The 144179-nt window shown below is 39.1% G+C and overlaps 1 protein-coding gene across 2 annotated transcripts; it reads right to left on the reverse strand.

Annotated features, from left to right (window-relative positions):
* Nucleotides 1-2388: 2388 nt before the first annotated feature.
* SUCLG2 (succinate-CoA ligase GDP-forming subunit beta) lies at nt 2389-109448 on the reverse strand. Of its 2 annotated transcripts, XM_059856779.1 has the most exons (11): nt 109144-109448; nt 88782-88923; nt 61900-61999; nt 61680-61770; nt 55587-55739; nt 54539-54628; nt 52033-52129; nt 48012-48173; nt 47412-47554; nt 11543-11663; nt 2389-4331 (listed from the first exon to the last, which is right to left on the reverse strand). In XM_059856779.1, exons 1-11 carry the CDS (start codon nt 109225-109227, stop codon nt 4216-4218), a joined length of 1299 nt encoding a protein of 432 aa, XP_059712762.1. In that variant the 5' UTR covers nt 109228-109448; the 3' UTR covers nt 2389-4215. The 2 variants fall into 2 exon arrangements, with proteins under 2 accessions (XP_059712762.1, XP_059712761.1); XM_059856778.1 differs by lacking the exon at nt 88782-88923 and having other exon boundaries at nt 109144-109234.
* Between the last annotated feature and the right edge of the window lie 34731 nt (nt 109449-144179).

Here is a 144179-nt window from a genome sequence, read left to right on the forward strand (position 1 = left end):
TAATTCTCTGCTCAGCCTTTTATGTGTTGCAATAACACTGCTCCCATTGTTAGGGAAAGTCTTGAGTTTGCATAATCTGCTTTTCATTTCCCTGGCAGCTGCAGATCATTCTTGGTGACTAAATTAAAAACAGTGTCTTTCAAGAATCCACAAGATCTGTCCTTTTTCCTCCTTGTACCTACAAGTTAGGGAGACAAAAAGAAAACAAGACCTTCCCAACAAGCATTAAATCCTATCAAATCAGGCTGGAAGGTCACTCATCCATCCTTCTGCCCTGAGGCAAAAATCAACTCTCCCTAAGCCATCCCTGACAGATGCTCACCTAACTCTAAAAAACATCCATTGATGATTTCACAGCCCATGCCTTGGCTTACCCCATGCCTACAGGTCTGACCTCAATGTCCCTACAACAGCCAAAGCTCCTCAGTGCCTGTCCTGTCCCACTGAACTTGGGGAGATTATTTCTCCTTGCTGAAGAGTACCACTCACATTGGAACAGACTTTAATGTGCATGCCAAGCCTTCCCAGGCTTTTCACTCCTCTCATTTATTCCAAATATGTCTGTCTAGAGCCTCAAAAGCTCAGCCCTGCCCCAGAGCCCAGCACTCCAGGACAGACAAGTCAGACAGTCCCCAGCCCATTCCTGCTCCTGCTGTAATTCCTGTCCCACAGAAGTGAGTGGAGGACACAGGAGCTCGAGGTCTTTCCCTCCTGGGGCAGCAGTGGGCAGGCACTGAGAGGATTCCAGCCTGGCTTTCACCTGCACCCTGCCCCTGGTGCCAGCCGGGCTGGGCAGAGCATGCCCAGCTCCCAGTGGGCAGCTGGATGCTCACACAGCTCCTGCAGCCCCAGGACACCCAGCCCAGCCACACCAACCCAGCAAAACCCAGTGCTGGGCTCAGCCAGGTCTCAGGACAGCACCAGAGCAGTGGGGAAACACAGGAAGGGAGCTGGGTGGGGGGAGATGTGGGGGAAAATCCCAGGAAGCTCAGAAGAGGAAAGAAGCTGGGTGATGAATTGAAATGTGCAACAACCTTCTTTGCCCCACTTTGGCTGGGCTAGAGCTGACCTTGACTGCAAAAGACACTCCAATTTCCTGAAAGGCAAAAAGAAAAACAAGGAATGAAAAAGAATGAATGAAAAGGCAAAAAGAAAAACAAGGAATGAAATCTCACAATCAGCTGAGGTTGCAGCAGCACTGAGAACTGGCATTCCACATGTCATGTAACAAAGCCCTAAGCCTTGGAGCTTGGGGATTTCTGTAAGTTCTTGCTCTAGGTCACAGTTTGGCCACTGCCTGGCTCTGTGCTCAGATTTCCTGGCTCTCCTAGCCCAGCAAGGCTGCTCAGTCCTGGGTTTTGGGCCACCCTTAGTGCACTCAGCCAGCCCTGGGCTCAGCTCCAGCACCAGGGAAGCCTCCCTGAGCCACAGGAACCAGAGGATGTTCTTGCAGGTGCCTGAAACCCCAGGCAGAGCTCAGCTCAGAGGGCAGGGCAGGGCAGGCAGCCCTGCCTGGCATCTCCTCTCCTCTGGTGAGTGATTTGCACTGCCATGCTGTTCCAATCACAGCAATTCTGCCTGACACCAGCTGCTCTGCCCCATGGAGGCAGGCACAGCCCTGACAGACAGGACAGTAAGTGCTCCTAAAGGACATTACTGCAGCACTCCCAGCTGTTACACTTTTGCTGGGAGAATTTAAAGGTATCTTGTTAAAGATGTGGCACAATGTCAGCATTAACAGTTTCTTCCTGTTTTGCCTTCCAGAGTGTCCTGTCCTAGGGAGCTTTATTAATACAGGTTGAAATTTCCAGATTTAAAGGCTAATTAAATCCCACTTAAAGCTTTCACAGAGGGGATTAGCTGGACCTTACCCACTGCTTATGCTGCTGTTTGCTTTGTGTGGGGAAAATACAACTAAAACCACTTTTCCCAGGGAGACCAAACCCAACTTTGCACGTTTGCACATGCAGAGAAATGATCCACACAAATAAAACAAACCAGTCCACAGCACCACAGTGAGTCTCTGGTTACAGCCAGTGCACAGTGCCTGTTAAATACCAAACCTTCAGATACCAAACCAGAGCTTAGGGAAATTTCCATTTTACATCTGAAAAATTAAAATTATACTGTTCCATTCTGTATATGGCTTAAGAGGAATAAAACTTGTATGTACTGTCATTGGCCTACATATAAAAAGATACAGAGATAAAATTATCTACATTTTTAGATAAAATGCAAATATGTTGGAGTAAGCAGTATCAACCAATTGAAACTAAATTCCAATGCATTTGATTTCACTCACCTGTCACAAAATGCTGGATGGAAGAGCACAGGCAAATTAAACATTTTTCTGTTTTACAGAAAGGACAAATTCCATAAACATGTTCATTTTTACATTTATTTGACAAAATGGTGTGGACAGTATTAATCTTTGCAAAATAATAATTGTGTACACACAGTGGATGGTTTTGAGACCACAGTTAGGGACACAGTGTGTGACAACATTGCACAACCAGTTCTTCCACAGAATCCCACCTTTCCAGTATTAAAATATATAAAATAGAGTGTGACTCTTATTTATTGTGGTGAGGTAAACATTTCTTCCTTCAGAGCAGTGTGGCTTTTATGCACCTCCAAGAAAGCTGCTAAGGATACCCTTCTCCTTCATTCTGTCAATACCTACAGACCTAGAGGCATCTTTATTGCTCTTCTAATGGTCACACATTTTTTTCCTTGAGCAATATGTAGAGAAAGGAATGGAGAAGGAAAATCCTGCAGGAATTGATGACCCATCTGCACTACTTGTGTCAGGAGCCAAAGATTAGTGCAGATAATTTATTTTGAATGTAATAGTTTTAATGGAAATGTCAAGAAAAATTTATTTACATTTTTCTAAGCAGAACATGGTATTGATTAGAGCTGCTCAAAAAAAAAAATCACAATTAGGAATTTATTTCACAAATTTTTATATCTCTGCCCATTTACAAGACCAGATCATAATAGCCCCTCATTTGTTCACTGTTCAAATTTATTGATGATTTTCAGCACATAATTCCTGGGCAGAGTGAGATTTGTACAAAGTTCTTTAGTTACACAAGATCTTGAGTATTGCCTTCTGTTCCCTGAATGAATGATTTGTGTAACTAACAGCTTGAATTTTGACTGCTACAAAAGAGAATATTATCAAAATGAATCTTGGTCAATATCTGAGTCCTGTAACTTAAGGGATTTTTTTCTTATATATACTTTTACTGATGCCTGAGAAGTCAAATACTTTAAAAATTGAAAAGTTCATTTGTGTTTTATTCCCAATAAATTAGAAATGGTTGTTGGAAGGCAAATCAGATAAAGATTTCTCCATGCTCCTGAGAGATAACTGCTTCAGTTTCTCATCTTACTTTAAAACAGCAGTGACATTCTCACAAAAGAGGTTATTTGAAAAAGTTAGCAGCCATTTCCTTAGTGGCAGAAACATCCCCCTGGAGCCCCCTGGGTGGCATTGCTACCCCTGGAAATACAGCAGGGCACTTCCAAAAAACAGAAAATAAATGAATCACATTTCAGTGGTTTATAGGCACGGTAAGAGTGGGAGTTCCTTTCACTACCAAATTCTCAGTCCCTTTTCCTATTGTGAGGTATCCATTGGCATCAACAAAGGAGAATCATCTTAAGGCAAACCTAGTGATTTCCAAAAAAAGAAAATAAACATCATTCTTTTGAATAAAAAATAGGATTGTAAGCACAGCTTTTTACATTATTGCAAAAGTCCATAAAAAATATAAAGCCACTGTTAGTTTGCTGAATCTTTACAATAAAAAAACACAAATGAAAATATTGTGAAATAGGTGACGTAAAAGTGTTTGACTAAAGAACAATTCTGTTGACAGAAGTCAATTATTACTTATTTTGTCTTATCACAAGTTTATCAGTGACAGCTTGGGAAGGAGAGACAAAAAAGAACTTTGGGGAGTGAAGTATTACTCATTACAGTTGTGACTAACAAAACTACCAAAATCAGACAAAGACATACAAACTTTTGAAGATTGTAGCTGCAGAATTTCTGAAGGCCAACTTGCAAGCTATGGCCTGGGTTGGCCAGGTATCTCCAGTTAAGTCCTGATCTCTGCTTGGGAGAACTCCATTAATCCTCTGGAACAACAGCAGGAATGATAGCTTGTGAAACACAAGTTTTCCATGAGAATAACCTTCAAGGTGTTATTTCTTGGCCACACTTGCCACTGCCTTCTTTGCTGCATCCTCAAGGTCATTGGCAGATGTGATGGGGAGTCCACTTTCACTCAGAATCCTCTGGGCTTCCTGGACATTTGTTCCTAAAAAAGAACACTGACTATAATTAGTAATTAATCCTAATGAATAAATGAACATCTCCTCTCATGCCTCTGAAAATCAGGTAATGCCTCAAACTACACATCATTTCAGTTTAGCAACAGACCAAATGAGTGCCTTAGACTGAGCTGAGGAGAAGGAGCTCCTAATTCCAGTGACAATTGTGACAGATTGTCCATTGTGAAAATGGCACTTGTGTGCACCACAGGGGCTTGGTGAAGATGAGAGGGTCAGTGCAGCATCCCCCAGAGCCAGCAGGGACATCCAGCAAGAGCTCTGGGTAATGGGACCACGTGCCAGGCACTTTTTAAGGCATTTATTAGCCACAATCAGCTACAGCTAATCAGTGAGTCAACAATAACTAAAATTCACCTGTGATAACTGAAACCTGCCAAATGAGCTGTTGAAAGGCAAAGATTTGGGTAATCCTGAAAATTTAACCAGGTTTAAGCTGCTCCTGAATATGCTGTTGCATTTTTACTAAAAACAGGGAATACAAAGGTCCCTGAAGTAATTCAGCATGACAGCAATCCCTCCTCTGCTGCTGCACGAAATTATTATAATCACAGAAACATTTAGGTTGGAAAAGACCCTTAAGATCTTTGAGTATGACTGGAAACCCAGCACTGCCAAGTCCACCACCAGTAAACCATGTCCCTGAGTGCCATGTCCACCCCACCACAAGGAGAAAATATGATTACACAACACAAGGGCTGCAGTTTGTATGGAAATAGCTCAACTTCAGTCAATAGATTAATGCAAAGGAAAGGAAAAAATCCAAAGGTGAAAAAGATATTTCAGGAAAATACATTTTCCCCACTTCCCTTGTCTAAAAGACAAGGGCATCACCTTCCCATTTACTCCATCTCATTCTTTTTGGAAAATTAGGACTAACAGAAAATCTCAATTCTCCAGAGCTCTCTGCAGCAAAGCCAAGTGACACTTTTGATCACTGCTATGCTCTACACCACAGAAGAACCTGGAGTCAGACATCCTGCTGAGGAAGCAGAATCCACACTTTGGGGTCACACACTAGTCACAAGCACCCTGAGCTGGGCCTCTTTAGAATCATTTCTATCCTCCTCCATGTCATGTTCCTTGTTCATTTGCCACGCCAAAATGCTTAATTACTTTGTAATTCCTTGACCTAGCAAAATGAATTTTAATTATATTTGGAGCTATACACTAATTATACCCTTAATTATTAACCAAGCAAGAAGTATTCTCTTTGCTGTGCAACTTCCAGAATGCTCATTTTAAAGGAAGATTTTTCAATTATTTTTTTTTGCAGACTTCATAAAACATCTGAAATGGTCCCACAGAGGCAGAGCATTTCAAAAGCCTGTTTCATCAGCATGCTCAAGTCAGGATTGCCACTCCTGGAGTTGAAAGGGACCAAAGCCATCCCTGTCACAGCACTTTGTGATGGGAGAGGCAGGATCAGGAAGAGGAATGGGGGACCCATCTGCTCCCTCTGCAAAGGCTCTGGCAGAACAGGTCATGCTTCCCATGGCTGTGCAGAGGACACGCTGCAGGGTTTGTGCAGGAAGGTCAAAGGCATCTGAAATCTTTGACAGGAGGGGGATTTGGTTGCTTAGTAACATCCAGAACTGTACAGAACTTTTTATACAGAAAAAAAAATAATATTATGGGCAAAAAAAGCATAATATTTGATTTTTGTTCAAGTATCCTATCTAATATAAAGTGGAGGCTGCTACTTGTCAGCCTAGCACTGCACAGGGGAGGCAGGAGCCATTCCCAAGGTTTTGTGCTCTTTGGAGTCCCTCACATTTGTACAGTGATTCCCAACATGCCTTTTATTTACATACAAGTGTGATAAACATTTAAAACAGTCAAGAATGTACTGATCTATCAAATAGGATTCTACAAGACAAAGTGTTAATGAGGAGAAAAAAAATGGCAAGAGGGAAATTTTCCTGGAAATTTTCCCACAGAGAAAAAATATTGTGGGTTTTTGTGATATCCATGTATTTAAAACTAACTTTTGTTCTTCACTAAGTGGCCAATATTAATTTACTAAGGGGTCAGAGAGGGAACAATACATTGGATCTGTTCTGCACTGCATTGATTGCTCTCCACAGTACTTGTCTAACATGCATTACAAAATCAATACAAAACACAGGCCCCTGAGAAGGGAGGGGGAGTTTATGCAGGGAAATGAAATGATGAAAGCTGAAAAAAAAATCTCACTGCAGCCAAAAGTGTATGAGTACATTTTGTATTTCTTAAATAAAACACTTTTATAGGCAGGCCATACAACTAACCACACTTTTCAGCAAGCACTTCCTTTGCTATAATTCTCTTTTTTTTTTTGTGATAGCTTTTTAGCTCATTGTGATTAAGTATTTTAGCTATGTGGAGAATATGGAAATTATAATGAGCCTGCTTAAAGCAGAGGTAAAAGATTTAAAATTAAACATTCTGAAAACACTGGAAACACTTAGGAATCTACAAACAATACCATCTTGTTGCAACAGATGTTAAAATAAACAAATAAAGAATCCCACTCTTCCAGCATTAACCTCCTGCCACTGGATGGTGTCAGAGAACTGTGAACAGAATCCCTTACCCAGGGATATCAGAATCATCTGCCCTTCCCCTACCCTGCAGCCAACTGAGAAAAGGTGAAAATTCACAGGGCTGGAGGCTGTGGGGCTTTTGTTGTTGCTGGGGTTTATTGTTTGGGGGTTTTGTGTCTGTGTGTGTGTTTGGGATTTTTTAAACTGGATTCTATGAAGAGACTGGCTTTCTAATTAGAAGTTTTTGTCTTCTGACATAAATTACTGTCAACAGCACTCCACAGAAAACCTGGAAAGATGAAATTTTATCGGCATGCACCTTCAGGCTTTGTCATCCAAACATCCTCCTGCTGGAAACCTGGCTTCTGGAGCACCCTCTGAGTCTGTGTCAGTGCAATCTCACATTTGCACTTCTGGGGACCTGAACTCTCTACTACCAGTAGCAAAGCAAATGTACTCAACTCATTACCTAAACAATCCTGATAGTAAATGTTCAGTCTAAGCACGTCTCTACCAGTGGTAAGGTTACAGCAGCACTCACTGGGAGAGGCTGAATGAAGATCAAACCAATAAAACACACCCAGTCATACTCCACACATGCAGGATTTGGATTATGTTCCCTTACTCACTTGGCCTGCCATAAACCCATCAGGAACAGGCTAAATGGTCAGTGATTACTGCTGATGCTTAGAGAGGATACAGAATTCTGCATTTCTGGCTTTTCAGGTAAATAAGCTATAAGGGGATAAGACACTTAAATGTGTAAGTTATATACATTTGTTATGTGCTAACAAATAGAGGAATAATATAGAAAATACTCTGATTGACCCAAAACATTCTGCTGTGACAAAAAATGTCACAATATGCAGAATGTCAATTATTATTAGTGACATGAGCAGGTTGTGCCCATGGTACAGGATCCCTAGCAAGGGTCCAGCTTGGCCATGCTGCACTGCTGAGTGCACTGAGCCACATCTCCCCCAGCAGGGATCCAGGCAATGCACTCCTGTCTTCCCACAGCCTGGAAAACTGGGGCCTCTCAGGTCCCAAAGACAGGGACTGGAGAATCAGGTTTGAAGTTCATCACTAGTTAACCTTCTTCAACAACACCTGATTTGAGGTTTGGCTGGTGCCAAGCTCTAATGAGTGACCTTTAGGTAGGGAACATGCAAAGTTTTGGTGGCTTACACATCTCACACCTGTTGGCTCTGCAGTCAAGGAAAAAGCAACTTCCACTGCCTACCTGTAAAAAAGACAATTAAACTCTATTCTGCCCACTCCATTTGCCCCTTTTCTACCCTAAACTTTCCCCAAAGAATATTTCAATCTCTCCCTCTGCCTCATGTTTGCATCCTAAGAGGGAAGGGCACATTTAAATCTGTGCTGAATGTTTAAACCCCAGATGTCTGAATAGGCTGATCTGAATGAAGCTGAAAGTGTGACTTTGCAATATCCCATTCTTCTCTCTTGACAGGCAATTTGGGATACTAAAAATCAAAAAATCAGGCACACATACTAAACTATACCTGCAAACAAGATACACAAGCTGGAGCAAAATTTCACTGGTGTGTAAAAGATTTCTGAAGATACTAAAATATCTCAGATTCTGAAGCACACACAAGGTCACTGATCATATGAATGAAAAATATAAAAAAATTTGCATTTAGACATGTGAATAAAAAGCAACTTGGTTCTATATGAATTCCAACATATTAAGTAGTTATGGTTCCTCCCTGTTCTTCTTGCCCTATGACCAGAGAAGGAGAGAATTCATTTTTTGAAAGAGAGAGGATGTAAAATTTCCAGCATAGGAAGCAGATATCTAATTCACAATTCTTTTTTATTCTTCCCTCTTTTCATCTAACTCTGAGCTACATAAATGAGAGGCAAGGCTTGGCTTCCCTTCAGCACTCCTAGTCAGTTTTCACAAAACTTAAGTGAAGTGTATTACATTTTAAAGAGAAAAAAATCCTGCATAAACCCAGCAGCAGTTACTTTTCTATCTGTAGAAGATGAAATCTGGAATATGTGGATTCTCCATTTGTCCATGAGCTTTTTAAACAATAATCCTGTGTCTCAGCTGGTGAGTTCTTTACTGATAAGGCAAGCAAACATATGTAATTATGAAGTTACCATTTTCAAAGAGGAGAGTAATCCTTTCTTTATCCACTGGTAAAACGGCTTGTAATTATTATACAACTGAGAACAAAGATTTGTCCACAGAATCCTACTAAATCAAGACAGATTTGACTGATTAAAACTCTAGTCATCAAGACACTTGTAGTACAGGGCATGTGGGCAGAGTCTTTAAAGTGCAAGTCACAAAGCTGTTAGATTTATGGGAATAATCACAAACCTTCTGCTGGGAAAATGTTCAAAATGGAAACCCAATAGAGTGCTTGTTCCTTTTTCTCCTTTTGAACTGTAAAATGCAATCAGTGATGTTTTAAAAAGTCTTGGGTAGTCTTATTACTTCTACAGTACTCATTATTAATTCAAAATCCTTATAAGTTTAAATAACCTGGTGTGAGTTCAAAGAACAATGAAGATGGTAAGGGATCCAGAGGGATTGATTTTTGGGGAAAGATTAAAAGGACCAAACACACATGCATTGCTTGGTTAGGTGATCAAGGAGGCAGAGAAAACAGCAGTGACTTGCTAACAGTTCCAAAATACAACATCTGAAGGTTGTAAACATCACAGCTCTTTGTTTAGGATGAACATGAGGCATAAAAGGAGGAATTAAAAAAAAAAAAATTGAGATAAAGACTATGCAAACTCCCTATACTATGGGAGTTTGCTGTATTATTCTAGGAGAGAGCTTCCTAAAGAAAATGTGGTACTGCCATTTCCAGAGTCAGCAAACAGTCTAGGAGAAACATTATCACAGCTCTAGTGAAGAGTGAGCAGTCCTGGCAAGATGGTGACCCAAAGATGTTTGCATTTAAGTCTGGTTTTGACACTCTGAAGATTCAGCTTTGATCTCTGGGGGTGGAGCAGCAAATGACTCAAATGGCCACAGGCACAAGAGGACCAGGCACCTCTGCAGGGCTTTCACTCTTCTGTACAATCATGGAATTATCAAAATTACAGGAGAAAGGCCAAGCAAACACAGTGGCAGACCCAGCAGACTGCAGTTTAAAATGACCAAGTTGCTCTTCATGTTTCTTTTATAACAGTTTCAAATATCACAACAGAAACATCTTGTTCACAGGAAAAACTAATGGCTTTTGCAATATTCACTTAAAAAGCAGCACTTACAACAGTTGAGAAGTCTCACAGATCTGACAGATAAACTTTTTCCCAGCTGTGAAAGACAGGAAAAGTTTTTCTTGCTGTGACAAAAAGTGAAACAGCATTGCCTAGAGCTGATAAACAATGAGACTTTATATAATGAAACTTTTCTGCTTCTAAGCAACATCCATCAGTCTCCTTCATCCATATTAAACTTTTTACTCAGTCTCTAAAGGTGTTGACTGGTGCTGTGCCATCCAAAGAAAATTTTCACAGTTTGTTTCTAAAATCCATTTTAGGGTATTTAAACTTCCAGCAGAACCCATGCCAGCACGTGCAGTGCAGCAAGAGAATGAGGGAGGGGAAGGCTCTGCTTTCTCCTGAAACACAAAAGGAGCATCCCCTAAGCAAAGGGCTCCCTGGGCACTCTGCATCCTCAGGAATCCTGGGGAGGGTCATTTTTGGAAAGTAAAAAGCCTGATGTACTCAGAATGTGTTTTCCTCTCCCTGTCACAGTGTGAAAACCACCTCAGTATTGCATCTTCATGTCCATAAAGGGATGCATTTCCTTCTTTCATCACCACTGCAGACTGACAGGACATTTTATGCTTTTTTACACACACACACAAACATGAATATGGATGGTTTGTAAGAGGCTTAAAACCCACCCAGAAGTCCCTCTGTTTTCCAAACCTATTTGGCCAGAAAGAAATATTTTCAGCTTACCAGGGCTGTGTGCTGATTGCAATCAAAGCACTTTTCACTCAGTGGCAGAAGACTCTCCCTCCTTCAGGGCACTTCTCAAAAATTACAGGCAGAACTCCACACCCACTGCCATTAAAGTCTGTAACTGCCAAAGAGTGCTTGTCCTCCCCTCTCTAGGGCTTTTTTGTTTCTTGTGAAACAATGCTGGATGCACTAAAGAAAAACTATTCCTTACCATTACCAAATCTTATGGGTTTTATTGGATTTTAGCTGGACTGGGGGTTTGGGCAGAGGAACACATTTCTCTCTCAAAAATACTGTTTCCAACATCTTTCTTTTAATTGACACTGGTGTAAATTAAAAAAACCTGTATTTTGCTGCAGGTTTAGCAATAATGGAATTGCATTCAGTAAAAAACAAACAAACAAAAAGAAATACATCCCAGTAAACATAAACTTACATCAAAATAATTCGTATTTGCATTGCAAATCTTACAGGCAAACTCACAATGCTTCCATTGCAAAATTTCATTGCTTCCAGTAGCATCAGGGTCCATAAATGCAGAAATATGAGTTTACTGACTTCAGATTGTGCTATGGCTGAAGAATTGGACACATTCTTACTGTGTGGGAGTAATATGTTTAGGAGAAGAAGAAATTCTGAGTGAATTACTGAGAACCTGAGGGATGATTTTGTCTGAATCCAGCAGCACTCACCTTCCAGTCTGACCACCAGAGGAACTTTCAGCTCCAGCTCTTGGCAGGCTTTGGTGATACCATTGGCTATGATGGCACAGTTCACAATCCCACCAAATATGTTCACAAGGATTGCTTCAACCTGTAGGAAAGAAACCAAGGAGGAATTGAGTGGAGCTGTGTTTATGTTTTGACTTTGTTTTTTAAATAAACACAGGTAAAAGATCCAAACCAGGATAGCAATTCCTCTCTGTCAGGCAGATTCTGATTTATGGAAGGTACAAGCTTCACCTCTGCACTCAGAGAACTTGAGTCTGAGTCTATTATTGCTCCAGTGTACAGCAGTGATTAATTGTCTTGGTTGAAACTTTGGCATGGTAATTAATGTCATAATTAAAGTATTTACCAAAAAAAAAAAAGGAATTTCTACCTATAAATATAAATAAAAAGACCTTATACAAGCTGTAGTTTTGATTATTTTTAAAATGTATTGAATAATCATCAGAGGTTGGAGCTCAGAAAACACAAGGCATGAATGTGATGTACATGCAATGAAATATTCATGTGGACACTTCACAAAACAATCTGGATCTTCACTTTATCACAAGCACGAAGGAGGAAAAGGTAATAAACTTGCCCTGACTTGATAAAGAGGTGTAAAAATCCCTTCTAATTAACAAGGAGAGGCATGTAATGAAGAGCATTCATTACAACAGGTTAACTGATAACCTCAAAAAACTGCTATTCATCAGTTTCTGGAAACTGCAATTTCTCCACCCGATTCACAATTAAATTGCCCTTCACAACATACAAGACATTAATACACAAAAGATATTAATATGATTTCTTTCCACTTGATAAGGCTGCAGAACATTAATCCAAGCCCACATTCCAGGCTCCCAACCATGCCTTATCACCTTGAGGACACCACAGGGATGCAGCCCTGCTGCTCCTCATCCACCCTGGGGCTAACCCACAACATTTGGGGTGCTCCACAAGAAGCTTCACTGGGTGTCACAAACAAGCTTTGCCAGAATTGTGTAGACTCAAAACCTGAGAGGATAAAGAAGGGATTAGGTGTGAAGGAATGAAATATCACTGCATTGCACTGGTGCAGGATGTCAGCTGCAATTAAGCTCAACTCACTGCACCACAGGAAGGGATTCACTCTGCCCAGCCCCAGCCAGCCAGGCTCATACCAGCACCAGGAAAATCCCCTGAGGCCACCCACGTTTACAGCTCTGCACAATCAGGTTCTACACCTCTCCACAGACAAAATGTGACAATTCACTCCTGTGATGTGCACTCACACACAGCTCAGCACTGGTAGTAATACTGCCATCCACAGTACAAAAGGGAAACACAACATCCCCACAAAGGCTTTACTTCCCATAAGACAGGGACCCCTGTCACTAGACCAGGTTGCTCAAAAGATGATCCAGGGCACTCTGAGTTCATGGAGCTCTGTATGGCTCATGGCATGGCTTCCTCATCCCAGGCAGAGCACAGATGGAAATTTATAACCCAGTCAAACAAGAACATACAATTTAATTGATTTTATAACTCTTCCTTATACTCACATTAAATGCATACATTTAAGAGTTTTGTGGATTTTCAGTTGGTGATGCCATTGCAGTCTTTTATTTCACCTTTATGTTACAAAATCCTTAACTCTGCAGAAGCTACCAAGAGAAAAACTGTAGAAGGCCCCTTCTCTGCCTTGTTCCCACTGCTTGTGAGCACACAAACATTCCTGGTGTTAGCAAGTAAAACCTAAGAGGAAAAACAGAGCCCTTGCAACTCTTATCCCATTAACCCTTATGGCAGAGATCTCTCTATGCAAAACACTTTGGTGTTAAAACACCCTGGTGATGGATCCTAACAGTGGGACAGGCCACAGACAGCACTCCACCCTTCCTAATACATCCTCCTAATTCAGGGACATTGCAGCAGACATGTGACAGATCAACTTAACCAAGTGTGTTTACATTAGCAGAGATAAGGAGGAGGATTTTATGCCCACTACAGATATTTTAATTCCTAGTGCAGACTTTTTCATTTAGGGATCTGCTTTTCAGCTTTCAAGCTGAATTCTAATCATGTCTTCTAATCCATTGGCAGCAAGAGGGAAAAAAAAAAGAAGGAAATTAGATGCAGCTTGGATAATTGATGTTTGTGTGCTTGGCTTTAATAAAAATACACTGTTAAATTAGAGAGGAGTCTAAAAGGATTCAATCAATAAGAAACTGAATCAGGTAGGGAATTCGATCTTGGGTTTTATCCTAATCTTCCAAATAAGCCAGAAGATCAGTTCCAATGATGCTGAGATTCACTTTAACTCTGCTGAAATCTGTGAACATTGTTTATATTTGCTTCTGCAGCCTGACTAGATCCTGCATTTCCAGCTGAACGAACTTCAGCATTCAGGCACAGTGGATGGATGAAGAGGTTTTCAGTGTTTCATGTGCACAGAGAATGCACTGTCTCTGAATTACTTAAGTCTGTGAGCAAAATAAACCTCCTGCAGCATATCAGAACCATTATATATCCACATGCTCAGCATCTATATAATGCCTGTGGACTATTAGACATACCAAGGAGAGGGCAAACTGCCTGCATACAAGACAGGTTACTAAATAGCATCATTACTCTAATAACCATTTTTACCTACCAGAATGCCTAATAAATGTTTTTTGTATTTCAGCAACATTGCTAAGGAAATAAAAGGTAGTAGCATATCCACGGGTCAAACCTTTTTAATGCAGCAAAACAACTGACAGATGTGAAATCCCCACAAAATGTACTTGCAACTGATTATGGATTCCTCTGGAGAAATAAGGGAACCCACAATGGCATGGAAACATCAGCACCAGTGTTGGTAAAACTCCACAGTCTCCCAGGCCTCAGCACCAATGCTGGGAAGCCAAAGGAATGGAAACTGAGTGCTGCACTCTCACTGTTTTCATGTTAGATTTGGTGTTAAATCTTTGCAAATACTGGAACAGCCATTAATCCCACAGCTCCTAGTGCTGTGTGAACAGCTATGCAGACTCAGAGAGTATTTTCTCTACAGATGAAAGGAGATATATTTATGGATAGCTCTATGTAAAATCCATGTCACTTTATTACTAAAACTAATAGCTTTAATTTCCAGCCACTTTTTGGTAAAGCCAGCCTTGACAAAGCCTGCAATTCTGCCTTGAATGCTTGGCACCAACAAAATCCCCACACTGCAAATAAATGTGACTGTGTACTAACCAAAGTATTTGTGTTAGGAGATTACTGCTAGGACTGTATTGGATCACCAACATCATCCACAGGGCTCCCAGGTTCCACAAAACTAAGAACATTTTAGGTAGAAGAGAAGCAGCTTTAGCATAGCTGGCTGCTTTCTAAAATTAGATGGAGTGTGTGTGCATTTACTATATTATCTTCTTATTACAATTTTCCCTAAAAATGTTGCCAGCCTTAACATAATGCAGGCTGAGATATGATCATCACACACTTAAGGATGAATAAAGGCAGCACCATAAAGCATTCCACCTTTCCACAGCCCACCCATAAATCCATACTGGGGATGTCTGGCTGTCTGCTGACCTTCTGAGCCTCACCAACCACACCAGCCCTGCATGCAGAAACAGAGAGGACAAAAGCTTCACACTGGCAAGCTGCTGTTCCTATTTCCCATTTTGCTGTCACCACAGAACAACTACAATAGGTGTAGGATTACAACGTGCTGCAGCACCAACAGGTCCTTCCTACAAGGCAAACTCTGAACCTCACACAAAGCAGACATCCAAACACTGATGCAGGCTTTATCAACACTGGGAGATGACCCAAACATGGGCAGCCCCATAAAGAAGATGTCCTGCTCTCCCTCCCCAGCACACAAACATACCCTCTCCTATGCCTAATTTCTGCTCATGTACTTTTGAGAATGTTTTTCAAAATCCTCCCCACATTATCTTATCTGCTGACATCAAAGATCTGCAACAGTTTCCAGTTATTCAGTGTCCCTTGCATGCCTTGTGACTTTGTACACATCCCTTCACACAGATGCATGAGCATTCACAGAGTGAACTAAAAATATTACAAAATATTCTATTTACCAATATGATCTCTGACCTTGCTGGAAATTGTGACTTTGAAGTTCAATCCATGTATTTAAGATGAAAACAAGCTATTCAGAACTGTCAGGAAAACTACACCTGCAGCACATGAAAAGCTGCACTAGCAAAGAACGTGCTCATGGTTTGCCTGTTGAAGTCTGTAAAAAACCACCTTTCATTTCAAGCAAACTGAATTCATTTATTGACCCCTCCTAACTCTTTCATCACCTGTAAGTGTACCCAGAGATTGTATTAGTCAAGTTTCCTTCTCCAGGATGCCACAGGGCACATCTGTGTGAAGGACAGCAGCTTTGCATGGTACAGCTGGCAAACATGGTCCTGCCTGGAAGCTCCTAGCATTTTCTGAGGTTAAAACATGCATTATGTCCCCCAGCCTTTCTGGTCAGCAGAGTCACATTTTGTGTCTACAAAAGCACAGTCTTTTACCAAATGAAGTCATTAAATTGCCAGGAAATGAGGAAGAAAAGCAAGTCGGCAGCTCACTGCCAGGCATTTGTTTCTTCCCTTGTCCCTCCAACAGAACAAACACCAGTGGAAGGATGATATCAGATCACTCAAACATGTCCCAGACTGGGGCAGGCTCACACTGCTGGGTGCTGGGACACAAGCAATGAAGATCCAGATCTATTCCCAGCCCAGGGAGGGAGAGTAAAGGTGCTGTCACCTACAGCTGGAGCCAGACCTCCAGTACTGCAAATCCAGAAGCCTGACAATCACTGTCACATAAAACTTTTATTTCAATCCATTCTGATTTTCGGAGATGTTTTATACCTTAAATCCCAGGGAATCCCAGTTAAAAGAAGGGCATTTCCTTTTAAGAGGTAAATAGCAATATTAAGGAAAAAACCAAACCACTGGGTAAAATGGAATACATAGTTCTTCACTTTGAGTCTAATGTAGTGCATATAATCCTTCCTGCTAGTCCACTGGTGTTTAATATTCATTCATTCCTAGTTTACCAAACTAGTTTCAATGTAAAAGAAGTAGATTATATTCAATTCTCAATACAAAGTAATAAAATGCCCACAGTTGTGTCTTCATTCTTTATCCTTCTGCTCCAACAGATAAGTCAGATGCAAACATTCTTATGTATCTCTGTATTATTACAGCTTGGACCACAGGTCAAATGTAACTTTTTCTTATTTGGTTTTGAAATACTACTCTAATCCTCTATCTTTTTATATCAGAGAACATTTATGGTTCCTTTGAAAATAAAGATTAAGCTTTCTGTATCTGAGCAGTATGAAAGATTTACAAACACAAAAACATTTGCTTAAAACACCCACTAGAGGACAGTGCAATTCAATGTGGAAAAAGGATATAAAAATCTCTTTGGAGAGGAGCTCAGGGTTATTTTTTCTACTTAAAGCCAAACAATATGATTTAACTTTATAACAATTATGCAGAATATCATTCTGTCTCTTTGGGATGGAACTTTGAAAGTGTGAAAGTGGTAAGGGTAAAAAGGTTGAATCAACAAACAGCAAAGTAGGAAAGCTTGCAGTCAGGTGAAGAAATACTGACACAATGCAATTTTGAATGTCTTGCACTACTCTAAAACAGGTCAAGGTTTACAATTCACTGGCAATGCACCCTGTTGCCCTGGGAGGAAAGGAACTCTGATGAACCTCCAAAACACAATTCAGATTTTTCTGTCTGGGACACCCCAACTGCTAGGCAGGAAAAGCAGGTTGAGGATCTTGCCCAAAGCTAATTTTTGGTCTGCATTCAAGAGGCTCCTGAGCAATGCAAATCTCACTGAGAGCAAACACCTGGTTCTGCCACATCCCACTGTTGTTTGTGGGGCCCCAATCTCGGATGGCAGGTGAGAGGGCAGTACCTGGCTGGCACTGAAGGGAAGCCTTTTTGAAAAGCATCTCCTTTAGTGCCATGCTAAGAGTCCCAAATATCACATTTTTGCAAAGTCAAAGCTTTGTAGATCCAATTTCTGATGTGCTGAAACACCCACCTACAGTTTTCAGCCCTTCCTGCTTAAAGCAAATTCAGGATCTAGGACAGGAATTTATTGGCTTTTGATGGTTTGAAAACAATTCAGCAACAATCCTCTGCTACCTGAGCAGACTCCAGGGTGTGGCCCTTCCTTGGGGTATGAAAATCAGGCCAGCCAGGAGGGGTTTGGAGCAGGGAGAGCTCTGGTGCTCTCCAATACCAAAGATACCCCCCAGAATGGACCACCAAGAACATCCCTGCTGTGGGATTTTGTCTTAATTCTCTGTAGCACTGATACAAAAATAAAAAATAAGGGATCAGAGCTCATTAATGGAATGAGATGAAACGATGAGTGGCAAATTACACATCAGAGTACCACAGTGGAACAGTCCCCAGAGACCTCCTTCATTCCTTTGCCCAGCTCCAAGTAGTGCATGTTTTGGGAACAGAAGTATTCCAATTCCATACACACAGCCTCCTTCAAATTCCAAAATATCATGGCAGGCAGCAGTGTGATCTCAGGAACCTCCATTTCAATGAATGTCAGGGAGAAGTCTCACACCAAGCCTGTTTTGGGAAGGTTTCCTCAGCTGCAGGACACACACACTCTGAGCCCTGGCACAATCACATCCATCACAATAGTCCATCACCCCTTGGTCTGGGATCAACTTCAGATGAATTCAGGAAGCTGCAAACCATCCCCTGCCTCCTGTGCCTGTGCCCCCACCTGGCCAGGCCTCAGTCAGGTCCTGCCCAGAAGCCACATCCCCCCAGGTTAATGCAGAGCAGAGTTAATTAATCCCACTTCATGATCCAGGCACAGCAGCCATGCAGGCAAGTTCTTGCACTGAGAGGAAGCACAACCAGCTCCTAATATAATCCTGATTTATGATAATAAGGGAAAAGAATAAAGAGAAGGAAAATAAAAGGTTGAGACCACAAATACCATTCTGAAGTGTACTTGAGAATAAGGACAATAGCCTTTAGTATTGTTCTGGGGACATAATGCAGCGGGTAGTTGATAGAAATTTTGTATTTTTTGGTGCAAATATGGCAGGATAACTTTTCTACCAGATCATGGGTATTTGGAATAAATTTGTTCTGACCCTCTTTTAAATAACTGAACTTCAATGTGATGAACCCTTGGATGAGCAGAGCAGACTTCAGAATAATCCAGGGAAGACAACTACCTACACAACCACGTATTGCAAGACTGAAAAAACCACACATCACCAGTTCTTGTGTGTCAGATGAGAGCACAGTATTTCAGATTGCCTTCAAACTCCTCTTTGTGCACCCAGAACTAAGGGCAGCTGCATGTTTGGGCCTGATTTGGGGCATATTAATCCAGCAAAACCAAGAGGCACCCACACCACCCCTCTTTAGGCACAAGCAGTGCACACAGGTCATTAAATACTCAGGGAACTCCTATTGACTGCTCCATATTAGCATGGTAAGTTATAGACACCCTCCAACCCACTCATCCAAGGCAGTTTATACAGCAGCATGACTGCAAGTAGTTCCTCCACAACAGCAAAGTCTATAAAAATTGATCCAATATTTGCTGAATTTTGCCTCTGCACTTCAGATTAATTTCTCAGAGGCACATCATACACTTTCTCTAATGTTTTCACTGTCTGAAGTTTCAATTAGATTTTTGCTAGGCAATAATCAGCTCTCTGAAAAATAATGCAGCAGTGTCATTATTGTTGAAGCATGTGACACAGGAGGTAGCAATGTGTCCCTGTTATTCCAACAAAATGTTCTGCCCTGGGGTGCCTCTGCACAGTTTCAGCATCCTTTATGGGGTGTTAAAAGATAAAAAGGGTCAGACAAGTTTAAATGATTTGAACTAACTGAAATATTCCTCAAAAGAGGGAGCACATGGAGAGTGGATATATGGATATGTATGATGGAAATATGGATATCATGGATATATGATGCAATGGAGCTGGTGCAGGACACAATCCACAGCATGGGCTGCTGCCAGATGAGTTGTTCAAGGAGTAAGTCACAGTGGATGGTGTGCTGTGGTGTGTGGCACACACCTGGCAAATTACCAAAGCCAGTGCTGTTTAAATGGCACAATCACAAATATCCACAAGGCCTGACTGAACAGAACTGCTGATTTGATCACTTTCTGTGCAAGACTTTCTGTTTCATTCAATAGCCAGTTAAAAATAAATGTATTGTCAGTTTGGAGCCATGTCAAGATGTTCCTTCTCTCTTCCTTCTGGTTTGAGTTTCTCCTAAGTCCAGCTAGAATGTGCCTTGCTCCAAACAGAGAGTTGCTTCACAATTCAGGCAAGGAAAAAACCAAAACCAAACCACCAAAAACCAAAGCCCCACTAAGATCTGAAATCCGGATGGGAATAATATTTGAGGTCCACTAGTGAAATTTGTTTCCTGAAACAGAAAGTCACCAGAACCTCTCTTTATTTCCTCTTTAGAAATAGCCTTAGAAATACAAATAGTATGCTTATTTGGAGTATCAAAGTACTAAGTAAAAGTGCCCATCACATGGGAGAAGAGAGATGAAGAAGAGTTATCCTTGTGCTCATGAAAGACTTGGGATCTTCCATTTTGTCACCTGAGAAACATCCTTGACCTCTACTCCCCATTCAGAAGAGAATGAAATGCTACTGAAGCTACTATCTAGGTCAGGCTGCATTTCTTAGTGAGACAATGGAAACTTTTAAAAAGGAATTCTGTACTTCAAGAAGCTTAATTAAAGTACAAAAATGCATTGTCATGGGTACTGAACTGCACACACACATCTGAAATCTCCAAATAATTAAAACACGTTCTTTTACAGTAACATTGTAGTCATCAAAAATGTGAATTGCTGCCCTCATTAGGTTCCAAATTACTAGCACATAAAAATCAGCTCACTTTTAACATGCAGTAAACCAAAGCAGAACTAGTAAAACTCAGAAAGGTACTTAAAAGAGTGATAAAGGCACTGGACAAGCTTTGTATTCAGAATATTATAAATAAACCACAACGTTCCATTTTAGCAGAGGAAACAGAAGGAGGATTCAGAGCCAAGCCTGCAACTAGCAAAGGAAAAAGGGAACCAGGTGCAATCATTTTGTACCTGCCTCCAAGTAGTTTTATTTCTTAGTCCTTAATTCTTGAAATGAGACAGTGGAGATACAAAAGGGGTCCTTTTACTGTTATTTTCAGATACAGCACACAGCCATAGTTAGAAATGCTGCCACAGGATATTGGTTATTTCAAAAGCTTACACGAGTTGAGAATATACAGCAACAAATTCCTGGAAAGAAAACAACCAAAGACTTGTAAATACAAGAGTATCAAAGATCACTAGGAAGCGTCCTCAGACACTTGTCCTCTTCTTGAGTTCCTCTTTACCTGCCTCTGGCTGCTGCTGGAGAAAGCAGATCAGATCAAGACAGGTCCAAATCTTACTCAATGCAGTTGCACTCTTCCAGTAAAGCACAGCCTACATTTCTTTAATATATCTATGCAACCCTTTTCTAAATTAAATCACAAAATACTTGGTGCCTGAGTCATTTGTTCCTTTATCAGTTTCACTGATTACAAAACTGTCTGATCTCAGCAGTGACCACAGAGCATCAATCAACAACGCGGCACTGGACAAGTGATTTGTGATTTTGATTACTCCTCCTTTTATTTTAATACAATTAATTCCTTGTTCTTTCCTATCCTTTGGAGGATCAGATCCCAGTCAGAAGATGGGAACAGAAATTAATGCCTATGATCTTGTCCACATGTGGAACAAGCTTAAGAAGACCTTATGTGTCCTCTTCCTCTTGCTTCATCCAGCCTCTGGTGCTCAACCAGAGGGGGAAGAGCTGTTCCTGGGACATACCAAGCTCCAGATGGAACACAGCTCAAGTAGAATTAGGAAATTCTCCTCCCACCTTGCTAAACTCAGCCTGGAACATTCCCTGCCCACCCAGCAGCTCAGGCTTTTCTCAGTGGTCACCCCATCTCAACATCAGTGAGAATTTTTGTTCCAGAAATGCCTCTTCCAAAGGCTGGCATTATGCATTAAAGACATTCAGCCCTGGACAGGACTGCTGAAAGACAGAGAATGATCTTTATCTTCCACAAGGTTAATATAAAGGAATTTAAACTAAAAAAAAAGTGCCAGTTTAAAAATTAATGACCTGTAATAACATCCCCACAAATAGGATGCTAAGCTAAGAACTGGATCATTGCAAAATGGGATGACTCAGGAGTGGACAAAGGGGTTCTATATACTTTTTTGGACTGTCTTGCTACTTGCAAAATAATAAAATGCAACTTAACATTTTTTCCTTATATCAAAGGGGAAAAGATTGGCCTGAATCTTTGACAAGTAAAAATCAGTGATGTCACTTCAGTCTCCCTAATAATTTAATCTACTGTCTTCATCTTTACTAAACTTTTCCCACCTATTTTCTGTATTAAGGGAATCACCTTCAGAGAAATAATTATTCGATAATAATCTCCCCTCCACTTTTCACAAGTTTATCAAAGTATCTTGTAATAAAACCAGAACTGAATGTTTTAGCCACAAACCCAAAGTGATATAATCAGCAAATCTGAACTGTGAAAGAAGTTATAGAGCTACATTAAGAAACAGATGGAGTGAGCCTAAAACAATCACAGATAAGCCAGCATAAAGGAATTTAACTTTAGATTAATCAAGGTTGAGATGTTCAAGGCAGCCATGGGGAGTCAGGCACATTAACAGGAGACACATGTAAATCACAGGTTGCTTCTTTTATCTCACCCCAGTTCTCTACAGAACAACACATGGAATTGTAGGTGTACCATATTCCCTTGCTTTACAAGTGATTTTGCACTATGGTCAAGGAAAATATCTGCCTCAAAAAATGGCTCTCCTAGGCTTGTTAACTTCAATGAGAATTGGAAAAAGCTTATGAGGATTTAAAACTCCCACATTAAATTGCAAAAAAATGTCAGAACAAGCCTCAAATGTATGCTCTCATAACACTTGAAACTAAGCACAATGAAAACAAACAAATAGCCAGCACATACTCAGTTATACAACCAACCACATTTCACACAGCCAAAAGCTGTCACTTGGCTTCAGAAGCACTTTTTCTAAATTCAGATTTTCTGCTGGGTATCAGCAACTTAAACACAGTTCCTTGGTGTAGGAATCCAAAGATACAAAGAGGCAACTCACAAATAAAAATTAATTCAGAACCTTAATATAGTGCAAAATTCAATGGCAATATTTAATGCTAAGCACACAAGTCCAGCAGTGTCTCATACCTTTTAATCTCAAAATCAGATAAGCAAGTACATCCAAAGCAGATTACTTATTCAACAATTTGAGAGCATAAAAGTAAAGTTAAACATTTATATCTTCACATGGTGACTTTTTTTTTTTTGTTTAATTTCCTCCTGGATGATCCACAAAAAGGAAAAATTCCCATTCTTAGAATATATTTCCTCACCTGAGAAACATGCCTTGTTTTCCAATACACACAGTACCAAGACAAACTTGTGATCTGGGCTAAGCTGTAGAAGGGAACTGAAAATCCACATTTTAAAAGAAAACAATGGAAATGGTTATAACCAAGGAAATGATTGCAGGCAGAAACAGTTTAATGCATGCATTGCATGTACTTTTTGTTAATTACTTTTTAAGCACTTACGCAGTAGTGGCTAAAGAGGAATTACATAAAAGGGAGATTACATAAAAACATTTCCAAGTGGGTGTTTCATGCTGAGCCACAGTCTGTAATAGCAGTGCTGATTAACCAGGACAGCCTTGGCTTCATTTCCAAGGCCTTTAATGGCCCACCAGAATCTCATTCATAGAATGGCTTGGGTTGGAAGGGAACTTGAAGGGCATCTCACTCCAACCCCCCTGACATGGGCAGGGACACCTGCCACTATCCCAGGTTGCTCCCAGCCCTGTCCAACCTGGCCTTGGACACTTCCAGGGATCCAGGGGCAGCCAGAGCCTCTCTGGGCACCCTGTGCCAGGGTCTTGCCACCCTCACTGGGAACAAGTTATTTCTTATATCTGATCTCAAAGCACCATCTCTCAGTTTAAAGCCATTCCCCTTTGTCCTGTCCCTCCATCCCTTGTCCCCAGACCCTTCCCAGCTCTCTTGGAGCCCTTTGGACACAGGAAGGTGCTCTAAGATCTTTCTGGAGTCTCCTCCTCTCCAGGTTGAACAACCCCAACTCTCCCAGTCTGTATTCATAGCAGGGATGCTCCAGCACTCAGATCCTCTTTGTGGCCCCTCTCTGGACTTTCCCACCTTTTCTTTTGTCAAGCACCAACAGCACAGATTCCTGCCCAGATTCTGTTTGTTCTGCTTTGCTATGAGTTCCTGTTCCAGATATTCTTTTTTGCATGGAGCACATCACAAATGCATTTGTGTGAGATGTCAGCCCAAAGAGTTCTACCACACTTTGACAAACCAACACATAGTCAAGGAACTTGAACTGAAAAAGCATTTCCTGAATGTGTTATTTGATTTGATAAAGTCATCTCCCAATGAAGTGTGGACACACTACAAACCTCAAGCTGAGCACTCTTCAAAGCCAAGATACCCTGCAGCACTCTCGACAGCTCTCACCTCAGTGACACCTTCGAGTGTTTACACAGAGCAAACAAAAGGACTCTGCTTTACTTCTGCCTAATTAAAATGTTTTAAAAGAATTTAATTATAAAATGCCAAACTACACAAATGCAAAGATCTTTTCTACAGAGAATTAGTGATGAATTGAATGATTTTTTTTTTTAATCAAACTGTTGGCAAGCGGTGTGGGTTTCCTGTTTGTAAACAACCATATGAATGCTAAACATATTTATTCACAACTTGACACGAAACACAGCTCTGTAATTAATCATTTCCCTATCTAAGTCAGAAAAAATAAACCCCCAAACTTGTACCCCTCTTATTATGAAATAGTCAGCTACACATAAATGAATAATTATCTGAATTATCAACTACCTACAGATGTGCAGCTCTTTTCAGCCCAGACAATGGCATTCCCCTGATGCAGACTGCTGATCCCATACACATTCTCTTACTCTTTGTTTAAAGTGAGAAAATCTCCTTACTTATTAAATACACTCAATCATGGGCTATTAAAGCTATTGTTTCAGGTTATCTATTAATTGCAGGCTCCCCTGTCTATATTCACTGCAAAGATGCCACCCCTCTTATAAATTGAAAAATGCCTGCCTGAGTGGGTAAAATGTTAAAGGCCATGGGTTAAGACTAATTCTGAAAAATAAGGTAACGCTTAAGCTGTGAAAAGTTGTCACTGGAATTAGCTGCTTGAAATCCTCTCTTATTTTGGGAGGCTGAGTTTCAGATATAAAAAAATACTCAGTAGAACTTATTTAATTTCAGGCTTAAATAATTTGCAAGAATATTTTGTTTTCTATAGCAACAAGATGTTTAGAACTGAAAGGCTGTATGATTGCACTCCCTGTAAGACCTGACTTTAATCTTCTCAAATGCCAACAATTAGCAGTCAATATGAAGACAGAGGAAACCATATTGCTCATGGGAAAAGACTAAATTCTTTGTGGGACTATTAGATTAATCCAAAATAGATCAGAAGTGTAATCTGCTGCTTGAATAGGGTTCTGAATGTAATGGCAGCATTTGCATGCTTTTTTCCTCCACTTATTAGGAAAAATAAATGTACAAGATCTTTACAAGCTCAGTACATTCAAATAGAATAAAAGTAATATGCAGTCATAGTGACCAAGTGACATCTCTGACAGACAAAAAACTGCAGGTAAAATAAAAACCAAAAAGCTACAATACACACACAATGCAGGGCATGGAAGATGTGCCAAGATGTGCCAAGACCTTGACCAGAACAGCACGATGCCACCTACTTCTATAAGATCTTTTTCACCACAGTGAACCTGGAACTCACAAACCACCACATTTCTTATATACTTAATGTGAGATTGCTCCAGAAATTTATTACAGTAACTTAAAATCAATGATTTTGTTAGGTACCTGTAACTCATGTACAGTATTGCCTTGGTGTGATGGGAAGAGAAGTGGGAAAGGTGGAGAAACAATTTAGCTTTATAATCCATGAAGTCAACAAGAATGATTCTTGAATAACAACAGATAATAAAACATTCATTATCAAAGTTTCACTTTGTTGTTTGTCTTCAGTGTCTGCAGCTGACAGATACACTCATTTATAATCCTCTGCCAGTTGCAAACTGGCAAACGCTTTTCAATTAGTCCCTTGACTTGAGCCTACAAATTTAATTGTTTCCACAAACAACTGGGCAATGTTTCAAGACTTTGCTTCAAGACACCCAAAAAGTCCTATATCATACCTAACAGAAAAACCAGCAGCCTGTTCCTTGGCATTTCCTGGAATGCTGGTTCTCTTCAGAATGAAACACAACCTGGATGAAAAATTTAAGAAGTATCGGAAGAAATGTATCAAGAAAATCTCTTTGCCCTAAAAACATCTGACTAGTTCCAATTTTGATCCAAATTAGAAGCATCTCTGAACCTCCAAAGACTTTCATTAAGTAGTCAAAAAAAAACTTGTGTGTGTTTAAATCTGCTCTACTGTATATAATTCACTAGAAACACTTTAAGCAGAGTGAAAGCTGCTGTTCATATCAATGAAGAAAAATGCTTTCCTCAGTTTTGTTACAAAACCAAGAGTGAAACACTACTGAAACTGCATAAAGAAAAATTTATACTTAAACAGAAAAAAAAAATATCAACAAATTAAAGCCAAGGTAAATGGTACAGTGATTGCTGCATCGCTCCTTTCATTTGTGACTATTCTGATGATATGAGATTAAATAGATTGTTCACAAAATCTTCTATGAGTAAATGATCAAAGCTATCTCAGAAACACAATGATTACCAGTCACAACTCCAGGCAACACATGGCTGCAGACAAAATTGATGTAAACCAGAAATGGGAAGCACGGGGAAAATGTGATGGGTCCTTGCTGAAACAGTCAGCACATCTCTCATAAATACTCAAATACTTTATAGTCAATATTTCTTTTTTTTTTTAACCAGACTACAAACCCCAAATTTTTGATTAACAATATATCAAGAGGCTTTGGAATTCAGAATTAAAGAATTAACTGTGTCAGCAAATTTTGGCCACTCATGCATTATGACTGAAATGCACAAGCATTTGTAAAGGTCCCTTTGCAAGAGGTTGCCAAAGGAGTAACTCAGTGTGGAAGAAAGAGCTTTGCCAGAGATTAAGAACACGACAGGCTGGATTTGGAAAGCAAAGTGCAAAATGGAAAGGGTCAGTTTTCACTTTGGCAGATATGTACCAGTGAATGTCTAAATTGCCAAGGCAAGCCCAAGGACATGACAGTTGACTGACACCAGGATGTTTGAATTCTTGGTCTAAATACTTACACCTCAAACTGGCCATTGTATTTTGCACTAGCTCACAAAGAGCCCTGATTCAATGTCATGACCTCAGTTATTTTCTGGCCTGGACTTCAAGTTTCCATAAAATCTCCCTTCCTGCAAAACATCTATGGTTCAGTTAATCACCATCATAGCCAGCCTCTATTATTACCTGCTAGGCTTTGATTACCAAGACTTCAGCAAATCCAATATCCCTGATTTTCTCTTATGGCTGCAGCTGTGAAAATGACTTCTGGAGAACACTGGAAATGCCAAAGTGGTTCTACACTGAGAGCTTGCTGCTCCCCCTCTGGTATAACATTCACACACAAGTTACAAAGCTACTTCTGAAATAATTGTCCACTCTTCAGGCTTTGAAATCAAAACCCAGCAAGTCCTTCTTGTGTCTGCCCAAAGCCTTCCACCCCACCCAACAGTGAGGAATTACAACCCTACTTCATGCCCCACGTTTTTATTTGACAAATGAACTTCACAAACCCATGCAATGGCAGAGCTGTGAAAGCTCACAGTTAATAATGCTTCATGTGAGGAACCAACTGGAATTCTTTCAAACATTTTACAGCCAAACAAACAAGATTTACTTATTGTTAAATCCTCAGTCAGGATCTACATTTAGCTACAGCCATTGGTAGGTAGGACAAACTGTTTTAAAGCACAGACTAATGCAATAGTTTAGCCTGCTGAATGTGGATGTCACCAGGATGTTTGGGTTTTTACTTCACTCACTGAAGTGAGTTATTTTCAGGCCTTCCCATCTATGGCAAGCATTTGTAAGCATTCTCCTAAAAGCATGTTGGTCCATTCAAAAAAAAAAAAAGTCAAAAAAATGCATGGACACTGTTCAACACTGCATACAGCTGCAAATGGTAAAGACTTAAATGTGTACAAACCCTCAAAGAAACAAAAGCCATTGTATTGATTTCTGGATAGCTAGTTTGGTTTCCCAATTATGAAAAAGCTACAGGTAGCAGTTTTCAGTATAATGTGATGCTGCAGTTGTCGCCTGTTTCTCATTAATTTTTCATTCCTACAAGAAAAAGTCTTTCCTGGGAGCACTAAGTGTCAGTGCAAGTCTGTTTCATTCACTTTTCAACACCAGACACGTATTTATTCCTAAGTTTTCAATTCCATTGCATGGCTTGCTATGCAACTTGCACACATCAACCCCAGCAGCAGACAGCTTTTCACCAAAAACTTGTAACTTGACATATACCTTGTCTTGCCTTAGGCTTAAATTGATTAATTCATCTTTCACTTGAGGTAAAGTCCCCCATTTAAAATGTTTTAGTAGGAAAAGGCAGATTTTACAAACTGAACCAGAAAAAGGACTTTCAGCATCTTTGTCACACTTTCAAATTTGATGCTATGCACAGCTGTTAAGGAAGTCTTTGCCTTAATTTTCCTGTTGCTATCTACAAGAAGTTTCTGCTTTTCAGATACTCCTCCCTGTGCAAAATATGAGGGCTACAAAGCAATGGTTGTCTCACTCTTTTCTCCTCTTAGAACTCAATTTAAGTCCCACATTCTCAGATTTTTGGAAAGAAAATGGAGTCAGAGGAGCTACTCAGAATATCAAAAACTCACTTAAGAAACTCATTCTATTACACCACTGAGTGGAACAGCACAGAATAACTTGTGACAGGAGACAGCTAATACTTCAGAAGGTAACAACATACTACAGTAGGGTAACTATGGAAAAGCTTCCAGGAATAGAAGTGGTATCTGTCTTAACTAATGATGAAGATTGAGAATTTCTTCTAAAAAAGACATATGCTAATTCAAACACAGAACTCTGACCTCAAGGCAGGGATTTTTGGTCAAATGTTTGTGGGAAGTCAGACTAGATGATCTTAAAGGTCTTTTCTAATCTTCCAAACTGTCTCAAGGAGCACATAACAGATTTGGGGTTGTATAACCTCCATGTACAACATTTTTGACATATCACTGACATGAATTTGTTTTAACTTTAGAGTGACAGGGCAGTTGATCATCAGAATATCCATCATCTGCTCCCTTGACAGCTCATTTTGATGGTAGGACACAAGATAAGAGCAGGGAAAAGAAATTAAGAATATATGAAAGAGAGGAAGAACTCCCTGCCCCAAATGTTTTGCTCATGAATTTGCTCAGTTTTGTAACCCTAACAAAGATAAAGATGAGCTGATTTTCATCTGACATTTCCCCTTGAATAGCACAAACACTCCTCATGTGCAGAATTTGGGACAAAGAGCACATAAGAGTACACTTGGGAGGCTGATGGAAGGAATCTTCCAGGTTAGACTGCAAAAGTGCATCCACTCTTCCAGGTGTCACTGTTCTCTGCCCTGCAGCTGAAGGTAAGGAATTGTGAACAGCAGCAGGACTGCCAGCTTGATTTTACTTGTATTTGAGGCACTCAGGCCACTTTGAGCCCTTTTCATCCACACAGCAAAGCTGACTTGCAGCAAATGAAATGCTACATCAAGTTATTCTGTGAAGAACTGCTCGGAATAACACTGCTGAGCACTTAAATCAAGGAAAGGTACATCCTTTGGCAGGGAAACACAGGCATGGACCTAGCATGTGCCTGAATAGGGGAAGGGGCTGCAGAACAAAGGGTTTCAATGGAAGCCACAACACCTCCTTTAAACATTAACACAATGTCAGAAGCTCCATTACATGGCCAGTTCTCTGACCACCCAGCTGTACACACCCCACAGTCACATTTCTACAACTGTATTTATCCTGATGTTATGAATTTTATAGTTGAATTAGTAAGTAAAATAAAAGCAACCTCAGCAGTGAAAATTCAAAACTATTATCAATTCTGTAGATTAATAATATTAGTGACTGTCCACCTACAATGACATATGATAGAAGAGCTGCTAAACCATTTAAACCATATATTTTAGAAGTACGTATAATCCTTCCTCTCTCCCACTCCTCAAATATTTATTTTCCATACAATAATGACCTCAGTATTCAAGGCAGCCTTTGAAGATTAATGACCAGTGGAGGTTAATGGTCCTCAGCTATTCTTCAAACCATCAACTCCTCCCAGCCAGTCATTAATCCACAAGAAATGCCTTAATGCTTCACTTATTACTGCTTAAGCATCAAGCCTGTAAATTTTCAGGGCATTAAATCTCCAAAAGTAACCTTTTTCTCTTCACAGACCTCTATTTCAACAAAGCAGACAGATGAGATGAAATTGACTTGGTTTTACAGGGATTCTCCTCATCTTTAGCAAAGAACAGCATTTATTTGTGTTTATTTGCATCTGTTTTGGGCACTAATAAATAACATCTCCTTTCCTGTCAAAATATGGATACCAAACCTCCTTCAGCCAGCATGTCTCTGAGACCTCCATAAACAGATGTTCTCCCTCAGCTCATCCCAGCAGGGACCACAGTGGAGGATGTGGCATTGCTCAACTCAGGTCACACAGCCTGGTTTCAAACACAAAAAACCCCACTTTTTCTCTGCCTCTGGCTGTTGGGTAACTTGGGAGAGTATTGCCACCTCCAGAGACCTTTTCTCTTTCATTCTTTACCTGTTTGGGTTAAACTGCATAAGGAAAGGAAGAGGTCTACTGTAGGATGAGGATGGAGAGACCTCAATTTCAGATCAGGTTTCTATTCCATATTTCAACATAAGCAATCACAACAAAACTCTCCCAAGAGCCTGTTAAACTCAGCATTCCTCTGTACATAACTTTGTACACTGAAATGGTACAGCATGAAAAATCAAGGAATCACAGAATGCTTTGGGTTGGAGGGACTTGAAAGTTCACCTAGTGAACCATGGGCATGGATACCTTCCCCTATCCCAGGTTGCTCCAAGCTCTGTCCAGCTTGGCCTTGGACACTTCCAGGGATCCAGGAGCAGCCACAGCTTCTCTGGGCACCCTGTGCCAGAGCCTCAGCACCCTCAAAACCATCACAACTCATCACCTTTCCTCCACACCATTTATTAGTCTTTTAAAATGTCATGACAAATTATTTGCTTTATTGTTCCTGGTTGTCAACAGAATAAGCCATCAAAAATGGCAAAGAAAATCAAGTCTTTCTTTAAAATAGTGATATCATCAATCACACAATCTATATTGATTCAGAGTCAATTATACAAAAGTATCTAATTTAGACACATTTGATCTAGGCAGCCCATCAATCATTAAAGGGCAGCTTTTCTTCACCCTTTTCTTTCCCTTTCTCTTATTCTTTTAGATGGACATCAAGTTTTACATTCTTTCCTTATTGTAGTGCTCTAGCTAATAAGATGTGTTTTACAAAGTGCTCCCAACTCTGATGTTCACAAGAAAGTGAAAAATCCTTTGTAGGATTCAGTGTCATATGACAAACACAGCAAGATTTCATTATTCCTCAATCATTTGCTTTGAGGAAAACACCACACCACAACAGAGCCAGAAAAATGTTGACACTAAATTTAGAAAAAGACTAGACATAATATCAGACTATTATCGTGCTCATTTATATTGGCACTCAACAAGCATTAGTTGTGAAGGCAGCAGGGCTGGCTGTCAAATGTGAGCAAATTGACAAGCTATTAGAGTGCCAACTGGAGGGATTCAATTAGAATATTTACTCCAGCACCAGCAAAGCCTTGCTTTTAAGATAAGGCAGAAATGTGGTGTGTGTTGACCAGGAAATAAAGATTGAAAATTAATAGGCATAGACAGAAATGAATCACTTCCTTTCTGTTATAAAAGCTACAAACAAAGAGATAAGCTTGAAAATATCAACTCAAAAAGGTAATATCCAATACAAATCAAAGGAAAACAGTGTGGGCAAGTCTGTGTCATGGTTCTGTCCCAGAGACTGACAAGCTCTGATCTCCTCCAAGCTACTTTGGGATCCCAGTCTTGGGATCAGCCTTGGACACTGATGCTTTGACACATACTTTTCCCCCAAGTATTGAATAAATTTCAAGGAGAGCTGGGGCATTTTTAACAATATTTTAGAATAAACAACAAAAAACCACTACCCAAACCTGCCAAAACCTTACCCAGACACATCTTCCCAGAATATTCTGAGTTGTAAGGGACCCAACTCAAGTGAATGGATTGAACCCCTGATATTGGCACTAAATGACACCATTCCCATTTCCTTACTCATCTTTTCAGAGTCTCTGCTTCCTCCACCAGCCAGGGGTTGAACAGAGATGTACCTGGCTGCCACTTCCCACCAGGGAGGTGGATTTGGCTCCGTGTTCAGAAGGGGCACTGCAAACCAGGGCACAGGGGGTGGAAGGACAATCCATAAATGAGGAATGGAAAGATGTTAGGAATGAAAATTCCCACATGGGAAAGGATGACAACTCAGAAGAAGAGAGAGGAACTGTACAAGTAACTCCTGCACAAGTTTGGGCATGCTGAGAGAACACATTGGAAGCCAGATCCTGTTTCCAGATGCACATCTGGAATTATGCCACAGCCTATGGAAACAGCATTAACCACCTGCCATCTTCTGTGCATGCAACCAGATCACTAATTCAACCCCAAAAAATACTTGCAAGGAGTTCCAGTTACTCACTTGACAGACCATGAAATATCTTTCCTTTTTCAGCCTACTTACTTTTAAAGCTTTCCAGAGAGATGGCTTGTACTTTATTTCAAATATGAAGTGATTTTTGGCAGGACTATGCAAACAGAAATGCAGATTGAGTCAGGGAAAAACCTACTCAGCAGACTCCTTGCCTCATCAGGAAGGGCACACACCGAGCTAATGTCAGGATCAAAGTCTCACCCTATAGCTCCTGCTGATAGGATTTGGTTGTTTTTTTGGGGTTTTTTTTATGATCTTCACTTCTCTTTGTTTTTAAAAATGATTAGTTCCAGTTCTACTAAGATTAAATAATTATACTCTCTCCTTCATGTTTACACCTTTTATACACTTCAAAATGCTCAGCATGTTCTTCCTCCCAGGGAGTATAATTTTTTACCACTTCCCTATAACCCTTTCACCTCCTGCCTCCATTATTTTTGATGTTTTCTTTGATTTATTCAGACACAGAGTTTGACAGAGGAACAAAATTAAGGCATTTATGCCAGGTCCAATTTATCAAAATCTACACAAGAATTATATCAAAAGACAGGAAATAAAAGTTTTCCCTTTTCACATATTTACAAAATGCAATCAAAATTTAAGAAATCCTTTAAAAATATTAAAAAGGAAAATAAGAGAGAACACTTTTATTGTAGCTCAGGATAGGAAAGGTATGCTAGAGCTTTAAAAACTCTGGACTGGAGAATATTAGCAAGATAAGGGAAGTTTGCTTGAAACTGTTATGATAAAAATGTGTATGAAGGATGCAAGGAAAACTGGTATGTGTGATAGAGGAAAAAAGGGAATAAAAATTAATAGATGGTGGGGGAGCCTCTAAAGGTTTCACTGCTGTGAGCTTGAAGTGACAGCATCTCTAACAGGTGCCAGAGATAGGAATGTCCTACATGGATTTGCCCCCCATGAGTGACAATAATCATAAAGATAGAGCATCTGCACCATCACATTCTATTTCCTGCCATTTATTTGATTTTGGCTTTTTGATGTTGGTCTTTGGAGGAAATCAGTTTCTGTGGAAACAATTTTGTCACTGATGCAGCAGGTGAAAAGCTGTGTCAGTGAAAAGTTAGTTTTTGCACCATTTTGAAATCTGAAGGGTGGCTGGGTAAAGAAACAACCTCAACTCCTGAACTGCACTGAAATGTGTTCTCTCTCTGTGGCTGCACCAACTGCCCAGTGGACAATCAGTGCTCAATCACTGCACTGCATCCAACAATGGAAGCAGAAACCTCCTCCCTTCACTCTGCAGGCAGCCAGCAGCTGAGGAAGAACTGCAACTCAAAAACCTCCAACTCCAGCAGAATTTGGACCTTTCAGACACAGTCTGAAATCCTTCCCAAAGGAAGAATTCTGTCCTAGCATCCCACATTATTCAAGAGAGGAATCCTGCCTTCAACAAGTTCTTTGCCTTGATTCTAAATTCTCAAAACACAGATCATCCCTGTCTCACCTATTCCTGATGGTTTCTCTATGCTGAATCAAACTACTCCAGTTTTTCTTGAAAGCTGAGACAGCTCCTCCTGCCTTCCTAGAAGGATTTTCCCAGAAGTGCTGCTCCAGAGCTGCTGTGACCATAGGAACTGTGTTGTGTTTGAATGAATCACAGAATGGGCTGGAAGGAATCTTAAAACTCATCTCATTCCCCCTCCTGCCATGGGCAGAGGCACCTTCCACTATCCCAGGTGGCTCCAAGACCCATCCAGCCTGGCCTTGGACACTTGGCTTCTGTGTGCACACAGGGAGCCTTGCTTCAGGCTCTGTGGATGTGCATAACTGCACAGGTGCATTATCCAGGAAAAATACCCAGTTCAATTCACACTGCACAGAAAAGAACTAAATAGGTATTAAGGATCTAATATGATTTGAGTAGCTTAATGTAAACCAGCACTAACAGTCCAGTACCAGGGGATTTATAAATAATAGAAATATCTCACCGAGGAGAGAATCAGCCCTTGACTGCTCATGGAAATAAAACTTTTTCTCTCTCTATGGCAGTTTTGAAATTTCATCTCCAACTTTGAAAATAGGAATTTCAAAATTATTCTCAGTTAAATCCATAGAAGCACTGACCTTCAATATCTGTAATGTTCAAAGGAAAAGACACTTGCACTTCTGATTGACAGATCCATTGCAAACACAGTCTCAGCAGCTCCAGTGTGAGTGTTGAGAAATGCAACCTGAGCATCTACAGCTCACTCATTCTAACTTACTGAAGCAGCTTTTTCTTGTCAGGGGAATTGCACAATTCAAGATTCAGCCCTACAGATAACAGCAATCAGGAAACCACTCTCATGTATGAAGTGATCTTAAGCATTGGAGTGACAAAATAAAGCAAATCTTCCTATAAAACTCCATCTCAATAGGAAAGTGCCAGCTTTCAATTAAAATCTTGAATCATCCTTTGTATTTACTACCTGGAGAATCCATAAGCAATTTAGGTAAAATACTTATACTGAAAAAGCCCCTTACACTTCAAAATAAACTTCAAGCTGAAAATTGGGCAAACCTCAACTCAATGGCTATGCAAGTGTTGTTGCAAAAGACAAATTTACTTTGTTCATTCTGAAGAACAGCTTTCTACTACAGAAACTCTTCCTGGGACAGACCTTCCTTGGATCTTTCCAGCCTTAGATGACACAGCTGGAAGCCTTGACATGCCAGCCCCACACAGACCCTGCAGCACTAACACAAGTGAGAACCAAAGCATACAAATGTCACAGCCCCTGTCCTGTGCTGCTCAGAGCAATCTCCAAACTAACCCAAATCAGGAAAAAAAAATTCCAAGTTTCCTTAAGAGCTAGGGATTAAGAAAAAAAATTGATATTACCTGCCTCCATTTATTTTAAGTGAGAAGTACTCAAAAATACTCAGAAAATTGCCTTAAAACCTTTCTAGAAGTGGAAAATACTGCTACAGCTTTAAGTGCTTTTGCCTCCAACCCTTCAGACTCTCTGCTATCTAAAATGTTAGATAATGCCTCAGTGGGTTACCAAGTTAAACCCCCTCGTTTAGGGTTAAAAAGCTCTTGAATACATGAGCAAGATCAAAGCAGGTAAGCTCAATAAACTGTGTAGTCCCTGTTTAGGGACTAGAGGAGCATCACTTCCCCAGCATGTTGGAAGTAATTTTCTCTGGTGACATGCTATGTTTTGTCTTACTGAACATTTAACCTCTAGATCTGGACAGCACACATTTGGCACCAGCACATTTCTTTAGGGAACACCAGAGTGGTTACTTCAAGTGACAGTTTTCTAATTATTCTGTCAAGCATCAATCTGTGAAGTTCCCAGTTCCTCAGCACCCTGATTGACAGGGCAATCAGCACTTTACTTAAAGCCTCCAGAGCTGTTCTGGCCTGACAAATGCTTTAAAAAAAAAAAAAAAAACCAACAAAAAAAACCCAACCCCTCCTCCCCAGTGTGAAAATGGAGTGGAATATTTGACATCCAAAACAAATCCCCACTTTCTGCAAATACAATTCCCCAAAGTAACCAAAAAATTGCATTAGCATATAAAATGCACCTCCAGAGAAGGAAGAGCTGACCAAAACAGTATTTTCTTTTATATTACAATAATTCATTTGTGGCATTTTATTATGGAGCAAATCAGCTGATGAAAGTACATCAAAAACAGAGAAGGAACTGAGACAGCACAATCATTTTCACTGAAGTTTTCCTTCTCTACTCTTAAGAGAGGCAAAAGAACCCCACCTTTGAAGCACTTTTAGCTTGATTCCAAGCTCCTCTGATTTCTGATAAACATCACCTTCCTCTGCTGAGGGTGACTCTGGGGCCTTACAGCACTTCTGACTGTAAGAAGTGAGAAAACGAGGGACTTGGTGAGTGATAAACAATTATCCCTGTACCAAGTTCAGGGAATAGTAAAAGCTATTTAGTAGTGATGACCACATTTTTCTAAATAAAACAAAAGTGCTTCATGCTCTTTATCCACCATGTCATTAAATTCAACAGCAGGGCTGAGATTTTGACCAAGAATTTGGCACTAGAATTACTCAGGGTTTGATTTATATGCCAGGATGCTGCACCTGAGAATTCAATAGTGAAGTTGCTCTTGGCTTGCTGGGACAATCTTGTGTTGGTGTTGTTCAACTTCACACAAAGGGAAGCTCTCTCACAGTACAGAACTGCAGCAGCAATTCCAGTAAAATGTCAATAATAGTTTCTGCTGAAATCAAACTTCTGCCAGATCTTCTCCTTTGGTTTGAAATGGTAAATTATGAATAATGGAAGTTTGGTGGTCAGCTTTTAATGGTGAGCACTCTGGAGTGCTGTGTGGTAAAATACACTGAACTCAGAAAGACAGAAATATAAATGAAATACCAAATCAGGTGTCAAACAAAGGGTGGAAGAGGGCAGCACCCTAATAAGAGTGAGCTGCAGAAAATCTCTCTCTAGATTTAAATTTTTTTTTTTTTGAGGACATTAAATATGGAAACATATTCACACAAAAAAAATTCTTTTTTTATTTCCTTGGATTTAAAAAAAAAAAAAATCCCAACAGTTCTTGATAGAAGGGAATGACAGAGCTGACCAAATGGCAGAAGGAAGTTCTTTGATGAAAAGCCTCACACTGCAGTGGTCAGAAAGGTGGAAGCTCTTCCACTGGTCAGGGGCAAGGATGAACCCATCTGATTTTCTTATGGAAGTTCAATAGATGTTCAGCATTACTAAGAGAGTGAAAGGAATGTTGCTGATATGTAAACACTATCCTTGCTCTAATTTTTTTTATCTTTTCAGTTCAATTACTTCCACAGTTTGTATGACTAAGTGAAAACAAAAATGTATTTGAGATTCCCTCAAAGTAAAACACACAAAAATCCCAGAACAACTGTGCAAAGCCCCATGGAAGTTTTGATTAAAGGCAAATCCTTCACAAGTCAGAGAGCACATACTCAATCAATGGTTGAAGAGGAAAACCTCCAGGGAGCAGCAGGAACTAAACAATTCTGATAAGGTTTCTGTGACTTTTCAGCAAATAGTAATTTGCTCCTTTATATTTCTTCAATGAGAAGTCGAGCACTGTAGTCCCAAACCTTTAAATCAAATGATTTGTTGGGCATCAAGCATTCAACTTTCAACACCCCCTATAAAATATTGACTCTGCACATTCATTCATTTCTACCCAATAACTGATTCTTCTTTTTTTGCCTGTTACAGGCCCGTAACAGTATTCTGGGAGGTTGACTTAATCAAGATTTAGTTAAGAAAAAAGAAATCCTCAGTGTTTTCAAGCTTTAATCTTGTCTAGATTAAAACTTGCACCACATAAGCAGGTATATAATCTATTTTCTTAATGAGATGTTTTTCCTCTTTTCCCATGTTATCACTGTTAACTCCAAATCCACCATTCACAAGTGCCAACCACAGTTTATACAGAGGTTCCTGTTTTAATCACAGGGTTGGCATCACTGTCACAGGACAGAGTTTTATGCACACTTTTGCTGAACAACCATCTCAGCAGGGCCCTGTCTGAAGGTGCAGATTTCATTCCCTTTTCTGGTGAAGTGAATACTGACTTCCCTGGTCAGCTCACCTGTCAGCCACCCAGAAATCCAATTTTCTGGCACTGATAGCAGGATTGTTTCCTGCACTGAGGCACTGCAGAGTTATTTGGGGGAGGATGGCAGGAGCCACAACAGCTCCAGCTCCTCTGCCCTGAGCAGATTTTTTTGCAGCAAGGGAGGTTCCTTCTCCCCCACGTTCCCAGGGAATGAACATCTGGTGCTCTGCAGCTCTTTGGTTACTCAGGCTTACCCTTAAATAATTAGAAATGGTTTCTAAAGTACAGCAGCAGCCAGCACTGCATACAAAACAGGCTGTGGAAATGTGCACACAAGTTGTGTCAGAGAAGCAGTGGGCTAGAGATCTGCAGATTTACTCACCTTCACCATAGCAAGCTGCCTGTAAAAATTCAAAAGGAAGTTCTCTTTTCCCTCTACTTATTTGATGAGCAAAATATGTATGCAAATGGAAAAGAATACGACAGGCATAGCAGAAGATTCAAGGTGAAAATGGTTTTGTAAAAGCAGTCAAATATCTTCTAGATTCATTTGGAATAGCTGCAGTAGCACAATACCTGCTCCATCCCAGCCAGAAAGAAGAAATTATGTGGCTATTAGAAACAAGTAAGGCTACCTTATTCCTAATCAGCTCCTTTAATTGCTTGGGAAAAAAAAAATCTTTAAAATGTTTGGTATTTTTCTGCTGGAAAATAAATCCCTACTTTATTTTTTAACTCTGTCTAGCCTCTGTTCCAGGTCAGCCTTCACAAGGCATCACCTACACCCACCCCAGAGTAAAAACATGAAAATTTGGCCACTGGCAGATGGAAATGGAAGAACTTCTGCTGTCTGCAGATTGCTATCAGAGGTAGGAGCACCAAAAGAAATAAACTGTTCACTTATCACACCACTCTAGAGAGAACACCTGACTTTAGAAACTGCTGATTGTGCAAGGTACCAAAAACACAACAGGAGAAACAGGACTAAGCTTATCTTCCTATGAGAGGGTAGTTTTTTATTAGAAGATGAAACTAAATCTGGAGCAAAAGACTAAGAGCTACTCATTTGTGGTAGATGTGGACTTGATCTGCCAACTACTTAAACACAGGATAAGCTTTAAAAGTGAATAGACTCATTTATTTCAGCTTTATCAACCCACTCAAAATAATAGATAATAAAATATTAAAACTTGAAACAGGTTTGAATTCTTGTTGAATTTGAGCATGAATATGAAGCTGGGAAATAATTCAATCCTACCTGAAGCAAAACAGAGATTCAAGAGAAATAGCTTTAGTCCTCTTTAATTAAGCTGTATTTAAAACAATTTTTGTCTTTTCAAAAACTTTTCCATCACCCTATGATACCCTTAAAGAAAAAAAACAAAAACGTATCTTTACTCTAAAAGTCTTAGCAATATCAGGCCCTTCTGTCATTAAAAGATAATTTTATGATGAGAAAACACTTGTTAATTTCGTCCTAGTTTACCATTTTTTCCCCAAACTGAATCTTATCAATAAGAAAAATATGAAGTCCTATCTACCTGTGCTCCATCCATCCAGGGTGCTTCTGCAATGATAAGTAAAACCAGTTGTTATTTATTTCCCTATCACAAGAGTGTGCCTAACCCAGCACAAATGGCTGAAAGCACCTACCTGAGATACACATTTCATCATCTGGGCCAGTTTGTCAGGAACAGATGGAGGCAAGGTGATTAAATTTCTTCATTTTGATTGAAAGAACAAACACATTCCTAGACTGCCATAACACCCACTTAAAAATAATGAGAATTAAAATGCGATTTTCTCTACAGGAGAGTTTAAGTAAGGACACCTATAACTTTTCTTTTAATATACTATTTCCTACCTGCATTATCAGATTATTTGTCTTTCATTCTCCTGTATGTGTCCTAGATGGACAATCTAAAAATAGATTCATAATAAATGACTCATCTCACCAAGATGAATTACCAAATTGACTTTCCCAAAATATCTTCTCTTTTTATCCTCGCTAATTGTGAAATGAGTTATATAAATTTTCAAAATTTCATCAATTTGGAAATCCCAGTGAAGGATTAAACTGGGCAGTCCCAAGCCATGCAGGTCCTATTGCACACCCTGGACATGCCATCAGCCCGTGGCAGTCAGAGGTGCTGGGAAGGTGCTCAGGATGGAGATTCACTGCCTGGATCCTCACCTTCCATCTGAGGCCCTGCTTTGGAGTGAGATGGTGACACCAGGCTATGGCATTACAAGAAACAGGTCCCATAACCATTCCCATGTTCTTCCCAAACACTTCCCACCACAGGCTCAGCCCTCCCAGCTCACCAGTGGAGACCTCAGAAAAATCCATATTCTCCAACCCCGAGCACTAAAACCAAAGCCAGTAACAAAATCCTCTCTCACTTTGATCCCTAGCCCAGCACACCTCCAAACAAGCAGGGAAATGCAACAAGCCTTGCCCACAGAGCAGCTCTCTCAGGAGGGTGATGCCATTTCTGCTCCAAGGAAATGGAAATGCCTGCTCTTCTTTCCCTGCTTTAGAAAGGACAACACTACAGAGAGGATAATCAGCACACAAACACTTCAAGTTCCATCCAAACCTACCAGCTCAGTTTGTGTTGTGGTTCTTCCACAAATTTGCCAGCATTTACCATCTATGAAAACATTCCTGCCACAAAGGAAGCAATTACAAAATCACTGCAAGTTTTCCTCTTGCTTAGGAATTTTATTTCCATATCCAGTTTTTAGGATTCATTATAGCCTACTATAAAATGCCAAAAGGCATTCAACTTGTCAGTGCCCATAAATAATGACAGATCCATGTTCAAGTATATTTACATATCAATTACTTAGGACTCAATACTACACATGCTCTTGAAAAATATTTTACTTTTGGTTATAAATCAAGACAATTCAATTATGCATTTTAAATGCATAATTGTCTTCTCATTTTCATAAATATTGTCAATATGCTATCAGTCTGTAAAAGTGCCTCAGTGAAATGAAAGAATGACTTTTCAATATTTTAAGTGTTTTAAAAGATGAATAGTCATTTCATATTAATTCTGCAATACTGAAAAGGCACATTAGAAAAGAATCCTTGCTATAGTTCTATCAGGCTGTATTTTCTTACCAATGCTAATAAAAAATGTGGGGAAATTCCTAAATTACTCTTACAAACTCAAAACCTACAGTATTTTTAAAAGAACCATGACCTTCTCTATTGTCTAAAGGCAAAATACTGTGCAAATTTCTGAGACAAAAACCACAATATACCTCTGTGAACTTTACCCAGCGTTTCTGTGCCCTAATAGGTATTTTCTACCTCCACAAACTGTCATTTTATGAGAATAATCTTAAACTTCCAGAGTCAAGACATTATTGCTCTTACAGAATTACCCATCACAGCTTTATGTTTATGTTTCCTCTCTGAAACACAGAAAGGAAGCTCCAGACCATTCACTGGCTCCAAGGCAGGATCAACCCTCCCTGAAATTTCCTGGATAATTGCTTGTTTAGCTAGCCTTTAAAACCTTGTGGTGTTGGATAGTGTCTAACTTCCCAAAATAAACTGCTGCAGGACTCAACTACCTTTTTTGGCTGCAGTATTTTCAGAACAGCTACCCTACACAGCCTCATTTCTTTGCTGCTCTTAACCCTTATTTCCTGCCTGAGGCAGTCACTGACCTGCACCACCAGGGAGATTGCTCAGGTTAACTGAAGGCTCCTTCACCTTTCTGGGTCTGATTCCTCCTTCAACCCTTGAATCATTTGTATATTTGAAATCAGAGAAAAGGTTGGTCTCTCCCTACCTGCTTACTCCCCCTGAAGACTAAAAGGCCCCTGTATATTATGCTAATACCAGGATGATGTAGCAAGATCCAGATTCCAAAACTATGTGGAATTTTTAATGATTGATTAGAAAACACCCTACAGAAATGTCAACATTTCTAGCAAAAAATACAACAGGTTTATTTATTATGATTTTCTTTTTAAAAATTCAATATTGCACTTTTACAAAACCAGTGCTGAGCACTGAACTGCCAGGAGGAGAGGGCTCTGCAATAATCAGTGAGGAACAGTGATAACTTTTATGATTTTCAAAGCACTTAACTTCTTTAACAAACTATTTAATTTTTGATCAATGTTTGTAGATGGCAGATGAGGATTACAACCCACAGCTCACACGGAAGGGTAAAAACAGCAGTCAGAGCCTCGACTTCCAAAATTCATCACTCAATTCAAGAGTTACCATTTTGAGACACCCAGCTGGAGCAGTGAGGGCCATGCAGAGTGCAGACACTGCACTGGCAGTTAACACCTGGGGAACAGTGCAGAGCAGTGCAGCACACAGGCACTGTGCACTGGAGCAGCTCCTCAGCTACAGAGTTTGGAGCCCTCAAACTTGAGTATGATGCCTCACCCTCTTCTTTACACAAGGTGTACAGAATTTCCATGCTGTGCAAAGAAGAGCTGGCTAATGAAGTGTGTAAAGGGTGCATGGTATGTGAATGAGAAAGCAAAAGGATTCCTAATGAGGATGTAAAGATCAGGGTTCTTCTATATTATCTGAATTGACACAAAATCTGACAATTTAAACAAATTCAGTTTGTTTAAATTGTCAGATTTTGTGTCAATTGTCAGATTTTGTGTCAACACTCTATTTTATGTCTGAAACCGAATCTTATTTACATTTCCCTTTTTTCTCCAAAAATTATATGCACACTGACATAGGCTGCATGTGTGATACAGAAGATTATCTGTTCCTACAGATTAATGGGCTTGCATTATTGTAACACTGAGAAAGCCACTGCTGACAATCAGTGAAAAGCAGCAAACTGCCCACAGCCAGCCTATGCTCTAACCATGAGGAAGTTCCCTATCACAGAAATGTGGCATTTGGAATTCTTGTATTTTTAAAACTTTCCCCCTGGAGCAGATCATTGTTCAAAGATGCACTGCAGAGTGAGAGCAAAACAGTCCAGAAGCACACAAACATAGTTACTACACCCCAATCTGCCTGAATGATTTGAGATATTTTGAATGGTCTGAACCGAGCTAGCTCACTCAATTTTAAATTAATTACCCAAAATAAAGACCAAATACATTATACATGGAAACTTTATTTTTATTTCTGAAATCTAAGAAAAGAATATCCCAAATTTTTCCTCTTAGTATAATGTTATCCCTTGCCACATAACAGACTGCAAATGTTAAGAAAGCTAATACTCAAAATCCCTGAAGCCAAAAGGATAAGCTGGCGATAAAAATGTCTTGTATAATAAGGATGTATCAACTGAATGATTTTCACACCAAACACAGCTGGAAAAGAAGTGCATTGCAAAGTTATGGTTTAATGATATCCTCTTTCAGAATTCTGGTCACTCTCTCAGGTGCCTGGAAAACAAAAGCCCCAAAACCTCTGCCTGACACACAACAGTGAAACACATCAGTGCCAATTATGTGGTGGGCACAGAGATACATCTGAACATGAATAGGCAAAGCAAGGTGACAGGAATGATTGTCTGTTCCATATAATTAAGACAATAATCTGAATTTGGACTAGATAATTGCTTTAAAAAAAATCTTGTGTGGGTTTGATATTAATTATTCCCTGGATATGAGCTAACAGATGTCAATATGGAAGAGTTTTTCCTGAGAAATGTTTGTCTTTCTGTCAATAGTGTTTTGCCTAAATAACAAGCCAACAGTTGTTAACATCAATTGATTTGGTGAATCTTTAGTCATATCATCTATGACAGGCTTCAAAAAAGGTTTTCAAAGGAACTTTAGTGGGAAAAGGAGAAAAAGAACAACAAACCATGTTGGTCTTTAACTGCTTGTGTTTCAGAGACACTTTCTAATAGGAGTCCACTGCAAAGATCAGGGCTAGAGTGTGCTGATGGTAAAAAAAAAACCTGCTTACAGCTTAAGTGGCTTTTGTGTGAGTTTGTGAGGCCAGGTTCTGGTAGCAGGGGATAAAAGGTGGCTTCTGTGAGGAGCTTCCAGGAGCTTCCCCATGTCTGATGGAGCCATCAGCTCTGAAATGGAGCCTGAGCCCATCAGGGACAGTGGCATCACCTCTGGGATAATAGAGTTATAAGAAGGGCACAGAAAACTGCAAAACAGCAGCTGTAGAGAGGAGTGAGAATAGGAGAGGAACAGCCCTGCAGACATCAGGGTCAGTGAAGGAGGAGGAGCAGGAACTGCCCCAGGCGCCAGGGCCAAGATTCCCCAGCAGCCCATGGAGATCCAGGAAAGAGCAGATGTTTTTTCAGCTTTAGCCTTTCCAAAAAACCTTGCTGAATCCTACAAAGAGTCATCATATGGTAACCAGGTCTTCAGCATGAACAAAAACAAGCACCTGTGGAGCCTGACAAGGATGTGAGAGTACTCACTTTGTGGGGATGCCTGAAGCAGGAATTCACACATGCAAGGGAGAGCCAGGGACCACCCAGAACCTTGGAAACACCAAAGGCAACAACCACTTCTACTTCACTGTGAGACAAAGGGGGATAAATGAAGCTCCTGCAGTGTCTTCCAGCAGCTTGAACTGCCAGAACTGAGCCATCTTTCCCTTTCCTGCTAGTATCTAAAAACAGGGAAGACTGTATATTTCCTGCCAGAGCAGATGCACAGCACAAACTTATAGAAACAAGACAAGCAGGAAGAAGGAAAAGAAAAGAAGAAAGACAGAAAAAAAGCAATTGGAATTTAGACAGTGAATAGAGAGGAGTTCAGAACCATTGCAATGACCTGTCTAACCTAGGAAGTATTGGATATGGCAGACAGCAAACAAGACCAGCAGAGTGTAAAAAGGGTCGCTGGCTCCAGGGACAGCATTTCCATCCAGAAGCCAGTGGATCACCTTTTGCAACAAAAACCCTCACACTTTTTTCTTTTTCCCCAAGAATTATAGACACTGACAGCTGACAGATTAAACCAGCAGCTTACCAGCCCAGATCTTCACTTTTCCCAAAAACAATATCCTCTGCTTCACTAAATCAAATAACGGCTTACCTTGATTTGTTTATTTTCTTTCTTTGGGGGAGAGGAGGGGTTGTGTGGTTTTTTTGGTTTCTTTGGGGTTGTTTTTTGGTTTTTGGGTTTTGGGATTTTTTTTTGCCTTAATACAAATAGACATTTTAAAGACAGCTAAAGAGGGAGAAAGAGATCTTTTTCAAGGTGCAGTTGAACCTTTCCTTCTGGAAGATTTCATCTCCTGCAATGCCCTTAACTCTGCCAGCACAACTAAAAAACAGCAATCCTCCATATTACAGCCCTGAAAACTTTTTTTTTTGTTGTTTATTTCATTAGTCTCCAGACCTTTGGATATTTACAAAAATTAACTGATCTCAAGTTCCCAAGAACAAATTTTTATCTTATCAAACCAGGCGGGAATCAAGTTAAAGGCCACGGGGAAATGACTGACCAGATACAACCTGTGAATGCTGCATTAGCCACAAAGACTCTTGGGACTGAAACCCTACCATTAGTTAAGAAAAGAGAGGATTCATCCAATTTTCTGATTATGTATTAGTGAGCTAATGGACATGGTGTATCAGGAGAAGAAATAACAGACATTTGCTGTATTTTCTGAACAGAATGAAATAAAACATGAAATGTTTTGCCTTCTGCAACTTCAGCCAGTCAATGCCAGGAATGGCACAGCCCCAGCATAAATGCCTAATCCAGGTTTTTTCCATGGTCCCTTTTGCTTTCTCTCAATAGCAGAGCTTCCCTAGCCCTGGGAATGCTGTTGGAAATAGTTAAGCAGTAACATATAAGCAGGATGTGTAATAGAAGGATATAACTACAAGTCAAATGTTGGGCACGCAGATGTTCTATAGCTGAGAGCTACTAGAATGCCTTTTTGTTTTAAAATTGTTTAAACTCAGTAAGCTTCATCACCAAAATTAATACCTGCTGTTTGTGCTGCAGCAGACAGTACAAACTACTTAACACAATGATAATCAAGAGCTAAGTTGTGTATCTGAGACCTTACTGCACCTGCTTCTTTACCACTAACACAAGTTTAGAACTAAATTACATCTCAGGCAAACCCAGACCAACACACCAAGCAAACACTGCAGAGCAACTCAAACAATAAACACTTGAGACATCAAGGTACCAGGTACTTATAAAATATGCAGGGAGAGTTGCAACTGCAAAGAGCTTACAGTATGAAGGTGACCTGTGCTTATTTAGTACTGTAAATTTTCTTCCTAATTTTGCCTTGAAATGTTGCTGCAAACAATACCCACCTTTATTTGAAAAGCCACAGCATTTTGTCACTTTCTGCTGCACAGAGCATACAATTAGAGCAATGTAATTGTCACAGGAAGGTGGCATTTAGAAGCCAATATCACATCACAATGAACATGAGGAAAATGACTGGAATCACAGCAAACATGAGATAAAGGGGACGAAGCCAGATCCACAAAAAGAAGCAATATGTTGAAACAGGGACTTCAGCTGTGATGCTTAGGTGCAGGAGATGGGAAAGATGATCAAAGCCCTCCAACAGATTCCCATTAGTAAAAATATCAGCAGCAAGGAAGCTCTGGCTGCACACAAAAGCAGAACTCCATGTTGGCAGGATGGGCAGCTGGCACTGCTCCAAAGCCCACGCCTGATCAATATTCTCTCAGCAGATACTCTAGTTCTGTCTGCAGAGGGGACCAGTGACCTCAACACACATCTCTAGAAATAACTTCTACTCAGTACACACAGACTAATGTCTTCTCTTGTCCAAAAAAGAAAAGAGCAACTGCAGCTCCATCTGCAAAAGGAGGTGTCAGAACATTCCAGGCTATGATTCCAGCCTGGGAACGTTAATTAAATACAGATTATCCTGCAGTGCAGACTCAGATATTGTAGAAACCTTGAGTTTAAAAGAGTACAAATCAGCCCTTAGAATTAGCTATTTGCTTAATTTTCCCATTTTTCTGTTCAGTCTACTGTGTTACTACACCATTAGGAATGATATTTTTAACATCCAGGTTTCACAAGTTCCATTTTAGGAGTGAGATGCTCTGAGTTCAGCACTGCAATGCCCAGCATTAGCACACCTGCACTCCTGTGCTGAACTGCCTTGAGAAGGTTCCCACCAGCAAACCTGAGTATGGATCAGGAGCTGAAAAGTCTGTCCAGTGGTTCATATTGCATTAATTTTCCTCCCAGATCAGCCCTTTAGCAACTCACCCTCAGTGTTCTCACCATGATCTGGGTTTTTCTGTGCCCAATTCATGGTTCTTCTCAGCCCTACTGCTGCACAGGGAAGCTCCCAGTCCAAACCCAACATTTTTACCTTGGGATCAGCAGTCAGCAGTTTGAATGCTTGATAGACTTGTGCTTCTTTCACACCTCCACCCAGGTCCAAGAAGTTGGCTGGCTTTCCACCATTCAGGGATATTATATCACATGTTGCCATTGCAAGTCCAGCTCCATTGACTGTAATTTCAAACATCACAGTGCTTATAATTCACACAGATTTGTGAAAAGGCTTCAAATGTATCAGCACAACCCCAGAACACGACTCAAAATGTTACACAGCTATTTCTAAATACTAGTAGCTATTCAAGGACATCCAATGCAACAAATAATTCAACATCTGGTGTAAACACACCAACATTTAGGTTTTTTCAGGGCTAAGATATGCACTTTCCTTTAAGCATGTATGAGCACTGGAATAATAATTGCGACAATTCAGAACCTTTTGATTTTATTAAAAAAAAAGCTTAGTTTCATTCCTGCAAGATCTTATGGAAGGACAAAAACGGCAGAAAGACTCAGTGAAACAGACTGAAATTCTGGAAAGGGTGACCTGAATGTCAGATGTAAACAAAGTCTATACACCGAACAAGTGTAAGTTTGTTTTCAAATGTCTTCTGGATGTATTTGTTCTTACCAAAGCAAGCAATGTTTCCATCCAGTCCTATATATTTTAAGTCATATTTGGCAGCTTCATTCTCTATGGGCTCATTTTCAGACTTGTCATCCATGGCAAATATTTCTTTTTGCCTAAATTCTGCGTTGTCATCAAAGTTTATCTTGGCATCGAAGCAAACAACTGGAGGAGAGAATAAAACAACACCCAGGAATTTAAGAGTTTACAGTCAGCCAGAGCTTCTGAAATATTGGAATATCCTCCAGCAGAGAGGGGGAGGCTGCTTTGGGAATTTGGGAATGATGCTGCCTCCAACACAGGAGCAGCTGAAGTTCCAGCACTGAGCCCAGCAGGAAAGGACAGGTTTTGCACAATCCTCTGCTGAGAAAAGGCACAGCAAGATCTCCACAGCACACAGGAAGATCTTCTGTGCTTGCTACAAACAAAGTTCCTGTGTGTTACTGCTGGAATCTGAAATGCAGGGAACTCTCAGAACTTTGGGCCTGTAGGCCAAAGCTTAAAATTAAACCCAAGATTTGATCTGAGACTTTGGAAAAAGTTTCTAAACTTAGGTGATAGAAGTGAGAATGTAGATTTATAGTTTAAAGCAAAAAAAATGTTAAGAAGAAGAAAGTTTAGAGTTTTAGAGTTTAAGATACAGAAAAATAAAAGTAGTTACAAAAGTAAACAAGAAGTTTAGAATACAGTAAGTTTGTGTATCATAACTTGATTAAGAAAACTCACACTGTAACAAAAGTCCATAAAACAAAATATTTAAGGAAAGGATTAGGTCAAAAATATAAATATTTTTGTTGACAGTATTTTATCAGTTAAAAAGTTTTTAAAAGGTCTTTTAACTAAAAGTCCTGTAACCTTCTGAACTATACTGTAAAGATGTGAACTGAACTCACCCTTCCCACCTGTATAAAATATAAGAAAAATAAATTACATCATCTAAAACAATTCAGAAATCCTGTCTCGAACTCCTTCAAACTTCCTCACATGTTATGAGGGCAGTTTTTGTGATTTGGATAGGTGGGCTGCAGCAATGACATGGGAGAGTTTACCTCCCATATTTTGAAAGAATAACAGATATAACAGGAAACACCCACCCAAAGCCATGCAGTCATTCAGAGCTGAGCAACACAAAATGCTCTCCTTAGCCATATTTTGAATTTCTGGTGTTATTAACTATACATGCATTATTTCATTAAAGAGCTTAAAAAACCTGAAGCCAAATATGTCAAAAATGACCAAAAGATTACTTTTAAATAAAGAAAATTAGGAAAGTAAATACAAACATTCTCATCATTATCAACATCCACTATGGTTGTAAAAACAAACCAAGAAGTTGCTAAATCTGACTACATGAAATAAAAGATACAAAGGACTGGCTAGCAGCCCCAGTACTCACATAAACACAGCAGCAACAGAAATGCCTGTGGAGTGCTATTTGCCTATTTTCTGACTCATTATTTCTATGGGTTTGCATAGGCAAATGCCTCATTAGATTAAAATGTTCTAAGCAAATGTAAGACTCTATACTTATTATATTACTATGCAAGTAATTTCCCTTGTACTATGTTCAGATTATAATTACTGACTTAAGCATAATTGATTTCTCAAGACAAACCAATCAAATCTAAGTGCCTTTAAATGCTGTGTCCACAAAAATCTAATAGTTTTTCTATCTGCTTTTTTTTTCTTTTTTATTCACATTGCCACTGGGACATGCCCATGGTACCTGTGCACATGTTCTTGAGCATTGCACACACCTGGAGGTCAATGTCAATTAAGAGGACAATTTTAGTCTGGTGGAAATGTAACTCTGTTCAATATACAGTTTCTTAACTTAGGGAAAAATAGCTAATGAAACAGAAAATAAAACATTTACACAAGTAGGGGAGTCTCAGCTGTATATCTTGATTTCCATTGGGTTTTCTTGGTTTGGTTTTCTGATGCTGATTTAAAAAAAAATTTTAGTATTTGACCTGCAACTGATAACAGATTAAATTAAAGCTATCAAATTTCATTTCAATGACTGCAGTTTCAGAAAATTATTCATGAGTGTGCATAATAAATCTCTTGAAGAGTCCAGATCTTACCTGGTCAATCATCATGTGGGAATGTGCCAAAAGCAGAAATAGCTGCAGTTCCTAACATGCTTCTAATGCACTAGAGCTGCTTTAGTTAATTTTTTAGCAATGAAATAAGATATTTTTTCCTTTTCAAGTTTTCAGGTGCTTAAATTTGCTAAACCCACTCAAAGTTAGAGTACAACTGCAGTTTCAGAGCTCTGTTTACCTTACACACAAACATCCTCCATGTCACATTAATAGAAACTCATTTCTACAGAACATTCATCTTTAACAAAGGCCATGCTGTACAAAGTAGCAGCAAAAACATGTATTAATATTTATCAAACCATTTTCACTATCAAAAGCACGTTGTTACATGTATGGTACATTATACAAATGGATTTTTCTTCCAAACAAATATCAAAGAATGCTCCAACACTTATATTCATGAAGTACTTCTGTTTTGTTAGCAGTGTAGGATTTTCGTCATCTGCCAATTCAACAGTTTATAATGAGAGCAAACAAAAAAAAAAAACCAAACAAACAATAAAAAAAGGGAAGTTTCAGGCTTCTGACCCATTAGTGTTAACAAATAATTTGCTGGGATATTAAACAAGGAAATACATACAACCTGATGGAAATCCACACAAGTGATAAACACAAAGCACAGCAAGAAGTAAATCCATCTTATCTATTACTTTGACAAGAATCATGGACTTCATACAGAGACTTATATTTTATCATTAGGAAGAGCTGCATTAGCTACTCAAATGTTCTTCCATTTGTTTTATCTTTATTCTTCTTTAAAGACATTTCAGATGGAGAAACTGCTAGAAAAAAATGAATAAGCACAGGAAGACTCCTGTGCATTTCTGTGAGCAAGAAGCCTTTCACAACTTGAAACCCACTCTGTTTCTGCTCCTCAGCTTCCTGGATGCAAACCACATGGGGAAAAACCTCAGAGAAAACAGCACAAAAACTCCTACCAAGCCTCAGATTAAACCCTTCTCACTAAATATGCACAGCCATTCCAGGAGAGCTAACTTGGTAACTTATCCAAATCTTTATTTCCACAGAGCCACCTCCAGCAAGGATGCAAGGTGAGTACCACCATGCTCTTTCCAATCTTCAAGGACTACATTTTATTTCCTCTCATTACTTTCTGTCCTCTCCCTCACTTGCCTCTTCCAGCACACCAACTTCTCCTCTTGGTACACACCAAATAAGCCTTCAGCACCTCAGTGAAATGGAACAGTGAGGAGGTAACTGTGATCCCCCTGGAGCAGCCCTATCCTATTTCAATATCCCACAGGTACCTTCAGTTCCTCTGCTCTCCACCTTTGTCCAAGTTACTTGGACAAAAATGCCAACTGGAAGGAAAGGTTTCAGCTGGAATACCAGCTGTTACATTGAGGTGAGAGCTCATTCAGCTCCTCAGTTTTACCCTACAGCTCCTCAGCCCTGTAGTCATGGTGCAGGACCCTTCTTCATCCCAAAGGATGTGGCCAAGTGTCTGTTTCAGCTGAAATTTGTCCTGTGCTCTAGTAGACTGCAGAGTCATGCACTTTAAAATTTTAATTATCCCTGAGAATGCAAACATCAAAGAACAAGTTTCTCTCCACACAATCTCAGTAACTCTAGCAGCATCAACACACACACACAAAAAACCTCCACAAAACAAAACCAAGAAAACCCCCACTTTGTACATGAGCAGAAAAGCAGAAAATGTTGCTGTCTCTCACCAAGCAGAACATGTAGAAGCCAATACTTCCAGTATTTGGATGAAACAACAAAAGGTATTGAAATATAAAATCTGCCAAGGGAATATTTATGAATATTGTTTAAATTACATTACAAAATGAAATTAATGCAAAGCTGCTGCTACATCCTTCTATGTAATTTAATTTATAGTTTGCATAAATAAAGAATTATAATGCATTCATTTGTTTCCTTCAATTTCTTACCTTGCCCTTCTGGAGTTTCACCAAAGGGATTGACTTCAACCTGAGTGGCATCAATTTCCAAGAAAAGATTATACAGCTTTTTAATTTGATCTGCTGCCTAAATGTGATCAAATGATTTACAATTAACACACAGAAAAATAAAAGTTCATGTTTTCAAGGCAAAGGTAGAACACTATTGATTATTTTTAAAGTATTACATTGCACAGTAATTCTAGATAATTACTGCTTTTATTTCTGTTTTCTTAACCACATTTATATAGTCTCTTGCACTGTTATAATGCAGCATTATGATACTGTGTAAGATTTAGTAAATGTGCATTTAAAGACTATAAGAACTGGAGATTTTCTACAAAACAGACAGGGCAATTACTGTGACAAGTTTAATTTGGGAAGTGACTGAAGGCACCAGCATAATGAAATATTCTTTGGTACACCAAGATCTGAGTTGCATTCACATTAATCAGTCTAAAGTCAGAAACCAAAAAGTAGTTTGTGCACTCTGGTGACTTCACAAAAAATACCTATTTCTCCTTCCTACATCAGTCTGAAGATTTTTCTTGAAGAACTTACATCTGAAGCATGCTTGTTTACTCATGACAAGATACTCTTGCTTGTTCCCTACTACTCCTCACCATCTATCCCCATGCCTGATTCCATGGCTGAAAATATCACCACTGACTACCAATTTCCAAGTCTTTTGTTCTTTTAATATTTTTCCACTAATAGAACTACTTAAAAACAGCAACATGAGTGTGTATTAAAAAATCCCTTTGGTTCATTGCACACTGTGAACCTATTAGCTGATATAAGTTTGCAGATGAAGTGCACTAATAAAGAACCACTCAATTTTTTCCCTCTCATTACTGATCAGCTAACTGAAGTACACAACCCAAAAATACTTGGGACCTCTCCTGATAAGTGAAATGAATTAGAATAAAGAAAGCATAAGTCAGCTTTCCCCTACAAGGTCAGTCATGCAAAAGAAAACATCACAAGTGGAAAGACTCAATCCCAATCCCAGTTCTGCCCAGAGAAGTTGTGGAGTCCCCATTCCTGGAAGTGCTCCAGGCTAGGCTGGGTGGGGCTTTGAGTGACCTGATCTAGGGGAAGGTGCCCCTGCCCAGGGCAGGGTGGTTGAAAGTGGATGATCTTTAAGGTCTCTTCCAACCTAAACCACTCTGTGATTCTGTGATAAGATTCTTTAAAGAGTCACAGCTGGGAAGCAGCACAAATTCCTTAGGAAGCCTGCCCTCCTCAAGAGTTATCAAAGCATTCTCATTGGGTTTAACTTTTAAAAACACCAGCAGTTGTAAATGTGCAGCAGCTTCCTTGGCACAATCCCTCAGGCTGACAGGGGGAGGCTCTCAGCAGTGACACTGGGGAGGCAGCCCCACCATGACCCCCACATTGGCTCTGGGCCACCTGGAAAGCTGCTGCTGCCACAGTGCTCTGCTGCAATGGCACCAGAACACCAGAATCACTTCACTTTTATTAAAGGCTGCTCCATCTTTCAGCACCTCTCTGAATCAGGCAGCTTAATGTCAACGCTTCCCTTTCTCAGGCTCTATAAGAACTGAGTCTCTTCAAGCAGAAAATCCCAGCCTAGAACTAGAGAATGTTTAAGTAAATACCAGGATTTGTCTGGATGAAAACTATGTCCCTGTGCTTCAGTAAATTCCTTTTAGTTGACTACATGAGAGAAGAAATGCATTCCTGAAGCATTATTTAAATGTGTTGTTTAAAAGTCCATACGTATTTGCTGTTAATTATTAAGTACCAGAACTCTTCAAGGGTTGAAAGGTTCTACATAATCATTCCTCCTCATTATACATACAGCTAAATCTTCAAATGTGTGTTAATCAACTTAATCATTATGCATTTGTTAATTGCGTGTTAGGACAGAAAAGAATTAAAACTGCTGAATTAAAAATAAAGGAGTGCTACAAAAATGAGTTTCATACCACAGGAAAAAAAAAAAGGCCAGCTTAAATGAGCTCTCTTCTCTTCTGTCCAAAATGATGCACATAGGCAAATATATATATTCAATATATATATGTACAGAAGAGAGATACTGAAAATACAACATGCTGGCAGCCTTTTGGTTTTGAGTTGAAGAATAAAAAAAATTTTAAAAGGTTCCAATCACAAAGCCAGATACACTTTTATTTCTCCTTATTTTAAGGGCCAATTTTCAAAATCAGCTCTACCCATGCCATTCACAGAGCTCCACTGGAATTCCAGTGGAAACAAAGGAATCCCACATGGTGGAACAGCATGTTGCCATCAACTGCTTCAAAGTTAGGGGACTAACACTTTAAAACTAGAAGGAACTTATTTAAAATACCTAATGACAATTACATAGTGCAATTTAGTATTTAGAATGTCAAAATGATCCTGATTTAATGGACCCTTGGCCTTTCCAAGTGGCCTTTCCTACTGGAAAACATTTAACACAGAGCTGGGCTAAAAAGCCCTCAGCCTAAAGCCAGGGAGTGAGTCAAGTTACCTGCTGCTGCAAAGGTCCTTGGAATCCCAAATTTTTTGCCATCTGCAAAGCCTGATGATCCTTTATGCCTTCAAAAATATCTATTTCCTCCTGCAACAGTAACATGCATGAATATAACTAAATATTCAATCAGAATGGAGGGTTATAGCTTCAAAAGGAAAACACTTGGTGTACATGTGCAAATTAGTAATTAAAGCCTGGCTGTTTGCCAAGGCTCCCTGAGACTGAGGCTATAGCAGCTGCCTATAGGGGATGTTATAATTACCACACTGACTATGAAACAGTCCTTCCAAAAAATATATAATTCTTCAGGGTGGCATGCTGACAAGAGAATGTGACACCAGTTTTCACTTTTAATTACTGTACAGATGGCATTGACGAATATTTAGTCTGTTAATTTTTATGACATATTCTGGAATATTTTCAAGGCAATGAGTGTCACTGCCCAGTAACACTGTAAAGTTTATATGATTTTTAAGTGCACATTAAATATTTTTACAATTTTTTGAATAATTATACTTGATAGTATCAATTATTTCCTCAGCTGAATAGCTTGTCTACTCATTATCTTGCCACAGTAACTTAAAAAATACTTCAGTGTAGTCATCATTAAGAAAGTAATTATAACAGTTGTATTTCAGATGCAAAAGTCTTGCAGGTACAAAAAAATAATTAACAACTCTGTCAATTAGAGAAAAACAGCCACAGAAACAATAAGCATATTGGCACCAACCCACCTGTGAAAAAACAGTGTACCTTCCTGAAAGTGAAACTCACTCATAAAACATTTCAGATATTAAGTTTAACATATCATAAAAGAGATTTAAGATCTTTTTCTAATTGAAAAATTCTAGTAAAATCAGATGTTAAATGTGCCTCATTTGCTAGATGACAGGTATGATCCTGTATCTGATGAAACACTATTTTTATGGTTCTTCTTGTCTCCTTTTTACAGGGAAGAAGCTAAAAATGGGAGGAGAAAGGGAGAAAAATATTCTTTTGGATAACTGACAGGGAAAAATATTATTGTAAAACATCATTCCAATACCTTAAAGATAAGTTCTGGGCTAGTTACTGCAACTTCTTCTATGTCCACACCACCTTGGGGACTGCCAACCATGACAGGTCCATTGCAGGCTCTGTCCATCAAAATTGCAAAGTATGTTTCCCTGGAAATATCCAGTGCTTCTGCAACCATCACCTAAAAATGCAGAGGGGGAAGAAAAGGAAACATCAATGCTTTTGACTGGTCCTTCTGCTTTGCCTTAAAATGCAGCAGTTTGATACTTGCTATCCTCAGGAGAAACATTGGTTTCACTGCTTTTACTGCAGTACTACAACCCTGTGACCTTTTCCCCAAGAAATGCTCTCTCCTTAAGTAAGAGACTCCTCTAATGGTGCTCATCTCACTGGGGCATTCAGTGAGAAATATAAATCAGGAACATATCAGTGTTGGGGTTTTTCCAAGAGGTGCTGCTCTGTCCATACTGCAGACATCTATATTACCTTTTTATCCCAATAATTTGGGATAATTCTTGATTATCAGGACAGTAATTCTTGTCCCCAGAAAGACTTGAATCCCAAAGGACTCAAGGGTGTGCAGATCACACAGACAGAAGGACTGGAATGTTGGCTTTTGGCTGCATCTCACCAGCAGTGCTGCTCCTCACCAGAAAATCCTCAGGCTTAATTTCTCTCCCTTATTCTGACCAAAGGCCACCCAACCTTTATAATCTCTGCACTGAATACTTACCCTGCCCAAGCATTTCCTAACAAAATGGTTTTACAGGTAATTCTGCCATCCAGCTTTTTACTTTCAATTTAGAGAGTCAAGCAGATGTGTGTCCTTCAGATGCTGGCACAATCTAGAAACACAGATATTTGTTTTTCTATTTATTACTATAAGCTACAGAGCCACTTTGTACCAGTATCTGACAGACACCACAGCACAAAACAGAAAGATGATTCAAATCCCATGTTTGGAATCTACAAGCACCTCATTAAAAGTGTCAGAAAGACTTTGCTACAATTTTTTCCCTCCTCCCCAAAACAAGACAAGGTCCTTTCCATTTTAGTATTACAATAACTGGACCTTCCTCCTCACCTGTACTGTCTGTTTTTGCACTAGTTTAACAATTGCTATCAAAGCAATTTCAGAGACTGAAATTTACACTTGCAAAGGACTCATAAAACTGTTTCACTATAAGAATACTAAATTTCCCAAAATATTCTTAATTTCAGGAAAAAATCTGCACATGATCATTAATAATTGTTTCCTGTGATCATAACAGATGCCATAATCAAAGTTGCAAAGACTGTAGTTCTGCTCTGCACTACAGTTTTGCTTTTCAATCTGAGAGTGAAGCAGACACCTCTGCAATTTCATTAGCATTACATTCTTCCTTAAGAGAGCTACTAATTCCCATGTTTCAATGGAAGTGCTAGAAATCAGGAAAATCACTTCCCAAATATTAAGATAATTAAGAAGGATTAAGTGGCAACATCTTTCTAACAAGGTCTGCTTCTGAAGTGACAGTTTTGAACAATGACTGCAGACAATGATCATCACTGAATATGCCACAAGGAGAAACTCATTCTCTCAGTCAGCAGATCCAAGAGGCATTTTTGTACCTGCAGCCTTAAAACTCTGCCTACCTGGCACAAGGTGCTCCATCAAATGAGTATTCCTGGGGTTTTCACAGTTCAAGGACTACAAACAAGAAAGATGCACTATACTTTCACCCAAGTCACATTTTTGACAGTCTATTCTAGAGTACATAAGAAAGAATGTAGGGACTTTCTGCCAGGCAGTAGGTATTAGAGAAGGGGGGGGGGAAATGTAAGAAACAAGGAATCAAATAAAGCCATCAGAGCTCAGAACTGAAGGAAAGATGAAATTTCTTTATGGTGTTTTTGACTTGGAAGAAATTTGCTTTATAGTAATTTTGTTTCCTTCTGCTTTTACCTCACTTTATTCACACAACATATGGGGATGTAAAGGAATAGTTCAAATAAACAACTGTTCAAAAGCAAAGTAAAGAAAACAGGGTGAAAGAGAGAACCAAGAATGCAGAAAACTACTGTACTACTTAAAAGCACCTGCCTATTTTAGTCTACTACAGAGGGATGCTAAAAGACAACTTCAGAGACATAGCTTGGCTACCTGCCAAGCTTTGTCAAATTAACAAGCAAGGGTAGGGAAAGCATCCTTGATTTGCTACTATTTTTACCTGCATCCATGTTTTCACCTTCTTACATATCCTGCATCAATGTATCTGAAAAATGTGAGTCAGTTGCTTTAGACATAAGTCAGATAAAACCAACTGGTCCTACTGGATCTTTTCAGAGCTGTTCAGTTTCCACAGAGCTCAGGGTCAGGGCCAGACTTAGGATGGGAATACACTCCTCAAGTTTTAAGGAATACATTTGCAGGCACAGCAGGTGGAACTAACATTATTAAATCAGGTATCTTCAACTGAGACTTCCAGCCTGAGTGATTGTCCTCATTGTTGCTAATTAACAATGTCAACATCATCAGATACTTCTCTGTCTTAATTCACAAAACTACTGAGAGTCCACTTTGCAGTAGGCAACCTTAGAGAAAAAACTGTCAGATTGTAAAATACCCCAAATTGCTCCCAACAAAATAACTTTCCTTCACCATCCTCCCTGTTTGATGCAGAGCAAAGCCAAGGAAATTGGTGTTCCAGGTCTTTAAATATCATTTAAGTCTACCTATCACTCAAACAACAGAACTAATGCAAACACATTGATGAACAGTTAAGAACAGTGAAATTGAATCTACAGACTGTTGACTCTTCTCACATTTTGTCTGTTTTGTTTTTGATAAAGAATATGACACATCATTATCTGTTTACCATATCATAGTTATATTTAAAATGTCCTGGGGAAAAATCAGTTTTCATTAAAACTTCCTGACAACTTCAAGCTTTCCTTCTCTGTAACAAATCTTTACCTACAAGTTTAAGTCACACATCTAATGTCATGAGGGTAACTGCAACAGCTTTTCTTAAACACAATCAAATATGCAAAATGTTCATTCTGTTATTGCTTGGAGAGAAAAACACAGGTAGTGAATTCTCAGGTTGTCATGATAAGAGAAGACTGTCATCACAGATAGTCAGGCTCTCCAAATTCCAAATGCCATAAGAGGATTTTATGTAAACTCACAAAACAGGTTCCAAGTTATGAGGGAATTGAAGAGATTGTTATTAATTTGAAAAACATCAATCTGAACAGGCACAAAGACACTTTCAATTCTGCAGCAGGTGCACAAGCTGAGAAAGAAAGCTGAAACCATCATTTTCTGTTTAATAATTATTCAAATTGTAGAAAATTTCTACGTTTTCTACCTTCCTTACAAAGAGATGCAAAAGGTACATGACTTCCACTGACTTGACACTAGCTCATTGATTGCCTCACAGAAAGTGGCATAATAAATATTTTCCTTATGAAAAACTCTTATTACTTAATTTTTTTAAAAAAATAGGAGTATTTTAAACCACTCAAACTTTCCAGAACACTGAAAAGTTAAAAAGCCCAAATCCTTTTCTTCTCTTCCTGAAATGCAATTTTCCTTAAGTACATGTAGAACACAAACTCTTCCACACATGCAGAGAGAAAGTAGATGCCTTGAAATAGAAAAATGCCAGTGATTTGTTCTCACCTTCCCCACTGCCCTTAGCAAGCCCAAAGAGTCTGCCTGGCATTCTCAGTGCATTACACTCCCACTGCATTAAATGGTATCTCACACTTAGCTAAATTTATATGTTTGATAATATTACTGTAGTTTGCCCCTTGATTAAAATGTCAGTGTTTGATTTTGTAGTCCTGACACCATAAACCTGAGTGCCTCAGCTCCTCTAACTACCTTTAATATCCCAACGTGAGCTAACTTTGTAAATGAGAAATTCTTTTAAAACAGACATAATTCTGCTGGGAAACAGTTTTTTGATGAAGTAGTGCATAATTTTAAACATGCTTTCTTCACTATCTAATAAGAATAACATTGAACAAACTGAAATAATTTAAAGCAGGGTGTATGCTCTTGGCATTAATTACTAAGAATCAAGAACTCAATACCAAAAAATATAAAACATTCTAGTTAAAAGCCAACTCTGTAATCAGGATGAAAGTCTATGAGCAAATCATCAGCTCCTCCCAGTGAAAAGCATCAAATTTGTTTATCATGGATCAGCAGTAAAACACCAATTTCCCTGGAACTCTACAGCAAAGGAAAAATGCACAGTCTCTCAAGGCTGTGCACAATCCTGTACCACCAAAATAAATATCTGAAGCTCAGTAGTGCAAACTTCACCTCAAACTTCACCTCTGCCCCAGCTGCTTGGTCCTGCCCATTGTTCATTCACACAAACATGTGGAGGGGGAGAAAGAAACCACAGGTTAAAATATTCTATAGCTACATGGCAGAAAAGTCATCCTAATATAAATCTTTTGAATAATCCATGTCAAAACCCCCCCAACACCCATTTCTATCAATTCCAAAGAAAACTAGAAGCTTCTGTTTCAGAACTGAATCTGTCAATGATGAACAGGTTTGCACTCAGACAAAAAAGAAGAATTTCTGTATGGATGTATTCAAGGCAGGCCAACTAGGGCAAAAGAAGAAAAACAAAAAACTTATAAAAGAAAGCTGCTTTTACAATACTAATTTTCCCAAGCAGAGTGCCTTAATATGGAAAAGGTATATCCTGTCTTATATCCTTAGCATTATCAGGATCTCTGACAGACATGCCTAAATGGCAATACTGAGTCTCCTATTTTAATATATAGCAGGTTTTTTTAAGAACAGCTCTGAGGAGTGGATGGAAATCTGCTCCCCAAGAGAAGAACTGCCTGAACACCATCCTCCACCCTCATTAGACAGGATCTTTCCAGACAGGTGTTCCTTCCCCTTCTATGCTAATACACCAAGCTGCTCACAAGATATTAAATGTGAGCTGCAGCTCCTTCAGCTCATGCCAAATTATTTCCTGGCATCAGACTGAGTGTGCCTCTTGACTACTTACCTGTATGAGGATTCTTTCTCAGTCAAACAAAGCAAGAGATAAAAACGGATACAGCAGATAGGCAATTGCCAGGATTTCCTGACTCAAAGAATTTTACTAATTTGAAGGAGACTCTTGCTGAATTTTTGCTTCCCTTATTTAGGCCAATACAGAGCAAATAATTAATGTTGAAGTGAATCTTGGTGCCTTGCAGAAAGCACCATCATTGGAAAATGAACTCCCATGTTCATCTGGTGCCTCGACCACTACCATGGACATATTTTAGTCTGTATCTGCAACAAGGAGAAAGAATCTACTGTTGAGACACCTTTTTTCAATTGAGAAAAAATCTCATGCAAACCCTTCAGTACTTAAAGGGGGCATACAATAAATATAGGGACCAACTTTTTAATAGGGCCTGTTGTAATAAGTCAAGGTGGTTCTAAACTAAAGAAGACAGATTTTAACTACACAGAAGAAAGAATTTTTTTACAATGAGGGTGGTGAGGCACTGGCACAGGTTGCCCAGAGCAGGGTGGATGCCCCATCCCTGGAAACATTCAAGGCCAGGTTGGATGGGGCTCTGAACAGCCTGAAGATGCATCTGCTCATTGCAGGGGGTTGGACTGAAGGAATTTTAAAGATTCCTTTCAACTCAAACCATTCTGTGATTCATCTGTCACTCTGTTAAGACTTGCACAGACCAGAGGGTGACCGAAGTACAGATAATATTATTACTAAAGGGAACTATGTATCTACTGTTTCTGTAAGCAGAATGTCAGTAAGTGTGTACAGCTAATGCTATAGTGCAGTTCTATCACCATTTAAAATGTATTTCTTGGAAGATAAGCCTATGACAAAGGATTCCTTTCAATATTCATTGAGAAATCAATTTATTTTTCCATCAGTGGGTATGTCAAAATTGATGAACAAAATATATACACAAACTGAAGAAGTAACATTTTCTTTTTTTTTTTTTTTTTAATCAATTAGATGTAATCAATCCGGAATTGGAGAAGGATTTTAAAAAAATCTATGGTGTACAGCCCAGCTTATTAATGCAAAATTGCAGCTGAACATAGTTTTCAACTTTCAAGAGGCCAAAATCTTACCTTTTTAACTGTCACACCATCCTTTGGAGTTTGCTTGGTTGACAGATTGTACCCAATCATCTGTTTAGCAAGCTGTTCAACAGTCTTAGGGCTACAAACAAAGGAAAAATGTTAGTTTACTGAAAAATATTAAAAGAAACAGTCCATTGCTATTGTAAACAGCCTAAATATTATGCAAGGAACAATTTATTTATGGTCTTTTTCAACTCACAGTACTTACTCTTTAGTTAGATGAACTCCTCCTTTCAATCCACTATTGAAAATACCTTTCCCTCTCCCTCCAGCCAGAATCTGTGCCTTCAGAACAATTTCCTTTGCCTCTGTAAAAGAAAAGCACATTGCAATTCTGTGGTTTGTCAACTATTGAGCTTGTTAGTATGAGATCAAAAAGCATTTCCAGATTGGACTCTTAAACCAACAAGAAGTTGTTTATAACTAGTGAGCAATAAAACAAGAGTAAATTCATCACTTCTATAAAGCAACCTTGCCAAAAAAGAATTGTTCAAGAAGTTAAGGGATGGACAGCTTATCAGATGGATAAAGAAGTCATTGTGGAGATCAGAAATCCAAGTACTGAAGATCAGAACCAAGTACCATGGAGCTGTTAATGCTCCATGGCCTGCACAACAAACCACACAACCAACCCAGCCCCACGGGGCACACTCACTGGCACGGTTTTCAAACATAAATCAGCTCATATTTTGTCTGGAATGCACAACAAAACAATGCTCATCAAAGGAAATGAGTTCCATTCCTTGCTCTGAACACATGAAGGAAATGCAGGGATGTGGTTCTTAAAGAAGAAATCCCAATGTCCAAAGGGCAGGTGAGTGCAGAGCAAGGGCAGGAGCTGTGAAATGAAAACATTTCATCTGTCTGTGAGGCATCACCTGGATCTTTGGCAATTTGAGTGTAACAGTCTCAGTAACACAAAAGAGCAGCAAAACAGTGACAAAAGCAATTGCACCATGTCCTACATTCCAAACAAAAGCAATCCTGACATCCTTACAGTGTCAAACCAGGGGAAAAGGAAAAAGAAAACAAACAACCAAACCATCACTCATCATCTCTGCAGTTCCAGATCACAGCAAAATTCCTGAACCATGAACACCTCTCAGGTGCCTTTAAGGTGTTTATTAACACCAACCACTGTCACTTTGCACATTTATCATAATAGTGCTGGCTGCTCTGCTAACTCTGAGATCCTAATATGACCAGATCACTAAGTCTGTCTAGAAAAGGTTCATTGTACCCTCTCCTGCAGTCTGTGGAAATCTCTGATTTCAGTGGTGTTTGGATGAGGTCACACCTTGGACACTAATATTTTATCTAACTATCAAGAAAACATGAGAATTTGTTGTCAAATTGACAAATTTACAGTTTAATTGGCACAGAGGATACAGCTATTTTCAACCAAACACATACAGGCTTTCTAGGCTCTAAAAACATATTAAATATTATTAAATACAAGTTTAGAGGTGCAGCAATTTTTGGTGCAGGCAAGCTCTGACACAGCATCATTTCAAAGTGCCTGTATAATAAATTTCAGCAGCTACAAAAAAAAAGTTGAACCTCAGAATAGGATAAATATTATGAAACAAATATTCTATTTAACACAGGTATTGTACTTTAACACAGTAGTAGTTACTATTACTATTATTATTAATAATTATTTTTAACACAGATACTGTACAAAGAAATGCTTAATTTCTAAGCTTCTGGAGACTAAAATCTCTCCACTTATCCATTCAGTAACATTTGACATATATCACTCTGAACTTTAAAAGCATTCTCCTTGAAAATATTTCATGCATTCCAATATATTCATGTTCTGGGCTCCCTATTACTCATGCCACTGCAGGGCAGATAACAAGGAAATTTAAATGCAACAAAAAGTTTTATCTAAAATGTTTCGTAAGCACACAAATTAAGATGAATTAAAACTATAAATCACATTTCAACCTGCACTAGCAAACTCTAAAAATCACAGTAGCTGCTGCGATAAAGAATCTAATATGGGATTGTTAATAGATGCTGTAAGCATTTAATTAAATCAATTTTAGCTTCCAACCATCCTGACAATGTGAGCTTTGATTGTCAGTGATGGGTGGTATCAGTTCTGGGAGTGATCATCACCCTCATCCCCACCACCTTCCATGAGCACCAATTATCTCCACTGGGCTCCAACAAATGAAGTTAGAGAAAGGAATTAATGTGTACATTTTTATAATCCACCAGAGGACTATCAAGGCAATAGAGTAACTTCAGAAAAACAACTATCAAACCCATAAACAGACCCAGAAGTGAGCACAGCCATGTAAAGATTAGACCTGAAGAACTAATCAATGCAGCAGCTCAGCAGAGCACAGTACAGCAGGTTCTTCATGCCCTGCAGGAAACCAACAGGAAGCAATTTAATTCCATCATTATTTGCCCAAACTCTCTAAAATTAAATAAACCATCCAGATCTCATTTACAGTAACTAGGTTTGATCATTCAGTACTTACCAAGTTGATTCACTACTTAATGTCACCAACTTATTTAAAGAGTTGATTTCTAGAAATGCTCACACAAAGTTTTTGTTTGTTCCTGCCTGAATTCCCAAATTATGTTATGAAAGACTATGCCAAAACAAAAAAGTGGGGTTAGCTAGAATATTTGAAGTAATTCACCTTCACCTGCAGGTTTAAGGAAAAAAAAAATAGAAAAGGTACCTAAAGTCAGTATTAAACTCATTAAAACCAGAAAGGTGTAACTAATTTCTATTAATACCCTTCCAAACTGTTCTAGTAACACTGAAAAAAACGTTTAAGCAGAACTGTGTAGCTACATTTAAAGGATTTGAAGAAAACCTATCACAAACAACATGCCTTTACACCACCTTAAAGTACAGTACAACATTTTAAACAGCATTAAGGCTTCAACCAACTTCTGTGTAGGGCCACTGACTGACCAGCCTGGTGCAAATTAAAACACAAAAACAAACACAAACACTCCAAAGAAAACCAAATAACAAACCAGCCTGCTTCTTAAATGTGCATATGTGGACTTTTTAGTCACAGATTTATAATTTTTTTTAGCATTAGAAACAATACAAAATCCCGACAGCTTTGAAGTGTCACTAATTTAGCAACAAATAGCTGCAAACTGCTCCATGCAGATTAATGACACATTGCTGCTAACAGCATGTGTTCTTCACTAATTATAACCTGAATACATTAATATCTCAGATTGAGCAGCCCTCTTATTTGCCTTTTTTACATTAATCTATGAAAAAAGAGAGAGGTGCAGGTGGGGTGTTAGAGATGGGTTTAAGGGCTGGACCTGGCAGTATTGGGTTAAATGGCTGGTTTTGGTGATCTCAGCATCATTTCCAAGCAAAGTGATTCCGTGATTTCTAAAGAACCCTTTAAAGAAATGGAACCAAAATACAGCTGGTCCCTAAGTCAGACCAGCTGACCTGGTATAAATAAATAAAGCAAGACCTTTACTCCTCAGAAGAATACTCAGAATTCAGAATTTCAGCACTGGGTCTGGCTCTATGTATTTAAAAATTTTTAACCACAGCAAAAAAAGCCTTGAGAACTTATTTTTCTATAATAAATTCAGATATTTCAGCAGGGCAGAACAGAACACTGAGGGACAAACAACCTCTACATGGCATCCAACAAAACCTCTCCTTCCCTGAGCCAGCACTGTGAATACAAACAGCAGTGATACTCCTTGCAATTGGAATAAGCTCAGTGCTGTAATGAAAGCCTATTTAAAATCAATAAAATCAGTCCTGCTTTTGGGAGCTATGATTACTCTGGTCCACTGGTACTGCTTGCAGCAAAAATGAACAGCTTGTTCTCAGCCCACTGCTGTGTATATTTAACTACTGAATTCTTGATCGTGAAACAATATAGTGAGAAGCAGAGTTCTGCTGGTTATATGCTATGCTAATTTATTACCTGTGAACAACTTTCCATTATTATTGATACGACTGTGTGGCTGCAAATTAGGCATGTTAACAATTACATTAAAATGTGCTGTAGCTTATCAAAAATAAACTGCTGTAAAGAACATGAGATGTATGGGAACAGCTCCCCTGTTCATGAACAAAAGGCTTTCTACCAGAGAGAACTCAGGACTACTTTGACAAGACCTCCCACACTACAGAATCAGAGCTTGGGACAAAGGGAGGAGGTCTCACATGAATTCCTAATCAAATTTCTGTCTCACCATGAGACTTTCAGTGGTCTGGCTTCTCTATCTGCAGGGGCTCTGTATAAATTAATTACTGTCTGCACCTTTTTTAAAAATGCAGAACCCATTCCACCATTCCATCAGTGCATTTTTACCCCAGTGTAAGGCAGCTGAGCACAGAAGGGTTCACTGCAAACCCAACTCCAATGTAAGCACTGCAGCAGCAGCAAAGTGTCCCTGGAACGTGCTCTGATCTCTCTCAGAATGAGCTTAGCACACAATGCAAAGCAGATGAGAGCAACCCATGGTCACAGGAGCTGCACAATGCAGACAAAGTCAGGACAGTCTAAAGTTCCATAGCATTCTACTAACAAGCCACAAAATGGCTAACTCTCTTCCTGTACAAGGTCTTTTAAGGCTAAACTATCCAATTAAGCAATGACACCTAAATTATTTTCACTTTTAACCCAGTAACTAAGCTTAGGTTCCACAATGAACACTGAATCTTAAATTTGTTATAATAACTTTTCACATTTGGGTCTCTTTACACCAACTTGGTCTGAAATCTGAGACAGCTTTTCCAAAGTATTGCTGCCACTTCCACTGCTGCCCATCTTCTGAGAGCTGCAGGGATACAGCATCCAAGGCAGTTCCCAGGCTCTGCCAAGTGAGCAGAATGAGATGAAAAAGAAGCTGTCCACAAGGCACCTCCCACATCTACAAAACTATTGTGCTTAAAGGCCTTTTGAATGAAGATAAACAATGATTCCCCCCCCTTTAATTTTAACTCTCTTCCTCTGTTATTTCCATCCTTCTGCTCCATAACACCAAAAAGAATTATATTCTTACAAGCCCACTTCCTACAACCTTTGATTTGCAGACTAGTTTAGAATTAAAGTTAAATAAATCATCCTTTTTATAATTCCATACTTTTGAATATATTTTATATTTATTGCAGATTATAGGCCTCATTAAAATCTATAATGATAAATTAGTCAGTCTCTTGATTCTGTCACTACTATTATTAATTGCTTTCATAGCCATTACTACACACTTCACCGGTGATAAAAATTTTAAGGCTAGATAAAATCAGCTAAGCTAAAGCTCACCCTCAATATTGCAGTCTTAAACCTTCCCAGAGTAAAAGTAATCAAGTATTCACACATCCTACATGTAAGTTAAACCTGATAAGTTACTTATACAGCAAAGGGAGCCTCACTAGATCCAGCAGCACCACTATAATGCATGGAAAAATATGCACACTAAGGCAGGGATCCAAAAGAAACAGTTCTCATATTCAAACTGTTCATTGTGCGTGCTTGATTCAAACTCCATGGGATATTTTTCAGCTTTTAACAGCTTCTTTTTTCAACCTAACTTCTCATTATTTTTTACATAAATTTTCTCTGTAATAGACAAAGGGCTTAGAAAAATGGCTATTTTCACATTTGCTTACAAACTTGAGAGCAGACGTGGTTTGAAACTCAATCAGGAAAGGAACGAGTTGGTTCTTTTGTGGAAGAGCACTGAAGTTCACTGACAAGAGAGAAAAAGCTCTTTCTGCCAGCTCTAAAGCAACATCCATTCTATGGGCAAAACAGAGAAAGGCAGTTTCTGTAACCTGCAGTCATCCTGGCATCCTGCAGCACATAAATAGTAAATACTGAACAAAAATAGAAAAATCCATGCAAAGGGATCCAGGGTTCTTTCTTTATTATACCCAGTAGGTCCATTCTTGCTACTTTTAGACTTCAGAAAATCCTTTATATTATGCCCAAGCCAGTATTATTTTTCTTCACTTCAGATGATTTCATTTTAAGAGGCTGCAAAAGCAAGCAAAGACTTTGCCTTCTGTACTAGTCACAATCCCTATGACCTGACAATACCACCATGGAAGCTTCTCAGGATACTCTGTTAAGCACTGAGAAACCTGGGCATGCAAAATCATGTGCTTTAGTAGACTTCCTTTCCTTCTAAGTATTAAACATATGAATAAGTCAAAAGATTTGATTTCTAAAACCATCATTCAAAAATTTGTCTGTTTTAACAGATTCTTATCAAGACATTTCTCTCTATCCTTCCCATTTCCCTAGATTACAAAAATTACCCCCAAAAAACCCTCTTAAAACTTACCGGGATTTGAAGTTTTCCTTGCCAAAATAACATACAAACCTTTTTCTGCCCCTCCCAGTAAAATATATTTTAAAGTTAGCAGACACAGGCAGATCAACTGTGCCTTAAATTCTTGACTGAATAGCCTAACACAATTTGTTTTAATACAGTTCAGGGAAGAGGCTCTATGCAATCTGCAGTGTTGAAGTCAAGCAGCCATTAGGAACAAACACTGTTCTCTCCCCTTGCTGCAACAATTCACACACCTGCTTTCCTGGAACGTTTTCAAAATTTCATTCTTTCTGATTATATGTAAGGCAAAAAAAGACACAAAGCCTTCTCTGACTGATTCTAATTCTTTTATCCATTATTGAACTGCAGAGATGATTTTGAAAAAATTGTATGTCGTGTAGAATACATAAAAACCGAGGCACACATATTAGTTTTTCTTACACTTCACTTTCAATCATAAAGGAGCTGTTGTAGTTGGAGATATTCTCAAAACTGGAGCATGAAATAAAAAAACTAAGCAATAAAGTAGGGAGTTCACATGGTAAAAAAGTAAGTTAACATCAATTGTTAATATTAATTGTAGAATCACAAATGGTTTGGCTTGGAAAGGACCTTAAAGCAGGGACACCTTCCATCATCCCAGGTTGCTCCAAGCCCATCCTGGCCTTGGACACTTCCAGGGATGGGGCAGCCACTTGTTCCAGTGCATCACCTCCCTGATGGTAAGGAATTTATGCCTGATACAAAATCTAAACTTTCTCTCTTTCATATCTGAAAATATGCAGAGAATAAAGACAACTGCAATGTTACCACTGCTACTTCAGAAGCATTAACAAATTTCTAGTAAGACAGGTGAACCCTGTTCAAGCAGAGACTTGACAATTAGCCCTTTGCCAAGCACAGTCTTTCCACACAGGCCTGCTACGCCCAGCAGGGTCCTTAAAAATAAGCATTAAAATGGAAGCCAAAGCTTAAAGAAATGTGGAGGACATACACAGTGAAGGCTGGAAAACCAACAGCCTTGGGAAGTGAGGAACAGGCCACAGGCTCAGAGGGAGAAATCAACTTTAGACTCAATGCATCAACTTTAGACCCAGTTTCTGGAAGGCTGCCAATACTAGGCCAGGACTAAATTCCTTCAGTGGGTTTCATCATGTCTTGCTGCCTTGTAAAAGCTGGGACAAAGTGACCTGACAGGTGCCCACGTGCACTGCCCCACTTCAAGGCACCTCACCTCTTTACTCACCACCACAGTGGTCATTTCTCTTCTTAACAATAATTTACAGATTCTTTCATCTAACAGGTAGTTATCTGCTTAATTCTAAGCACACACTGATGCCAGCTTTGCATTTGGGTGCCTGCATAAATATTTCCCTCAGTGAGACTTTGACACATTTCATGAAGAACTTCTTAATGAAGCTCCAAACCTAAATCTCTTCTACAGTTTGCATTTTTACCCAAAGCAATGAAAATACTGAACAGCTCTCAGCTGAAAATTTACATTTTTAGCAAAATTAACATTTCTCTCCCAGAGACAGTTCTTGTTACACAATTCTGCTCTAGCTCTTAGACTTGTATCCCTTAGCTTTTGTTTCAATGGGTAGAGCTGCATTAGATAGCACACATTTTGCTGTTTAGACCATAAATAAATCAATCCACATCCAAAACTAGAAACCTACAAAAGAATAGAAAATCTGGCAGTATTTTGATCTGAGCCAAGCCCAGTAGGATTGAAATGTCCTCCAGTAGCCTGATTCATTATCCAGCTTATTCAGTGGAATTAAGTACAAAGTTTTCCATGTATTGCTGAAATAATTTATTGGGCCTCTGAAGAGAATCATGCTAGACTGGTCATTATCTGGGAAACATCTGGATGGGAAAATGATCACATTGAAGAATTTATGTCTGCCTCAGTAGTGCTGAAGACAGAAAGTTGAAAAGTATTACTTTGGAGCTGTTATTCTACATATGCCCTCGACTTCTTGCCCTGATTTTGAAGCAAGACACTGATTTGCCACCCCCTGCCAAAAGTAACCCAAAATACCTGACTTTCACCTGCCACAACCTCCTCTTGTTTTTGTTTACTCATCACATATGTGAAACAGAAGCAATTGCCAAAATAATCTAATACTGGAAAAAGGTTAAGAGCAGACCTATTAGAAGAATCTTTAATATCTAATTCAATATTTCAGACTTAATTACTCCATAAAAAGGCCATCTCACTGATCAATGATACACTGGTTAATTTAGATCCAATGCTGAAAAAAAAATTGTTTAGAACACAGTTTCAAATCTGTATTACCTGAACAAAGTTCTTTTTACAGCTTTATAAAATTACCCACCTTGTACAATTCTTCCTCACACACACAGCCAAGACATTCAACATAAACCCATCCAGGACACATCCCTAACAGTGCATCCCTGCCAATATCAATTAGTCTTCTAAGAAAAAAAAGAATTATTTTGGCTATTTTTTCTAGATTTATTTTTTGATTTGATTTTTTTTTTTTAATCACATCATCTGCAGACACTTTTCAAAAATGTTGAAGAAAGGCAATTTAGGGAATGTTCCAGATAAGGAGGGGAAAAAAAAGTCCCACTATGCTTTTAAGAGCTTTTTACAGTTTCAGCTCTGCCTATTAGGACAGGTTAAGAGAGAAAAAATTAGGTTTAAAGTATTCCCATTACTTATTGAACATTAAGCCACCAAAAAAGCACAGAACTTTGAACAACTAAGTTGGGGGGACTTAACAAGTTTCTACTTGAAAGATGAAAATAAAAAATGAGACAAAAGATTTTCATCCTGAGATAAGCCTTTAATTCATAAACCATCTAGAAGAAAATATTAATTATTTTGAACACATGGTAAAGCAACTGTGAGAATACATGTTGTATTGATTTTCACCAGTAGCTTGTTAGCTGAGCCATTCATGACCATGCCCAGTACCAACACATGCAGCTTCTTGGCTTGGCCTCTCTCTGCCACTTCATTTTCTCAGTGTTTTTATAAGGATTTGCTTTTTATTATATGCAGCTACAACATGATCTGTATGAGGACACTGGACAAGCTGTTAGCTCCATTAAGTTAATAATAGATTTCTGAGTGTGATTTCCTATTAATTTCATTTTCCTCATTCCACAAGAAGCCAAAATTTCAGACAGCCATATGGTGCTTCATAAACAACAATTAAAAGTTATTTTCTAATTTTTAGGCACTAAAAAAAAGCCCATAAAAATACATATGCTTGGCATGATATAAAGGAAATTATGCTTTGAAATGTCTGCATATGTCTAAGATGCTCCAAGCACTTCCTCAGCCTTTTTCCCATTCACACACTTCTGGTCCATGCCAGCCACTGGAGGTTACAATTAATCACAGAGCATGTCTCAAAGATCACAATTAAGATTTTTCTTCTAGAAGTGGAACTTCACAACAGCAGCTTGTGTGAATTGTGTAGCACAACTCATGACTGACACTCTCCACCTTTATCCACCCCATGAATTTGCTAGCAGGATGGCTCCTGCCCAGCTAGAAACAGCTGGCAGAGCTCTGCCAGTCAGAGAAATGAAATCCATGGGTTAGACTGGACTGGGAGCCTGTCAGCTCATTACAGCCTCCCAGTAATTAAATTATCTTGTCATTTACAAGGACTAAGAATTCCCAGTACCCACCACAGCAGCTGAAAAACCAGCCCACTCCAAATCACTGCAAGCTGCTCCTCTGAATGACTCCAGAACAGTCACCTCCTTCTTCCCTGCCCTTTATTCCATCTTGTGTATGTGCTGATTGGAGAGCAATTTGGTCTGAGAGTCCCATCTGAGCACCTGAAGTTACATAAACTCTTAAAGTCTCTGGCTGTAAAATGGAAATAAAAAACTACCTGCATCATCAGAATGGTTTTTTTACTAAAACATCTGTAATGGGAGAAATTTCCTTCAAAGCACCTGGCATAACTCTGGGATAACTGCTTTTACTGCTGTCCACTACTGGAAGTCAACCTAATGGGCAGAGTTTTTGGCACACACACAACATATATATATATAAATATATATATACACACATACATATATATATATATATATATATATATATATAGTATATTTGTTCATATACATACACACACACACACGTTAGTTGGTGCAATCCACTTCTTCAGGGGTAAGTCCAATTCAGGCAGTGCATTTTCTCTCCTTGGTATTTCACACTGGCATTCCCTTTAGATTTTCCAGAACCTGCAGCACAGCCTACATCTCTCAAGCCAAGCTAGAAGATGACACACCATGGCAGAAAATTTTTGACAGTGACCTGGTGCACAGCAGGTCTCCACAGATGCTCCCTCAGCAGAAGAGCCACAAGTCTTTGCCAGGACCCAGCACCTCAAAGATTATCACACTTATTTGTGCATTTTGCCTTTCAGAATTGCTTTGAAAAGTTTTGAACTAAAATACCACTTTTATGCCAGAGAAGACAGATAGAGTCTGAAAGGAGACAACAATTTCCTAAGTAACCCTGGTTAAGTGCACATTTTCCTTCATTAACAGGGAATAGATTTAAGTATTTTCTGAAGATCTCTTTGAAGTGGCCTGTAACTCATTATCTGATTAAGGCTATACAATGACAGAACCATGTTTCATACTTGCAGCTATCCAACAAAACCATGGGAAGGTGTCCATCTTACAAGGCAATTTTAAGACTTGAATTTATGAACCAATTCACCCTGGATATACATCTTTTCACCATTCTTCTAAGAGTCATGCTGTAATGAGTTATCTGGCTGGGGACAGAGGGAAGGAAGAGAATTCAAATTCAATGATGCTGCCTTACAGGGCAAAGCCAGAATCAGTAACATTCTTTTTGGTTGCTAGTACAGTCCCAAGTGAAAAAGATCAAAAAAATCCCTGTAGTTGAGTTTTGACAATTCCACAGCAAAAATAAAAAATGGTTCTTCCTTAGAAAACTCAAATGTTAATTAATAGGAGGTTAAAGGGACATTATAAACATTATTGATGTTTTAACTCTTAAACAATACTGAAAACCAGCACTTTACCTTTACAGAACAGTGCTAGTAAAGTTGTCCATCTTGGTGTAGAGTCATTTATCCCAGAGTGACAAGGATCTTGCAGTAATTATCAACCAGATTCACAGTTTTCCTATTTTTACCTCTAAAACAGATTAGCACACGTCCTAAACAAACCTACAAGAATCTAAACTATTCCTTATTTTCTTCTTTCATTTTTTAACACAATCTATTTTTTTATTTGTCTGTACAAATTCCTTTGTTTCACAAGGAAAGACTTTTTCAACTTAATCACAAAAGTAGCTTTTGTGATATTAATAGATTTTTCTTCAAAGTAAATCGGATGCAAAGCCTCTGAGTACAGTTTTAAAGCCAAGTATTCTGGATATATGAGAAATGAAATCTGATAATGCACATAATAATTTTCTTTTGCTTTATTACCACTGACCTGAAACTGAACATCTACAATCACATCTTTTCTTTCAATTGACTAACACCAGAGTGATTTCTGACATCATCTTGGCTGGTGTCTGCACAACCAAGTCTGCATTTGTTAAAGGAATTTTGAAACATCAGCAACTCAGTTGAGAGTAGGTCCTACTCACCTGCAGCCTGTAGAAAGGTCGAAATATCAACAATTCACTAAGTTTTCAGTATAGGAAACATTAGAAGGCATGGAGCTTGAAACAGAACCCCAGTATGTTACAGAACAAGGGCCAGAGTAAAATGAAATTTCCACTCTCCAGGGCAGCCTGTATGGAACTCCCAGGGCCAAGCCAGAAGACAAAACATTGAATAAGGTCCCCCACCCTGAGGGCAAAGCACTGTCACTGTGCTTGTAACCCAAAAAACAAAACTACAGCGGGACAAGGGACCTGGCAGCAGGAACACCAGGGATGTTGGTGTGAAATCAAGTAATTTCCCCCAGGAATGGGCTGTTCCACAGCTCTGTCCAGGCAGCCCTGGAGGGAAGCTCCAGCCAGCAGAGCAGGAGAGGTGCTGATAGAGAGAACAAGACATCCAGGGCTCTGACCTTGGCCACCCTGGTCAGTCACATGTGCTCCATGCAATAAGCTTTTCATAAAACTCTCAGCTGCCCCAGACCAGTGACAGAAGAAGCAGGACAACAAATAAAAATGAAAATGAAGAGTGCATTACTTTCAGCAGAGCTGAAACCAACCTCAGCTCTCCTGTCTAAGTGAAGTGATAAAGCACCACAATGACACTCCCATGGCACTGCAGACTGAGCAGGTGGAGCTGCCAGTTTTCTGTTGACACCTCCCAGGAACTGTCCTGTTACACAATTAATTAATGAAAAGACAAAGAAAGAAAAATCTTGCAAATGAGCACAGTTACAAAATCAGGCACATTTCATTACTATCATAATAGTTTTCCTACATGACTTCTTACCACTCACCTAACTCAGAGTACTTTGTTATCACAAATCAAGATTTAACTGCACAATGAACAAGCTGCAAGCAGTTTGAAGTGCCTCAAAATCTACACAGGTCAAACATACAGACCTATTTTTATTGATTATGTAATATTGACATCAGCCTTACAAAGCTATTACACAGGCACACAAATGTAAGGCCTTAAATCAATGGATTTGCTTTCAAAACTTTCCTTGGACACACCTGATGAGAATGGGAAGGTCTTGGAATTAATCAGTGCTTGAGGAAAAAAATCATAGGCCTAAACTTTATAAATCACTGGTCATTTGTGCCAATCAACTGTCTAAAGGTTCTGCTTTTCAAATGCCACAGTGCAGAGTGCCTTTCCCTGCAAACACTCCCAAAAGTCCCAGAGCTGCCAGCTACAGTTGCTGCTTTTGAAACTTGGGACCATCTGTATTTGAAGAGAGCATTCTGTACATAGTTATTTGCATCCCTACCATGCCAAGACATGCCAAACACAGAGTCCCAAATGTAAATGCATTCTGCCTGCATGGGTAAAGACCCAACACACTGATGCACAACATACAGACAAAAATATTCTCCTGCAAAGGGTGTGCCTGGAGTCAGATGCAGCCTATTTTGTACTTATAATATCCGTTGAATTAACATTTAATATTACAAAATTGATGTTCACCCAATAATTCTCTCAAGAAAGTGAAAATACATTAAAATCAAATAGCTTTATAACTGTTTTCAACTTTTTACATTTATGCAAAAGATAATTAATACACTTTATAAAAGCTATTCAAGCTGTTTCTCAGTTTGAGTGTTTTAAAGAGTTTTCACACTCCTCCTTTCTGTTTTTCCTGCTGACACTTTAATCTCCTCCTCTTGTAAATATGAGCTTATAACAATAAATAATGTTTTATTTATTAAAGATATAAACAGGAATCAATACAAAGCAGGAAAGCCAATCTCCATAAAGTTTCCTTGCACACTGACTGAAATTAGTTTTCATATGAAGATTTAAATATGCATCTGGTTGGCATTTAAGCAAGAATGAAGATATTTTCTCTCTTGCATTACATAACATGCTAAAAAAAAAAAAAAAAGAAGAAAGTACTGGCTTTGGCCAGTTCTAGTGAAGTAAAATCAATGACAATCCTTCAAAACATAAGTATTGTGCAATGAAAAACCTGACACATCTGAGAACTGTTGCCTAAATTAGCACCAAAGAGCTCCACAAAGTGTAATATAAAGTGGGGTTTTTTACTTTTATATTTAGGTCACTTTTAGTCACAGCACCCGTTGATTTGGAGATACAAAAAAACCCACCCTTGATTCTTCTGTAAATATATTCTGCTTGGAAAAGTGCCTGTATGAGGCACACCAGGGAACAGGAGTGCAAGCAGCCCACATCACCTTGCCCTTTGTTTGGATTGTCAGTTTTTCCTTTTGATCTTTCTTTGCAGTTGAGGAACCAAAAATTGATTTTCCCAGCTGAACGAAGGTAGAAAAAGGACAATGTTTTATTTAAGATCCTTCACGCCTGCACATAAGCCTATTTCTTTCTTTATATACAAAAGAAACTGTCTTTTTGTTCTTGTAAAAAAATATTTCCAAGTGGGGAACAGTCTCAGTGTACAGACTTTGGATTCATAACAAAAAAGGGGGGAAGGTGATAAAAACCCAAATACTGGCGTCCTGCAGAGAAGCCCACACATCTCAGGAACTTTCCAGAGGCACAGAAGCTTCAGGGAAGCAGGTCACACTTGTTAGATGTCTGCAGAAACCTGAGCCATGAGCAATGTTACACTCAAAACCTTGTTTACAGGCAAAGAGAAAGCACATTTGCATATTTAGACACATAGAAAGCCAAGAATATATTGTAAATATACCCATGATCTCAACAATGTAGTTGCTTTTTTTTTTTTATTCCAGATTTACTTGTCACAGAACAGGAATAAATGCTTATATGCAGGGGGAAAAACTCTATAATAAAGCAGTTAAAATTGTTACACAACTATTTCCTAATTGCTACCTCTTTTCCTGGTGTTAAGCTCATCCATCTACTGCACTCCTGGGTATGTGGACAGTTTCATTCTGGTCTAGGGCTGTTCTTCATGGCAGTTCTTTGTTGGGAGGAAGAGGATATTTGTTTTGATGGCTTCTTCTTCCTCACTCTTTTAAAATGGGCTCTTTCTTTCCACTGAGTTTACTGTGTACAGTGAGCAGTAGGGACATGAGATACCAGAGACACATTTTAACCCACTGGGAGCCCAAAATTATTGCATTTACTAATTAATTTCTTCGACTGTTGTCACAACTTGTATTACAGAATAATGTAATACAATATTACATTATTGATATTGGCAGAAACCACCATTCCCTAACAGCAGGTGTTATTGGTACTCCTGGACCACAAATTTCCTGAGTTATTTGCACAAATTCTTCTTAAGTCCTTGAAGAAATCTGAGCTTACAAACTGCTGACCTGCTCTTGAACCTCACAGGAAAGCTGAGGACACACAAATGCCCACAGAGAAGCACAAGAAGCTCCTGTCAATTCCAGGTTTCCCAGTGCTTCCCTTCACTTCTCCAGTCTTTTTAATCTCTTTTTTCCTGTGCATTTGGAAGGGAATTTGGAAATGCATTTCCTGTGCATTCACACAGCTTTGTCCAAGCATTTTATTTGAATCAATTCAGCACCTGACTTGTCACACAGAGCAGTTCAGAGCAGTTCTCTGGGCAGCCCAGCAAATTCTGTGTAATTATGACCCAACAGGCTGCACTGAGACCAGCCACTGCTAAGCTGAAACCCAAGGAATGCAATCTGTGATTCTCCTTCAGATATATGATCAGCTTTCAGAGCTTGGAAAGAGCAGGGAGGGTACATGAGACAACCAAATTCTAGTATTCAACAGGGCACTCTGCAGTTAGTTAGACAGAGAGCAGTACATATATTCAATTACTGATAGTGCTGTCCTGATTAATTAGAAGCCTCCATGCCTTCCTCACATACCAGCCTTTCCCAGTCCTTTGAGGGAATACAAACATGCCACCCCCCAGTTCTGACAGCTTGGCATTTGTCTCTCAAGCTCCAATCACCACCTCAGCAGCAAAGATATAACTATATACAATAAACTTCATGTTTTACAGGTTTCATAACATTAAATTAGCCTAGAAAAATGAATATAAAAGAAAGAGAGAGCTTTTGGTTTGGCAATCAGTATTTGCAGGATAGGATGTATCTCAATATGATGTGGAAACCAGCAAAGCTGTTTCATTCAGGCTTCCTGCAAGTTGAGCTCTGTGGGGATTTTGAAAGCAGATATTATGCTTGAAAATTGATCTCTAGATATTTAATGAAATTGCACAGTCTAAACACCACAATGAGTGAGCAGTCCTATCAAAGAGTGGAACTGGGAGCTTTCCTAATTACTCACATATAAATGGAACTTTTCTGGGTAAAAAATGTAGAATTGGAATAAACACCACATTTCTTTGCAAAGAAAGAGAATGTGCAGCTGATTTAAGTGCCTTGAACCCGTGTTGAACCTATAAAGGGACTGACACAACAGGTGAGTGAGTACATCTCAAATGGTCACACTCCTCATGCATGGTGCTTTCAGCACCTTCTCAGCCTCAGCAGGACCATGGATCAAATGTGTGTCAAACTTGTCAGCAGCAGATGGGACCACATCTGCACAGCAGCTCTATAACCCTGGGCAGCTGAGTGTGTGGGTTCAGCCAGCCTGCCATTAAAATGACAAGGCTGTGACCTAAGCACCATCCCAAAGGCCCCTCCCAGGAATCCTCAAAAACAGATGCTCTGTGTCATCCTGACAACTGTTAAGCACTGGTTAATATTTCATTATTTAGGGCCAGCAAGCTGCTTTGCCACATCAGAAAGCCCACTTCTCAGCTTCTGCAGAGTCATGGAATCCTGTCTGCCTGGTTTACAAATCACATGAGGTAACAGCTGAAAATAAACCTACAGTAGATTACTCCTCCTCTCTGTGCTGCTGGAAAGAGCTCCAGATTTTGCATAATTGTCAGATATACAATAGGGCAATCTTTCTTTAAAGGCAACATTTTTGCATGATGTTTTGTTCATGCTTCTGCAATTTCTTACAGCCCAAACTTCTCACTTCAAGATCAAGTTCAGAACTGGTGTCTAAGGCAGCATAAATCACATTTGTATAAATTGTGGTCACAGTTTACTCTCATAAAGCTTCTTGCAGTAGAACTTCATAGTATGCAAAAGAAGAAGGCTCTAAATAACTAAATTCATAGAGACAAAAGAACATATAATTATCATGCCCTACCTGCTGTTAACTGTACTAATTGCATCCTTTCTACACAACTGAAAATTCTGACATTGAGCCATCTTCAGTGATATGCAACCTGTGTTCAATTACCCCTGAACCTTGGCCCTTAAAAGTCTCTCTCTAGTATTTCATTTGACTGGCTTATTTTGTTTCTTCAGCAGCAGAGAGATTTCTGAAAGAATGCTTCTTCCAGTCTGTGGAAGTCCAGACCTCTCACTGTTTACATCAGAAACTCAACATAAAACCCAGCCATAAATCAGAACCCATAAATCAAAATTATGAAGAGAGTCACAAAGCTGCATAAGCCCAGTGACTCAGGAGTCTCATCTTGTAAACCAACAACATAAAATATGAAAATACATGAAATTTTTTCATCTTAAAATTGTAAAACAACTTTTCCATACAAACATCCTTAAGCACCTAACTTGGCTTCTTATGGATCAAAAAAAACCCTAAATAAATACTATTTGTAGGTGCACTTTAAATAGGAATGCAACTTAGAAGATAAAATAAGCAAGTTATTTATAGTGTAAATTATTCATCATATTTAAATGGCAAATTACTTTATGGCATGAGACAAAAGTCTGTATTTAATTGGGGGGGGGGGGGGAAGATTGCATAAGAATAGTTTTTCCTAAGATAGTCAAATTTGCAGTAATCAGCCTCAAGTCTCCCTTGTTCCACTTTTCTTCCAAAATACCCAAGCAGAAGCTGTGTTATACTGAAGGCCAGGTGTGGAAAGGCCAGTAAGAAAATCAAGCACACTGAACATCTACTGAGCTAAACCCAAAGTCTGGGTACAGGATTTATCTGTGGGGACAAGAACAAGAGGGGGTGTTGGACATGCAGACATGGCATCAGGACTTTTATGAATAATCTGCAGTGGGGACAAAGCACAACACACCAAGATCAGGAAAGCTACTGCTCAACTGTACAGGCGAATAACTGGAGGAACAGAGGGCTCAAAGGCTTGGCAGGAGGAGAGGGAACTGCAGTGCAGCAGTGGTGAACCTTCCCAGTGACTTTATATTGTTAACTGTTTATACAGCAAACTCTTCTCGGTTGCTTTTCTTTCCTCTTTCTCCAAAACTCCCAGAGCTGCTCTTAAGTATTTAGAATAATAGATAAATTTAAGATTTATAGCCTGAAGTTTAGCCATATTCATCTTACTCAGGTGAGCAGTCCAACTAAGCCCAGGGGAGGTGCAAGAAAAATGTTCACCTTCATAATGATGCACAGAGCAAAAGCTGATTTTAACTGCAGGACCAGGGAGAGTATGCCACACAGAGGTAAAATTGTCAACTTCAGATTTTTCTTAATAAAACAAAAATCACTTAAAATAAGAGCATAGCTAACTCTGGAACTACCCTGAACATGATTCTGACTAAGTATTTTCTTGTGGTGACATTCTCAAGGGTTAGAGCATCATTTAAAATATACTGTGATGCAGAGAGTCAGATAATATCTCCCAGCTGAATCCAGCAGGGTTACAAAGACACATTTTGTATTCATAAATGTGTTGAAATACTTTACTTTTCTTGAACCGCAAATATTTGAAGAAATGTAGATAAACATATTTTAAATTCACAGCACTTTCTCAAATATGAAGTAGCAGATTAACAAAATGTCAGAACATCCTTAGCTTCAAAAATTGCTCTACCATTTTAGGTAGAGATTATCTAAAAAAAAAAAATAAAATAATCAAAGCCTCTTATGATCATACTTCTCAACTGCTGATATATTCAACTTGTAAATTACTCCCATCTTTAAAGATAAAACAAGCTCTTGCAAGTCATCCTAACCGTTGCAAAGTACCAGTTTATATTACCTCACTGACTGGAAGAGGCTGAGGAGGAAATAGGGGATGGGAATCATGGTATGGGGGCTGGATGCTGGGTGTTCTCTGAGCTTCACAAGAGCTGAAAAGTCAGCTGTGAGAGATTCCTGGCTTGGTTCCAAGCCATGTGCTTTTATAGCAAATGTACCAGTTAATATCCTTACTTGTCAACCCAGCCCATCCTAAACCACCACCTGGTGCATAAAGACAAAAGGAGTAATAAATTTAACAGAAACAACTGAAAAAATTAAAAAAACCCAAAACTTTCCCAAATAAATTTTATACAGCAAGTAGATAACCAGCAGCAGTATCTTCCTGCTGTACCCTGTGTCACTTGGGGGACACTACAGGAGATCAGGCAAATCATGACAATATCAATTTTATAAACTATCCTATTTTAGGACTGCCATCATTCCTTCTTAGATTTTATTCAACATGATTGTGCTACTAGTCCTTCTACTGAAAAGTTTAAATGAAAAACAGCCATAAGCATCAACTTTGAATTTGAGAGCCCTGTACATGGGATTATCCACTGGGACTGATCACACAGAAGATGCAGCACCCCACAGCACAAAGTAACAATCAAGGAAAAGAAGAAAGACAAGCACAGAAGAATGAAACTTGCTTTCAGTAATCAGGCCCTGAGCATTTAGAAGCTGATGGGCACCTAGAGAGTATAGAAGAAGTGATTTCTCTCCTTTACACAGCTGCTAGTACTACAGAGAAAACATTTTTGGTTAGTATTTTGTACCTTATACATAAAGTGTGTCTAATAGTTCCGATTTTATGCATAAAAAAATGAAAATTTCATGCAGCTGCTTCTCAATTACGCATCTGGTTATTGTTCTGCAGCTGCAAAACTACCTTGAAGTACCATAAAATATGGTGTGACAAGAGTGGAATAAATACCAGCAGTCATCTTGTACCCTCCTTGTAAAACTCTGCATTTTTTACCACCTGATAAAATTCCTCAATCAAGAACTATAACTTCTATTGCCTCCTTCTTTTATGAACAAAAATTCAGTACTGTACTTAACACAACTGAAGTTTCCAAAAGCCCAACACTCTGTGGCACACATCATGTTTTGAATTCAGTACCCCATTTCTAGAATATTTTTGACTTTGTGTTTTACTTTCAAGCAGTTATTTTGGTAATTTGATCAGAAATCCAACACAGAGAACAATAAGTCAGCTCAACATTAGTGTCAAACATCTGAAATGAGATTTTGATTTGTTAGCCCCCAAGCCATTACTCATATTACTATAAATCTATTGAATATGAAGACATTTGGTGACAAAGAATGGTTATAAAATATCCAACTAATGTAAGCAGTCTCAAGCTTGCATTTACTGACTCACACTCAGCATGTAATTCTCTAACGAAGGGAACAGATAAAAACAAAACAATTTGTTTTTCATAACAATGCATTTCAAAAGAACTATTTCTGTAATTCCTCTGGAGGCAGAGGGTCCTGCAAAGTATTTTCATTTCTAAAATATTTAAAAAACCCACAATTTTTAAGTTAACTTGAAACAAAAAGGTTCCATTTGAAACAAAACAATACCCAGTGGTGAGCTTTGACAAAATCCATTATTAACTTTCTTTGGAAAAGAATAAAACTCAAACTCCCAGTTAGAGAAGCTGGAAGTTTCTTTACCTGTTTTTTCTGGCACACAGGATGCAACACATTGGCCATTACCAACAAATGCATGTGTGGTTCCACAGCTGCCTGGATTCCACAGAAAACACAGAGGTGCCAAGGCTTTATGAGGAAAAACATTGGTGGAATGAGACAAGCAGGAAAGCAAAGGCAGAGAGCCCTCCCAGGGTGTACCAAGGATGTTGCACTGCTTAAACACTGCTGCACATAAAAGTTTTCCAATTCTCTGCCACCTCTGTGAAGCAGTTTCTCAGCATGAGACACAAAGGGAGGGAGCACAGGCAGGATTACAAGATTCAAACCCAACCAACCCACAAATACAGAGGAGAAAACAGCAGAATTTTAGGGCTCCTGTCCAGGGGAAAGGTCCTGTAGCACCAACAGCCACTGAGTGTGAAAGCCTCAAAGGAAATCTTAATTCCACCTTGACAGTGCTTTGTGCAGTTCAGCTTCCAAGACAGATTAAGCTAAAGCCCCAAATGCAATGTGTGAGGAAATGAAGAATGTCCATAAAAATAACTACTATGCACAGGTGCTTTATTCCTGGTTTGTTCTGTAGCTGTATCACAGCAAATTCCCCAGGACCTTCTAACAAACTCCCTAGCACAGCACATTTGGTGAACAAAACCCTCTAACACCTTTCCTGGCTCCTCTGATTTTCCAGGACTGATCTTTTTCACCCAGCAGATGAGGAAAATAAATTGGGTCACTGACATATTGATTACCAAGCCTCCTACAAAGGATTACTTTAACTGCAGCAAACAACATGTTGCCTTCATAATTTTTACTCTACTTCATTATTTTCATCATTTTCAGACACAAGTGAGAATCTTAAAGTTGTTTGCACAACTCTGATACTTGGGGATTTTTTCCAAGAATCAAATCATTGCAACATGGACAAACATAGGGAAAAACCTATTATTTGCAATATTATTTGACAATATTTAAATATCACTTAAACTATGGTTAGCAATCAGTATTTTTCTTCTGATCATGCACAGAAACATTACCTTCTATGATTGCCAAGGCAAGCAAATGTGGGTCTGAGCAAAGCACTTCAACAAGCAAAAAAGCAGTATGTACACAAATGGCTTTTAGCAGTACACAGCTGCTAAATATGTGCTCCAACTCTGCTAAATAGGGTAACAACTGACTGCTTAGCCCAAAAAAAAAAAAAAAAAAAAAGAAAAAAAATAGGAAGAGGAATAGAGGAATTTCCCATTCAGAACCCATAAGGTGGGAGAAGGGCTGAGAAGAAAAGAGCAAATGAGCACAGGGAGGAGAAGGCTCTGAGAAACAACAGGGAACTGAACAAGGGACAGAGAGAGAGTAAAACCACAGACATCGACAAATTTTGAGGAGCTTTGAATTGATGCATTCAAGGGATGCCTATGAATGCTGCAAATAATGGAACATTAACAGGTATTTTCTATCATTGAGAAGAGGCTGGAAAATGCAGATTCAATCTAAATTTAGATTTCATTCCTCTGACAAGGCAAAATCCATTAAGTGGAACAGAGAAATACTCATGTTCAGAAACACTGAATGTGGTCCAAGGCACCTCATCCAGCACCAATTTTCTATTAAATTTAAAAGATTGTTTGTAAATACTTACCCATCTGAGAATAGGATCATATTAGTCAATAACTTACAGCATTATTTTGCCTGAAAAGAACAGTTTCAGAAAGCTATAATTTAAGTCTAAGAAACTTTAATAAAAGCTGTCAAAGAAAATAAGAGGACTTGTGGGAGAGCTGTTCCTCACCAGCAAGCAAAGTTCAGTATACAGTTCCCTGGAATGCTATTGCAGCAACACATGACTTTTTCAACATATGCAGAAAAGGATAACCTGAGTGCCTTTAAAAAATATCTAGTTATAACCACAAAGTCCATGAGGGTTTTTGAGAAATAACTCATTATGCACAGGTGAAAAATTATTACTTCACAGTGAAGCATAGAATGGAAAGAAATATGGAAATCATAGAAATGCTGAAAGAAGCAATTCTGCTACCTATCCTGATGGACAGAAACAGAGAGGAAATTAAATCACATAAGCAACCACATGATGTCAGTAAAAAAAGATCAGCTAAGTAGCCAAGTTTCTCAAATAAAATTTTATATAGGGGGCCACTCTGTACAGGATACTCATAGAAAAGCTCTTCCTGGTATAACAAAAAAGGACTTGAAATCACATTTCAAATATCCTCAGAAACATCAGGTTCAAGGATGTTTCTAATTTTCCCAGCATAAAAGCTTAAATTAAATGCAGACAGCATTATCACCAACAAATTGTTCATGATCTACACAAAAAGGACACTACCAGCCTAAAGGTCAATTTTTGATCCCTTGTAAACGTAAATTGCTTTCAAGTGGTTTTCACAACTAGTACTAGAGAGGTGAATTTTCAGATAAGGGATCTAAAACAGCATCTAAAAATGCAGCCTTCCCTTTAAATTAAAAAGCCATGGGGAGAAAAAAAACTTCAGGAGCTGAGATAGGAAGGAGACTGGTGCTCACATGACCAAGAACTCTTTCAATATTCTAAAAAATGGTGAATAATAGGTGACAGGTAAATGACCTCATGAAAAGATGCTTCAATAAACCTTTTCTGTTCTTTATAAAATACATGTTTACCTCTCCAGCCTGATAGAAAAAGCACACCTTCAGTCCAAAGCTGGATTTTATGAGTTCCCTCATGCATAAGCAATAGAAATAGGACATGCAGAGGCTATATTTTGTTTTATTATTTTTTTTAAGAAGAATGAATAAAAACCTTGCACTCAATTGAACTGCATTTCTCTGTGAAAGAGTGTGAACACTGTACCTGACTGATTCCTAAATGTAATGAAACACTCTAAGTGGCAACAGGCAGCATTCTATTGCTTTTGTTAAAATTCAGAAAAAGAAACACGTGCCAAGTTCCCGGCATCGATTTAGGACTGTCAGCAGTGGCAGCCACCTCTGTGTTCTCTACTGATTCAAAGAGCCAAATGACAGTGCACAGCAGCCCCCTCCAGCATAATTACAGCCCCTCTCAGCTCTGCCCACCTCCTAGCTGGAAATGATGGGTCCCTTAATAACTTCTCCATCAGGCAGAGCACAAAGAGCAGAACACGAGACTCAAGGGTTTGTGCTGGAGGAGCCCAGAGCAAATGATGCCCTGAAATGATGCACAGGGCACAGATTTTCCTTTCACAAATGATGCACAGTGCAGGCAGTGGCAATGCCCACACAGTCTACATAAGGATTATTTCCTTAGGTATTGGTGCTACAGTACAAGGAAAAGAAACAGCAAGTAAGGAAATGCCTTCTCTGGCTAAACAAGCCCTAATTTAAGTGAGAATTAGATCAGAAGACTTGTGAGTTAATATAAAAACAGCCACATGAGTTTATACTTCAGACAAAAACTTGGCTCCCAAGTATTTTTTTTTTCTATTAAATAGTTGCACTGGAATTGTAAGAACTTGTTTACAAATTAAGTTTCTTCAGAAAGCAGATCAAGCAACACCATACTCTGCAGCAAAACAGGACAACATCTTTCCTTCCTCTCTTAAAAAACAAGGAATTTAAACACAAACCAGAAAACTATTGTGACTGAATTTCTTGGCACTCTCTAAATATTGCCTTCTCTACAAAAGTTACACTGGGAAATTGCTTAGCAAATAGAAGGCAATTAATTCCTTGGGGCTTAATTCTGTATTCTTTATTGTGTACAACTCCTTTTGAAGTCAATATTAGTGATGTCATGTTAATTTTTCTTACATCTGCCAGTCTTATCTTAGAAGAGGGGAAAAAAATCCTTTAGTTCCATTAAAAATTCCTTGCAGACTCTCTTTTGTGCAGTTGGTAAGTTTTGAAAGTATCTGAGAAAAATTAACATTCAGCGTATATATTAATAAAAATAGAGAGAAACAGAGGAAATGAGCAAAGTGTAACAAAACTGCTGATACTGGATAAAGGCAAACCCTTTCAAGAAGACATGCATTAACACCTTCCTGACAAGTGAAGACAGCAGCAAAAAATCATCTCATCTCTTTCCATTGCATCAACAGGAAATCCAACAATAGCAAAACTGGTGAGCACAGGCCCTGGAGCAGTAAAGACAGCTCTGTCAAGCACAAAACAGTTGGTGAAATTGTGAAATTAAATTGTGAATTCCAGACTTTATGCAGACTTCCATGACAGAAATTCCTATCCCCTTACCTGTACCCCTTTATCACACACACAGACCCATATGAGTGATGTAATGGTGAAAGATTATAAGGGAAAATTCTTGTTTTCTGTATTTCTTGTATTCCTGAGGGCTATAGAAAGAATTTATTTTCACAAGAAAAATACTGAACCTTTGACTTTCAAGTTTTGAGAACTTTATGCTACCTTTTTCTTTAAAATATGCTGACAAGCACCTTTTCTTGTTTGAAGAAGCCAAAGTGAAGGACAGCTGCAATATGGCACACAGCACCTAAAACATGAGACTTTTGAGCAGGACTTGGCAGGAGAGGTTGGCCTCTCCCCACCACTGCAGAATGTCAGTCTATCAACAACATCCCCAAACTGTGAAATATTATTTCATAGTATTTCATGCCTCCTGTAGGCTGAAGTTTCCTGTTTTCCCATATCTTTATACTTTGTGTGGTTGCATATTCAGTTGCAAATTGTGCAGATAACCCTGAGTGACAGAGCCAATATTAATCTGAGGGATCACAAAGAACATAAACCTGGCAAAATCTTGGAACAACAATGACCACAGCAGCAAAACTGATGTTCTTGATTCTTAGTTTTCAAAGTGCATTTTAGAAATACAAGGACAGCACAGCATCAGAATGATAACGAGGATGTTGTTAATTATTAAGTGGATCAATGGAGTGTCAGTCATTCCAACACAAAATAGATTCCACACCATAAACCACAATTCTTTCATGCTCAGTAGTGCACCATGGCTGAATGCAACTACATCAAATGAAGAAAGGTATCACTAACTTCTACTTTCTGAAGTGCTAACAAGCCCTTCAGATTTTAAAACAATTTTAACACAAATAAATTAATTTTAACACAATTAAAATAAAAGTTACCTGATAAAGTTGCATGAGCAAACGTTTTTTAGTTCTGGATTTTACTTTTGGTTATTTAAACACTGTTTGTTTGTTTTTAGCAGACAGATAGTTCTGTGATTTGCAAAGTAAGCAAGCTACAGAGGTTATTTAAAATAAACCTAGCATCATAAAAGAGAGGAGGTTCACTGCCTTTAATGGAGTAATTTATATCTCCAAATAGTCACAGAGATCAAGAACAGCAATAGTTATTGGACAGACCAATCCATTTATGACTTCAATCATGAAGAGGAGAGTTTAAGTGCTGCAGGACTGGTGATAAACCTGCCACAGCTTCAGTTAGCATTCCTTGATTTTCTCAGATATCCAGACATGAGGAAACACTCCAATTTCATGTGCTTTGCTTTATGTCCAACTTTGCCATTTTGTACTGCTAAATGCCCATAACACTTGCATTTAATTTTTTGTTTCAGATATATTTTCAAATATACTGATTGTCAAAAGAAGGTTTTGATCACTGAAAAATGTATCACCTTAATGAAGTTCTAGAGATTGAACAAGCCATTATGCTAATGCTCTCAGCTACTTGAGCTCTGATGAGATCTTGGATATGAGTAAGTTGTGTTAATTTACCTTCCAGTGTGCAAAATTGAAATGCATTTAACTAAGTGGCCTGTGCATTATGTAAAGCATAAACCAAAAAACTTTCTTGTTGCTACACAATTAGACTACAATAATGACTGGCTTCTGGCTTTTTGATATTTGATATATTAACAAAAGCTGAATGAAAAGAGGAAAACTGGGCAACATTAAAAAGTAGAAAAATTATTTCAGTTAGAACAGATTGACAAAGTACATTAACACCTTCTTTTTGAGAGAAAAGCTATTATATGATTTCATTTCTGACCCACACTGTCATCCTTTGTTCACCACACCACAATGAGGATGCTGTCAGAAAAACAAAATAAAGCTCCAGAAGCAGGGTCTTGTCTTTGAGCCATTGTCAAGTCCTTTTGTGGTGGTAACTCAGCTCACCTTTTCTACTTCTTCATTTGGACACACACATTTACAAATATTTAAGTATCCTTTAAAATGGAGAGGCCACAACTTTTTCCTTCCTTTGCTTTTAAATAGAGCAATTTTTTGTTTGAAAACAGCTTTTTACACAAGCTCATTTATTTCAGATCCTTAAGTTATATCAATTATACAAAAAAACATTTCCTTCACAACAATTCATTACATTCTGAATTATTATAATGTTAATTAAAGAATTCACGTTACAGGCTGCATGCAAAACATTTGAGAAATAAAGTTCTAAGTACTGCCACTAAAAACTTACTCATATATAAAATTGAGCATACATTTATAGTCTGGATGAAATATCAAAGCTTTTCAGTAAGCATGAATTTAAAGACTGTTTAAACTTATTAGAAAACAATTTATTTTCCAGATTGCTATCCAGTGAAGCAGAGTTCTCCCATTATCAGTCAACTCACTCAGCCTCTGAGCAGCCTCCAGGGCATCATTTGCAGAATCAGCCACAAAGAATCTCTGAACTGTAACCCCATGGTCTGCCATTATTTTTTTGCTTTGGTACTCCTGCAGGTTGAGCCATCGTCTGGGGGTTAATTGAACAGCCTAGAAAAAACAAGAGGGGAAAATAACATAATGCTCATTAAGAAGAGTTCATGAGACAGCCCTCTGAGCTCTTCCACCTCATGGTTATCTCAAACCAGCAGTTAAACAACACCCAGAGAAAAGGTAAAATACTTATTGATTCACCTAAGTGCCCTTTTTCAACATTTGTGCATCCCAAGTGCTCTGAAAGCTACAGATATTTTTAAAAAACTACACAAGGCTCACTTGGCCAGACAAAATGTCTTACATTTACTATCAAGGCAAATTTGGCTTGAACTCCAAAGTCTATTTATGTTTCAATGTTTTCCTCTGCTATAAAAGCAGCAACAGACTCTCTATTAAAACAAATTCAGTTTCATGTTAAATATCCTTATTATACAATATTTCATCTGATCCCTCCCCACAGAATTATTTCCACTGATTCTATGCATTTGTTGAAGCATATCTGAGAAGAAAAACAATTAGCATTATTCTGTAAGAAACTATACACTAATACATGTATTTTCAGTGGTCTGCTATCTCTGCTTTGTTTGTTGTGCTTCTAAACAGCAGGACACCAGCACAGGCACATCAGCCATGCCAGGCCAACAGCAGCTGGTTATAATAATTAGAATAATGAGAATAATTAGAATTATTCCCTCCTCATTCCCAACATGCCAGTTTAGATGCCCCTGTGGGAATACAAACACATCTACACCCCACGGGTACAAAGATTATACACACACAAAGACACCACACTTGTTTGTCCTGGTAGGAAACCTTGAGACACCCCAGAAGTCACAGGAGCTTCAATGAATGGTTTTAAGAAAGGACACATTCTCCACACAGGATAAATTGATTCACACAAAAGCAATAATTAAGGAGCTGGAGCTGACTCCTGGCAATGGTATAATGGCAAAGGTGGAGCTGGCTCCTGGCAATGGTATAATTCCATTTTGTGCCAGCCAAAGATGCTTTTCCCACATGGAGAGACAAAGTGCTGCCCCCTGGCAGCCAGCCACAATCAGTTCTTGGTTTCTCCTGAAGGAAGCAACACAGCATGCAAGCCAGTGCTATGTATTTAGAAATGCTGGACAAAGAGGATTATTTACTATACTTTCATCTCTAACAGCATGATAAAAAAATTATCAACCTAATGCAACTTTATACTGAAAACAAAACCCCTCTGTGCTAAAGTCTTTCCACAACACACCCTCTCACAACACTCAAGATTTACAGGCTGAGTTGTCTCAAAAGCAAACTTCCATCTGTTCTATTCTCTTTGAAACACAGCACAAAAGATTGATGCATGAAGAAAACAGAAACCCATCTTCTACAGTGTGTAACTGCATGTTTTCTGTAAAAGTGACTCCCACTGAACTTAAACAGTTACAAATAGCTCAGGATGACATTTTAAATCCTTTTATGCATAACCTGATTACCATATTTTAGAGGAACGAAATGGCATTGTCAGTTTGCTCTATGGCTATCTAATTCTACACATCATACAGACACCTCATATGATTTATATTCCTCCATGTTATTCATGGATGATATGTTATTACAGCTATGCAATACTTCAAATGTAGGGTCGAAATTTCAAGTCCCTTTCATAATTGTTGACATTTAATTTGTTTTCCTATTATAAATTCTCTGCTAGGCTCTAACAATTATCACACTTCAGGATCATTTCCACAAAGGGATTAACACTAGGGGCAAGGAGGGACCCTTTTGGTTTATCTTAAAATTTCTGCAGGTCAGTAATACTGCTGATAAAATTTGGTCACTGGTTTTATAATTTAGACCAAGTCTTCAAAACAGCTTTTATTCATAACTTAGAAAAATAAACCAGTTTCACATATAAGTATTACTAAGCTGATCTAAATCAAATAAAGGAGGAAAATATTTTTAAAAATACTTCCGGGCAAGATTTTTGTGGCTGTTGCTTGATGGGAACTGCAGTGACCTCTACTCCAAAACACCCTCTCAGCACCTCACAGGTGCTTTTGGGATCCAACAGCTTTAAAACTTAAAATACAATTCAAAATGTCCCACAGAGATACTCCACTGTTTAGCATCTCCACTGAGATGCTAAAAATCTTATTACATATACATAAAGTGCAGACATACATAAGCAGACATACAGAGACATATCTTCTCTTATAAAAACTGGACAACTAATATTAAAATATTACGACAATATTTCTTTCCTAAATTATGAACCAGATCAGTCTGAAGAACACAGAAAGGAAATAATAGAATAATTCCTTTGAAAAGGGTCAAAGCAGTCCTAAGGGTGATGAGACAAAGGTCTGCTCAACAACTGCTGGCACAGAAGAGCAAAGCCTACAAACCCCAAGTTAGTGAGCACACTTTCCCCCCTGCTATATTACATAATTCTAAGAGAAACCATCTTACTGAGTGCCAGCTGAGGACTTTCAATCAAGTCTTTGCACAAAAGACAAACTCCCGGTTGTGAATGAACTGCTTGATAAAATTAATAAGTATCTGAAGTCTGTACCAGAAGCTCTGAAGAGCAAGGAACATGAAAACCTTGCTCTAAAGAACTTGCAGGATACTCACCATATGTCATGAGGACAGCAGGAAAACTAAAGCAGTTAGAAGAGATGAAATAAAGCACAAGCTTTGAATCTGTAAAGGTGACTGCTCTTTCAAGACTATCTTGAAGAATCAAAACAGCTGTGGATATGCATTTTAGGGTGAAGACCAAAAAAAAGGTGACCATGAAAACTCAGAAACATGAGATGCTGCTTTGAACTAATTTCCAGCCCAAGATGCTTTGGCTGCAATAAATCTGTATTAATTGAATTTAATTTATACAAGAATTGAATTTATACAAGAATCTTGAATCCCTACCCTCCAAATACATTCATACCAAGCATTCTCAAAAATCTCAGATGAGCTTCAAATGGCCTAAATTCTTGGGCATCATAAACTTATATGCATTCTACAGATAAATCCACATGTGAGACTGACAGATGCTAATGCTCAAAGGTACAGCCTCAAAACTCTAGAGAAAAACCTACAAAGGTTTGAGAGAAAGCTATTTCCCATAGACAGTCTTCTACAGGCAGCCTTAATCCAGCCCTTCCCCCTGAAAGTTGTTAGAAGGACTTTAATCTGGCACAGAACACAACTCTGCCATCACATCTTTGTTTTACTCATTTCCCTGTTTTACAGCTGTTCCATTGCTTGCAGCAGCATCAAACAGCACTGTTAGATTTTCCAGTTCAGTTCCAGCTCTCAGCAGACTAAGGAATTAGATGCTAAATTAGCATCAGAAAAATAATCTCAATGTGAAAGAGGGAATGGGGGGAGCAGCTGAAAGAGAACCTACACAGGAAAGCAGAGTCTAGCCTTTAGTAATTTCTGTTAATTATGGATTCTCATCACCTTCTACTCCCAGCTTATCCCTCCACACATTGGTCAGAAAACATATCAGAAAACACCAGAGATGTCTCAGATCTTTCCATGAAGCTCTGTCCCAGCTGACACCCAGTGTGTTCCAAAAGTTCAAGCTGTATCTGTGTTTCATCTCTCTCTTTATTGCAAGGTTGGGCTGGAGTACAAGGAGTAGATCCTGTCCCACCAGCCTGTTAAGTAGAGACTGGAAATTGTGGGTGGATTTTGACTGACTCCCTGTGTGACATCTCATCTTTCATCTTCATAAGATGACAGACAAAGAACCAGCAGATTTTCCACTGGTGGCATTTTTCTGCTATCCTTTCATATGGGAACTTTGTGTTGTGCATTGATGTACACACTGAAGATGCAGAGTGGATCTTATTTGAGATTCAGATCTGCCTGGTAAATCAAAAGGTGTTTATTTTCAAACTACAAACAAGGTTTAAGAATAAATCAGTTTGTGAAATTAAGAAAACATTACTAGCAGCACATAGAAAATAAAATGTTGTTATTTAAAATAGTAAAGCTTTAAAGAGGATTTAAATTCATCCTAATAAGATATTTCTTAAGATTAAATTTCTAATGAAAGTGCTTATCAAACAGATTAGTACACTTAAATAGAGCTCTTTTACAACTGATAACATTTCCTGAGAGCCTGACAACAACATCAAAAATCCCAAAACTCAAGTAAGTGGAACATAAGGCCTCAACTGAGCAGTAACATGGAGTGAGATGAAGGCAGAATTATTTATTCAAGTACAATTTTCAAACCAGATTTTCTCCTGCTGGCTATAATTATTTGGCATTTTCCAAAAGCACAAAGCATTGCTTGGGTTTCACCTCTAATCTCCCTTCCCTCTCCAATTTTCAAGATTTTTGTTACCAGTCAGAATCACACTAATGTAAACAAAAGTATACAGAGTGAGGAGGATTTAGAAAATTACTATTACTGGGAATTGTGTATTTTGTTCTCAACAAGCTTTCTGTCTAAAGTTCCTTCTTTATAAGTAGAGACCATATTTGGTCCCACAGCATGATTAAATGAGTGGCACACACATCAAGAAATCAAATATTTCATTTTGATCATCTTATCAAGGTCAGGTGTTGCAGAATTGTATCTGTGGTTTATTGACTACTGCTAGAAAAAAAATTGATTCTTCATATAACCTGCATAACCTCTTATTTACCACCTTTTTGTCTGGTGTTTTTTTTTAATAAAATGCTAAAGGCTCTGCACAAATAATGCATTTGGATTTGCATTATTATTCCACTATTCCATTTGCCAATTTTTTAGCTGTCACATGACATGAAAAAAATTGCATTATTTAAACAACTAGGGCTAAAAAACCTAGCAACTTAGTTAAAGCAGAGTGGAACTAAAAGTACATCTAGCAGAAATTTGCTTCAATATAAACAAAAAAAACCCCAAAAAGCCAAAAAACCAAAAACAAAACACCAAACTCCCCCCCAAAAACCCCCAAACAGATTTAGAAAACACTGCTACAGAGACATCCTTGTTATATATGCAGCATTAACTACACTGATGTAAAACATCTTTCAGATGACCCAGGAGGTATCTATTGAGTGCTTGCTTTTGGAAAAAGAAAACACACACACATAAAACCAGAAGAAACTGTCTTAACACATTCATCAAGAAGTTTGCAAGTTGCATGTTAACTACTTCAGCAAAACTCTGATTAAAAAGAAATGTTAACAAATGTTCCATGTAAGAACCAAACAGGAGCAGTATCAGTAAACCCAGACTTCATCAGATTATGGCACTGATTATCTCTTACCTGAACCTATATGCTCAGGATAAGGTTTTCTCATTCTTTGGCCTCCCTGGTAAAATATCCAAGGCTGACTTTTTAAAATGGAATAAAGAGAATAGAAAGAATCACTTAAGTATGTTCTTTAACAAGTATATGAAGAGGTTGTCAAAAGGAATAACTGAAAGGTCAAGTCTGACAAATAACTCAAGATTCAAATTATACCTTCTATTACAACCAAGGCCTCTTGGTCTTAAAAAAACCAAATTGAAAAAAAAAATTAGTGCCATTAATTCCACATGGAACTACCTTGGCTAACCATCCACAACCAAATATTTCACCTTATCAAGTCCTATGTGTAGATCATTTCCCTAAAAAAAGCCGTAAATATAAATACTTATTTCCTCTTGGTAAGACTCTACTTTTGTAAAATGCCAAATGATTCTAGCTTGGGGAAGAGAATCCAGTGTTAATCAACAGTATTAAAGAAAACAAAACCACCACTAAGCAAATTTCTAGGATAATTGAACATCCCTTGACACACCTATATAATTTGAGCAGCTCTACTGTTTTCATTAGCATAGCTTAATGCATTTTATTGCATCACTGTTAAAAGGAAGACACACTCCAACATCCAACATTCCCTTTTCATTTACAGCATTAATGAAAGCCAGGATTAGTATCACAAAACAAAGATGGACTTTTAAAAGCACCTGGCAGTAAAGTGGGTCAAATAAATGCTCACTTTTTTCTTCTCCCTCTGTGGCTCCACAGAAGCCAAGTAGCTGTAACTCTGCTCATTGATCCTGTGCCAGTATGAAACAGCTCTAGCAACACAAATTAGCTCTGCATGAATGCAAATTATATGTCAAATATATAAAGTATCAGGTTTTATAAACTTGGAGTTTATTGTAATGGTTATATTGGAAGTAAGTCAACTGGGAAGAAAAACCATGGTCTTTTTGAGGAGGTAAGGGGATGTATTCTGTATCTGAAATTAAAAAGAGATGTATTTAGTGTAGGTGATCAAAAATAAATGTCTGTCACCAAAAGAATCTATTTGCTTAGCCAACATATTCTACAGCATTCCAGTTTATTCAATTTGTGCACTCTGCCCTGTAATGCAATTCCAAGCACATATGAAGGAAAGCAGATACACAAAGATGACAGTAATGAAAGAGCAGACCATTCATCAATGTGAGGCATAAACCTTTATTATATTTATTGACATACAGTCTCTGTAATTGACAAAGATGTAGAAGTTTCTCTCAAAAAGAAACCATCAGAAATAAACTAAACTGAATACCCTCATATAAACCACTGCAGGTACAGACACATTTTATTAGGTCATGTATTTAAAATATACCACATAGGCCACTGAAAACAAACTAAAGCACTTATTTCAGTTTGCTGGCAGTGCCCACAAAATGACTAAGTTAACCCAAGAAGAAACAAAAATGTAGCAAAATGGTATCACACTAAACAGAAGTTTATCACAAATATAGTCATAAAATACAAAAATATGCTCTGTAGGGAATGCAAGTCTTTGAAGAAGAAAATAAACTGGAAAGAGGTAAGGCTGATGGGCTTTAAGGTGTCCCATGAGCCACACCACACATCCTCTTCAGAGATGGTCAACACAGCAAACCTGGGGACACATTAGGGACAACAGGACAGACAGCATCCTTCCCAACTAATGTCCTGCTGGCTGCCACAAACCAGCAATTTTCATCTTCCAAAGCAGGAGCTAGCATCCAGGTTATGCTGGTTAAAAGCCACAGAGGAAGCTGTGTTCCATGCCCATCCCAAATTGCCTGCTTTGGCTGGGATGCCATATGGCAGCCAGGTCCCTTTGGTACCAGCAGGTCCAGCAGCCTCCTCCAACACTGAGCATTATGATCAAAGCCTCAATCTAGACCTCTGTGATATATTTATGAGGGATAAAATTGGTTCTGTGAGCTTAGTTTAGGAAGAAGTCTTGAATATTTCCCTGACAAAAAACAATTTCCATACTTTTGTTCACAGCAGTCAGGAATTGCTCATTTTTTAGTTTGTATTAAAGCATCATAAGCAGAGCAGGCCTTAAACAAGGGCACCTGGTTTTAAATCTACAGGTACAGCTGAAGACCTTTTACCACTCCATTACTTATTCCTACAAAAGGGAATTCATTTTAACTGATTAAAACCCCCATACAAACTCTAGTTAACAGCTATAGACCTTTGAGTTCCTTATTTATTCCTGAAAATATAGCACACAAAATATCCTGAGCAGTAAAATACACAGAAAAAAAATACCTATCACATTTCCCAGTCTTCTAAAGGCTAAAGCATTTTGATCAATAAACTGCAGGATAATTTACTGTTTTATACCAATAAACCATATTAAACTCACTTTTCAGAACAAGTGAGATCTGTCCATGCGACAAAGGTTTAAGAAACCTAACTTCAAAAAAAAAAAACCAAAACCACATGAAGTATGGCTCTACATTTTGTTTAATAAATCTGGACTGCCTGTTCTGGTGGATAATTGCTACTATTCCTAACATCCATGACTCTTAGAAAAAAGATGCCTGTGTTAAATAACTAAATGGTTCTCTCCATATACTCACAAAATATAGAAAGAAGAAATGGGGGCTTGTTTATAAAAGGAGCTCACAGTTACTATAATTACTAGGATTGCTATTGTTAAATTGTTTAAAAAATTGGACTCAGACAGTTGAGAGGGTGGCCAAGAGCTTGGAAAGCATAAATTTTAAGAATTCCAAGTTGAACAACTTCAGAGGAGTGAAACAAGCCACCACCTCTGCTCAGAAGCTCTCGTTCCTGAAAATGAGACTGCACTGCTGCAAACCAAGCCTGGGGAAGACAGTATCAAACTCCCTGCTCAAGAGCATTTCTCCTTCCAAAGCAATTACTCACATTCACTGCAATTCACTGTCCAGAACAGCAACACTCCAGAAGAACTTCAGAAATCTACTTTGAAACAATCACAGGATTGTTTTTATTACTGCATTAGGTGTTTGTGTCACCATTTACTTCTAGTCGAGGCAATCAAAACAAGTGCTTAGTTAAATCTTGCCCTGAATACTTTCCCACAGTTCAGGACAAGCCAATTTCTCTTGTCACACATTGCAAGATTCTTTTTAAGAGGAGCTGCTGCAAACCAGAGAGAGGAATCAGAGCGCATCACAGCAGGAAAAAAAAGATGGTGACAAATATGAAAGAAACAAAGAGAAGAGCTTTCTTAAACTAGTAAATGTCAATTTCAGAGAAGGAATCTATTTTAACTGAAAAGCTAAACAAGGTATATTTAGGAATCTCATCCTTTTTAGTTAAGGGAAAGTACTTTTCCCCCATCACCAGGCAGCACTGATTATTTTAATAAAACCTAATAAAGCAAGGATTATCAACCTGTAGGTAACAAAGCACACTAAACCAATTGATGCCAGTTGACATCACTCATCTGTTGAAAAACAGGCAGTCACCAATTACTAACAGAACAATAATTTGTTTGTTTAATGAATATGCTAATTTACTGAGCTCTCATTAGACAGATACACAGGCAATACTGATGAGTTCCATAAGGCATTATAAAGTATGGCTGAATTATTCCAAAACAAATTAAAGCAGAAAATATTGTACACTGTTTAATGGAATAATAAAAGCCTGGTAGCAAGTGAATCCTCTGGGTGAGCCCTCTGAAAAAGGCCCAAGTTAAAACCATGACCCATCATCCATGTTTGGGTGTGGTCCCTGGAGAGGCTTCAACTGCCTGAAATGCACCTGAAGGCTCCTCAATAAATACAACAGCTTTTTATTCTCTTAATGTTGTCTGGTTTTAGGTAGTCCCAACAAGGCATCAGTAGCAGTAGGTGTCTAGGTCCCTCAGCAGGGACACTGGAGAACTTTGCATTTTCCACACAACCACCTACAGCACCTCTGTTACTAATAAATCCTAAGTAAAAGCTGGTTCATCTGCATTTAGTGCAATAGAACACAGCCCTGGAAACAAAAGAAGTGATTAAATTTTCAATTCATAGTTCATTTTGCTTTTGTTGGGGCTGCATCTAGTTTCTCTTTTTCTATCTTAATAATTTTAAGTTCCTAAATTAAGAAGGAAATAGAAATTGGTTTTTCACTCAAGAAAGGAATCACTACAAGCCATATCTGTCAATTTGTAATCATTTATTCATACACAATTTAAATGAGAAACAATATTAAGTTCTCCTTCAAATTTCAGTTTTACCAAAGGAGTTTCATTTCAATAATACCACAGAAATGAACAGAAATTTCTATCAAATAAACACCTATAAAATAACCTCTACATAAGATAGCCATATAAGCCACATTTCTGCTTTTTAAGAAGAAAATACAAAGTTAGACACAGGGGACTGCAGCAGGGAACACTTTTAGGCAGAGTAGGAAGGTCTGACATTTTTGTGTAATACAAGACAGTTCAAAGTAGCAAGATCCTGCAGAAACCAATTATAAAAAGAACAGTTTCAGCCTCAACCTGAACAGCCTACCCAGAATGTTAAAATTAACCTGGGAAAGTGAATGATTTAACTAAAGAAATAAGCCTACTGGATTTGACCCCAAAGTCAAGTCATGAATCAAACTCCTTCACTCTCCCCCGATTTGCTCACTGAAGTGGGAGAACCTTCCCAAAACTCGCTCACTAGCTGAACTGCCAACTTTCCAAGGTAACTGAATCTAAAAATATGTAGCTCTAGTAAAGGTTTTTCCCATTAAAATTAAAATGCCACCATTACTGGGGGTTTATACATTTCATTCACTATCTACCACCTCAAAATTAATTCATTAATGAATATATGAAATATTCTTGAGGATTTACCTCTTCCACCTTTGAAACAATATTCCTTTCCACTAAAAGATATATTAAACTGCAATGACATATTAATCAATATTTATTAGGAAACATATAATGATGCTTCAACATCCCTCTTTATTTTTGACCCAGTGCTTTATTTCCTCTCTCAAAGGTGGAATCCCTCATGTGGGAAAGAGGAACATCAGGAGTGTGTCCATCAGCTCTGAAGTAGCTGGATGCTGGGGAGGCTTTTTTTGCTTTATTTATCTCTTTCATTAAAGTCCACCTTCTAATTTTTTCCATAGTAGCTCTAACAGCAAATAGCAGAATGGCAAATAGCACAATTTTGTTGTGCTTTATGAAATATCAGAGAAACAGAAGAGGATTTCAGACAACAGCACCCATCTCTTTCACAATTCTGAAATTTAGATTACAAAACCATATTAACTGGATTAAGAAAACAGAACAATATCTATTCATGAACTTTTCCCTTTAAACAAAACCATAGCAATCTGCACATGAAAACCACAAAGTTTTAGAAACATCTCAGTTATGTCTTGGGTATTTCACAGTATTGCAGATGAAATTGTAAGGATAATAAATGTTCTCAGGGTGGAAGTGGACTAAAAATCCTGACAGCATTCTTAACAAAATGTAATGACTCCCTTACCAGTTCTCCCTAATGTTCCTGCTCACTGTCTACTGCAAGAACCCTTTCACCTCAAGGGTTTCTGAATGCCTGCCCTATTATGTTCTTTTGACTTCTCTTGTGCCCCTCCTTGTCCTTCTAGGTTCAGTCTGATTGCAAACTGACTGATCCCAGGCTTTACCTCTGCCCTCTCCTGGACACAATTAGTGTGGTGTGATGTTCTTCCACTGCAGAACTCAGTCAGTCATTAGCTCCACAAAACACAAATCAAATTACACAATCCTCTTCCAATGTGCCTATATATGTACAAACTCAGCTTTCTAATTTATCCTTCTGTTTACTTCTCATGCAAGGAAGCAGACACAAGAATGAACTTGAAGCAAGACCTTCACTCATTGCAGATTTAAAGTCTCCAGTACCGATTACACTTTATAGACTTATTTACAGCTTGCTTACACTCAGGGATTTTGACAGCTATTCTGTAAATACACTCTCCTACCCACTAAGCTCCATTGTAAACTACCAGGAACATGCACGGGGTCACACTTGAGCTCCTTCTGTCATTCTGATTCTCCTTATCTCACAAAACCAGAATCTGAGCCCACATCCTCGTGCTCTACAAGGCAGATCCTAGCAGCCACCACCTGGATGATCCTCCTGGGTGTCTGCATGCATGGGTTTGTGAGGACTACAGTCCTCAAAATTAAGAGGAGAGGGTGGGAAGAGTGTTCTCCTGAATAATAAGACCCTGACCTCTCTTCTCCATTTCCCACACCTTGTTCAGCAGCTGTTTCAGTCAGGCTGCTACAGACTGACCTCCAAATAAAGCAGAGCATCACCAAACCCCTGACAACTGCATCCTGCTGCCCACCCAGGGGAGTATTCAGGACTCTATTTATATACAATCAGCAAAACAAAATTTCTGCAAATTAAGCGACAGCACCCTTGTGACCCTGAGAAGTTCTGGGATGCATTTTGCTTAGTGTGGACAGGCTGCCTGAGCAGGGCTGAGCACACCCCAAGCCATGAACCTTCACCTGAACAGTGAACCTTTAGCAGCTTCCAAAAACCCTGACACAGGGCAGGTTCCTTTTTCTGTGGGATTACATGAAAACTGTCTGGTTCAAACAACATGCAGAAGGTCACCTCACAAACAGGATGCCACAAAACAAAGCTGCCAGCCCAAACACCAAGCTGCCAGTGCACTCAAAGAGCCAAACAATGCCCTCTGTCCTTACTGCAGAAATCGTTGGCAAAATATTTTTTCCTTGCATTTTTAAACCAAATTTCAGCCTAATACAACAGAATTACCTGTGCCCAAAGAGCAAGCATGTCTACAGAAGCTTTACACCTCTGGAATTGATTTTCAGAGCCTTTGCTTGGGCAAAGGAAGAACATGAACTCCCAGATTCAATTTCTGCTTTTGTCGATGTTCTCACCATCAGAAGTTCTGCTTTGCAGAATTAGTAATTTATTTTAGTCAAATTTTGTTCATTTTGCTTATTTTGTACTTCAAAGCTTTAAGAGAAGCATACTTTCCTGACCTAAAAAGTAAGGCTTTGAAGTATCTGATGAAAATAAACTCACTACCATACACAACTGCATAATCAGTTGCAGAAAATACTGTAACACATTCCCTGCCTTGGCAAATGAAAGAAGATTGTTGGTGATATGCAGAACACATTCAAAAAGTGAAATAAGCCATCTTCTCCAGATAGTTTAAGTATCTTGAGGGGAAATTTTATATTTTTGTTCTGATCACAAAAAAGTATTTAATTTCCTAATTTTTTACAAGACTAAAATGGTATTTTTATGCAACTATGAAGAAATGCTCTAAACAGTAAACATAATCAGAAAAAAATCTAAAACTATTGTACCACCAAACATGAGACGAAGTAGCCACTACCAATTTTTTCTTTCCTACATGCAAATTCAGCTTTCTAAATTGTTACAAAACCCAAAAAATATTCAATAAGATTAAAAGAAACATTTCTGCATTCATATCTCAAGTAATCATATCTATCAAAAAAGTGTTTCACGCCTACCATACCCTGGAAGAATGCTTTTTCAAGTGTTAGAAGTCACTGATATTTTAAGAAAAACACCAATAAAATGCCAATTTAGACAGTTTGAGTTCCATTTTTCATCACAGAGAAGGAAATATGAAACATAATCACAGCTTTTTTGTTCCAGTTCTTTAATATTGAAGTCAAATCATGATAATTTCCACGCTACCTGACTATGTCATCACAGAATATGACTTTGAGCACTAAGCAACATAACAGCTCCAAGCAACAAAAATGCAAATGCCCATGGTAGTAAAATAAAGAAATACAGACAAGTATCAAGAGAAACAGTTTAAGTGCATGCCTAAGTCATATCTGGTTTATTAAACCAGTCCAGAATGGTCTATACAAATTTCTTTCCTGGAAGCAGTAAGTAAAGACTGGTACCCATTTTTTGTTTCCATCTGAATTGACATCCTTTATAGTTAATAAGTCTTGGTTTTAATTAGACTATTTGAGTTAGACTGACATGAAGCCAAAGAATATTAAGAATATTTTTCTTTTCTTTGCTGGTAATTTCTTTATTCATATTTTTCCATTGTTTATACCTAATTATATCAATTCACTCTGCTGCCATTCTCAAATCTCAAAGCAAGCTTAGGACACTACAAGAAGCATCACTTCATCATCCTCTGACCTAAAGCAGATTTCTACATTTCTGACTGTATGGAGGGAGGGAAAGATAAACTTTAATCCAATGAAGCATCACTTCCAAGCCCAGAGGATGATGGCATTACTCCAATGGTTAAGGAAATTGTGCTCAGCCTTGTTTCTTGTACCTTATTGCAACCCATGCTGCAATACCCAGAAATAAACATTAGAATAAACAACAGCCACTGTTTTTCCCTCAGCTTCTCCCCAGAGGGGGCTGCCAGAGCCCTGACCAGTTCATGTTCCCACATGTGAGGTTCAGCAGGGTCTCCTGTTGTCAGCTCCTCCCACATCTGCATTTGGAAGTTATCAGAGCTCTCCAGAAACCTCCTGGAACTCCTGATATGTGTTCCCTGCTGTGCTGTCCCTCCAGGAGGAACTGGGGGGAATGAAGTCCTCCGTGAGGACAGGGCCTGCTGAGACTTCCTCAGGTCCTTGCTGATGCAGGTGCCTGCAGCAGAAATGCACAAGAGCCCTGTCAGAGATGTTGGTGTGCCCTCAAATCCTGGCCTGTGGGTTCTCAGCTGGGTCATCAACCCTCCCTAGATGGAGCTCCAGCACTCCAGCTGCTCTGGACTCATGTCCAATCATCTCACATCATGTTTAGAGCAAGCTTTAAATATCTGTTCCTCTACTTCCAAAATTTATGGTGTTACTTTAGACTATTTTAATCTGAGCCATTTAACTGAAAAACAAATCTAGACTGAAACTCTGCATGAAAGAATTCAATTAAATAGATTCACTGTTTCCAATGTGTTTGGAGTGACAGAATTGAAGATGATAGAAAATTTTAGGGAAAATACATTTTTATGCCATCTTCAAACCTTAGCAAGCACTATCTTGACAATAAAAAGGCTATGGTTCCTTTTCATAGGCCTTTCATCTTTAATTATCATGAACAGCTCTATGTTTTACCTATACCCATCAGTGTTATGTACAACTGGAACATAGAACTCCTCCAATAATTGGAATTTTACTGACATTTTTATACCAATACTCTGTATGAACAACTCTTTTTTTTTTTTTCTTTTTTTTTTTTTTTTACAAAAGGCAGTAACTGCTTTCTTGGCTGACATGAAATTAGCAGATGTCAAATTAAACTGTCCTTTTGTCCACAGATCCTTCAGAGAAAGATATCAAAAGATGATGAAGTGTTCCATTAGTAATCTGTGTCTGGTTTTCAATTTGCAGTTTCACATTTTTCAGTCAAAAGTCTTAGACAAGCAGGCAAACCTAGCAAACATGATCAAAACTCTCACTTAATTTTTCATTCCTCCTGACAATTCTTACAAAACTTTTGCATCTCATGAAGAATTTAGGCGGACAAGAGTTAAGACACCAAAGGTAAACTACAGTATGAGTGATTTTCTCTCCTCCTGACACAAACTGAGGCTGATTGTCACAGCTTACACTGCTCAGACTCCAACCCAACCCAGACTGTGATTCTAGAACACACAAATTAAAGACAAACGGGGCAGACAGAAATTGATCTGTCACCAAGTACTACCCACGTGCAAGGTAAATAAACACAAAAGAATAATAATGTACCACAAAATATGTTCAAAAGTCTTTTCTTAAATGTTTAATGTGAGTTAAACATCCCAACCCACATTCAAGCCCAATGGGGTTGTGAGTACCTAAAGCTTTATGATTTTGGACTCAAAGCTTCTAAACTCTCAGATCATCACAGAATCAAAACAAAATTTAATTCAATTTTGGGATACAGACTCTTATAGTTTAGAGAAACCCATGAGCAATTAGGAAAAAACCAGACAGAGGACAGGAAGAAAAAAGCTCATGGGTAAATCTGCTCAAAGCAGCACCTTTTAAACAAAACAAAACTTGCATTTATTGAATGTATTTTGTGCTATCAGTACAAATTGTTGACTGAAGAATTAAAAAAAGATGTTCCAACAAATAAGTGGAAAAGCAGCAAGTCTTTAAATTCCTTCACAGTTAACATTTAGCCACTAATTATACAAAAACATCACCATCAGCATAATAGCACAAACAAACTACAACACCAATCTAGGGGTTTAATTTTCATTACCACATTAAAGGATGGCTTCAGCTTGCAGTTCAGAATCTGTTTTAAGTCTCACTTGTACAACAAAGAATTCAGCAGCACAGCAAAACTCCACTACTAAGGAATTTTTCAGAATAGTCAATCTTAACTCCTATTTGTTTCATACCCACTCCTGCTGTTATCTTGTTAAAATAAAATCAATAGCTACTAATCATGGATCAATGTTTAATAACCAGTTCCAAAGCTACTGTAATATGCAGCTGGACAGGTAATATGACTTCTCTGTCCTATGTTTTATTAAAGGGCTATGGAAGAAATAAGCTGAGTCACAGATGGTTAGAAACTGCTTTTAGAGTATTAGAGGAAGAAATTTTCTGGAGAAAATCCTCAGAGTATATGCTCAAAGCTGTACATGATATTCACAGTCACAAAAAAGCACAGAAAAATTGGACTGGCCAAGGCAATAATGAGCTACTCACTACAGGTGTGGCCAACAAAAATTATCAGTTGAGATTAAATCCCTTTGGAATGAGTGAGCCCCTAAAACAGGGAGGGAGACAACCTCATCCCTATACACTAAATGAGGACATTGTCCATTTTTGTGAAAATGAACCTTCCAAACAAGAGAAAGGATAAAATAACAGAGAAATGAACTACTTCTAAGAAACAACTATACTCCAACTGTGTCTAAACCTTCATCTCACTTCTCTGTATTCCCAAAAGAACCTCAGCAGCTTCACACATTTCAGATAAAATCCCTGCTGGCAGTCATCAGCCAGATAGACCAAATGAAAGGTGACTTAAAAAAAATCAAAAAAAAAAAAAAAAAAAAAAAAAAAGGAAAACTACCACATACACTGACATTTCCAGAGAAAAACAGGAGGAAACAGTGACTCAGATAACTGTAAAGAAAACACAATTTGTCTATTGACACTTTATCTAGTTCCTCAGGAGGCAGATCAAGGAAAAAAACCCACTTGCTTTTCTATAAAAAAAACTTCAACCAATCCTAAACATACCCAAGGAATGTAAGGAGTCTCTGGGTAAACTGGTTGGGAGTTCAGATGGAGGGTCAGGAAGGATTTATTCAGAGCCATGTTTAAAACCACAGATGTGGCTAATTCTCCATCTAATGTCATATCCATGAAGGCTCTCCCCTCTTACCTAGTTAGCTCCATCCCCTGATTATACCTCCATGAGGTAGAAAGTAAATCAATGCAGCAAAATGCAGCTTTTCTGCTTCAAGACAGAGCTGTCAGTATCTGTGTCAGAGCCAGATTGCTCCCAGGGTAGAAGTTCCACTAGTAGAAAACTAACTGGGGGGAAAAAAATTTAAAAAAAAAAAAAAATCACAGACTGAGGTTATATTTATGTTTTCATTTCCTTTTTCATCTCAAAATAGGATTCAATAACCATGTGTTTAATGGAACTGCCGGGGAGGAGTGGGCCAAACATCTGCTCCACTTTGGCATTTCAGTTTTGTCTAGAGTTTGAAGAGGGCTTTCCTGTCATTTAGATGAGGTGCCTGTAGAAAAAGCTGTTTGTGAAAGTCTGTAGGCTCATGTATTTCCTGCCTCTAAATGTAAAACCTTGAAAATAGAGCAAAACTGCCAACCAGGAAAAGCCAAATAGGGAAGCAGTCCAAAGAAATTTTCAAGAACACCAAAGAAAACTAAGAAAAAAAGAAGAATTCAACATTGAAGTAGCTTCTAAAGCCATGAATTCAAAAGTTTTTTTCAGTAATGTTTTGTGTCACATGGAGGATCAGCTACCACAGCTGATAGTTTCTTGGAAAAGGCAGAACTGACTCTGTTCAACATTAATGAGGTTTTACAGATACACAAGTCTAGGAACTGAAGGCATCTGCAGTGAGCAACCCTGCAGTTCCCTATTTGTAATATCCATAGATTCCAGCAGATTTAATACCAAAAATCTTGTTTAATTTCATCTTCCCCTCCTTCCCTTTTTTTTTTTTTTTTTTTAATATTTTCAATGCATGTGGAATCTGGATGTGTTCAGGCAGGACTGAGGCCCATTCTGAAGGCTGGGATAGGGCTCATAATGCACCAACCAACCTGCTCACCCTATTATAATACTGGAGAGTTACCTTAAGCACTTTTTTTTTTTTTTATGATTCTGATTTAATTGTTCCTCATTTATATTCATCGCTGAATTTCACTGCATCTGAAGCTATTTTGAATACACAGCATTCTCCCAAAGGGCCCAATCCAACACTCATTCAAATAAACAGCCTTCAATGGAGCCTATTTGTTGCCAGCCAACAAGATTGAATTCTGCTGCCGAGTGGTCCCCGGAGCGTTTGTCACAGCTCTTCAAAAATATTGCTCCAGCAAGAGCAGGCCTGAATGCTCCTGTCCACATGCACTGCAGACATCTCAAACCTATCTTTTATCTTCTTGAAACATTTGGTCAGATTTAAAACTCCAGCAGCACAAAGAGTTGAATCTACCAAGAATATAAACAGCAAAAGGAGTAAAAAAATGTTTAACAGTTATAAAAAAGTAAAGGCAAAGCAAAAGGATGATAAAATAATTTCATATTATAGAATCAACTTCTATTTACTGCACCCCTGAAATGAAGCTACACAGGAAAATGTGTGCAGATTACAATGACAGTACATAACCAAATTTCACAGCTACAGTTTTGAAATAGTAAGAAATTTTGCAACCAAGTGTAGAAACACCACTCCAACAATAAGTCATAAGGGCTATGAGGAAAGATTCTAAATCTCACACAGGGTTACCAAAACAACAAAGTTGGAGACTGGTATTTCTTGATCACATTCACACCATATGGAAGACCCTCATCTGTGAAAGAAACACTGTGATGGGCTTTGAGGACAGGTTTTGGTGGTTTGTGCTAAATAAAGTAACAGTGTACCTTCTCATCTGAGCAACAGAATGTATGATAGAAATGAGAAAAAACCTTCAATGGAAGGGCTCTTACTCTCAAATCCTTTATCCTACTTTGTAGCACAGAAATCCAGACTCTGGCTGATCAACACATTTGTAGCTTAAAATCTGAGACAGTGGAAGATTAGGAGACTGTTTAGATGGGAATTCTATTATACAACATTGCCAAATTGAAGACCTTTATAAAGGAAAGTGGTTTGCTTTGAAGTTAAGAACTTGATTTGTTGTTATACAGTATTGATGTGGTTCTTGAAAATAGCCTACTTGGAAAACACAGATCTTGGGAGATGCTCTCAGTATCTGGCAGAGTGCAGAAACTGAATAACAAAATGTGATTTATAATACAAGCTCAATAGCTCTAGTTCAAAAATAATGCACAAAAAAAGGCGGTTTTTATTTTTAAAGTTGGCCACCTTGATATCCTAAGAATACTCTTGAGTATCTGAGCTGATATCCAGTTATTTTAGTGGGGTAATTTACAGAGAGCCTCCATGCTTTGAGAGATGACAGAACAGACCATGAGCTCCTAATTTCCACCTGTATCTCACTGCAGCACCAGACAGAGACAGGGCTTGAAACCAACCAAAGCACCTCAACCAGAACACCTCCTGAGTTCACACCAAGATGACTCTTCAGACAATGCTCCGCACTCCAGCCTTTCCAAGCCCTACAAGAACAGGGATGTTACCTGCAAATTCCTTATTGCAGGATCAAACTCACCCAAGCCTTGATGGCAGGAACACATCTTCAAGCATACAATGCATATTCCCTAAACATTGTTGTGACTGGCAACATTGCCCCTCCACAGTAATGAGATTAAATCTGTATATATACAGATAAATGTATGTTTATAAATATCACTGTGTGTGTGTATCCACACATAAACAGTGTGTGTACATGAAACGGACGAATGCTAAATCAACAAATCAGTTGCACTGATTTCTGTACCCAGCATTCAAATAGGAAAGCTGGGCACAGGAGATTTCAGATTTACAGCCTCCTTCAGGTTAAAAGATAAACCACACAACCGCAGTTGTGCAACACAGGTTAGGCACCAACAGCACCCTTTACCCCAGAGCCCTGCGCCTGCAGCCAGGAGCATTCCCAGCAGCAGCACCTGCAGACACAACCGGACACAAACACGCTTTGTTTGCTCCAGGGGCTTTTGCTTCGGGGAAAACATTTATGCTCAGAAGTGTGGACCAAAGTAAGATTCTCATGCAGCTGCTCATGATGAAAAGGTAAAATAACAGAGTTGGTTGCCAAAGGCACGAGGGCTGTCTAAATGTGCGTATCTCATTTTACCTCGGCATGGCTGCTGTCGAGGTGAGTAATGAACTCCTGCTACACCTCAAGAGAGCCCCTGAGCCCTTCCAGAGCTCATCTACTCTTCCTCACCGCTCTGGTGAGGTTCAGGACCACCGGGAAGCCTGAGCTAGGATCGATTTCCCAGGAGAGCACAACCAGGCATCTTCACCCAAGCGTGACCTCAGCCAGCCGCACTGAGCCAAACCAACGCGATGCTGCCACCGAAACGCGCTCAGACGCCATCGCTTCGGGCACAGCGTCACCCAGCTCTGCTGCTGAAACAATTCAGACTTCGGGCAGGTGTGGGAGCAGCGAGGCGCTCGGAGCGGGCGCTCCCGGCCAGCTTTGGTCTGTCCAGCATGAGCCCGGCCAGTTTTGCCCTGCCCTCCACAGCTTCGCCCCGGGGCAGCAGGTCGGGCGCATCCTCCAGCCCGAGCATCGCAGCCAGCGGGAGCACAGAGATCCCTCCCGCTGCCAGACACGGGCGCGGGGAGGCTGCGAGCGGAGCCGCGCCGGCCGCGGGGCTCAGGCGGGCACGGCGAACGGGGACGGCGGGGTGCGGGGCCGGGCTCACTCACTCACCGGGAATTCGGCCCGCAGGCGGGCGGATCTCAAGGCCAGGTCCCGCAGCACGGCCCCCGCCTGCCCGGCCAAGGGCGCCGCCATCTTCCCCGCTGTCCCCGCCCTGCCCCGCGCCCCGGGCGGAAGCCCCGGCGGAGACGGAGAGGGGCCGGGCGGGGCCCCGGCCGCGGCGTGAGGGGCTGCGGGAGGCCGCGGCAGTGGGGTTGGCGCCTTGCGGAAGGGGATAGGCCCCTGTGAGGGAGGGTGCGTTATCGCTCTGACTAGGAAACGCTGAGGGAGTTGTGCCTGTTCATCCTCGAGAAGAGACCACCAAGAGGCGACTCCGTTAACGTGTGTAACTGTCTAAAGGTTTCTAGAAGATGGACCGGGCTCTGCTCGGTGGTGCGCAGCGATAGGACAGAGGCAATGGACAGGGGCTGATGCTGAGGAGGTTCTGCCTGAACATGAAGAGCTTCCTCGCTGTGCAGTGACCGACCCCGGAACAGATTGCATAGGGAGGGTGTGGAGCCTGCCTCGCTGGGGATGCTCAGCGCTGTCTGGACACGATGCTGTGCCCTGTGTGCAGGGATGACTCGGCTTGAGCAGGGAGGCTGGGCCAGAGGAGCCTCTGTGGAGCCTTCCAGCCCTACCCCTGAAATTGTGTTTGAGATGAGTGTGCCCAGCACAGCCGGCTTTGGGACTGGGGCCGAGGGCCGTGACCAGAGCAGGCAGGGCTCTGTGGAGAAGGCAGAACAGAACTTGCAGGCAGCGATGAGTGCAGTGCCTGGGAAGTGTGAGGTGCCAGCCTTGCACTGCTGGAGGCTTTTCCGACTTCTTTTGTTATAAGTTCCTTTGGTTTTTGTTAGGAAATATCAAATTAACCCAATCTAATAAACCCTAATAAGGCCTCATGGGATCCAGCTGACTCTTCATAGGCACTTTAATCTGAACTCCAGAAAATACCTCTGTTCTTCATACAGAGGTGTCAGTGTCAGGTTGAACATTAGCAGGACTTTTTTCACAGAAAAGGTTGTCAGATGTTAAAATCAACTGCCCAGGGTAGTGGTGGAATCGCCATCCCTGGAGGGTTTTAACAAAGGACTGGATGTAGCATTTGATGCTACGCTCTATTTGTCAAGGTGATGATTGGTCACAGGTTAGACTTGAATATCTAAGTGATTTATTCCAACCTAAACAATTTTGTGAAACCTGTGAATTAATGCCAAACGTGAGACACCAAACTCAGGCCCTCTTGGGGCATGGAGCAGAAGAGCAAAGCCCATAAAGCTTTATGTCCATCACATGGACTTAGAATCTGGCATGGGTTTGCAGTCTGAGCAGAGGTTTCATGAAAGTGAGTCCCAGCAGCCAGATTTTGAAGATTGTTCCATCCATCAGGAATGACTTGGGGGCTGGTGTGGACACAGATGTACCATGTCTACAGTCTGAAGCAAACTCAACAGTCATATGGCCTGGTCTTTGCAGATACAGTTGCTATGGGCCTCAGTTGAGCATTTCCTTGTCTGTTTCTGTTTAGTGCACATTTGAGATAATCCACCTATGAGTAATAGAGAGTTAACCAAATAGCTCACACAAATTGTCCATTTACAATCATGGTTTGAAAAAAAAATGCTAAAATTGAGCAGTGGCAGAGATACCCTTGCAATTTTACAACAGTACATATTAAATTTACCTATATTGAAGCATTCAGAGTTAGCATTATATGGAGGCATTATTTATGCTGAACATTATTTATTCAGTGGTTTATGATGAAATAGTTGGATAAACACTTAAATCCTCATCTTCCAGTCCAGGATGTGAGTGGGAACAAAGGAAAATGCTCCTGTCGGGGCTTAGAACTTACACTCCCAAACATGTTTTTTAAAAAATCAAGACTGAACAATTCCTTTATTGGAATTTAATCAGCAAATAAATTATATGTCTAATAGAGAAAAAAATCTGCAATTTCATAAAAACTGAGGTGTTAGAAAAGTCTGAAATTGAACACTTTTGTCTTTGTCATGACAATTTAAGTAATGTAATATGTTTCAATAAAGAATCTGGAGATGCTATTTTTGATAGCATTGAGCAATAATGTATGGTACCAGTATTAACCCAGGTATTACTGTGTGCTTGTTCTTTCATAATATTATATACTGACTTAGGTATGATGATGGAGGAACTATAATTTCATTTTTAGTTTCATGACTGTGGTTCAGTAAGCACAGCGTTCCCTATTCATACAGACTATTATGGCTGTCTGCATTAGGTTTATATATATAGCAGGTATATAAGCTTTCAGATAATGTCTGTGAATTGCATGCAAGGCTATCATTTAATGCTGTGAGGAGCATTTTCACTGCTTAATATAAATAATGCAGAACCTGCTTTACTATATTTTTTTATTTAGATTTAGTGGAAAACCACTGCACAGTGTGGTGTAGTCACCAAGACTTTTTTTTTTTGTATCTCTGTTGCAGAACATACCTGACCTTTAAAGTATGAGGAGAAATGATGGAGAGATTCATTGTCTTCACATCCAGTTTCCTTCTATGCATGTTTGAGCCAAAGCAAATTTAGATGAAACAGGTCTCTGAAGCAATTAGAGAAAGCAAGAGCTGAAATTTTTGGATCATGGAGTACAAGATGTGTTGGTGTGTGAGAGGAGGGACAAATTATGAATTATTGTTGGGGAACACACTTCAAATGCAGGAATTTGGGAGCAGCTCAGGAATAGTCTCAACACACCATCCTCACAAATAAGGAGGGGAGTGCAAAATAAAAAAGGATAGAGGGAGAGGCTGGTTTCAAAGGAGGTTCCTTCTAGACTTGCAGACATTCCTCCCTGTATCTCTGATGGATATGCAGCATTTGAGAGTTCTGCTGTTCTGTCTTCCCCAGGATACACAAAAGGCTGGATTGTACCTCAGTTTTTCTTAGTGGTCTATTTAATGCTAAACAACCGGTAATGGTTTTGCAATTAAGTTTTAAAAAGAACATAGTGTAAGGTTTGTACCTCTTTAGAAATTATCCTTAAGGCTAAATGGTTGATAGTGTTCAAGTGAAAACATTTAAAGACAAAAGAAATCACATTATCCCAGGTAAAGCACAATTCTAAGTGTTTTCGAAATGACATTGTATATTCATTTTCTTATCTCTACAGACTACCTCCCAAAGTACTGGGGTTTTTTTTTAATTTTATAATGTGTTGCTCTAGCTGGGTTTTGGTGGGTTGTAGTTTCATTTCAGGGTACTGGAACCAGTGTGCTGAAATCTGCACATTGCCTTGTAATTGTTCTTACGTGTATTACAGAGCTTGAGCCTCAAATTCACATGGATTTCATAGGGAATAAGTTTATAATAAATGAGTTTATTTGACAGATACCCCACACACAGCATCCTCAAGAATAACAAGTGAGGGTAATAAAGCTGCAGCAAACTCACTAGAATAGTCCCACTGTAGGTGGTTGAGGAGCAGGAAACAAGATCATAGGGTGAGTCTGACAGTGCCACTGCAGAGCATGGGTCCTGATGCTCAAGCACCTCTCAGATTATGATGCTCTCCCAGTCATTCACTATTTCTCATTCCCTTTCTCTGTTCAAATATTAAACCAAAAAGAAAAATATGTAAGTGGTAAATATACCCATGGGTGGAGGAAGGATAACAAAGGATTAAAATAACAATGTTTGGGTCTAAAAAGAAGGATGAAAATAAGGAATGAAAAATAGTGTATTAGAATTGTAAATTGCCTCCTAGGTCACCAAGTTCAGTGATTGCACACAGCCACAAATTTCCCATTCATGAGAACATTATTGAAAGATACTGGAAGGTATCCTGGAAGGAAGCAGGATGGGGTGGTTTTGGCTAGGTAGGGTCAAACATCCTGGTTTCTCTTTCTGCAGTGACATGGGAGCTCTGTGTGCTGCTGCATCACCAGGCTGAATATGTAAATATAAGTCTGCCCTTTTTATTTTCAGATTGTCTGTACCTCTGCTGTACATAGTGGAACTTATATATGGCTCAGAATGAAGGAACCAAGTGGAGCCTTGGAACAGCCTTTGCATCTTCTGCTCAATGCTGTGGGAAGCCAGGGTGCTGCATTTTAACACTGTGTCATGACTGTGACTTGAAAAGTGAAAGTAAGTGTCTAAAACAGGGAAAACTTTAAATAATAACGTGGAATAAAGAGAAAAAGTAGTGGAATAACCAACTTTAAAAAGATTTATAGCAGGAGAGGCAACACCAGGCATAGCAATAGTAACAATAATGCTCCACCTTTTTTGATTTCTAACCATCTGACTGTGTAAAAACAAAACTTTCAGAATTTCTGACATAAATAATAGGCTGAAAACAATAGAAGTGATGCATCAGTTTACAGGAGACCTACTGCTACCTCTTGCCAGTGGCCTGCTGTATAATGAGGCAGAAAGGGGAGTTCAGGTTTCTCAGCAGAGGTAGACTGTAGGTCTATAATACTCAGTTCCAACAATGCTGAGGACCCTGATATTGAGGGTAGAAAGACAATTTTATTGAACTTCTGTCAGAGACGATACAGGACTGTGAATACAAAAAGTGTAAAGATCTGAGCTGTGGGATACAGAGAAAACAACCTCTCAGAGTCTGAACCTCTTTGATAAGATGTCACTGTATCCTTAGAAAAACTTTGAATTCTCTAAAAAATACCATGAATCGAAATTCAGGAAAAAAAGTGTTAGAGTCTTAAGAAAAAAAAAGCTAAATTTACTAGGGGGAAGGAATGGAGGTTAGAGTAGCAGCAAAACAGTGATGTAATAAAAAGACAGCCTCTGTTGTACCTGCTGAGCAACTCAGTTTATTATGTAGAAAAACATTCCAAAAAAGAATTAGATTTATTAAATATGAAGCAAAATCTTGACTAGATCAATAATCTTCTGTACATTGTATTTAAAAACATATTTAGCAGCAAGGCATTATATTTGGAAACATTCCTATCAGCAGGCTCTCTGGAGTGTACAGGAAAAGTTCCCAGATGAAGAGTTTGCTGAGGCAGTCAAATGTGGAACCTCCACATCCACCATGCTCACTGACAGGAATCTGTGAATTCCTGGTGAGCCATGCAGTAAAGCTCTTTAACTCTTTCCCAGCAGGGCTGCAATTCCAATATGGAAGAATAAAGGCAAGATGGCACTGCCATAAGAGAAATTATTTGGATGCTGATAGAAAAAGCTTTATTTTATGGTGTTCTGTGTGTCCTGCACAGTTATCTGCAAACAGGTGAGCATTTTCCAGGGATGAAATGTGGTTGCAGCTTGAGACAGTTGAAGACTGTGGCTTAAAAAGCATTGTTTGCCCCTACCACAGGGAGGCTGGGCAAATCAGGAAAGCTATAGGTGTTCCCATCACAGCTAATCCATGTTTTAATTCACAGGTTGCAAAAATACCTTGTTGCCTCAACCTGTTACAGGGTTTGAAATTGTCTATTGTAATTAATTTCCAAACCAGTAAGGTGAAAGGGCTGCTAATATGTGAGGGGTAATTTTTTCCTGATGAATTTTATGGATTGCAGTGGCAGGGAAATTGATTTTTCTGCCAAATGAAGTATTGATCTAAAAGAAGCTTACTATGCTACCTAGTTTGGGGTCATAGGGTACTATTTCTGTGGATTTTGTAGATTGCTTGCTGTGTTTTCCTATTTCAATAAAACCTTTTGTCATGGAGGCAGGTTTCACTTTCATTACAGTTGGTTGGACACCTGCAAGTGGTTCAGTGATCATGGAAGTTTATAAAAACCATAACCTTTCTAAGGAGCCTAACAAAGACATGCAGCACTGTGTGAAAAAGCTTGTAACAAAACCTGAATGCACCACAGGAAACTGAACTGCCTAAACATAAAGCAGGGTGACAACAGTTACTATGGCATTTGGTGCATATGCTCACTGCTTTGTTGTCTAGACAGCATATTTGGACATTTACAAGTGTGTAAAATAAAGGAGGATTTTTTTTACCTTAGCTGGTGGCAAGAGCAGTTATAGCTATGGAGCCAGGCTGTCCCCAGTCACAACTGCAGGCAGACTTCGTCACCGCTGCTTTGAAAAGATTTCAGTGCCTCTGTATAAAAATGCCAAAGTTTGTAAATTTTTTTCTCTTTTTCTTATGTTGAATGGTGTCATCTCTCAAACCAGCTGTGAGCAAAAGGAGAACACCTAGAAATGCAATCACACAGATGAGAATGTGCTGATTTGTTTTGTAATCTGTTCCTTTTAGAATAAAATTACCAGCAAATAGCAAATAGCAGTCTTCCTGCAGAAGGGACTGGCAAGGGGCGCTTCCAGGCTTTCTTTTGCTAGTTAATGTATCAATTATCAGCTAAAGTATCAATTCTTAAAAAATGTAGTCAAAATGTAAGTTCATGGAGTAGAAAAAACAGACAGTGACTTTTTTGAGATCCCTTTAAATTACACACAAGGAGCCTTTAGGAATCTGACAAAAACATTAAATATAATTGACTGACAACTGACCATACCCAGGGTGACCTGTAGTTTCCTGACCATATAGCCAAAATACTTTAACAGAATTCCAACTACATTTGCAAGCACCACCTCCCCTACAGAGAGCTTTGTAAATCAGCTGCATTAGTATTTGCTTTTGAATGGTGTTTGCAAATTTTATGGAAATTCAAAGAGAAAATGGGCAAAGAGCAAAGTCTGTATCCTCAGGGGACAGTATCTATATGAACAGATGAGTAGGGAGGGTAAAGCCTTATGTTTGCCTTCTATATAGATGCATTTTATCCAGTAAAAGAAGCCCATATCATTTATTGACTTCATTTCTGTAAAGCTTTCTTTAACCTGTAAGCAGAGTAACTCCAAAATGTTTTTCTTATGAAGATTGTTACTACAGCTAACTATCTTCATGAACTCTTGGAAATGGACATAGATTATCTCACCTTCAAGTCTTATGTGTGTGTACACATATACACTAAATTTTTTTCATGGTTTGGGAAATCATAATGTAAAGCTTTCTTCTGTTAGTAGAGCTAGGAGGAATCAAAAATAACTTCCCCATGGCCTATTCCTTTAATAGCCTCTACAGAAGTACATAGGAATTACCATATTTTTAATTAATATGCATTTGTTATAAAGATCAAAATGGGAATGCTTCAGCCATCAGCTTGGCTGTAGCAGAGCCTAAAAAATTATTTTGCATTCTGCCTCAGAAAGAAATTGGAATAAAATTTCTCTAAGCAACAAGTTCTAGTATCCATCTGATTTAGTCAAGTAGCATTTGCAAGCTTAGCTGTTAAATATAGCACTGTCAGGTACAGCTTCTGCTTTGTATATTGTTTGTCCTTAATAAATGTGTTTTGGTGATTTTGTTTCTCAAGGAACACTGGGAATGTTTTAGTGCATACAAGCAAGTTCGCAATCAAAATTCTACCCCAAGAAGTGTTTTTAAGCTACCAATCTGTGCTTCAGAAAATGTCGAATTTTTTCTTTAGAAAACCAGTGAAGACCAGTTCATTAACAACAAGTGCCATAGGAGGTATGTGGTTTGTTTTGAGAGTCATTTAGGATAAAAATCCTGTGTACTGTAATAAAAATTCAGGGAAACAAATCACTATTTATTCACTTTGGATTTGGCTTCCTTAGATTTTAATGTATGTAATGAGTGTTGAGCTGTATACTGAAATGAATCCTTTTGTTACTGAAGGCTACATGTGGCTTACTTGATGGAATTCAGAGTAGGATTCATAACAAATAACAGAGTTTGAAGGGATAAATGCTGAGAGTAGCCTTCCTTATCTCTGCTGGTTTCTGGGAGCACAGTTATTGCAGTGCCTATGGCCCATGGTTCAGTTCTCTGCAAAGGAGAGAACTTCACTACTAATCATCCTGCAGATGTTAATGGGAGTGCATAATGTAGGAATGCTCAAGTCATGAAGTCTTATTTATAACTGAAAGAATTTAAAAGAATTTTAATATTGCCAGTGAATACTCCCCCAAATTCAAATGAAATTTATATCTATGTAAGAGTTTGTGCATGTTTCATTCAATAATTGCATCTAATATTGCCAGCAAGGAAAGAAAAACAATAATGTATGCCTGGTATGACACATGCCATGTTTCAACTGAGAGCACAACTGTTGCCACCCTATAAAACAGAAAATTATTGCAATTAATTCATTACTTCAGAACAACAAATAACTGAGGAATTTGCAAAATACATCAGTCTTCTGTGAAGAAGAGAAGACTTTATTAGGCAGTAATTGTTATGAATTAATCACTTAGCTTTAATGCTAAGTATGATCTTGTGATACAGCATAAAAATGTGAGTGCCAGTCAATAAGCAGACAATGAATAGTCTTGGGAAGGGATTCATCTCTTGTCCAGAGTTCCTGGAGAATAGCAATGACTTCTTATTTTAACCTCTCTTTGGAAGGAGCGGTTCAGTTCATGCTGTCTTACATCAGAAGCACAGGATTCAGCAGTGGCACTGTGCCTAATGCAAACTTGTCACCACTATATCCTGCAGAAGTGTCTCATTCTCTTGAGGCCAGTGAAGTGATAAGCCAAATGTTTCTTGTACCATTTAAAGCACAGAAGGTACATGTACATATATATGTGTGTGTCAGTACATGTGTGTATATTTATTTAGTGGAGACTTTACTGATAGAAGATTTATATTAAAATATATGCTAACTATTATTTAAGATCTTTCTTCTGCTGGTTTCTTTGACATTAGGAATTTTGCAATACTTTCTTTCCTAATTCCTCAGGCTTCCTCCAGTTTATTCAAAATGGTGAGGAAGTTTCAGGATACCTAGTATTTCAAGGATTTCTAACCAGCATGAACAGTTTAATTGCATATAGCACAGATCAAATTGCATAGAATTGTTAATGTAGCCCAGTCATGCCCTATTGCATCTGGGCTGTCAGACTGAACAGGTCTGTCTTAATAACCTGAGAGAGGTTGAGAGAGTGAAAATCAGCTCCATAAAATTCCACCCAAATGAGAAAATCAGTCCTGAATGAACAGTGAGTACAGACCATCAGAAATCATTTTTCTTGATGAGTAGATGGAGAAATGTGTTTTTGAAGGTAGGTTGTTAAGTGTTTGAAAGGTAACTATCAGAGGTCATTTCAGCCCCAGCTGATTATCTCTTAGGCTTTAGCTAATACTAAATAGCAAGTTCATAAGGCTTATATGTACAGCAGTGGGCTGCAGAGTGAGAGGTGTTTATAAAAAGCTGAAGAAAAGTGACAAAGTCAAAAACCACAAAAAGGACCTTTAAGGACATCGTGCTTACCTGGGAACTGAAAGCCAGGGATTGTTTATGTTGTGTGGCATTTTGCTCCTTTGGTCTATGTGGAACCAAACCACAGGTCCTGTTTGTCATGAAATTTCTCCTTCTTTTGTGAAGAATGCTGGGTTTGTGTGTCTAAAAAACTCCATCATTCTCTGTGAAAATAAGGTGGCAACTTAGAGAAAAAAAACACAAAGGAGGCAGCAGGAGAACACAGAAATTGTCCTCCTAGTCAAAAGGCATCAGCAGCATGTCCTTATCTTCATGATATACTTCATAGCCATGGAACAAAGATGAAGCAAAAACTCACAGAGAGATTTGATATTCAATTATTTTGTCTCATTTCTTTCCTTATCTGCCAAAGTGCACAGTAGTCACATATGACAACTGTCCTTTACAGACAGGGTTGCCATCCTGACCTCATCCAGCTCATCCATCATTTCACGGCCACAGTGTTTCAAAGCACTGTGGCTGCAGTGCTGCTAAGACCTCTGCTACTTCAATGACACCCCAACAACCATCCAGTCTTAAGGCAGTTCCTCTGAATTGTTGAAGTAAGCTGAAATTTTCATCAGGGAGCTTTTGCTTCTCATTAATAAAGAAAAACATTGGCTATTATGGTAATAATACAGAAAGCCTCATTAATTACAGCACACAATAAAGAATAAAGCAAGTGTAAAGAAGCCAAGCAGATGGTGCATTATAATCAGACTTTTTAAACAGTAACCTTCACAGTAGGGAATGCTGTAGGTAAGAGTGCAGCTTAACTTTCATTAGAACATTTTTATTTCTATGTTTAGGACATAAGTGTATTTCCAGATATGGTTTTTGCTGAAAGTTGAATTATTCTGGAAAGCCTGAGAAAAACAAAAAGCAATACAATTTCTTTCTAATTACAGAGATTATAGAGTGTGAAGTGGGGGAGAAGGGAAATGCTGTAAGTTTTTACTGGTTTCTGTCATTCCTTCTGCAGTTTTGAAACATACTGTAAAGAAAAAATTTTAAAAAACTTTTTAGGAAGAGACGAAAATAGGGGCAGCTGTAGCTCTCTATTTTGGGAGTGTGGAGTTGGGGAAGAGGAGGCTTAGAGAGCATTGCATAAAACTAGGAGCCTTTGAGGTACCATTTTGCCCAAAGGGAGGGAAGAGGAGGGTGAGAAAATACTGCCATAGGTTAGTGGCAGTTTTAAGAGACAAACCCAGCAAAGATTCCTCCTCCCATATCTGGCTTTCCTGTGTGCCCAGGAAATGAAAATGTAGCCTGTCAGTTGCCCTTGCAAGCATTCAGAAAATAGCTGTAATAGAAACCTGTAAAATATTTTGTTAGAGAAACGATACCCAGACAATTGTACAAACCATAAAACAAGCAAAATTAAACCTGTGAGGTGTAAGACTTCAATTCCCATACAATAATTTATTAGGAGGATTCATTTTATTGAATTAAATGAATGCTAAGAGAAAGCCTCTCTCTGCTTCAGCACAGCAGTAAAGAACATTGTTCATCTCTGCTGGGTAACTGAAGTGTCCAGCCCCAGGAACAACAGCTGCTCAGAAAGCACTTTGTGTCCACACCTGCAGCCTCTGTGGGCTGTCCAAACTCAGCCTGCATGCAAATCCCATCTGCCTTTGCTGATGCTGCAGTGGGAGCAACCTCAAGCCTTTTTTTTCCCCCAGTATCCTGTGACTTCAGCAGGATAACAAAGAGGATATCAGAAGGACTAACTCTATGCTGAGAGCTGAGGAGGATCTATGAGAGATGGAAATCTTGGCTGTTGGAACAGTTTGATGAAATAGCCTGAAAGCTCCAGAGCCACTTTTGAGAGCTCTTGCTTTTACAAGAGCTCTTGTTTGTGCTGCAAACATGGGCTTTTTGATTGGAGACAGTGAATCAATCTCCTAATATTGTGCAACCAATTAGGCTTTATTTGATTGTTCTTGATATAATGTGCATAGTGTGTAGCTGTTCACAGTAAATTTTCCTGGTCCTTTCAGCTATGAGCTTTCCATGGGTGGCACAGGTATTACCCTTTATTGTCAATGAAAATCTAAGATTCATGGCAATATACTGACATTCCATTACTTTTTTTTTTTCTTCTTGATGTCTTTAGCAATTAAGTTTGGCATATTTTTAGTCAGGACATTGAATGGCAAGAAAGCAACAATCAAGTAGTCTATATTAAAAACAAAAAAAATCCCAGAAAAAAACATATTAAGAAAATACGTCTGTATTCAAAGAACTGTTACTTCAATTCTTAACTGTACAATCTGGTGGAATTGGAGAAATTACTTCTGTTCAACTTTCCAGATTGGCATGTTTTCAAAGTGGGCAGTAGGAAGCTTGGATTCCTTATGCTTTGTCCCATTACAGTTCTCCTATATAAATGTCAGTGAATGGTAGCATGTACAGAAAATATTCAGAGCATTGTTGGGTTTGTGGTGATTCTTCCTAAGTCTGGAGTGATTCACTGGCCAACCCGTCCATACATAATACCTTGCTCTGCAGGTCAGAATGTGAAAGGCAGCTCCTGGGGTGCTGCACAATTCTCCTTTGGGTGCCTGACCACTGACTTGCTCTGCCCTCATGCCAGTCATGGGCAGCTCATGGGGATTTTGATCCATCAGTGGTTATGTTTATCTGCTCCTTGAATGTGGCAATAGAAAGAGACAAATCTCTATTTTCCCTTGAAGAAAATCTGCTCTTGTTAATGAAGCTTTCAGTCATCCATCTGAAAGGATATTTAGCTCATGTGTTCACAAAATGCTTGTTTGTGACTGCGGCAGCTCTGAAACTGAGGAAAGGAGCACTTTGCTGCCACCTCTCAGTGAACTGAGAAGAGAGGGAGCTGTATGTACAAACTTTTGGGCCTCTTTATTTGTCTGATTTCTTTCTGAGGTGCATTTCTATCCATTTTTTAAGGAATCAACTAAAACTTGGAGAATCAGAGAAATGAAATAACATTGTATTTGTTTTATGCTGGAGAAAATCAGAACGGTATTTAAATGTTACCTGTTTTGGAGTTACCACAACTGAACCTCAGTCTTGCATGGGGTAGTAAATGGAACTGAATGAATAAGAATATGTAAACCCATCTATTTCTAACTGATCTGGAGTGTCGAGTGTGTTAAAAAATGAAGTGCAGGCATCAGCATGACAGAGGAGGGTGATAACTATAATAGGGGATTGGCACTGACAAAGGCTGTAAATGGGGGACACAGTAAACTACTTCCTTTGCAGCCCTTCTTGAGAGTGTTTGTCAATTTGCCTATTCCCTTTCTTTAAATGATGAAAGGGGGCAGCTGATGGATAAACAAATGTTCATCAAATGTTCAAACTGAGCTACAGGATGTAGTTTCTGAGTCTGGTCCTTTTTGTTAGCACCAATATTTGGAAGAATAGTTCAATGCTTGTGTGATTACAGGAAGTTTTCTTAGCACAGTACTCATGAACAGTCTCATTAAAATCAAAGACTGTGACTCTGTGGCTGTGCAAACACCCAAAAGAGGAGAAGTGCTGGAGTTGCTGTGGCACCTCCAGGGATTGCAGCTCTGCTATTGATTTTACATGAAGGCTCTGGGATGGTGAAGTGATGGACAGCAGAATAAAACCCTGGGAGAGATGGATAGACATGATTAAGTGTTTATTGGCCAGCAGTCAGTGCCTTTTCCTATCCTCTTAGGTCCCAATCCACAGATGATATGCTGTTACCACTTTTAGCTCCAGGGCTGGTCGTTAAACTCAAGCACAAGGAGCTGATATATTTAGGACCAGAGGTCTCCAGTTCATTGCTTGTTTATCACCGTGCTGCAGTCTGGCATCATTACAATTCTGAGGCCTGAGTAAACAGAGTTCTGAATATTTAATTTGCAAAACCACTTTATTCAAATATCTTAAATCTCCAAAGTTTTCAACTCTTTTGTTTGTTCCTTGGAGAATTTACAATTTCCCTTGAGATTGTGGTCTGTTGTTATTCTTTCCAAAGGAAATATAGAAATCATATTTTAACCTGAAAGGGTTTTATCCTCCCTTTATGTTCTCCTTAATGTTTTTTTAGTTGAATAGTGTGAACTTTTCTAGACACATTTCTGGGATTTATGCATTAATATCAGGCTCCAGGTGGAGAGGCTTTTTATCAGATAAGCAAACCTGGGAGAAAGTCCTGAATGTTAACACTGAGGATGGAGATGGTATGGCACTTTTTCTTTGAGCAAATCTGATTGCATTTCAGTGACAGAGAAGATAGAATACTTTTATTTTATTCACTCATTCTATTACTCCCACAATAAGCTATATAAGCTCAGTAAAAAGTTTCTGAGATATGGAAAAATTTGATAGCAGATGTACTAAGGAGCAATGGACATATTTTGTAGTTTGCTCCTGCTTGATATTAAGGTGGCCAAGGTTCTTAAGAGTACTTTCAGATCCTGCAGATCAATATTCTGCTGGGTTCTGATTTTACTTGGGTTGATGGTACTGCTATCAATGCCTTGCAATATAGCAAGAAGTCTCTCTGGAATGAACCATGTGGGTGTCATTCAGAGAATATTCAACTTCTTTTTCAGTCCCTGACATCAGCATTGCTGGTTCTTGTCTCATTATGTCTGATTTTATGATACAGCATCAAGATCTTAATTTCACTGAGGTTTTTTTTATTCTCTGGAGGAGAAAATAGTAGAGAGTCTCATGTTAGAAGCAAGTGGGCAGATCTACCCTGGGTAGAGTAAATAGCCATAGATGATACTTGTGTAATCCACAAAAATATAAAGAATGCTGTACCCCATTCACCTTTGTTGCAGCCTTTTAGTTAAACATAGGCTACAACTAATACAGAGCATATATCTTGTTTGATTGGAGCTAATGGTGAACACTAAATTAATGCAGTGTTTAATTGGTGTTTTCAACTTGGGAGAGGGCTGTGAACTGCCATCATTTCATTCCTCATAGTTGTTATTCTAGGCCAGTTTTCTGGCACTTCTGGAATCAATGAATTTGGGAGGAAAGCCTCATCTTAGAGATGTTACCCATGTCCCTCTTCAAGTGAAGTCATATGAGGTTGTCTCAGACCAACGCTCTTTCTGGCACTCCTAATAATATTCTTTAAAACCTGCTTTCCACAGTTCTCTGCCCAAAATGCATTTTGGCCACTGAAACAGGATAGAAATGGTCAATTGCCAATGCCTCAGAAATGTTAAGTAAGCCAGTGACTGAATATTCATAACAACCTTCTTTTCCTTCTTTTGCACTATGTATCTTTTTGCAATAAAAAATCTGTTATTTCTTTATTTGCTGACATTCCCTAGTGACATGTCAGTGGTTCTGGGAACAAAAGCCTTTAAGAATTTTGGTGTGCTTTTCTGTCACCTGAAAATACAGAACTACAAAGTCTTTGCCCAGACAGCCTGGCTTGTTGTCTATTGTCACTTGCTTCCATTTATCTAACAAATGCTGCCAGTTCGTTAGGTTTATCACAGATTCTGCTTCACTTTCCTTTCACCTTATGATGTGACAGCTCCATCACAGAGCTGTTTAATAGATGGCTCAGCTTCATTTCTCACTCCCTTGTCCACACAATGTGGGGAGAATGCTTCTGATCCATTTTGCTTGCCAGGGACTCTGGAGCAAAGACATTTTTGTTGTAAGGAAGTACTGTCAGCATTCCTGTTGTGACTGAACTGCTGGCTCTTCTCAGGTGTACCCCAGCCTGTGTGTTTTCAACTGCTTTCCACCTGATCTGATCAGATGCACTTATTTCTTTAGTGATGTACAGATGTGAATGTTGGATTCTATTTTATTTTATTTTATTTTTCTGTGCAGCTCTTTCTTGATTTCTTTTTCGCATCCATTCTTCCACATTGTGAACTCAATGATGCCTGGAAAATTCATTTTTTCAAGCCTGCTCTGAAACTTCATTGGAAATATTGCATTGTGTATGTGATTACACCTTCTTCCTCAAGACCACTCAGTAGTTTATACCCCACTAGTTTGTATTTCTCTGGGAAACCATGGCTGCTTGACCAGCTCAGTTTTACTGTATGTTACAGAAGATTTTGCTGCCGTAAAACTCCACATTAAAACATAAATAAAAAGCTAATTAATCCAAAGATAGCTGAAAACTTTATACAAATTCAAGTAGTATGCCAACAGTATACAGTATTATGTAAAATGTACCCAAGCTATATTGGTATCTTCCGCCCTTAGAGTAGGAACAAGGGCAGATATTGTATTAAACTCCTCAAGTCCTTCAGCCGTTTCACCTTTTTGTAGGGTGTTTATTGGAAGCACCCTGTGTCCTGCAGCAAGGCAGCTTGCTTGACAAACTGGTTCACAGCTTTTCTCTAAAAGCCATGCATGTTTTACAGTTAATTTTTACTGAAACCATGGTATTTTCATGGTATTTTCACTACCTCAAACTAGTTGATGGAGTATTTAAGAGCAGACAGAAAAAAACTGAGTGATATTCTGCTAAATGTGACAGTAACTTTATGTTTTTTGCACACTTCCAAAGAAGGATTGAAAAGGAGCTGGAGAGCTCCTACAGAATGTGATGCATTTTGGACAATTGTATTATTCTTAGCAGTTGGAGAGGATTGAATTTGATTTATTTGGAGGTGTTTGGCAGTGACTCTTGGTGTGACTCTTGGTGGTGTTATGGTCTAATGGCCTCTGGCCCCAGGAGCTGTGCCTGCTCCTTCTGGCACAGGAAGAGCCCAAGCTCTCATCCCCTGAAGCTCCTGAAGAAGGAGCACTGTGAATGGAATGTGAAGAAATGCTCCTTAGCTGTGGAAGGAAATGACAGACTAGAGTCCACTCTTCCAGAAATGGCGGGTCTATTAGTTTACTTCATATTCTTTCTCCAGAGACAGAGAATTTCAGAGGAAAAGGCAGTTGCAAATATTACACTGAACTAAAGAACAGTGATAAGAAACTGATAGAAGAATGTGACCTCCAGCTGCAATTTGAGGTTGCTTGCAGAAATCCTTGTGAATTCCAATTCCTTTCCTCGAGCAAAAAGAGGTACATGGATTAGGATGCATAATTTCTGTAGGCAAAGGAAGAAAACCTTTGCCACCTTGCTGCTGCCTGTCTTTAGCTCTATTATTCCTCCACCATTTCCTTTTCTTCAGTGATGCATCACCTCTCCAGGTAATAAATCATAGAATCTTTGTGGATAATGTCTTCATTTTGCATGGCAAACACATGCCATAAATCTAGGTGAAACTTAATAATTGGTATATGACATCCTTCTTCCTGTGAATGGCAGAGACAGAGGATCCCATTTCCACTTACTTTCCCACTGGCAGAGAGACAAAACCTGTTGATTAACTATTTGAGTACTGCAGTGATTGTGATTAATGCTCAAAAGAAAAAAAAAATATAGGGGAAAGAGACACTAATACTGGCCTGGCTACTTCCCAAAATCCTACTGGAAAACTTCACACTGGTCAATGTCTCTAGAAGAGGATGGCATTGGAAACACTTGGAAACACTTGTGCCTTGTCACTACTCATGTACCAGCACTGACCCAGTTCTCTCTCAGAACTGTCCTTTTCTGGCACTAGGTAATGTCCTGGAGACCTCCTGGTCCTGCTTTTCCTGGAGCCCTGTTGGCCATGACATGGATGTGTGTTTCTACAGGGCAAACTGGCAAAGTGTGAAAGGACTGTAATGATTCAGAGTGCTCTATAATGGAGTGCTCTAATTCTGGAGTTGACTGGACTAGTACAAGCATTTTCCTAAACACATGGCATCTCCACTCTCCTTGCATCCTGACTGCTTGGGATATTTTGGTAGCCAGATGCTCACTGGGGTATGAAGTGCCAGATTACAGAGCCATAAGTTCCCAAATTGGAATTGATAACTCTGAAACAAAGGCAATGGAAATTTTCTCTGAGCAGGAGTGGTTGTATGAGGCCCATCAATGTAAGGCAATTACAGTGCCAGCTAATGAAATCAGATGCCAGCTTTGCTGATGTAACTAGTTTCACAACCTCTAGCCTTCCTAACATAACACAGAATAATTCATAATGAGACAGCACAGAACTCTTTCAATTAGATTGCAGCAGTAGAGCAAGTTATTTTAGCTAGGCAGTAGCATGCAAAGCCTGTAGGCTCAAACACATGGTAATTGAATAAATAGACTCAGGCTTTTGCTATCACACAAAGAAAATAAGATGTAAGAGTCTTCCTCTAGAAGACACCCATTCAGCTGAAATCATCTGCCTGCACTCCATTCAAAAATCACACTTCTGGATGAGGGGACAGGTTGCCATTTCTCAGAAAAGCTCTCAGTGGTGAGGATGCCTTCAAGTGAAGATTGGGAGAGCAGCTGTAACTTTCAGATGGCACAAATGTCAAGAATGCCTGCAACACTTTAAAAACACACACAAAAAAAAGGAAAGCTAATCAGTAAGCAGGGGTTCTGAAGGCAAGCTCTTTCATGGATACTATTTTTATTAAAGGGGATACTTCAGCATTTCAGGCAAGTGTCTGTTTTACTCACATGAGCACAGTAAAGCACAGGCATTTGTGTTTCTGTGTGGGTCTTTTTTGTATGTCTATACCTCCACCTGCAGCCTTCCTGCCAAGGGGATTGGAAACAGCAGCCAGACATCACAGCACCTCAATGTTTCTGGCCCACTGCCATAGTGCATGGAAGGTTCTTTCTGTCTTCATGGTGGGTTTTGCTCTTTCCAGACAGTAACTACTTCTAGGATTGAGTTTAAGTCATTTTATCTTTCCTATTGTGGTAGGAATTCTTTCCCATGGTTCCCCAGACAGATTGCTTCAGACAAGCATCTTTGATCCAGAGCTTTTATTCTGAGCTTCAAAATTCTTTAAATCAGCAATTCATAGATGAACATATTGTCATAGCTGATTCCTGGTCTGCTCATGGATTTGAGGACAACCAGAAGAGAACAAATTCATGGCTCCATGGAAGAAGAAGTCCATAAATGTTCTTTCCTGATTGCAGTGTTATACTGGAAAGGAAGCAGGAGTAGTGTTGATCGAAATAGTTTTACTCTGTTTTGCAGAAATTATCTATATCATTCTCTCCAGTGGACAAGGCAGCATTGCACAGGGAAAGAAAAGTGTGGTCAATTTGCAAGGAAACTCTTGGGACTTTCGGTTTTGGCTTCAAAAAAAGAGAACAAATTATTTTAGCTTCTCAGTTTGAATAAGAACTGCTTATAGTGAAAGAGATTTTACAGCCCATTAAGTTCAGTCAGTACAAAATGAACTTAACTGGCCAGATTGACACCTGGAGAATACACCTTGTGCTAGAGGGGATCTTCATCTGTGTAAAGTTGATGCAGCTAATTCTGTTATCTCATGCTTTGGATTTGACACCTGTGAAGTTTTTGCTGGAGCCATTTTTCCTGGTGATTTGGAGCAGGCTGAGACCATAGGAAATGAAGGAAGGGTCGAAGGAGAATCAATACTATTCTGCTATGCCCCATACTCAACGAGCTTTTTAAATAGGCTGACAGGAGCACAAGGTTCCCACTCAGTATCCTACAGCTCTAGAGACATCCAGCTCCTAGAAATTACTCCTCTGATGATTACTCCTCTGAACCATGAAGGCTATGATAGATCCAGTCCATTTGATACCCCGTTTTTCTTAATTATTGTGAAGAACAGACAAGGGCTAATGTCCTTTCCCTGGTGGAAATGGCATGTGACAAACTGATGTTGTAAATTACCAAATGGTGTTTGAGATTCAGGCACTGAGAAGAGGATGAGAAGGCAGAATTCTTGTGTATGAAAGAAAATCCTAACTCTGCTCAGCTCTTAAAATGAAAAAAAAAAAAAAAATCCTGTCTGAAAGTGATCCAGAACATTATGTCCTTCACACGAATGAAAAATTATGAAGTTCAGCTCAAGTGTTGACAGAATAGTTTATCACAAGTAAGCCACTTTCTTTAGATAACTCTTGCTTTTTAAATTCCTACACATGCAATTGTTTTCCTTTTGAGGACATTTAAAAATAAGCTATCAAACAGGATATTTCCAAAATGACAAGATCCTGAATCTGCAATTGAATACAATAATATTTGGCCAAGATATTGAATAAAATTTCCTTCTACCATGGAGTTAAGTGGTAGAGTATGAAACTGACCATGCACATGGACAAAATCAACAGCCTCCAGAATGAGTCCTATGGCAATCTAAACCATCATGTTTTACCAGAAAACCTCACTGAGAATTTCCATTTTCATTTCTTTCCTGTGGTGTGGGATTATCTTTGCAACAATAGTTGTGGCTATGTGTAAATTGTTGTGTAAAAATAAAGGGGATGTAAGTGACAGGCAGTGAAGTCTGGCAGCACAACTTCTATCACTCAGGATTTGACAGGCATTGCACCAAGTCCTGCACTCAGCTGACAGGATCTCTCATTATTTGGTCTTTGGAATTTGTAGTGCATCATCATCATGCCAAATTGACTGTTTTTTGTAAAAAGAAGGAACTGTGAAAGCTGGTTACCTCTTCTGTATGTTGTTTGGCACTCTTTTGTATGGTTTTTTTTATTCAATCACAAGGGAAAGTCCTAGAATTCATAGTGTTTTCTTTATGAACTTAGGTAAGAAGTTTTCATCTACTTAGATACTACCATGGGGACAAAGAAATCATCCAAAGTGCTTCAAGTAGCCACTGAGCACCAGTTTTCAAATGCAGAGGGAAGTTGTCTGGTTTGTTTGTTCTGCTAAAAGCAGGAGCCAGATTTGATAACTGTCTGGACTCAGAATTGCACACAGGAGGACCAAGGATGCATCACTTCTGAGTGCTTTGTTTGGGAGACAACTTTTACTTGTGCACAAGTGTAAAGGCAGAACTCCCTGTCAGTCAGTTTCTCAAAAATGGAAAGGGAATATGGCACTATCAAAGTGTCCAAGGCCAGGCTGGATGGGACTCTGAGCAGCCTGGTCTAGTGGAAGGTGTCCCTGCCCATGGCAGGAGAGCTTGGAACAAAATCATCTTTAAGGTCCTTTCCAGTCCCAATCATTCTGTAATTCTAGGATTATTTCCATTGACTGTATCTCAGACATTTACATTCCCTTTTTTTTTTTTCACTGCCTTCCCTTTTGAAGAATTGATTTCAATAAGGGAAGCAGTACCAGGAGAAGATTGGCTGTATTGAATTCACATTGAACTGATTAAAAAATATGGAACTTATTAGAAAAATAAACATATTTCCTTTTTCATTATGCAATATTTCAACAACAAATTTATTTGTTTAATATAATGTCTAAGTAAATATGATAGGGAATATTATTAAGCATGAGTGCAGAATAATTTTGGAAGCAGGAGAACATGTTTTTATGTGTGCAATACAGTTTACAATTAAATAAGTCTTTTATGAAAGCAATCATGTAATTTTTCACCTTCTGTAGCAAAAAATGAGTGAGAATAGTCTAAATCTTCATAAAAGAGCCTGGTTTTGTTAAGATTTTTCCAGATTATTGCAATATCCTAAATACTGAAGAAAATCTATATAAGAAAAATTTGGACAATAAGCAAGTGTCGGAACAGACAGCTACTGATCACCATTTCCAGTGTGAAAGCTGGGGTTCTGGCACTGAAAAAGAGGTGCAGTAGCTGAAATGAAAATGTTTTTTGCAGCTTTCTGAGTTAATAACTAAAGATCAGTAATGGGAACTGCTGTTTCATCATTCCAGTTTGTTCCTTTGACTTTCCATAGATTTTCCATTGCCGAGGCTGTTACTGGTTATTAGCTGATACAATTGGACTGGGGAGATGAGACCTTGCTGGTGAAGAAAGCGTAAAGAATTGAACTGACACAGTTGTACCAGCAGTGTGGAGGCTGCTCTGGCTCCAGCCTGGTTGTGGGTTGTGCTGTAATATTACAGATGCCTTGTTTTGATGCAGGGAAATTAGATCAGTGCCCATGGGCCCCACCACAGAACTGTGAACAAGGCAACAAGGCAGTGTTCCATGTCTCTGTACCGAGGATATGCACTCACTGCAGAGTGACTGAACTGGTACAAGTGTTAAGCCAGAAGAAAAACATCATCTCTGCAAAGTGCACTGACAAAAATTCAGGCAATGTTCTACAGCCAGCGCTATGTTCTTATTGCTTTTAATAGTTCAATTTTGGATTATTCAGGGTCTAACACAGTGTTTGGAGCTTCAGAAGCAAACTGTTCTTTGAGTATCTTTGCTTCAGCACAGGCTCTGAATCTTGGGGATGTTCTGTGCAGACTTTGATGGTTCTGGTGGGTTCCTTCCAGCTCAGGATGTTCTCTGATTGTCTAACTCTATAGTGTTGAGCCATGGTCTGCACAAATTTGGATGTAGAGTGGTGTCCTAAACCTCTGTGAGTGATAGCTACAGGCAGCAGTCATTTATAGCCACTGCAGAGCTGTGAACTGGGGCACAAATACTTCACTGAAGATAGTTGTTAGGTATTAACAGTTGGAGTCTTCAGTTAAAATGTCCTAGGTGCTTTCTCAGTGGTAGAAAAACTTGCCTTGGATTGCATTTGTCCTAGAGACTTTCCCAAGACAACTTAGTGCCTTCTCTTCAGATTGTAGGGCCAGACACTTTGCTGACATAATCCTGATCATTTTCTCTGATGTAGAGGGACCTTTTAGGGATTTGGACCAGCTGAACAAATGATGTATAACTTTACCACCAATACTTGTTTTATACATATATCCACCCATTAGCAATTCAGACCCAAACATTCCTTCATAAAATGCTTGAAATCATGAGTCTCATGTCTATTTTGTACCTTCATACTTTGGCCCTTCACTAGTGATAGTGCCTGCATGCAATCCTAACAACTTAAAAATTCATATAGGAAGTTATACACTAGTCTTGGAACATCCATTATCATTAGAAGATAAATAAGGCCTGTAAAAGTGCCTCGTCTTCCACAGTGTAAGTATTTTTTCCATCATTACAGCTGGGTGCTGAAGTTTGCTAGTTCAGAGCAGTAAAGCACATTCTGCACATATGAGTAACGTGGGAAATGAGGAAAATCAGGCTAATTTAACCTCTTTCCAAATTTGTTCTAAAACCAAAGAGTTATTTAGTGAAATTAAGTTTTGGGTTAGAGAGAAGAGCACTTGCTCTGCATCGGCAAATGACAGCATATACCACAGATTTAATTAAACAAAACAGAGATAAGTACTGCATTGTATGCTGAAGTAATGTTTACTATAGCAACTGATTACTCTGCAGACAGCTTGTTATTTTCTTTTCCAATTTAAAGTGAAGATAAGAAATATAGAAGGGTGATAAATATTCGCTCTGAATCGTACCTTTTAGGGAGGTGACTGAAAGATATTGGGAACACTTATATAAGAAATAAATCTACAAAATCTTGGGCAATATAAATTGGCCTATTTCCATTCGACATTACTGAGTGTTGTTTTATACCAGTTGAGGAGCTACCTCCCAGGAGGGCTCATAAAAAACTTTTGTACCTTCAAACCTTTCTGTGAAGAGCTGGACTTTTTAGATCCATGTGCAATGGCCTGATAAATCATCATCCATTTTTTCTGAGAAAGTGAAGAAGTGATTGGACACAGTGCTGTTGTTCTCTGGAAGAAAGCTGTATGACATAACAAAGAGATGGTAACCAAATACTGGTCAGTCCTCATCCTGTCAGGGCCTCCTCCTTTGTCATTGCTGCAGTTGCTGTACAATGTCCCCTCCTCTGCTTCGTTCTGGCGGTTGGTTACAGGTGATATAAGGGTGGCTTTCTGCTGAGGGAGGAGATTGAGAAACAATTCTGTTCCAGAGCTGTTACATGACTTTGGAAACCTACAGTGCTACTGTGTGCCTGAATTTCTTCATCAACGTGCTCCTTCCAAGCTACCCTATCTCATTCCACTGTCCTTTTCTTTCTGAAGGGCAGGAGTGAATCATGGGCAGTCCATGGCAGAGGCAATGCTCCTGTGCAAATCGATTGATTTTAAACACCAGACAACTTCTCACTGAGAGCAATCCTGCCTATTCTGTCCAGGTTAGAGCCAGCTAAATATAAAATGGAGACAACAAAGCTTAATTGCTGCCAAATCATCTGGGAATAGGTGGGGCCCCAGTTTTGCAGCTCCACAAGATGGTGTTGGTGATGGGAAACAGCTTGTATCCTAAAGTTAGCAGTGGGAAAGTAGCCCCTTGTCCTGGTGCAGCAGGACTTTCAGGATCATGCAGGAACCATGAGGTTCAGGTCCTGCAGGAGGGATAGGGCAGTGCTGGCTCTGTGCACTCCTCTCAGCCATGCACCAAGCATGAGTGTTCATCCAGAGTGTTCCAAGCATTCAACTCACGTTCCCAATGTAGCAGGAAAAAGCCAGACTTTCCATGTGTCAGATTTATCCAAGAATAAAACCACACTACATGAGCCTCATTATTCTTTTATTATTATTATTATTAACGCATATGTATTGCATTTAATTGTGGCATGAGCTCGTGCTAACTACTTCCAAACAGCCTTTTTAACTAGAAAGTTTATGTTGTATTTTATTAATGCAATAGGTTCTGACTTTCCAAGTTTCCTCAAAATGAAACAATTTTCTTTTCAAGTGTACATCACTGAAGTCAAAGAGACATAATATTCCCAACTGTATAAAACAGCCTGTGGCAACTAGGTTAGAGCTGTCAGTTTTACACATGGGGTGCCTGACAAACATATTATACATACAATTCAAGGCTGACCTTATACTGCACCTGAATTTAAATCTGTGTGCTGCACAATGCTTTATATCCTAAATAAGCTGTTAACACCCTCTTGCAGCCCTTCCCTTTATAATGGCATATAACTGCAAACTCTATATTGTCATGAGCAGCAGCCAGAAGGTAACACCATAAAATTAGTTAATTTTAACATAAAGATGCCGAATCAATGCTGCACACATTTGAAAAATACATTTTCTTTTAAGTAGTTGAGTGCTTGCAGATAAGAAGAATGTTCCATAAAAATTCACCACTTTCCCCCGTGCTTTAAAGTGTCTGGTGTCTCCAAAATACATGGGATAAGAAAATGGTGAACATACAGGACTGAGAACCTTTAAAACAGAAATTCAACTTTGAAAGAAGCACAGACGTCAAAGAATTATTTCAAAGTCTTTTTATTCCAAATGTTGCTGTAAGGAAAACTATGTATATTGGGGAACTACCAGTAATCTCTACAGACCATGGTGATAGGATACAGCTTTTCTCAGGAGCTTCTGCAAGTCTTGTGAAGGCATTTCATGGGCAGTAGGCTACAAGTGGTCATTGTGGGGCTCTTGTTCATCTAACAGGGAACACACTTTGCCAACCTCTCCTTCCTGGAATATCCAGGGGATTTTACCCACATCCATCTGTGAGATAATCTCCTCTAAACTAGAAATTGCTGTTTCTACTAGTTTGGAGATGCTGAGATATAAATCGGTGCTTTCCAAGAGTGTAGCACAGTCATTTTTCAAAACTCCTGGTGACTTCAGCAGGGTAGAAATTCTGCTGTAACTAATGAGAGCACCACAGAACCAACCAGCAGTGCTTCCTTCCTCTGCTCATGTGCTGGGGAAGGAAAATTGTCATTTCTCTCTTATAATGACTGGAAGATTTTCAAAGGGAATTTTTGCAAGGGATGGTGTGACTGCAGCCAGTGCAGGAGGCAGGGGGAGGTGGGAACAGGGAGGATTTGAGCAATACACTAAATCTCAGTGTAAACTTCTCTAGGGTATGTAGGAGGCTAAAGAGGGAGGTGAGATGTTGAGACCAATGCTTTGCATCTCTCGACTCTCTCTGTCTGTCCTCCCTTATGCCTTAACCTCAGGTAGGAAGTTTTCAAAGCTGAAGTGTGGATTCAACTTGTCTCCAAAATGGATTCTTCCCACCAATGGTCACAGAGGGAAACTGTTTGGAGTAGATTTAGGATGTTTGTTATATAAAATTTAAGCACTGCTTGTCCTGACTGCCACACATGCACTTCATGTGTATGAACTGCACATTGTGTCACATAGGCAAAACAGGGGCAGAACTGGGAAGTGCTTCAGGCTCTGAGTATTATTTACACTGTTTAGTATCAGTGCATCCCTTCCTCTGCTGAGTAAATAGGAATATGGAAGGAATCATGGAATCAATGGGATCCATGTACCTAGTCAGTCCTCTGGTCTCTCTCTCCCAGGAGGTCTGGTCCAGTGCTGTAGCACTGCACACTCAGTAGCTATGTCCTTGCTCAGAATCCAAAGCAATTCTGGGGCTTACTTTACACCACTATGTCTCTTATCTTTCATGTCCTTGTTGTTGCAGAGATGTGCTGTTTGCATGTCAAATTACCCCTATGTTCCTGCTCAGAGGACCAAAAAAAAAAATAAAATTATCCAGCCAAGCCAAGCTCAGGAGAGATTCCAGAGCCTGATTTCAGACTGACCCAGGCAGTGGTTGAGATCAAGATCTCAGCCTGAGCTCTGTAAATTGGGCTTGGCTCTTTGGCCAGTTTCCAATCCACAACAGGAGCTGGCTGGGTCTGGCTTCCTGCCTCTGTGAGCTCCTACCATGCCTGGCACCTTAAGCAACAATGGAAAAAAGACTGCTTTTCTTGGCATGAACAATTCCTTTTGGAAATGTTTTCGGGCATTTGGAAGAACTGTTTGGAAGTATTCCATTTCAATCTGTAGATTCTCTTCTTTATTCTCCTACATGCTCCTGTCCAGCATTAATAGATACTGTTTCCTTTTAAATCCTTTTGGAAGTAAAATCCTTAGGATTCTTGGGTTTGTCTTTTGATTTGGGAAGCTGCCACTCATTGATTCACATCAGAATTTAGAAAACTGGCTGACCTAGGGCACAGTGTAGCATGTATATTGTTATAGTTAATGAAATTATTTCTCACCACTGGTGCTTTGCTAACAATCAGTAGTAATTAATTTACTGGATTAGTTTCTATAATTGATTGCCAACTTTCTTAACAAGCTTGTACTCCAAAACTTTTAAACATAAGACGACTCCTCTCCCTCCTCTGGAGACATCTATCTTGTATGCATTATGAAATGGGTACAGCCTATTAAGGTATTCTTCCCTGCTTGGATATGACAGATATTCTCAAAGGAGCTAAACTCATTTCTGCACACTGTGCTAGAGATCTGAAGAAACACATCCTTGTTCAGTGCCTAAGCTGGATCACTATCCCATGGACTTCACCCATGGAGGTTTATCTATGGATCCAAAGCCATATGGATTTATTTTCATAATATACAAATCATTTTGTAGATAATGTTGGAAACAAACATTTTATTACTGATTTCCTATAAATTAGACAATGTCATTGACAAAAATTTGACTAGTTACACAGATTCTATTACAGTTTTGCATATTGACTTTTAATTATGCACTGTTTAATCAAACAAATAACAATGTCTTTCCCATCAAATGATAGGTAAAGTATGCAGTGTCTATCATGACTCATTTTCTTAGCTCATCCTCTAGATTTTGTGAGTTGAATGAAAAATCAGAATTTTAAATGTGTGTTGAAGAGTAAGAAGGAAGCCTCTAATATTCTACAATATTCTTACTTGGAAGAATGCTTTGTTGAAGATGGGTTAGATGTTCTATTGGCACTGATTTAACTGGCATAGGCAATCTGACTGTTTAATCTTGGTCCATATGTCACAAAGAGATTTTTTTCAAGGCACCCTTATGCTGCATCTCTTTCTTTAGGAATTCACTTCTGTAGGCTGAGGTTTTGGTTCAGGACAGGAAATTTTTATCTGTTTTCTGTGATCAGAGATAAAATACGCTGGGTGTTAGGCATCAATTTTCCTGTTAGGATTAGCATGCTACTGTTCACAGACATATACTAACCCTCAGTGCTAGTGGGTAAAAGGGCAGCAAAGTGCAAGCAATTCCTTTTGGCCTTCTTAATCCAAGCAGAGTTGTTTAAACAGCTTTTCGAGATGATCACTTAAGCAAAGTCATCGTACTGCCTCTCAGAGAAGAGACTCTGTCCCTAGAGATGAGCAGACATTGAAATTAAGACCTGTTGATTGTCCCAAGTGTGAAGAGGCTGGTGGTTGCTGAATCTCAAGTCTCAGTGTCCCTCTGAATAATCTGAGCTTGCTGCTCTGAAGCCCAAAGCCATGAGATGACCCAGCAGGTCAGTGCTTCTCTGCATGCTTTTGGACTAATTCTGATCCAGAGATATTCCCCCTCTGCAAGACAGGTGGGAGAAGTCACAAATACAGAGAAAATAGTTTAGGAAGACAGAAAATACTTCTAGTAGCCCTTCTGAAAGTGGTAGAAGTCACAAGCATATTACCTTTCAAAATAGCCATCTTTCAGTTTTTGTGGTTTCTGGCCTGCCTTTGCTCATCCCAAGATTCCTCTCAAGATTACTGTGTCCCTGTAGCAACTGTGATCCTCAAGCCATTCCTAAACTACACTTTAAATGCACAAATAAAATGAAACTATTATGAGAATGTTACTCACATATGAAACTGTAGCCTGAACAACTTTCCATGTGTTTTATTTGTTAATTAATCTGGAAGCTTCCAGAGCTTATTTTAAAGAGTCCAGTTTATAGACACATGCACCCAGTGCAGCAGCCTGTGCTAAGGAATATGTTTAGAATATATGCATGGAATTGTTTTATGTTCATATAAAGTATAAATGTTGTTTTCTCCAGGTTGTAGTATCATGATTCTAAAAACTGAGGACAAAGGGTTCTGTACTAAAACCCTGCCAACAGAATGAACAATAGTTATTAGTACTTAAGCATTTTTTATTGGTGTGTTAAAAATACTTATCTCTGCTCACCTCTGCATGACATTGGGGGGAGTAAGGGGGGACTAAGGAGTGCTAAAACATTTGCATTTGCTGTTATGTGAAACACACAACAATTTTCCATCGCTCTCACTGCCAAGCAACTTGGTAGCAATGAATTCTTTGAAATGCAACCATTTTCTTCAAATGGCAGAGCTGTTCCTTTAGCAACTCCTTCTCTTAGAAAGTTACTCATACTTAAAGCCATAAGAGAGAGATTTTCCAGCCCTCCCTTTGTAAGAGAAAGTTGGCTTGTAGACATAGTGGGTGGGTATTCTTACCCTTTAATTTTGATTTTAAGGTTCCATTGAAATCAAATCCTGACCTTCCAGAGTCAGAGTTTTTTCAGTGCTAAGGGGGTTATGCAGGCACTTTGTTAAGACAATTGATAAGTTAGCTGTTGCCAGCTGCATGTTAATTTGCTATTAATAATTGTTATTAAATTACTCAAGGACAAATGCAAGAAGTGTAAAAGGTTCAATATCATTCTTGTCTGGAATTAAGCCCCTCCTGCAGTCTCTGGTACCACAGGGAACACAAATTCAGATATGTACCTTTCATGAGACATGCACTGCCTGCCTCCAAGAGATGCACAAGCCACAGAGAGCTGAGGATCAGCCAGATATCCAGATACTTTTAGTCTAGCACTGCAGCATGTGCATGTGGGCTCAGAGTCCCAAGTTAAGCCCTGACAGCCAGCTAACCTGGGCAGGTGCAGGACATCCATCAGTGAGAACAGCTATCTTAGGGCCAATGAAGGAAGTCTCCAAGAGCTGGGACTTGCATGCCTAATGGTTTCCTTGATGTACAAGACAGGTGCACTAAAGCATTTGGGAACTGGAATCCCTTGGTTTTGGCTGTGCTTTTCTGAAAGTTGCAGCTTATCTGTGCTTCTACATACAAGAAAAAACAATGGAAATATCTTCAGAAGTGGGCTCAAGAGGCTGAATCATAGCTCCAGCAGAGATATATCCCACTTTTCCTTATTGACCTTTAATATAGCTTCCCTGGCACTCTGCAATCAATGTAATCTTTTCACTATGATCATAATGGCCATTATCCTGGAGACAACAGATAGAAGTGGAAGCAATATTAAATTAGAAAAATAGCTGAAGGATTTCTTTGTTTTCTTTATGGATTTCTCATGAGTTTTTCTTTTTTCTCTCTCTTTGTTCCTCCCCTGGAGTCAAAAATATTTTTATACTGAAGCAAGTGGTTAGCCCCATTACTACTGCACACTTTCCTCTGTTCCAGTATGTTGCCAGCAGTAAGGTATTATTTAGGGAAAAATATAAATGCATAATAAACAGATCTATACAATCATTACTGAACTAAAATAGCAGTTAGGAAAGTATTTTTATTGTGAAAAATGGCCCTGTAAGCCTTGCTGGCTATTTGTAATGTTGCAATGTAACTCAGATAAATTGGTGCCCAGGAGTGTGACATTTCAAAAGCTTGAAAATACACTAAATTTTTCTGGGCCGCCATTTTTGTAATTCTGCTAGCTATTTTGCAGAAGCAAGAAGCAATTCCTCTATGCCCAGGCAGTTCAATTAGAGTGTTGTAGATGTTGTCAGAAAGGCTCAAACATGAGTGCCCCTGAGCAACAGTTGCGATTACATGAAGTATCCTGTCCCCCTTCTCCCTGGTAATTGACATTTCTGGTCATTTGTGAGCAATGTTATTAAATAAGTTTTTAAGTGATGACTCATTTTTCTTGTAAACTTTGTATGACAAGCCCTCCCATTTGGGTTTAGACATGCATTTTTTAGTAAACACTGGTTAATAGATGGAGACTTCCACAGGGACAAAAGCTTTTTTCTATTAAATATTTATACTAACATAAGTAAAATTTCACCAGATTCTGGAGATGGATGTAGGGCAGTCTGGTAATGTTATCTGCTTATCTGCCATTAATCATAATGCAGATCAAGAGTTCAGGAGATACCCAAAATCCATAGTGAATGCAGTCTGTGGAGTAAGAAGGGGAGAAGGAGATCAGGCACTGACATGGCTGACATGGGGTTAAATAGCAACCCAGCTACCTGAGGGCTGGGCAAACAGCACTGCACTTTAGGGGCAGAAATCAAGAGCATTTGAGAGTTTGGATGTGCAGCCAAATGCTGGATAAACTGTGCAGAACACAGTGGGAGTGGAGTAGTGGATCGGGCCAGGTGGTGCTGCGGTCCCTGCATCACACTCTGTGGTGAGGCATCACTCAGGACAGGTTCCCTGGACCTTCCCATCACCCTTGTGCTTTGCTGCTCAATTCCCAGCAGGGCTGGAGCCCCTTTGACCCCTGTCCTTCTGTGTGCACCAGGCCATGGTGCAGGAACCATGGGCAGGGCAGGGCTTCATCGCAGTCCTCGGTCAGACACAGCTCCTGCACCTTTAAGCACCTCAACATCTGTCTGGACCCTCTGCACAGACAAGTGCCAGCCCTGGAGGTTTAGGAATTCAGCTCACCAGCCTCACAGGAGCCCTTAACACATCCTATTTCACAGTCCCAGCAACCAGCTTCAGTTCCAACCCCTCCATCCCTGGGGATAAGGAGATGCAGCCCTTGGTCTGAGTGCTGAGGCTGCTTTCAAGGCACCTGCTCTGATCCTCAATGCTGCCCCAGTTGCCTGAATAATTGCAGCCTTCAGAACTTTCCCCCATTGTTTCTTCACTGTTGTCTTCATGCAAAAGAAAGATGATTTGTGCACATTTCGGAGTCATAGATTTGCTTCATGCTTCTGCTGCAGTTTTCAGACAATGGCCTTGATTTCCCTGCTCTGAAATGGGACAATAAGATGTTTTCTGATCTATCTATGTAGTTGCTTGGTAAGGACAAGAACGTTTTCCTACTGTATGTGCATGCAATGCTCAACACAACAGGATGCTGATTTTCTAAAGCAAAGCACAAACTGTCTTGTTAACCTCCAGAGTCTTCTGAAGCCAAGAAATGGGAAATACTTCCTATAGGTGAGATGTGACAAGCCTATTCCTCTTAATTTTCTAATTTTCTCCTAGAAGTTTGCACTGACTGCTATGACAAATTGTTACAGACCAGTTGTTCAAAATGCTCTTGGTTAACAAGCAACAGTTGTATTTTTGCAATTTGGAAATTGATTCACTCTTCTGATGATCAGCCTTCATAGAGGTGTGACTTAGAAATCCATTTCCTAATGATGAGAAGGAGCAGTCTGGATTTAAAGCCTTTGAAAATCTCTGTATGTGACTTAACACCAGGAGATGAGACAGCAGGACACGATGCAGACTTGGTATTTTAACCCTGAGGCTTAACAGCATCACTTGCTGTTACCACTTAAGAGACATACAAATAATTGAAAATAAAATTATGGAGTATGGTTTCAATAGTTTCAGTTTCAGCAATCAGAACATGTTATAACTCTTGGAACTACATTTGTGATGTTTCCCATGGAATCACTTCATGTCCCATTGTTTGTCTCATAGGTATCCACCCAAATGATATCAGCATTGTCTACATCAAATCCAGCACCAGTATTGAGTTGGGAATTTGATCTTAGGTATATCTTAGCAGGAACTGCCTATACATTCTGCTACAAAGAAAAGACTAAACCAAATGCCCTAATCACAGTTTCTGCTACTATCTGCTTTCTATCTCAACATTCATTTGACCTGGAATGTTCCCTTAGAGGAAAGCATTACCCTTTTCTGGTGACAAAAGCACAGTCATGAGGTCTGAGGGAGAAAAGCAACAATTATTAAACAAGCAGACATCAATTCCTAAAATTGCTGTTAAAAAAGGCAATGTTAAATACATGGTGTACCACTTCAAAATCTGTTATTATAGGTTGCTGCTAAAGAGAGCAGCAATTGTTATTCTTGTGCCTGTGGCCTGATAAATAATCATGAGATGAGGAACTTGGAGAAACTTTCTAGTGCATGTGAAGGGTTAAATCAGATTTTACTCCCTAAGTCCAATTCAAAAAAGAATAACTTACTTTTTCTGGAACACATTCCAGTTCATATTCCAAATCATTCGAAGAAATGATCCCACTTAGTCTCTCCACAGTGGTTCGAGATCAATTTGGGATCTGTATCTAACCCCCTGTCTAGTGGGAGCTGCAACAAAGGTCACAATATACAGACATTGCCCTGCATCAGAAATTAAAACCAACCAAGCCACCAAACAAACAAATAAACAAACTGGAAGAGTGCTCCTCTAACAAAGTTATTCAGAGGATAATAGTACTACAGAGAGGAGTTCTTATTGTTGTTATAATCATTGTGTCTGCAGTCTGTCAGATACTGACAGGCGCCTCTTCACCTTTGTAAAAGGGAAAAATAGATGATCAGATTGCCAAACCCATAGACTTTGATATCTGATCATGTCTAGACAGCCTCTGTCCCTGCCTTTTAAAGACCATTGTCAAATGCTCTGCATCAATAATTTGAAATGCTGCTGTTTTCAAGGCGTTGAACATTAATGTCACCTCCCTGGGTCCCAAGTGCCTGCCTCTTCCACACTCGTTATTTTTAGGTAATAATGGATACTTGCTTGTGTTTAGTTTTAATAATCATGCAGAACCAGCAGCTTCAGCATCTGAATAAACTGCCTCACAAATTAATCAGTGCAGAACAAAGCTGTTTTAAGCTATGACAGCCGATAAAGTCGTTTGTGATGCATTATCTCTGCTCTCTGCTAAATACTAGTGTGAGCTGCAGAGATGGAAAAAAAATTTATTAGAAATCAAATTCTCTGAGGCTTTTTGCCAAACTGTAAAACTGGATTTTATACATTATACATGATCATTTAATGTAAGTCCTAAACTTTCAGAGGATTATTTAAGAGACTACAAGCTTTAGGGAATTAAGAGACAGAGCTGACAATGGAATTGCCCTTGTGATCAGAAGAAGTTTTGGATAGGTTAGATGCCTTGCAGGCAGTCATAGTGCAAATTTCTCTCACTGGCAAATAGAATCTAAGTCTTTGAACAGAACTGAACTGTTTGTGGTTGAATTGTAATAAACTTCCCTTAGCTCAGCTGCTCAGTTGTTGGGCATTTAAATTGTATGGTTGTAGGAAATAGCTGAATTATGTGCAGCAGTTTTGCATCAGCTCATCAATGCAGAAGGAACTGACCACAGACATCATTCACTTCTTTTCATTTTTTATACTGGATATAGAAAAAAAAGTTGCATATTGAGCTAACTATTCCTCTTGCTTCTGATTATTCTCAGATTTACATTTAACTCTATCATCTATCTGTTCAACAAATCTGTGACCCTAAAGCATTTATGAAAATAGCATGAGGTAGAATCTGACATATTAATGCTGATAGATATGCAGAGATAGTGAGGGTTTTGAATGTAGCACATTGTAGATGTGAAGACCTTCGTATAGAAATGATCTCCTGAGTAAAATCTATGTGAGATATATAAGAGTTGCAACACAGAATATTGGCTTATTGCACTCCATAGATTTGAAACCATCTCTCTTGGATGGCAGTGAGAAACTTCAATATACTTACATGAATTATAAATGATGTCTGATCCTCTTGTTGAAGCAGGTACTGTATGTTTTTCTAACATAGGCCCTTCAGCCTTTCAAAAGCTCCTTTGTATGTGCAAAGGCGAAAGATCTGCATTTGGAAACATTTACTGCTGTCAATACCTTTGTGTAAATTGTCTACCCTACTGGAAATAGTTTTGTTTTAATTAGGAGTGCCACGGTTATTCCCTTAAAGTCACAGCTTTTAAACAATTAGTTGGGATATGGAATTGATCTGGAAGAAATAATGCTCACAAAGATGCAGTGTAGGAAACCAGAATTGATTCAAGGCGACAATTCCTAAATGGTTCAGACATTTTGGTGCCTTGAAATGAACATCTTTTCTGTCAGCTCAGAAATATAATAATGCACAACAAGGCAGATCAAAGACGAGAAATCATCACTTTGCTTATCGGATTCTCAGCAGTGATACAATTTACATTCTTTTAGATGTCTTAGCATTGTTTTTAGTGCAAAGCAGTAAAACTGGAAGTGCCTATTGCCAGCCAGGATATTAACCCTTCATCATAATTACAGTAATGGCCTCAGGACATGAATGGCTGGATCAAATTCTGAAGGCTTTTGGACAGGATCTTTTAGATTCTACAGTGATGATGAAATTGGTTCTTTTTCTTGGCAGAAAGAAGAAGCCTTTCTGATCTTTGTTTGGAGCATGTGAGGTTCCTGTTAATTCATCAACCAGCAAAGCTTTTAAACTTTGCATGCCCTTCCTTAGGGCTGGATGCAGATGACTTTTCCCATACTGAGTAGTGCCATAGACCCTTCACTGCCCCGAGAGAGTTAAGTAATTTTGGCATAGTGAGGCACATCTATGTCTAGGCTGAGAATCTGACTTAAAAAATGAAGTGTGGCACATGTACAGAAATATACAAGAGGCTTCTTATTAAGTTGAAACCTGAAGATTTTGTCCCTGTGTAGCTCTCATCACAATATCAGCTGGTGGAAGTGGCTGCTTGCAATGCTGTATCTGTAATTCCTGGAAAGCACTGCCCTCAATATGAATAGTCAGGCTGGGAATAATGGAACTGGTAGGCAAGGCATTAGTCAAACTACCCTAGCAAAGGTCAGTCAAGGATAAAGGAAGCCTGGCAGACTGCTTGATGTAAGAATTGCTTTATGCAAAAAGGACTTAATGGAAAAAAAAAATGCATTTCCTGAAAGAACAAACTGATAAGGATGCAGTGGAGATTGTTGTTATGTGTGCCAAGAACAGAAGGTGGCCCACACTGGAGTGTGCCAGGGGGAATGACTTTTACTATGTTTCAGGCCCATGCAAATGTGGGCAGGCTGTGCACAGACTCCAGCAAACCTGAAGGATGTTTACCTGGCTTAAAAAGAATATTGTCAGAATTGTGTTGCTCTAGAAACTGTCTGGTTCCAGCCCTTGCAGTGCCTGTCATTCAGCTACTCCAAAACTAAATGTGAATCAGAAACCTAATACATTTCCAAGTCTGATGGCA

Source organism: Haemorhous mexicanus, chromosome 11 (assembly GCF_027477595.1).
Source record: "Haemorhous mexicanus isolate bHaeMex1 chromosome 11, bHaeMex1.pri, whole genome shotgun sequence".
NCBI classification, from domain to species: Eukaryota; Metazoa; Chordata; class Aves; order Passeriformes; family Fringillidae; genus Haemorhous; species Haemorhous mexicanus.

Excerpts from the sequence above, each read along its gene's own strand:
- SUCLG2 (XM_059856779.1), bottom strand. The coding sequence starts at position 109,227 with ATGGCGGCGCCCTTGGCCGGGCAGGCGGGGGCCGTGCTGCGGGACCTG. Across the intron at positions 62,000-88,781 it reads GGAGGCTGCTCAGAGGCTGA|AGGCAAAGGAAATTGTTCTG; the intron begins GTGAGTTGACTG and ends TTTCTTTTACAG. Across the intron at positions 55,740-61,679 it reads ATGGTGTGACAGTTAAAAAG|GTGATGGTTGCAGAAGCACT; the intron begins GTAAGATTTTGG and ends CTGCATTTTTAG.